Below are 140285 nucleotides of genomic sequence, written 5' to 3' on the forward strand. Positions count from 1 at the left end.
TTTTCTTTATTTTTACTATTTTCTACATTGTAGAATAATAGTGAAGACATCAAAACTATGAAATAACACATGGAATCCTGTAGTAACCCAAAAAGTGTTAAAAAATCAAAATATATTTGAGATTCTTCAAAGTAGCCACCCTTTGCCTTTATGACAGCTTTGCACACTCTTGGCATTCTCTCATCCAGCTTCATGAGGTAGTCACCTGGAATGCATTTCAATTAACAGGTGTGCCTTGTTAATTTGTGGAATTTATTTCCTTAATGTGTTTCAGCCAATCAGTTGTGTTGTGACAAGGTAGGGGTGGTATACAGAAGATAGCCCTATTAGGTAAAATACCAAGTCCATATTATGGCAAGAACAGCTCAAATAAGCAAAGAGAAACGACAGTCCGTCATTACTTTAAGACATGAAGAACTTAGAAAGTTTCTTCAAGTGCAGTCGCAAAAACCATCAAGAGCTATGATGAAACTGGCTCTCATGAGGACCGCCACAGGAAAGGAAGACCCATAGTTACCTCTGCTGCAGAGGATAAGTTCATTAGAGTTACCAGCCTCAGAAATTGCAGCCCAAATAAAGGCTTCACAGAGAAACCACTACTAGAGGACACCAATAAGAAGAGACTTGCTTGGGCCAAGAAACACGAGCAATGGACATTAGACCGGTGGAAATCTGTCCTTTTGGTCTGATGAGTCCAAATTTGAGATTTTTGGTTCCAACCGCCATGTCTTTGTGAGACGCAGAGTAGGTGAACAGATGATCTCCGCATGTGTTTCCCACAGTGAAGCATGGAGGAGGAGGTGTGGGGGTGCTTTGCTGCTGACACTGTCTGTGATTTATTCAGAATTCAAGGCACACTTAACCAGCATGGCTACCACAGCATTCTGCAGCGATACGCCATCCCATCTGGTTTGGGCTTAGTGGGACTATCATTTGTTTATCAGCAGGACAATGACCCAACACACCTCCAGCCTGTGTAATGGCTATTTGACTAAGAAGGAGAGTGATGGAGTGCTGCATCAGATGACCTTGCCTCCACAATCACCCGACCTCAACCCAATTGAGAGGGTTTGGGATGAGTCGGACGGCAGAGTGAAGGAAAAGCAGCCAACAAGTGCTCAGCGTATGTGGGAACTCCTTCCGTACTGTTGGAAAAGCATTCCAGGTGAATCTGGTTGAGAGAATGCCAAGAGTGTGCAAAGCTGTCAAGGCAAAGGGTACCTACTTTGAAGAATCTAAAATCTGTTTTTTAAAATGTTGGTTACTACATGATTCCATAGTTTTGATGTCTTCACTATTATTCTACAATGTAGAAAATGGTAAAAATAAAGAAAAACCCTTGAATGAGTAGGTGTCTAAACTTTTGACTGGTACTGTATATACACAGAACAAGCTGACAAAGGCTACCCAAGGCAGAGGTCTACTTACTGTGATGGAGAATAAAGAAACCAATGGCAAAATGAGAAATCCCCAGAGCCCGCTAGATGTGTTCCAATCAATTCTGCTGCCCTTACAACAGCTGTGTGGCGCTCCCTTACTGTGAACACCAGATTTTGTTTAGCCACCTCTTACCCTGTTATGTTCCGATGCCAGGCTGGCTGGTGAGGGGAAGGGTTCCTACTACACGCCCATATGGAGGGGTAAGTGGTTTAACCTCAAAATGGCTAAGCTTCTGGTTGAATGCTTCAGGATTAGGGGAGAAGATGGGGGAGTGCTCCCCGCAGAGCAATAGGGTGACACTGAGGCTTTCAGAACCAAACTGGATGCGTAGCCTACATGTTCACTGATATGGTGCTAAACATGCTACAATAATATTGTCTTGTTGGTCACAAGAGTGGTCCTCTCACATGCGCAATACTCCCTAACCCATTTCATCAACTTAGTGTTTAACAATTGTGCTTCCATGTTGGCCAGCTATAGTACATTCACAATGGGAAGCCCAATTATATTAATCTGTCCCAGGTCTGTTTCTAGAGGCACAGATAAGGGTCCTCTCCCCCTCCACAATCTCACTGGCCATGTGTGTGTCCCAAATGGCACCCTATTCCCTATATAGTCCACTATATAGGGAATAGGGTGTCATTTGGGATGCATTCCATAAGACAAATGCTGCAGGGGCTGAGGAACCTAATGAGAAAGTCAGACCACTGGGACAGCACACAGCATGATTCCCACAACAACAACAATGCCATGTTTCCTTGGTGATGGTGGGAGGGATATGGGAGCCTGTGGCAGTGTTGTGTGTTGTCCATCTCCAAACCCAATAAACATTGCAATAACCGAAACCTCCATTCATAGTGAACTGATTTAGTAAATATTGGTGGTAGAAGCGAGAGTGAGAGCCCATGCCATGGCCCATGATTAAAAACCTTCCAAAGTGGGGTTTCTCAGCATCATGGACAATGTAGTTAAATCAAGTCAATTTGGATGTTTTCTGTCAACACGTATTTATTTAATGGGGTCATCTTTTTATTTTGTTAGAGGGTGTTGTCTTGGATTTGTGTTGCCTTGGCTGCACTTCTTTTCGGGGCCTAAACCCAAACACTGATGAAGAAATTGTCTTCGTTTAAAGAATTTCATTTTGGCCATAAAAATGCTGTCTAAAGTAGGAATTAATTGAAATTTGACATTTTAAAGATGTTTTTTACAACTTAAAGATGCCTTCTTATGGGTAAAACCACATACAGACAGATTGGTATAAGATACAGTATCTGCTCTATTGTCAGGGCACATGTTGACAAGATGTTGGGGAATCACTTGAGGGGAATATTGACCAGCTGAGCTCAGTTGGTAGAGCATGGCACTTGCAACGCCAGGGTTGTAGGTCCGTTTCCCACGGGGGGCCAGTATGAAAAATGTATGCACTCACTAACTGTAAGTCGCTCTGGATAAGTGTCTGCTAAATGACTCAAATGTAGTCACCTCAGTGTAGCTCAATAAACAAACTAGGCATTTTGTTATATTTCAGTCTTCTGTGATGTATATAAAGTGTAATATTGGGATGCAAACTTGAATACATTTCAACTCTATCATACATGGTACATGTGTCTTCAATTTAAGCCCATAACCATGTGTGTGATGTGTATACTTTTGTTTCAAAGTAGATTTAAGACTACCAAGAAACGCTCTGTGTGGACCCCTGTTTAAGCCACCGGTTACTGGGACAAATCATGCTTATCCGCACGGGCTCTTGGAAACCTAGCCCCTAATCTGAGTCAGGACAAAAAACTGTGCCTGCTGTTGTAGCAATATGTCCTCATTACATTTCCACTGCTGTACTCCCGCCACGAAAATCCAACAGTCCTTTAGTACATTGTGCACCCGCACAGTAACATATGATGCGCCTCATATTTGCGAAGCCTGTAGCCTCCACCAAGTGGTTATTTGCCAGCGTTGTCAGGTCCCAGGATTTCAGTGGAGGCGTCCCCGCCGTCCTATTGTATTGCGCTTGAACAAACTGGGTGGCTCCACCCGGGCAGCAGTATAGAGCTCCGTCGGATTGAACATGGAGCTCATGTGACATTCTGGTTCGGAACCCGACACGTGCGGCTTGTGTGACTGGAGTGGTGACACAGCAGCTTTTGGGGATTCATTTGACTGGGATACACGGAGTACCCGACGTACCGACGCACCTTGTGTAATAGGTAAGCAGAATCATTTGTGTGGCCCCTAGGCTATTGTGTGCTCAAATGGTAACATGTTTCGCGCATTCGTGAGTTGAAAGTCGATTTAGGCGTCACTGGGTTACTAACCTCGTGTTTAGATGTATCTACTCTGGCGTTTGTTGTTACATTGATACTACCACGGTACAGTTATTTTCGCGCGCGTAGCCTATGTGAGTGCGATTGTCTGCGACTCTTGAATGTTCTCATGACTCACTCTTTTTATCGGAGGAATGATATCAATGGGGCTCCAGGCTACTCGGGCAACTCTTTCTAATCAATTAATAACCCATTCCTCAGCTATTAGTTACAGTTCACGGTTGTGAGAGCCAGGGGAATACAATACACGAGTCATGGTTTAGATGCAAAGACGCTCAATAACTGGCTAAAATACAAATTGTTGAGTTACTGTATCTGACTGTGGTGGTGTTGCCTGGGTGTAAATCGGTACTATTTCTAGTAGACTGTTGCAGCATTTGGCCTGTGGGAAGACAAACCTGATGTTCTACAGTAGGAAAATAATAGGAGAGACATACTGTAGAAGTACTATACATTCCTGTTAAAAAAAGATGCAGAGCAAACAATTTTGGGTATATTTCCACCATCATCAAATGCAATTGGACCATTTTATGTTTTATCATCATTGCCATTTCCTAGCCATGTTAGGGATTCATCCATGCATGTGGAGACTTTGGGAGGTGGGGGCACATGGACGTTTTCATAATTGACCCTGAACTAATGACCAATAGGTAGTTTCAAGTATACACTGAATGCCTGACCTAAAACCCAACAGGAGTGGTGACAACCCACAGTGAGCTCTAAAAGTATTGGGACATTGACCATTTTTGTTGTTTTGGCTGTGTACTCCAGCACTTGGGATTTGAAATGATACAATTACTATGAGGTTAAAGTGCAGACTGTCAGCTTTAATTTCAGGGTATTTTCACCCATATTGGGTGAACCGTTTAGAAATTACAGAATTTTTTGTACATAGTCAATCCATTTTAGGGGACCAAAAGTATTGGGACAAATTCAGTTATCTGTAGTAAAAAGTTAAATATTTGGTCCCATATTCATAGCATGCAATGACTACATCAAGCTTGTGACGCTACACATTTGTTGGATGATGCATTTGCTGTTTGTTTTTGTTGCGTTTCAGATTATTTTGTTCCCAATAGAAATAAATGGTAAATAATGTATTCATTTCTATTGGGCACAAAATAGTCTGAAACACAACCAAAACAAACAGCAAATGCATCCAACAAATGTCTAGTAACAAGCTTGATGTAGTCATTGCGTGCTATAAATATGGGACCAAATACTTAACTTTTTACTACTTTAATACACATAAGTGAATTTGTCCCAATACTGTTGGTCCCCTAAAATCGGGGGGACTAAATTTGCCTCTGTCCCAATACTTTTGGAGCTCACTGTAGGTCATGTTTACTGAACCCTGAACCATATTCATCGTAACAATTAACACTTCATCTAACATCGTCCCTAGGCTATTGCATTTGGGCGGAAGTGTCTGGGAACGAGATTACACTTTACAGAAACTGTTTTACCACTTGACCGCTATTTCCATGGCATAATCCATCCATTGTTGTTGTAGTTGACTGGTTATAGAATGTATTATTTATGAAAACTACTGTGTATGTGAAACTGACAGATTGAGAAACCATTGAGAAGGAAGACACGGCAGAGACAGCTAATACATTTTTCTTCCATTAAAGGGTAAGTTCCCGCAGGAATTATTATATTATAACAACGGAAAGGCATAATAAGGGGCACTCTTAAAAAGTAAGACCATTATCTTCTCCCTCACATTGAATACTTTTTAAGCTGGAAACTTCGGCTTGGTTTCCTCAGCAACAGTGAGGTAGTAAATTGTGTAGTTGGTAAGTGTGTGTTAATTGAACCTGCTGGTCACTCTTACCATTGTGATTGGAATGTTGGTCCCCAGTTCTCCACAGAACCCCCCCACCCTCTTTGTTCTGGGGACAATCCTCCACTACTGTGTGCGGGGGAAGAGGCAGGGTCATTAAGGGGCATTGACATCTGTAGCTGACAGCTTCCTTGGGGTCCATTGACATGCTGTATGTGGAGCTCAGAGACTGGTTAGTGAAACATATGAAGGAAGCATCCAATCCAAGGGACTAAGTAAACAAAATAACACGCAGGATGGCAGTCTCGTTAGAATTTAGATTGTCTGTCACCCTTGACGAGTTAGCTACACACATTTGTCAAGTCAAAATGAACTGTTTTAATACTGATCCAGGTTGTCCAAGATAAAGACCAAATGCCGTCATTGTTTACCATGACAAAGAACTAGAACCAAAATGTTGTGACTGGCTTTTATTCAACCCCAATGTTATGGTGTCCTAACTGGAGGAGTGACATGTAGAGGACATGAACCATTCCATCTGGGAGATTTATGGGTTATCTTGGTCCAATCCCCCATGATCCTTTCTGATGTGCTTGTGATGGAGGGCAGACCTGGGAGAGTGTATTGACTGTCTGGTATTGACTGCAACTGCCTCCCAACTTATAGACCTATCTGTCTTCTGTCATCTAGAGGAGCGTCAGGGGACCAGTGGTTGGACATCCTGCGGTCTTAACAAAATTGTCAGGAAAAGTCTGCTTCAGCAGTAGAAAACACCCGGAAAGTATTGACTTTCCCATCCAAAACATCAGGCCCCCTCAAACAAACTTATCAGGGATGGTTAAGGAAAAAGGAAAATCTGGTGTCTGACTCTGGGTTGTTGAGAAATACGATAGTAGTGAAGCTCTATGATTGCAAGACCGTGTGAAAGTGTTGGAATGTAGGCTAGTCAGGGCACCAGACTACAGAACAGTCCCACAAGAGCCCCCATGACTGGCGGAGCATGGTACCACTAGGCCCTACAGCATGAGGTGGAATTCACCCCTCTGACTAAATATGACCCACACAAACTATACATGCTCAGGGTAGACTTAGAACTCACTACCTTTAGTGCTGACAAAAGCACCATGCTGGAAAAACAGGATTTCATAGAACAAGAGAGGGAAGGAAAAAAACAGCCACCTGCTTCTCCTTTCCTGTATTTTCTAAATGTCACACCGCATTAGCAACTAGCGAGACGCTTTCAGACTCGGCTGCCTTAGAAATGAGTTTTGTTTAAGCCGAAAGAGATGAGGGTTCACACACAGGAACCGCAGGAGTTGGTGATATGCTGAAGACTGTTTGTTTGGAACAGCGAAAGCGCTCTATTCGACCAGGAAGAAAAATACATTTCCCCCTAAGCCACTTATGATCCTATCAGCTAGAGAGCGCTCCCATAGGAGATGGAGGAGCGTTGGCCAGCCAAGCAGAACGGTTAGCCTCACAAAAAAATGGCTCTCAGAGGCGGTGACATTTCAAAAGCCATTATACTGTATAGAGACCAGTATCAGACTGAGGTCTGTCTGTGCATTGGGGGGTATCTGAGTGAATGGTGATATACCAACCCCCGGACGCTATAGGAACATAAAAGGCCAGGCCAGCGCTAGCAGAGGCCCCAGCTGCACAATCACATCAGCAACCACAGAAAAAGCAGTGGTAATAGATAAGTAGCCATTATGTTGATTAAAGGGCCCGATGGGCACAGGGAGATAAGAGCGCAGGCAGCGCCCGGCCGAGCGTGAGGACGACGTGTTTACATTGGGAATTCCTCACATTCCTCGGCTGCAGCCACGTCGATCCGATTCTACACCTCCACCCGCTGACGCTCAGGTCGTTCACCCCCTGTGCCAATGGGGACCCCCAAGGGGAAGGGGTAGGGTCCTCTCTGGCCAACTTCTATATGACGACACACTGGTCTTATGATCCTCTCTAACTTCCAATGGAAGGTCGGCTAAGTCATCTTGCAAAAGCACCTCTAGGTTAGTCAATATCTTGGTCATACATTTTCAGTCTCTAAGGAAGTATCAGCAGCAGGTTGAAGTGATTGTGCCTTCGGTTAATTCATCATACATCCTGTTTACTGCTTTTCAGCATGGTTGGCTGATCTTACTCTCCACAAAACAAGAGCTGGCTTAGATATTTAACCTGCTTATGTCAAACTCCCAGATGATCCCAATTCCCTCTGGAGACTAAGGACCAGTAATTCCCAGTGGATTTCAGCAGGTTTGGAGGGTTATCGCAAAGAGCTGCACTCAAGCCTATAAGACTATTGGCCAAGACATGACAGTCAACAGATACTGTATATTTTCTAATCTAGCCTAGGATTTTTAAAGCTACATACCAAGGACTCTAGCATTTTTTGACTTATTTATTAATTATATACCCATTGATTCTTGAAGAATATAACTTTTGAATGCTCCAGGAGCTTATTTCAACAGCCGTACCACATCAGAACTCAAAATATATGCTTGTTTTACTCCACTGTTTGTAAACAATGTCAATGTAAACAAACACTGTATAGTTAAAACTATTATTTTGATATCATGGATGGTCAGTCCTTGCATCAATAGCTCTGTCTATGAGTTTGAAAGTGGTTACATTTCTCCAGGCCCATCCCTCAGCTTTTTACCAAAAGAGAGGCAGGGTGAAGCTTTGTTATTGTTTCTATTAAAGTCATTATTTAGCTCGTTTGCAGATTGTCCTGAAATAGTCATGGCCATTCTTTCTGTGTCTTCTTCAATGATCATAGAGAGAGTTGTTTTTGCTGATCACGTGGACACAATTTGAGTCCAATTTGGTTATTGGAATTTGGCATTCCAGGACATATTGCTAAATCCCCTCAGGGTTAAGGGGTGCACAAATCTCTGGTACCCTTTGTACAAGGAAGTCATAAGGCTGGACTTAACACTAGACTTTATCCCCCAGTTGGCTGAATTTTTCACCAGCTCAGTCTTTGTCACCCAGTTCATTGTTAGTTTGACAGGTGTTGCATATTTGCCCTGAGAAACTCTAGACTGAGTTTTTAACCATAGATTTACGACTCAGCTTGAAGAGTTGATACCAACCTTTGAAGTCAACCTGGTCTCAGAGCATTTCGTATTACTTCGTATTATTATAGCTGGCTAACGTTAGCTAGGCTAGCGGTTAGGGTTAGGGTTAAGGTTAGGGGAAGGGTTAGCTAACATGCTAAGTAGTTGCAAAGTAGCTAAAAAAGTAAGTAGTATGTAGTTGAAAAGTTGCTAATGAGTGAAAATGCTAAAGTTGTCCGTGATGAGATTAGAACTCGCAGCCTTTGGGTTGCTAGACATTCGTGTTATACGCCCACCCATCCACCTCAACCAATATTTTTGCCTTAAGTAACCATCTGTTTTATATAACCATACCAAACGTAACATATCATACTAATTTGAGTGTCCCGGATTTACGTTTACTATGTTACATCTGAGACCAGGCTGTTGAAGTGGACAGCTTCTCATGGTCAGTAATGGTCAATAATGGCTACCTAAGTGTGAAAAGTGAAACAGAAAGACATTTGGAGGCCTTTGTGAGTGAAGGCACAGCGAGGGCTCGTGTTCAGGATTGATCTGCACTTTTAATGTGGTGCAGATGAATGGGACTAATAGGATTATAAGGAGGGCCTGGTGGGTGGAGAGGTAAGGGGGGCACATGCCACTCCTACCCCTGTGCTCTGGCCCAAGCTGGTCACCCAGGGTCATGTGATGGAGGGGAACAATGATGGCAGGTGTCGCCCTCCTGATTATTAAGGCTGGACTGGGCTCAAGCAGGAGGATTACTCCAACAGACCCACTAATGGTGGACAGGTTGTGACCCCTGTTAACAAGCAACGCAATTAATACCCTCATCACCTTTCCAAAGTGGCTTTCAATCTGAAGTTTAAAAAGGGTTAAATGGGCACCTCTGTTTCCTTGTAAACTACTTTGGATATATCTCTTTCAAGTGAGCCTGAAATACTGTGGCAAATATACAAAAAGGAACAACATTTCTCTTTTCTCCACTTCACTTCAGAACATTTAGCTCCTTTCAACAGTAAAGCTCAAGCCATAGCAGTGGTGCCCATGCAGGCCGGGCTCATCAGAGACGGGCTAGAGATTAAACCATGCACCATATGCTGAGTAGCCAGCCCAGGGGGACTACTGATTAGTGGGCTCCCATGTCACTGTCACCTGCTAATCGGTTGGGGGGGGAGATGCCCCCTTCCCCCATCCCATTTAGAGACCCTCTTCCATCTTTACCCTTAGCAGTGTCCTTCCACAAATCCCAGCTTTTCTGCTCAAAACAACCCCCCCTCATCCTTCATCCTCCCTCCCCCAACCCAGCTTTGGCGTTTCAGACGGTTGCCATCCTAAGTTTTGCTATTGTAGGTCAACCGAGAGTTCCCTGGGCTCAAGTGATGATAGCCTAGCTGTCTGTAGGATACAGTGGATAATGGTAGCCATCTCTCTTCTCGTCGTTGCTTGGTTCATAAAACCTTCCCTTTCCTCAGACAGTGAGTATATGCTGCTCGTCCTGTCTCTACTACACATCGCTCATTTCATGGCTGCTCAATCATCTGATTGGCTCAGAAGGAGCAGGCTGATGTTAGCTAGCTATATGTTTGGCTAGGAGGACAAACCCTTCACCAGGGTCAACTGAGGGAAATTAGACGATAGCGGAGGATGAAGGTGCTGAGAGTGCCTGCAGGAATAGCCTTTACATCCTGTGCAAAAGCTCTTCAGGAGAGACAGATAGAGAGGATGACAGGGATGAAGGTCTTCAGAAGGCTGGTTTTAGAAGAGGCTCCATGGTTAGAGATTAGTTTGTTTGGAAACCCAGAGTCTCTCCTGTTTTAATAGTAAGGATTATTTACTGTTCTCATCATGTTATTCCTCTCAATGTATCACTGTAACTGACATTTCACAAAAATCACTGAATTAGCCACCTCTGCAAGTACAGTGCATTCGGAAAGTATTCAGACCCGTTGACTTTTTCCACATTTTGTTAGGTTACAGCCTTATTCTAAAATTGATTAAATTGATAAAAATCCTCAGCAATCTATACACATTACCCTATAATGACAAAGCGAAAATAGTTTTTTAGAAATTTTGCAAATGTATTAAAAATAAAAAACAGATATACCTTATTTACATAAGTATTCAGACCCTTTGCTATGAGATTCGAAATTGAGCTCAGGTGCATCCTGTTTCCATTGATCGTCCTTGAGATGTTTCTACAACTTGATTGGAGTCCACCTGTGGTAAATTAAATTGATTGGACATGATTTGGAAAGGCACACACCTGTCTATATAAGGTCCCACAGTTGACAGTGCATGTCAGAGCAAAAACCAAGCCATGAGGTCGAAGGAATTGTCCGTAGAGCTCCGAGACAGGATTGTGTCAAGGCACAGATCTGGGGAAGGGTACCAAAACATTTCTGCAGCATTGAAGGTCCCCAAGAACACAGTGGCCTCCATCATTCTTAAATGGAAGACGTTTGGAACCACCAAGACTCTTCCTAGAGCTGGCCGCCCGGCCAAACTGAGCAAATGGGGGAGAAGGGCCTTTGTTAGGGAGGTGCCAAGAACCCGATGGTCACTCTGACAGAGCTCTAGAGTTCCTCTGTGGAGATGAGAGAAACTTCCAGAAGGACAACCATCTCTGCAGCACTCCACCAATCAGGCCTTTATGGTAGAGTGGCCAGACGGAAGCCCGCTTGGAGTTTGCCAAAAGGCACCTAAAGACTCTCAGACCATGAGAATCAAGATTCTCTGGTCTGATGAAACCAAGATTGAACTCTTTGGCCTGAATGCCAAGTGTCACGTCTGGAGGAAACCTGGCACCATCCCTAAGGTGAAGCATGGTGGTGGCAGCATCATGCTGTGGGGATGTCTTTCAGCGGCAGGGACTGGGAGACTTGTCAGGATCAAGGGAAAGATGAACGGAGCAAAGTACATAGAAACCTTGATGAAAGCCTGCTCCAGAGTGCTCAGGACCTCAGACTTGGGCGAAGGTTCACCTTCCAATAGGACAAGGACCCTAAGCACACATCCAAGACAACACAGGAGTGCCTTCGGGACAAGTCTCTGAATGTCCTTGAGTGGTCCAGCCGGAGCCCGGACTTGAACCCGATCTAACATCTCTGGAGAGACCTGAAAATAGCTGTGCAGCAACGCTCCCCATCCAACCTGACAGAGCTTGAGAGGATCTGCAGAGAAGAATGGGAGAAACTTCCCAAATACAGGTGTGCCAAGCTTGTAGCGTCATACCCAAGAAGACTCGATGCTGTAATCGCTGCCAAAAGTGCTTCAACAAAGTACTGAGTAAAGGGTCTGAATACCCTTGTAAATGTACAGTTGAAGTCAGAAGTTTACATACACTTAGGTTGGAGTCATTAAAACTTGTTTTTCAACCACTCCACACATTTCTTGTTAACAAACTATAGTTTTGGCAAGTCGGTTAGGACATCTACTTTGTGCATGACACAAGTAATTTTTCCAACAATTGTTTACAGACAGATAATTTCACTTATAATTCACTGTATCACAATTCCAGTGGGTCAGAAGTTTACATACACTAAGTTGACTGTGCCTTTAAACAGCTTAGAAAATTCCAGAAAATGATGTCATGGCTTTAGTACCTTCTGATAGGCTAATTGACATCATTTGAGTCAGTTGGAGGTGTAACTGTGGATGTATTTCAAGGCCTACCTTCAAACTCAGTGCCTTTTTACTTGACATCATGGGAAAATCAAAAGAAATCAGCCAAGACCTCAGAAAAAAAATGGTAGACGTCCACAAGTCTAGTTCATCCTTGGGAGCAATTTCCAAACGCCTGAAGGTACCACATTCATCTGTACAAACAATAGTATGCACGTATAAACACCATGGGACCACGCAGCCGTCATACTGCTCAGGAAGGAGATGTGTTCTGTCTCCTAGAGATGAACATACTTTGGTGTGAAAAGTGCAAATCAATCCCAGAACAACAGCAAAGGACCTTGTAAAGATGCTGGAGGAAACAGGTACAAAAGTATCTATATCCACAGTAAAACAAGTCCTATATCGACATAACCTGAAAGCCGCTCAGCAAGGAAGAAGCCACTGCTCCAAAACCACCATAAAAAAGCCAGACTAGGGTTTGCAACTGCCCATGGGGACAAAGATCGTACTTTTTGGAGAAATGTCCTCTGGTCTGATGAAACAAAAATATAACTGTTTGGCCATAATGACCATCGTTATGTTAGGAGGAAAAAGGGGGTTCTTGCAAGCCGAAGAACACCATCCCAACCGTGAAGCACGGGGGTGGCAGCATCATGCTGTTGGGGTGCTTTGCTACAGGAGGGACTGGTGAACTTTACAAAATAGATGGCATCATGAGGAAGGAAAATGATGTGGATATATTGAAGCAACATCTCAAGACATCAGTCAGGAAGTTAAAGCTTGGTCGCAAATGGGTCTTCCAAATGGACAATGACCCCAAGCATACTTCCAAAGTTGTGGCAAAATGGCTTAAGGACAACAAAGTCAAGGTATTGGAGTGGCCATCACAAAGCCCTGGCCTCAATCCTATAGAAAATGTGTGGGCAGAACTGAAAAAGCGTGTGCGAGCAAGGAGGCCTACAAACCTGACTCAGTTACACCAGCTCTGTCAGGAGGAATGGGCCAAAATTCACCCAACTTATTGTGGGAAGCTTGTGGAAGGCTACCCGAAACGTTTGACCCAAGTTAAACAATTTAAAGGCAATGCTACCAAATACTAATTGAGTGTATGTAAACTTCTGACCCACTGGGAATGTGATGAAATAAATAAAAGCTGACTATTATTCTGACATTTCACATTCTTCAAATAAATTGGTGATCCTAACTGACCTAAGACATGGAATTTTTACTAGGATTAAATGTCAGGAATTGTGAAAAACTGAGTTTAAATGTATTTGGCTAAGGTGTATGTAAACTTCTGACTTCAACTGTATTATTTCTGTTTTTATTTTTAATAAATTGCCAACAATTCTAAAAACCTGTTTTGCTTTTGTCATTATGGGGTATTGTGTGTAGCTTGATGAGGGGAAAAAACAATTTAATCAATTTTGGAATAAGGCTGTAACGTAACAAAATTCGGAAAAAGTCAATGGGTCTGAGTACTATTCAAATAGAGGCTTTTGGCGCGAGAGTACTTTATATGGTTCTCTCGCTATCTCTTTCTGCTCTCTGCTCTAAAGAGACGCCAACTCCCTGTCTACTAATCTGAGGCGGCATTAATATTGAATAAGATGGAGAGAGGCGTCAGCCCCACAATTAATTGCCATATACAGAGCTGCTGACGATAATGAATAAAGCCTCAACAGAATAGGGGGGGGGGTTCTGTACAAGCCACATCACCATGGAGACAGTGGATTCAATGGATCTTGGGAGAACTCTGTAGTGGACACAGCTTGGAAACAACACAGGAGGGGCAAGCAGATAATAAACATAGTGACACGCCAAACAAACTCCCAGTCACACAAACTACACCGTAACTCACTGGCAGAAAGAACAACTGGGCAGCCATTGGGAAATGTCTGCTTAGTAAGCTGTCCTTCACTGTGTCTGCCTTCCTGGCTACTGGCTTTGATGTTCTGGCTGAGGGAGGGGTTACGACGCATGAGTTATGGATATGATTCTGGATTGGGTTCCGTCGCCCATATGTTCTGTGTTCTCTCCCAGATTGCCTAGCTAAGTGTTCCGACTCTATGGTAGAAAGACTGTTCTGGAAGACAGCCCTGAGCCAAATGAAAACGACCTCCTGTAGCTGCTGCCTGCCTGCTGGACAGTCCCTCTTCTTTAGCCGCATCTTTGAGCCAGAGATGGAAGCGTTTCAGGTTCATCTGAAGGTGCACATAAATCGAACAAAGTGGTTGTGGTACAGACTGTTTGTGCCAGTAAAATCACTGCAGTTCATTGCAGTGCAGTATAAGTCAGACATGCCTCTGAAACGTTGATGATTTATTCTCTGTGTGTCAGTATAGAAAATGTACTGTGTGTCAGTATAGAAAAGGTACTGTGTGTCAGTATAGTACATGTACTGTGTGTGTTTGTGTGTATAGGCGACGTGTGTTCAGTATATCTCATACTGTACAAGTGCACGTTTGTGTGTGATGATTCTACTTTTAAACTACTGGTTTTATGGTATTGGCTTCCTCTTCCTTTCTTCGCTCTCTCACACACACACACACTCACACTCACACTCACACTCACACTCACACTGCTCTGTTGTCCGCAGTGCTGCAGTCATCTCCTCTGGAAACTGTCACCACAGCAACTCTTAAAATAATGTCATTGAGGAGGCTTGGTTCCACTACTCCAATCTTCCTCCCCTGCTCCACTCACTTCATTTTTCACTCTTTCACTAATAATAGATCCTGCTGATCACCCCGCCTCATTGTCCCGTGCACAACACTTTGCAGGAGAGCGTGATAAAGGAACGAGAGAGAGAGAGGAAAGAGACACCTGCGAGTTTCTCACTCTTTGTCTGCTACAGCCGCAAACTCTCCCCTGGGCCAAGCGTTTGACATTTAACTACCACAGCCATGAACGGGAGCTGGAATGCCATTGACATTCATTTTGTCTGGCACGCACGGTCTCCTGCTGGGTGCGTTTTGTCCTCGGACCCTACTCCACCGAGATCCATCACAGCTCAGGACAATTTCTAGCGCACACAATGGATCTCTCTTGAGTGTTGGGGCCTACCATTCACCAACACAAATGTGTAGAGGAGGAAATTCACCCATATAAACGTGTTTTATTAACATGGTGAATATATTTTTAAAAAATAGTTATATAGATATATATATATATATATAGAGGTGAAAGCATTGGAAATGCTTTTGGCGGTTAATCTGCTTCTGTTTTGTGGGTGGCACTGTGTGCTGTTTTCGATGGATGGGTCCTGGCCTCTCGGGGCCTTAGGGATACGGAGGGACGTGGGTGGGATGCTGATCACTGGGATGACGGCTCAACTTGGGATGGGGAGGGGCTTTAGCGGGGGAATTAGTGGAGAACAATTGAAGGGTTACTCCGTAGCAATGCAAATATCACGATACAGCTATATGGACACTCAATCATTACGCTATTTTTTTATTGGTAAATTTACAAACATATATAATGATAAATAGACTTGAAACTTGTATCTCATTATGGTGTATGGTGAAATAAGTATAGCCAGTTATAATTGTAATGGCTTAGCTGATAATAACAAAAGAAGAACAATATTTACATGGCTCAAAGAGAAGGAATATAATATCTATTGTATACAGGAAACTCATTCAACAATTCGAGATGAAGTAGCGTGGAAAAAAGAATGGGGGGAAATATACTTCTCCCATGGGCAAAGAAATTCAAAAGGGGTGATGATATTAATTAATAGTAATTTTGATCCGAATGTGCAAATTGTCCAAATAGATACGCAAGGTAGATGGATTATTTTAAATATGTTATTGGACCATAAACAGATATGGCTCATTAACCTTTACGGACCAAATAATGATGATCCACAATTCTTTGACAATATACACTGCTCAAAAAAATAAAGGGAACACTTAAACAACACAATGTAACTCCAAGTCAATCACACTTCTGTGAAATCAAACTGTCCACTTAGGAAGCAACACTGATTGACAATAAATTTCACATGCTGTTGTGCAAATGGAATAGACAACAGGTGGAAATTATAGGCAATTAGCAAGACACCCCCATTAAAGAAGTGGTTCTGCAGGTTGTGACCACAGACCACTTCTCAGTTCCTATGCTTCCTGGCTGATGTTTTGGTAACTTTTGAATGCTAGCGGTGCTTTCACTCTAGTGGTAGCATGAGACGGAGTCTACAACCCACACAAGTGGCTCAGGTAGTGCAGCTCATCCAGAATGGCACATCAATGCGAGCTGTGGCAAGAAGGTTTGCAGTGTCTGTCAGCATAGTGTCCAGAGCATGGAGGCGCTACCAGGAGACAGGCCAGTACATCAGGAGACGTAGAGGATTCCGTAGGAGGGCAACAACCCAGCAACAGGACCGCTACCTCCGCCTTTGTGCAAGGAGGAGCAGGAGGAGCAATGCCAGAGCCCTGTAAAATGACCTCCAGCAGGCCACAAATGTGCATGTGTCTGCTCAAACGGTCAGAAACAGACTCCATGAGGGTGGTATGAGGGCCCGACGTCCACAGGTGGGGGTTGTGCTTACAGCCCAACACCGTGCAGGATGTTTGGCATTTGCCAGAGAACACCAAGATTGGCAAATTCGCCACTGGCGCCCTGTGCTCTTCACAGATGAAAGCAGGTTCACACTGAGCACGTGACAGACATGACAGAGTCTGGAGACGCCGTGGAGAACGTTCTGCTGCCTGCAACATCCTCCAGCATGACCGGTTTGGCGGTGGGTCAGTCATGGTGTGGGGTGGCATTTCTTTGGGGGGCCGCACAGCCCTCCATGTGCTCGCCAGAGGTAGCCTGACTGCCATTAGGTACCGAGATGAGATCCTCAGACCCCTTGTGAGACCATATGCTGGTGCGGTTGGCCCTGGGTTCCTCCTAATGCAAGACAATGCTAGACCTCATGTGGCTGGAGTGTGTCAGCAGTTCCTGCAAGAGGAAGGCATTGATGCTATGGACTGGCCCGCCCGTTCCCCAGACCTGAATCCAATTGAGCACATCTGGGACATCATGTCTCGCTCCATCCACCAACGCCACGTTGCACCACAGACTGTCCAGGAGTTGGCGGATGCTTTAGTCCAGGTCTGGGAGGAGATCCCTCAGGAGACCATCCACCACTTCATCAGGAGCATGCCCAGGTGTTGTAGGGAGGTCATACAGGCACGTGGAGGCCACACACACTTCTGAGCCTAATTTTGACTTGTTTTAAGGACATTACATCAAAGTTGGATCAGCCTGTAGTGTGGTTTTCCACTTTAATTTTGAGGGTGACTCGAAATCCAGACCTCCATGGGTTGATACATTTGATTTCCATTGATCATTTTTGTGTGATTTTGTTGTCAGCACATTCAACTATGTAAAGAAAAAAGTATTTAATAAGATGATTTCATTCAATCAGATTTAGGATGTGTTGTTTAAGTGTTCCCTTTATTTTTTTGAGCAGTGTATATAATAAATTATCAAGTCTGCAAGCAACTCAAGACAATATTATTATGGTGGGGGATTATAATACTGTTTTAAATAGCTCAATGGACCGTAAAGGAAATCACACCACAAACAATCACCCACATGCTCTTAAGGAAATTGTGAATGTCATGGATACATTAGAACTAGTAGATATATGGAGGCTTAAATATACTGATCTAGTGAGATATACATGGCGGAGACTGAATCAAGCTAGTCGTCTTGACTTCTTTCTTATCTCATTCTCGTTGGCACCAAAAGTAAAAAAAAGTGTTGATAGGGGACAGAATGCGGTCGGACCATCATATAATAGGCATATACATTACTCTTACTGAATTTCCACGTGGGCGAGGATATTGGAAATTTTATCAAAGCCTATTGGATGATAATTTATTTATAATTAGAACAAAGGAATTTATAACTGACTTTTTCCAACATAACATAGGTACAGCGAATCCCCTTATTGTATGGGACACCTTTAAATGTGCCTTTAGAGGCCATGCAATTCAGTACTCATCTCGAAAACAAAAGCAATTTAGGTCAAAAGAGTTTATACTAAGAAAGGAAATAGAAAGTCTAACAGAACAGATAGATGGCAATAAAAACTGTAACATAGAGGCTCAGAATAAATTAGAGGAAAAACAAAAAGAAATGGAGAAACTTATTCAAGAAAGATCAAGTGTAATATATTATAAAAATAAAGCAAACTGGATGGAATATGGGGAAAAATGCACAAAATTCTTTTTTAATCTTCAACATAGGAATGCTACCAAAAAGAACTTAATGAAACTGGTTACAATTGACGGAGTCACCCATAATTCACCAAATGATATTTTGAAGGAAGAAACAAAGTACTTTAAGCATATGTTTTCTTTTCAGTCGCCTCCATCTCCTCTAACTGAAGCTAATTGTAGAGATTTTTTTTCTATTGATAATGTCAAATTAACAGCCACACAGAAAGACTCATGTGAAGGTGAAATTACTGGATGCAATTAAAGACTTTAAGTCCGGGAAAACTCCAGGGTTGGATGGCATACCAGTCGAGGTATACCAAACCTTTTTTGATATACTAAGAGGACCGTTATTAGCATGTTTTAACCACTCCTATGTAAATGGTAGATTATCTGACACTCAAGAAGAAGGTCTGATCTCATTATTACTGAAACAGGATACAAGTGGAAAATATAAAGATCCAGTCCATTTAGAAAATTGGAGGCCCCTTACACTTCAGTGTTGTGATGCAAAAATCCTAGCAAAATGTATAGCGCATAGAATTAAAAAGGTATTGTCGGATATTATTCATTCTAATCAGACAGGTTTTTTACATGGAAGATACATTGGAGATAATATAAGGCAAGTATTGGAAACAATAGAACACTATGGAAAATATGGGAAACCAGGCCTGCTATTCATAGCAGACTTCGAAAAGGCATTTGATAAAGTTCGACTGGGGTTTATATATAAATGCCTGGAGCATTTTAATTTTGGAGAATCTCTTATAAAATGGGTCAAAATCATGTATAGTAACCCTAGGTGTAAAATAGTAAATAATGGCTATTTCTCAGAAAGTTTTAAACTGTCAAGAGGAGTGAAACAAGGTTGTCCACTATCGGCATATCTATTTATTGTGGCCATCGAGATGTTAGCTATTAAAATCAGATCCAATAATAATATCAGAGGATTATAAATACAGGGCTTAAAAACAAAGGTGTCATTGTACGCAGATGATTCATGTTTTCTTTTAGATCCACAACTAGAATCCCTCCACAGCCTCATAGAGGATCTAGATACATTTTCTAACCTCTCTGGATTACAACCAAATTATGACAAATGTACTATATTACGTATTGGATCACTAAAAAATAAAATTTTTACATTACCATGTAGTTTACCAATAAAATGGTCTGATGGTGATGTGGATATACTCGGAATACATATCCCAAAGGAAATAAATGATCTCACTTCAATAAATTTTTATAGAAAGTTAGCAAAAATAGATAAGATCTTACTACCATGGAAAGGAAAATACCTGTCAATTTGTGGAAAAATCACCCTGATAAACTCTTTAGTATTATCCCAGTTTACCTATTTGCTTATGGTCTTGCCTACGCCTAGCAAACAGTTTTTTAAATTATATGAGAAAAAAATATTCAATTTTATTTGGAACGGCAAGCCAGACAAAATTAAAAGAGCATATTTATATAATGAATATGAATTCGGAGGACAGAAATGATTAAATATTAAAGCATTAGACCTATCACTAAAATCTTCAGTCATACAAAAGTTATACTTAAATCCGAACTGGTTCTCAAGCAAATTAGTAAGATTGTCTCACCCAATGTTCAAGAAAGGCCTTTTTCCCTTTATTCAGATTACAACCTCTCACTTTCAGTTATTTGAAAAGGAAATAATCTCCCAAATGTCACTATTTCTAAAACAAGCCATAGAAAGTTGGTTGCAATTTCAATTTAATCCTCCAGAAACTACAGAACAAATAATGCAACAAATATTGTGGTTAAATTCAAATATACTAATTGACAAAAAAACTTTATTTTTTGACAGAATGTTTAAAAAAGGTATAATCTTCGTAAATGATATCATCGGTAGGACTGGTGGAGTTATGTCGCACATGCAGCTAACAGAAACATATGGAAATGTCTGCTCTACCCAAAATTACAACCAAATAATTGCAGCCTTACCGCAAAAGTGGAAGAGGAAAGTGGAAGGGGGAGAAAGTAAGGAACTTGTCTGTCGGCCTTGCATTAAAGAACATAATTGGTTAAGGAAAACTGTGATAAATAAAAAAGTATATCAGTTTCACTTAAGGACCAAAGGATTGACAGCCGTCCCATATAGATTGCAAAATAGTTGGGAAGAGATCTTTGACGTACCGATCCCATGGCATAGTGTTTATGAACTGACACGCAAAACGACACCGGATTCAAAAATTAGAATCTTTCAATTTAAATTATTATATAAAATTCTTGCTACCAATAGAATGTTATTTATTTGGGGGATACAATCTTCCCAGCTCTGCAGATTTTGCTGTGAAGAGACAGAATCATTAGATCATTTGTTTTGGTTCTGTCCATTTGTAGCTTGTTTTTGGACACAGGTCCAGGAATGGCTAAAGGATTGCAATATTTACCTGGAACTAACCTTGCAGACAGCATTACTGGGTGATCTGAAAAGTCATAGTCAATCAATCAATAATATAATAATACTTTTAGCAAAAATGTTTATTTTTAATTCACAATCTGTAGAAGCAATGAGAATAGAAAGGTTCAGAACTTTTGTAAAACATCACAGTACGGTCGAAATATATATGGCAAATAGAAATCCTATATGGATGGTGTTAAGAGATAGATGGGAGGTATTGAATAGAGTTGAAGGATGGGACTAATAACAAATAACAACAAATAATAACAAAGATAGCTAATAATGTAAGCATACTGTGTCCATAATAAGTATATAGGTTGTATGTTGGGAGCTTTTGGGAAAGAGCACAGTTAGAAAGATATGGCATATAGAAGCAAACCGGATGGACATCATGAAAATGATCGGAGAGGTTGAGAGTAGAAGAAGTTCAGGAGCAAAGAAAATAAATAAAAAAATTAATATATATATAATAGAATTATTGTAAAATTAACTCTGTCCATAAGGTAAATGTAAATGTAAATGTGTAGATAGTAAGTATAGACTGGAAGTAGAGGCCTGGGCATTGTTGTTCACTAATTTACTCCAAGTAGGGAAAGGATGGTGGGGTTGAAAAGTAATAAAGGGGAGTGTATATATATAAAAATATAAAAAATAAAAAACATGGGGGATTGGAAGTGATGCAGACAATTACATTGATAGAAGATACAATCTATCTGCAATATTAAGCTGATCCATTCCCCCAATAAAAAAAAATAAAAAAAATTAATAATAATTAATAATAATAAAAAAACATTAAAAAAACATGGTGAATATCAAGAAGGGATGTAAGTTAACTTTCACTGTTGGGACACAATCATCATTTGTTCAAATCTTCCTTCAGCTGACACATCTGTCTTCCAAGTAGAACAGCAAGCAAATCATCACCTTCCACCAAAGTAATGTTGCCACTTCATCATAAGCAAAATGACTGGGAATAATGCACTTCAATCAAACCTCGCCTCCAGACTAGCGCTGGACCGTTCACTGCCTTCATCCATATTAATAAACAATTCTAACTGTGTATGTGATCACTCATGTTGTTTCTGAGCCGCTGACCCTCCCGTCCACTACACAAACCATGCTGGGGCCTGCCATGCTAGGTACCTCCTCCTCTGTTTACCTATTCATTTATTCAGCCATGACTGATGACACGTACAGGCCAACCATAGCTCTCTTCATCTTCTGGTAATTAAACATCTGTTGGTGGTCGTTTTTCGCCTTGAAATCACTCCAAACACACACACACACACTCTGCGCGGTGCCGGCAGAAACAACTTGTCCCGGGCGAGCAGGCTAGCGTTTGGTAATTAGTGTGCTGAGTGGTCGCGTTGATTACTTCATTATTTCCCAGATAAGCATCTACGTGAGGCAGTTGATTGATGCTGCGGGTTTGACAGTAATACATGCTAAAGCTCCAAAGTTGCACTATACAGAAATCGCTCCACCATTTCCTGGTTGCTAAAACTAATAGTTCACTAATTTCAGTTTGTGACAAAATAACCTAGTATAGTGTAGAGAATCATTGTACCATCTAAACCGCTGTGAAATATATTTTCCTTAACCAACAATATTGTTGTTTCAGCTGTTTGAAGCTGGTGTACAAAACCGAATATAAAAGATGTAAAAACAAAACTTAAGAACGGGAAGCATAGAAATAGTGCATGTAGAACATATCTACCTCTTCTTAGACTTGCTTTCAAGTAGAATGATAGATCTGTAACTCACATTTCTATGTGAATTTGGTTGAGTTGCCCAAAAAGTTACATATTGCCACTTTAATAATAATAGCACAGTGCTGGTGAGAAAAGGGGGTTGGCAAACACCTAGCAGATAGTTGTTTACCGTGAATAGGCTAGGCTACAGTACCAAGGCATTCAGAGGAGCCTTTAACTTGTCTATTTGATGAAGGAACCATCAGGTCAGCTTAAACCATAGCTGAAACTAATTAGCAGGCCATCAAAGAGCTTTGGTGTAATTACTCTACAGTAGGGCTATAGGTTTTTACTCCAACCCTAATCTAGCACACCTGATTCTAATAATTAGCTGGTTGAGTGAGATAAATCAGGTAAATTACAACTGGGGTTGGAGTGAAAACCTACAGGAAGGTAGCTCTCCTGGAAGAGGGTTGGAGAGCTCTGCTTTACAGTCATGGCGACGATACCATCACCATTAAAGCCTGAATCACATTATAGCAAAGGAGAATCCTCAGATGGGAGCCTGGCTGGGAGGCATGAAAGGAAAGGATTTGAAGGGTGCATCAAGGCTGAGACCCCTATTGCTTTGTTAAGACAGTTTACTTCAAAGGACGTCACCTGAAGTTGGTGTGTTTGCCCATAGTTAAGCAAACCCAATGATGCTTGCTGGACAATGTCTTGGTAAATCCTCAACTTTGAAAACAAAGTTTCCATGATGGCAAAGTTTTCAATGTTTCATCGTCCTTTCAAAGAGAAAGCGCTCATCAGAAACTCACAGATAATGGAACTAACAAGCAGTAAACTATCCAGGGGTACAAATAAGCCTAGAATAAACTCCCGAACAGCATGGAGTCATGCTCACTTTACCATGGCCAGACATCAGAGAGATGTGGGACAATGAGGTTTAGATACGATCTGCAAATCAATTGATAGGAAGTGCAATCTCCTCTTCCGATCCAGCCAAGTCATCTGTGCTGATGCGCTCTAAAGGGCGTAATGAATTTGTAAAGTGCACGATGGCAGACGCTTTGTGTCGCTTCAGGCACTGACAGTCAGATGAGGCCAATCACTGCTAGGCATGCTCTGATTGAGCAGTGTCTGTATGGACGTTTATTAGCTACCTATCCAATAATCGTGTTCCACCCTTAGATTGCTCTCTGGGCTGGGTTGTAGCTCCTAATATGTCTGAACTGAGCCCATCCGACACCTCTCCTACTGGTCTGAACTCCCAGCAGAACCACATCTCCAACAATAACCAACCTGTCTAGACAGAGTCCACACCCTATATGTCCTCATATCTGCTGTCTGTCTGTCAGGTCAGGTAAACAAACACGTCTCCATACCCACAGGGACTGGCTCTTTGACAAGCTCCATTATGGCCTTGGCTGCCCTGTTCCCACTCCTTTGTCATCAACTTGTACAGCCAGGGTTCTCCACAAATTGCAACTGTTTTAATCATGGGTCTCCTTCAGTGGCTGTGGGGAAAGGTCTCCTCTAGCCTAGTAGTACCCAGGCAGTGGATAAGGCTGGAGGGATAGAAGAATACTAGTTCTGCCACTTCCAGCTCTGGTGAATTACTCTCAGTGGGTGTCAATCATGAACACCCAAAGTCAGTCAAACCACTCCAACTCAGATCCACTCCACTGTATGGGAAGAATCAGAAGGATGAAGGACCAGTAGGATGTAAATAGAACAGTGCAAACAGCAACCAGACAATGACACTGCAACCGTGATTAAGGGCTCTTCATTCGTCATTACAATCCTCATGTTCTCATATGCAAACTGTCTAGCATCTGCCTTTGACTGTCAGTCTTAATCATGGCGTAATTAACCAAGCTTACATTGGCTGATTGTGCGAAAGTTTGGAGTGTTGTACTTCCCCATGGGTGTCGGTGAGTGTCTGTTTGCATGTGTGTAGCCAGACATGCTTCCATTGCCAGCCGCTTTCTTGGAGTTAATCCGTCTCACTAATAGCGAGGGATGGAGTAGAAGAGGACGGGGGAGAGAACAATGCAGCATCTCTCCTTCTCAGTCTCTTTCGTGATTCTTGGACGCTCTTGGATGCTCTCCCCCGCGGATGCCGGTTCTCCCGCTCATCTCACAGCTATGGCTTTGAAGTCCCTGGTCCGTGTTTCGACAGTCAAGGAAGTCCCCCCATTACCCTGCGTTCCTGCCATTGTCACCGACAAGCCCAGTAAAATGTTGTGTGTGTAGAGTATGGAACTTCCTGGACTTTTTTACGTTACGTTATGTGTGTATTTGTGTGTGCTGGGCAGCTTTTAAAGAAGGAAGAGAGAGGAAGTGTAGACACATTGGAGAGTTGTTATTTCCCTCACAATGCAGGTTATTTAGTGTTATCTCTACAGACAGGCTTGCCGAAGCTACCTCATGGAAATACTTGGACATTCCAGAAGGTCTTGTTCTCTGTCTTTTACCGGACATAGCATTGGAGTGGGTCATAGTTTCAAACATGGAGAGAGAATAGAGATCAAATCTCTCCAGAAAGCACAAATACCATAGTTTGTCATCATGCTTGTTTCTCCAACCATCTTGGATACCATGTTTTTGATTCATACTAATAACTCACAAGAGCTTTAGAACAAATACTGTTGCCTCATGCTGTATGTCTTTACAGGAGCGTTTATCTGAGCCTAGTCTGTATGGTGTGTGTGCTGTGTCACTCCTGATGCCTTGTGAAAGAGAGCATTAGACCATGAGACTGGTTTTGAGAGGACACACCCTTTGTAGTAATGATTTGGCATGTGTATGTCAAAACCCATCTGCATTTTGAAATGAATATGATGACATGTCTGTCATTTGTTTATCTGAGAGATTAAGTCTGTTTGTGTTATTACGTTCACTCTATTGGTGTCCATTAGACCTTTTATGGAGAAACATCAAACACAACCCAAGTAGCATGCTTCACTTCTATGGCCGCGTAATCTCTGTTAACCCAGAAGTAAAATCTTGCATAATTTGGTCAGCTGCGTGATTAACGTCTGTGTTCATATGTGTTAAAAATTGAGAGTTCCGGCAAAAACTAAGTCACCACCCTCGCAAAAGGAAACTCTCAGCCAAAGTACACTACATGACCAAAAGTATGTGGACACCTGCTCAACGAACATCTCATTCCAAAATCTTGGCCATTAATATGGAGTTGGTCCCCCCTTTGCTGCTATAACAACCTCCACTCTTCTGGGAAGGCTTTCCACTAGATGTTGGAACATTGCTGCGGGGACTTGCTTCCATTTAGCCACACAAGCATTAGTGAGGTTGGGCACTGATGTTGGGCGATTAGACCTGGCTCGCAGTCGGTGTTCCAATTCATCCCAAAGGTGTTCGAAGGGGTTGTGGCCAGGGCTCTGTGCAGGCCTAGTCAAGTTCTTCCACACCGATCTTGACAAACCATTTCTGTATGGACCTCGCTTTGTGCACAGGGGCATTGTCATGCTGAAACAGTAAAGGGCCTTCCGCAAACTGTTGCCACAAAGTTGGAACCACAGAATCATCTAGAATGTCATTGTATGCTGTAGCAGCTGAAAAACAGCCCAGATTCGTCCGTCGGACTGCCAGATGGTGATGCGGGATTCATTACTTGAGAGAACACGTTTCCACTGCTCCAGAGTCCAATGGTGGCAAACTTTACACCACTCCAGCCGACGCTTGGCATTGCGCATGGTGATCTTAGGCTTGTTGTGCGGCTGCTCGACCATGGAAACCCATTTCATGAAGCTCCCGACGAACAGTTATTGTGCTGACGTTGCTTCCAGAGGCAGTTTGGAACTAGATAGTGAGTTTTTTATGCGCTACGCTACGCGCTTCAGCACTCGACGGTCCCGTTCTGTGAGCTTGTGGGGCCTTCGCGGCTGGGCCGTTGTTGCTCCTAGACATTTCCACTTCACAATAACAGTACTTACAGTTGACCGGGACAGCTCTAGCAGGGCAGAAATTTGACGAACTGACTTCTTCGAAAGGTGGCATCCTATGACTGTGCCACGCTGAAATTCACTGAGCTCTTCAGTAAGGCCATTCTACTGCCAATGTTTGTCTATGGAGATTGCATGGCTGTGTGCTCGATTTTATACACCTGTCAGCAATGGGTGTGGCTGAAATAGCCAAATCCACAAATTTGAAGGGGTGTCCACATACCTTTGTATATACAGTGTAGTTTAAGCGTGGCCTTCCCCCAATCCTGTTACGTCCAAATAACCCCAAAACCGGAACTAATGTTGCTCGGATCTCACCCATCGCATTAATTCCTTGCAGATTCTCTCGGCCTACATGCAGAATCTGCCCATGGGAGATTAATGGCCATAGTATACAGCCCTCATATATGATATTACACCATTACATTATTCATCTCTCATGCAGATAGATACCCTAAGGGCCACAAGAATTGCTTTAATGTTAATGCATGATACTTTATCATTGCATGAATCATTTAGACAAGCAGCAGGATACTTCCACTGTCCTCTCAAACTTAGAGGAATTCTCATTGTGTCCCTCTTAAACTTGAATCTGTCTGGATGCAAGGCCAACTCCCTAACCACTACACTCTGCCATCCTCTACACACATGACTCACCTCTCCTTCAGTGATGAGCAATAGGACCGTGGGGACTTAATTGGACTGACATGGCACTAACTTTCCTTAACGGTTACCATGGCTCATAAAACATCCAATTGACAAACACCTTGACAAACCTTCCGCCTCAATTACATGCTCTCAACTGCCGGTACTACGGTCCTCGAGCATCCCTTCTCATTTGGTTTTGTCAGGGAAAAGCATTGTTTTTCCTTGTACTACCTCTCCCCATCCGTCATGGCTGGCTGTGTCAGGCTCTGTAGAACAGTGTGCAGCCACAGTGTGTCAGGGCAAGGGGTGCCGGGGGAGGGCTCACCGGGTAACTGCAATGCCCACTGGGATGTCGGAGGATAGATAGTTGTTGACAGGTCCCCTGGCGTTGCGGCGCAAGCGGCTGCTGCTTTGTCATGCTACAGCGTGGGCCGTGGGACGCTGGGTTGTTTGTCTCCATTTGACATCACTGGTGAGGAGACTCATCTGATACTGCTGTGTCTCCGGGGCAAAAAATATCCCGTGCCGGGTTGTCCGACCAATCAGAGTTTAGAAAGGGCTGGACAGTGAGGTCTCATTGGACAGGACATTGTCCCCCCCGTGGCGCTCTCTGACTTCCCACTGTCTGTCCCCACAGTATTGAACTATGGTAGCTCAACTGAATCTAAAACAGCTGAATCTGAGAGTTTGTAATTCCCTCATTAATACGACCACACTATCTAGAACCTTAAAGGGTTCTTTGGCTGTCCCCATAGGAGAACCCTTTGAATAACCCTTTTTGGTTGCAGGTAGAACCATTTTGAGTTCCATGTAGAACCCTTTCTACAGAGGGTTCTACATGGAACCCAAAAGGGTTCTGACTGGAACCAAAAAGGATTCTACCTGGAACCAAAAAGGGTTCTCCTATGGACACAGCCGAAGAACCCTTTTGGAACCCTTTTTTCTAAGAGTGCAGAGCATTTGTTTAACATAAATTGTCTTGTCTTTCAACCACTCTTGTCTGCTTTAAAGTGGATTTTGAATGAGCCAGCACCCTTTACCAGTAATGCATTCCTTACTTTTCATTGTGCTAAACTCATTCCATGCTGCATTGAGCCCTGTGCTAAAAACTTGAGGACAGTAAAGAAGTTCCTAGCCTCCTGCATGCTTGTCTGTGGTATGGACCTTCAGTAATGTTCCCTTGCAGTTGGAGATTAGTTTACCCCGCTGTCAGACGGTGCAGAGAGACAGACACCGACAGGGTTAGCTGTCACACACAGCTGCAGAAGGAGACAAGGATGAGTGACAGGTGGCGGGCCCGCCGCAGATTGACTGTCAGATCGCTCGAGGACACACGTCTGTGGTCTTACAGGAACTCTCATTCGTTGACACACACACACACATACAAATACAGTGCATTCGGAAAGTATTTAGACCCCTTGACTTTTTCCACATTTTGTTATGTTACAGCCTTATTCTAAAATGGATGAAATATAAATATTTCCTCATCAATCTACACACAATACCCAATTATGACAATTATAGATTGTTTTGCAAATTTATTAAACATAAAAAACATAAATACCTTATTTACATAGGTATTCAGACCCTTTGCTATGAGACTTGAAATTGAGCTCAGGTGCATCCTGTTTCCATTGATCATCCTTGAGATGTTTCTACAACTTGATTGGAGTCCACCTGTGGTAAATTCAATTGATTGGACATGATTTGGAAAGGCACACACCTGTCTATATAAGGTCCCACAGTTGACAGTGCATGTCATAGCAAAAACCAAGCCATGAGGTCAAAGGAATTGTCTGTAGAACTCAAAGACATGATTGTGTTGATGCACAGATCTGGAGAAGGATACCAAAAAATGTCCACAGCATTTAAGGTCCCCGAGAACACAGTGGCCTCCATCATTCTTAAATGGAAGAAGTTTGGAACCACCAAAACTCTTCCTAGAGCTTGCTGCCTGGCCAAACTGAGCAATCGGGGGAGAAGGGCCTTGGTCAGGGAGGTGACCAAGGACCCGATGGTCACTCTGACAGAGCTCCAGAGTTCCTCTGTGGAGATGGGAGAACCTTCCAGAAGGACAACCATCTCTGCAGCACTCCTCCAATCAGGCCTTTATGGTAGGGTGGCCAGACGGAAGCCACTCCTCAGTAAAAGGCACATGACAGCCCGCTTGGAGTTTGCCAAATGACACCTGAAGTCTCTCAGACCATGAGAAACAAGATTCTCTGGTCTGGTGAAACCAACATTGAACTCTTTGGCCTGATTGCCAAGCATCACGTCTGGAGGAAACCTGGCACCATCCCTACGGTGAAGCATGGTGGTGGCAGCATCATACTGTGGGGACTAGTCAGGATCGAGGGTAAGAGGAACGGAGCAAAGTACAGAGAGATCCTTGATGAAACCCTGCTCCACAGCGCTCAGGACCTCAGACTGGTGCGAAAGGTTGACCTTCCAACAGGACAATGACCCTGAGCACACAGCCAAGACAACGCAGAAGTGGCTTCGGGACGAGTCTCTGAATGTCCTTGAGTGGCCCAGCCAGTGGCCGGACTTAAACCTGATCGAACATCTCTGGAGAGACCTGAAAATAGCTGTGCAGCGACGCTCCCCATCCAATCTGACAGAGCTTGAGAGGATCTGCAGAGAAGAATGGGAGAAAGTCCCCACATACAGGTGTAACAAGCTTGTAGCGTCATACCCAAGAAGACTCAAGGCTGTAATCGCTGCCAAAAGTGCTTCAACAAAGTACTGAGTAAAGGGTCTGAATGCTTATGTAAATGTGATATTTCTGTTTATTTACTGTTTTTGCTTTGTCATTATGGGGTATTGTGTGTAGATTGATGAGGAAAAAATACCATTTAATCAATTTTAGAGTAAGGCTGTAACGTAACAAAATGTGGAAAAAGTCGAGGGGTCTGAATACTTTCTGATTGGACTGTATACACACACACACCACCCCTACTGATGTCAGCCACACTCACACACTCCGCCTAGAGGCTGCTGATGAGGTGGTCTCTTCAATTTGACCCCTACACAGGTCAAATAGCAGACAATACATGATATTCAAATGTATGAAGAAGTTCAGGAGTCTGACCTGAGGCTGACATATATTTCCTCTTTAGAACATCCTTGTGAATCCATGGTTTTGGTATTGCCAGACAGTTATGAAGAATCAACTGCACATTTCAAAGAGGATTTTTCTGTGATGTTAAAGTCCCGGAAGTGGTGTATGTCCCAATATGATTCTTTTTAAGCATTGCTGCTGTACATGTCGGTTCTGAGCGTCAATACAAGTCGTTTCGGAAGTCAATACAACAGAGAATTAGGACATGGAGTCATCAATCTAGTCTAAGGAAGATGAGAGAGAGAGCAAGAAAGTAGACGGTCGTAGGGATGAAAGTAGGGGTTCTAAAGGAGAGAAGACCAAGGGGAGATGGGAGATGAAGGAGTGTTAGACGGCAACTTTAAACCGTGTTTGAGGCTATGAGATCAGATCATAGTGAAGCGCTATCACAGCCTCTCCCACTCACAAACCTCCTACAGTAGGCAAGCAACAGACTGAAGCAGTCCACTGCAGATACTCCATCACCCACAGCCCCCCACTAGCTAAGAACCAAGCTTGAGGAACATAGCATAGAAACTACTGGGCTTATGCAGCTAACCAAGCCTCAAATGTCAACTCTAGCTCAACACCCAACACTGTCAACCAACTGTTGCGTGCAAAGTACAACACCTACACCAAACCCCCGGCTGCTGCATAAAGGAATTCAAAGTGCAAATCAAGCCATTTCACGGCTGAGTAGCCTGACGTGCCCCAGTGTGGACACTGGACAGCCAGGCGTTGGACGGATCAAGGGTAAATGGTTACATGCTTGCTCATTATCTCCTACTAAGGTCTCATTGAGCACCTAGTCAAATAATCAATTTGCTGACATGTCTGTCTGGCAGATCTCGCCAACACTATGAACTTTAACGATTAGACGATCTTGATGTAAGGGGGCTTGTCTTGAACTAGACTAGAGCTGAAACGTTTGCCCTTTGCTTCAGAAATCTTTACACAAGGGACAGGAGGAAACAACGTCTGTTCTAATCTCAGGTTGATGCATTTGTTAAAAGCTGAGAGCTGTTGGAAGCATCCATCTTTTGATTCCTTGAGTTATTCTTCTGGATATTTGAATTATTTCTCTCCTCTTTTCATCTCTCTGGAACTTCCTCATCTTTCACTTGGATGGGAGAAGTGAAGTAGATTAGATTATCAACACAATACTTATTCACTTCATCAGTAGGCGACAGATACAGCATGAACAATGGAAAACTGAACAAAATACCTTACAATAAGCACGTTCTCCAATAGAGTGATTCTCTCTAGCTATATCATTCTGAGAGACAAAATATACTTGTACTTTTTCATCTCGACCGAAGCAGACTACTTTTTTGTTGATGTTGTTTATTTTTTAATGCGCCTCCTCTGCACCCATGGGAGCGTTCTTATTACAAACCTCCCTTTGCTGATCAAAGATGAATATTAATATCAGACGGTGTTGGTGTGGTGGGGTGGCTGTAAAAATGTTTCACTCCTGTCTAGTGTATTCTCAGTAGTAGATTAGACTCTGAAATACTTCACTTTAAATGCTCCTGTCTTCACACTCTCGAGGGTGCATGCTGTGTCTACCGTTTCAGGGACAGACTACTGAGTCTCCATCACAAATGGCACCCTATTCCCTACATAGTGCAGAGGGCTCTAGTCAAAGTAGTGCACAAAACAGGGAGTAGGGTGCCATTTGGGAGGCAGACAGACTCACCAGGAAATTATGACAGGCATCATCACGCCTTAAGTGGTGAATTTAGGTGTCAACCCACGCTCTCTATATATTCTGTGGTATTACTTTCTTAGTGATTGTGACAGGTGTAGCGAGATGTGACGTGCTGCTAGCTTCACTTTACTGTTAGTCAGCAGCACCAACACAACACAGCAGCAGTCAATCGTTTTATTACTGTCTGCAGGGTCACACAAGGACATAGACAACATGGAGGAGAGGGAGATAGAGAGAGGGGGAGAAAAAGAGGGATAGAGAGAGATGAGTGAGAGAAAGTAGAGAGATATTTACGACTCAGACGCTGCCAGAGAGAGAGATGCCCTGCATCCCAGTCTCTGTCTTTACCGCTCGCCCCAATTACTGCATAGGGACAGAAGGCATGTGTGAAAATACATTTTCCCTTTTAATGACTGCTATGCTATGGCTTGATGTTAGGCGTCTCAGATTGATATCAGAGATTGATAATAGGACTAGCACACTGAGTGTGTGTGTGTGTCTGTGCGTGACGCGTGCATTTGTGTGTGGGTGCATTTGTATGTGTCTGTGCACCCTTAAGCCACATTAATATATCCTATTATTGGTGTTGACAGCGTGCCTGCAGACAGTCATTGGGATCGTTTGCCATTCTGTGGCATGCAGTGGGTCTGTTATTCAGTCAGTCAGTCAGTTAGTCAGTCAGGGAGAGTTGACCCCTTATGTAACGGTTTCTCGGAGTGACCCTCCCATGGCCCCGTTGTAATGGTCACCTTGTGGCCCCTGTACTAAGGTGTGTGTTACAGACAAACTGCAGCCTGTGTTACACATGATGACACCCTGTTCACTATATAGTGACACTGTCCATCTACACTCTGGGGGAGCCCCATCCTTCCCACGTTAATGCCCTATTACCCTGCTTAGTCATCTTATTCAGGTCCACAGCATCATCTTTGTGGCTAACCATAATACTATTTGAAGTCTATGGGAGCTGTACCTTACAATAGAATAGAATAAAACGTTATTGTCCATCCAGGAATAAAATGTTTCTGTGGCATCACCTTACATTAAAAGGATCACATACACATATTCTCACATCACATACATTTAAACCAGTCAGCCCATCATACAGCATAACCTAAAAGCATTGAGGACATTTATACATTCACTCACAACTGACCGCTGCCCTGCGCAGTTAAAATAGATAAATAGATAAGTGCATATACCGATACAATTTACGGTGCATTTAGTCGTCCAACAGCACAAGGAACTAATGAATGTTTGAACACGTTCTTCTTGGCATGGGCATTCTGAAGCACCGGCCAGAGGGAAGCTCTCGAACATGAGGGTGTAGAGGGTGGGAGGGGTTGCGACGACAGCCAGTGCCTTCCTTTTGGTTGCCTTGTGGAACAGACTGTGACTGTGGTCGACCAATTACTTTGCTGGCTGTGTTTACTATTCTGCTCAGTTTGCTTTTGCTCCTCAGGCTCAGATTACCATACCAGACTGTCATATTGAACGTGAGGATGCTCTCCACCAGACTGCTGTACACCTTCTCCAGAACGTCCTGGCTGACAAGGAGCTGGCTTGCTTAAAAAAAAAAAAACATTACATTTACGTCATTTAGCAGACGCTCTTATCCAGAGCAACTTACAGTTAGTGAGTGCATACATTATTTTTAATATTTTTTATTTTTCCATACCCCCGTGGGAATCGAACCCACAACCCTGGCGTTGCAAACGCCATGCTCTACCAACTGAGCTACATCCCTGCCAGCCATTCCCTCCCCTACCCTGGACGAATTGTGCGCCGCCCCATGGGTCTCCCGGTCACGGCCGGCTACGACAGAGCCTGGATTCGAACCAGGATCTCTAGTGGCACAGCTAGCACTGCAATGCAGTGCCTTAGACCACTGCGCCACTCGGGAGGTTAGATACAGTCTGCATTCTCTGTAAAGCCCAGCTTGTCATCAATTTGTGTCCCTAGATATTTAAAACACTCAACTACCTCCACTGGTTGGTTGTTCAGAGAGAGTGGTTGGGACATTGGCAGGTCGTTGCCATTGATGATCATCTCCTTTGTCTTGTCCACATTGATGTGGAGGGCACTTGAAAGGCACCATTCTTGAAGGGTGTTGGCCTATTTAAAATAGCTGTCCCCATCTGACGTAGCATCTTTAAAAAATTGTCCCACCACAGCCATGTCATCCGCGTACTTGAAAAGGCTCACATTGTTACCTTGGATCTTCATCTCGTTAGTGTAGATAGAGAACAACAGCGGTGAAAGGACACACCCCAGGGGTGCCCGTGTTCAGGGTCAGTTCATCAGATAGGGCCCCATTCATGAGAACCATCTGTGGGCGGTCAGTTAAAAAGTCCTTGATCCAACCTGCGAGGCCTCCGTTGACATTCAGGTCCAGTAGTCGTTTCAGCAGTGTGTGTATTTGCATTGTATTGAAAGCTGAACTAAAATCAATAAATATAATGTGTGCATAGGATTTTGCATGTTTAAGGTGACTAGCAACTATTTTCACCAAGGTCAGGGTACCTCAGTGCCTTATTGGCAAACTGTAGCGGGTCCAGTTGATCTGCTATGGATAGGGTAAGGTGCTTACTGACAACCCTCTCCATGCATTTGGCCAGCAGGGGCATGAGGGCCACAGGTCGAAAGTAATTTGGTGATTTGGCCCCTGGCTTCTTAGGCACCGGCACAATGGTCGACAGCTTCCATGAGTTTGGCACTGTGCAGGTGCTCAGCAGGAGTTGAAAGAGTAGTGTGAGATGAATCAGACACACGCACACACTCCAACACACACACACCCAGGACCTTGGTCACAGCTCCCCTGATAGATTGTCTTAGTCAGAGGACAGGCTTGGCTAGTGATTAATGGGGAGGATGGAAATGTTGTTGTTGCACTCCCCCTAACTTTCCTTTCTACTGCAGGCAAGTGCCGCTGTGGCTTTTACTGAATGGATGCTAGTGAATGAGTAAGAGACTCATTCAGGTTGAGGTGTGTGTGTGTATGTGTGGTTATGAGAGCTGAGCTGGCAGAGTCAGCCTGAGGAGCAGAACGCACAAACACACATACACTAAACAGGTGCCCACTCACTATTCTGCCATGCTCCATGTCACTCCTACACAAATTGCTATTGGCAGGTGTGTCATCTCTGGTGCTACACTGCTCTGCCTTGCATTACTGATGTTAACTTAGCCTCTAACCCAGGGAGAGAAATGGGAATTGACAGCCACAGCTCCATGAATGTGGAACAGGGTTGTGCGGTTGTATTTTATGGCAGTGGTGTGTCTCTTCTTGGTGATTAATGTTCGTGCAGAGGCGTTTTGCACACTGATTACTGTGCCTATTACGATACGCTTCTTGTACGACTAGGACAGAGTTGCTACATACGAGCCACTTACGAGGGGACTATAGCAACGTTATAAAACAGCTGTTGCTACTCCTTTCTACTCCTTTCTACTCCTTGGTGGCGGGCGGTGCTGATTGATGACCCGCGCAGCCAGCACCAACCGCCACCAGCCTGCATGACACAGCAACCGCAACTCATCCTGCCATCAGGGCCATGGTCGACAGCATCCATTCACAGCACTGCCAGTGACTCAGCACCATAGCATCCTGCAGATACACATTTGGCGTGGTGGAGAGAAGCAATGGAATGCTGAAGAACCAAGCCTTCCTTTCTATAGAACTTGTGGTAAATACCTGGTGCTATATAATCAGGGACTGTTATTGGAGCAAATCGCTACTGTAGTAAACATTCAATTTGTTTTGTCTGGCTGGCCAGCCAATGAAGTGATCGCAGCAGCACTCCAGGGGCACCAACAACCAATCGGCTGCTCTGTGGTTGAGTCACTGCTCACTGACCCTAGCTGTTGTTGTGGCTTATGCTTGAAGAATAAGTGTTATTGGTTTCATAATGGAATTGTTCATTGTAATCAGGCCCCTCGTCTATTGCCCAGTGGGGATCAGCCTCAGCAGGGTCTTACTTGAATTCCTGTTATGAAAGCCCAGCAGCCTTTGGTCTACTGTGAGGTCACTAATAGGACAAGTAAGACTGAGGGGAGGGAGGCGAGGAAGGAGGGAGGGAGAAGGGGCCCCAGAGACATCACCGCTCAGCACTACTAAGTCACCACAGCCCAAACTGAGGCCCTCTGAGGCCCCACAACCCCAACAACAACAGCACAGGAAACACATGGAGAGACAAGGCCTGACACGTGAGGAGGGAGGCCATGGTATCAGGAACTGTTTACTGATTCCCATCAAAGGAGCGAAATAAACATAATCAAAGGGTGAACGCCATGAAGCCGCCCTCGCTTTTGGCTGATCCTCTGGGAGGATGAGATGGAGATAGACATCACAGTGTTGTTGCAATCACCGAACCGCTTGCGATTACGCCAATGAGGTCCAGTGTAAATCCACTCGTTCTAATGTAACTGGTCTGTTTCCCAAATGGCACACTATTCCCTTTATAGTGCAGTACTTTTGACTAGAGTCCTATGGGTAGTGCACTGTAGAGAGTGTACTATATAGAGAATATGGTGCAATTTGGGACTGAAACATTGTTTGTCCGCTGGGGCTGCCATGGTGGCCTTACTTTAAATGGACCTATTTATAACTCCACAGTGAATTTGGATATTAAAATGGTGGAGAAATGGGAAAGTTGTTACCTCTATAACTCTTTTCAGCTATCTGAAAGAAAGAAATATAAAGAAAGAAAGAAAAGTCAATGTAACACCTCCACATGTTCTCAGATTTGTCTCTGTAATACTTTATGACTGAGATTTGACTCCATAAATCTGTGTAAGGAATTCAGTAGCATGTCTCCCCTAATTTCTCTGTCTCCATTTACTGACCGCCCTCACAGATAGACAGTTTCTGCGTCCCAATTGGACCCTATTCCCTACATAGTGCACTACTTTTGACTGAACCTTATGGGCCCTGGTCAAAGGTAGTGCACTTAATAGGCAATAGGGTGCCATTTGAGACAGTATGTTCATTCAGTGCAGCTGGAACAAGCAGATGAACCTAGCCGTGAGAACATTGTTTTGGAGTGAGGAAAATATCAGCTCCCATAAAAGCGTGTGATTAAGGCTTTGGGTTATCTGTGGGTTGTTGTGAGAGCACAACCCTGTCCACTCGTTCAGTGACTCCCTCCCACCTCTCCCACCTCTCCCTCTTTCTTCCTTTGTTATGGAAGGTTCAGCTTCATGCAGGCATAGAGCCAGATCCTTAGACGCTAGACCCCTATAGTAAAATAGAGGGATGTCCAAAATGTAATCCTTGTTATCCTTGCGTGCTCGTCCCCTGGTGGGGACGGAGTGACAGATTTATTTCATTACCCCATCTCGAGTGACCTTGGCTGGGGGCTTAAACTCTGTGCCCCCCCTCCAGTCTCACTATTCAGAGCTACACTCTCCAAGTCGCAGCAGCAGCAAAGGCATTTTGGGGACCCAAAGGGCTGTCAACATGAGCCCAAACACAAAGACCGCTGCGCTGCTATGAGAAGAGGGATTGTTTCTGAAAGTCATATTCTCCCAGTCCCAATGGTGAGTGCTTTATTTAGTCTTTCTCTCTTAGAAATGTTGGGATTGTTTTATTTTTTCTCTGTTGGAGACCCATTTGTCCTCTGCAAGGAGATTTTAATACAATGTACTATTAGGGTTGTCATGGCAATGGCCACGCTCTGTGTGTGTGTGTCAGTTGCCATGCAGCGGTAGGTTTGTTATTCTCCTGTAAAAGGCTAGAATACCATGGAGCTGCTAGCTGTACCTGACATTACAGAAAATACACAGACCAAGGGTATCTGTGTTGATGGGTGATCTATTCACCATGTTTACATCTTTGGGTAGGTATCTTGAGTCATATTTCAAACAGCTACCCTGACATAATGCTCTGTTTCTGGAGTATTGTCGTATCCAGCTCCTGGACTTTAAGGACACGGGCCGTAATACATCATCTCTCTCTAACTCTCTGTGTCCAGCTGAACTCTGCCGTGGTCTGAGGGGCTTTTCCCATACTTTCCTTTCCTCTACCGTAGTTAAATCCACAGCCTCTCCACATCTCTCTCTCTCTCTCTCTCTCTCTCTCTCTCTGTATGGACTAGTCATGGCACGCACCTGTAGCTACTGTTCCATCATAACAGGTGGATATGAATCACCGCTCACCCCTCCTCCTCTCCCTCCGCCTCCTCCTCTTCCGCCTCCTTCTCTGCCCTGTGTGAATGAAAGGTAGTCTGGTAGCCAGTACGGGTGATGATGTGTAATCACTGTGGACACTGGAGAGGTTCAGCTGTACTCTTCTAACACTCACCACCACTCAGCTCATTAGCCCTTGAGCATGATTCTAATGCAGAGAGAGAGAGAGAGAGAGAGAGAGAGAGAGAGAGAGAGAGAGAGAAATTGCCCATTCTCACAGTGGGCCACGCTCTTGGGGTGCCATTTGGGATGCCTACACAGGTTCCCCACATCCACACCTTGTCGTCCTAGGGGGCACAAATCCAATTTCAGATTCGCCATTGCCACCAGATTATTTATGCATTGGGGATTCACCTTAGGGGAAGTGCAGGTGTGTGTATTCCCCAAAGACAAGGCAACAAATGGAAACGCAATCTCTCTCTCTTACACACACAAGCTTTTCCAGAGGTGAAAATAATCTGTGTGTGCCTTTCTTTCATTTATCAAGGTACTCTCACTTCTGTCACTCCTAAAGACTACCCATGGAAGTTAGGATACAGTCTAGTGATATCTAGCTCAGTACACTACACACCCTACTGATCAATGTTTAATGACCCATAATTGGTGTTGCTGACCAGCCCAGGCATTGAGTGCAGCATACTGAATTTCATACCTAGCCAGTGTTCAGGAGCCAAATACACAATGCCCACTCTGTACATTAATGATCTAATCCAACCTTGATTTATGTTGCTTTTCCATGACTAAGTATTTATGCCTGTCATGATGAATATTTATTTATTATTGTTGTCAAAGGGGGTGTTTTTTCGATACCTATTGAGTTCTTTCCTATTTGTGACCTGACTGGAAATTGTAAACACCATCTTGTCTGCCCTGTTTTGTCACTGACTGTATTTTTCTCTCCATTTCTGTCTGTCGGTCTCTGTCAGTCCATCCGTCCTCTCTCTGTCTCTCTCTTTCTCTTTCTCTTTCTCTCTCTCTCTTCTCTCTCTCTCTCTCTCTCTCTCTCTCTCTCTATCTCTCTCTCTCTCTATCCCCTCTATGTCATCACCTAATCACATCAGTATCTGACCGTGCTTCCTGACCGCTGTGCAGTATCTTAATCTGTCTCTCTGGTCTGGTTGTGTTCCACAGAGAACCATGAGCACTGTGGAGGAGGAGCTGGACCACATGATACCATGAAGAGAAGCCTGCAGGTCCTGCGCTGCCAGCTGCTGAGTGAGTAGACATGGCTGGGTCCTCATAACTCACTCATAGCACACGTGACATAACTACAGTTCAATACGAACAGCACAGCTAAGCTACGGGCTTACTGTAATTAGCCAAACTTGTAATACTGTACATTAGCCACAGCCAAGGGCACAGAATAATAGAGTCCAGTAAGACCGAGCACAGCTAAAGTGAGGGCATAATAACAGTGCTGATAACAGCTACAAGAAAAGGACCTTCAAAACACAGTCTGAGCCGATTCCAGGTAGACAGAGAACAGGTATTGTACTTGCAGTGTGTTACTCATCCATATCTACCTCTGTGTTACATAATAATATCATATAGTATATGCTGTTTAACATTCTAAGCATATTAGCGGGGCCAGGGGGGAGGTGGTGTGAGTGTCTGGCAGGTGTCCAGAGCAGAATGTGGAACATGGGGTCAGGCTGAACCACTGACAGTACCACAGGCTGTTAGTGGGGCAGGTTCCTCATCTCTACTATGATACACCCTGCGCCCCATGGCCCAGAACAGAGCAGCAAGGTTAAAGGCTGGGCCTGACTAATCTAACTCAATCATATCACACAGCAGATACATGAAGGTTGTTGACTGCTCAGGAGGCCTCCTATAGGATATGCTACTGTATACTCAAGAACTGATGGTCCAATCAAAGAGTTCTAATGCTGTACTATGATCTCGAGAGGTGATGGGTTGAGAAGAGGGTACAGCCACGGATATAATGGAACCTTTGGAAAGGAAACTCTTTATCATTCTCTGGCTCAGAAATGTAGGATATGTGAAATCATAGAATGAGTGAAATGACAATCAGATTACCGTAATTTTTGGACTATAAGCCGCGCCTTTTTCCAATTTTTCGACCCTGCGGCTTATATAACGGTGCGGCTAATCTATGGATTTTTACAGCTAACGGCCACTAGAAGACCTCCTAAATCTATGGATTTTACAGGTTACAGTCCACCAACTTTAACTCTATGGGCTCTATGACCGGTCCGCGCCCCCCACCCTTAAGCGGCGGGCTCCAGCAGGAAAAGCTGGAGGCCGGAAAAGAGTGAGACAGGTAGCGTGCAAAAGTAAAAGTGGAACCGAGAGTGGTACGAGAGACAGAACGAGAGACAGAACGAGAGCAAGACAGACAGACATTACGAGAGCGAGACAGTTTGTCTCTTTCCCGAAAATCCCCTCTGTGCACGAACCCTTACATATGGTAATTAAACATTAAAACACCTGTGGCTTATAGTCCAGTGCGGCTTATATATGTACGCATCATTCAATATCATTCAATTTAGCTGCTGCGGCTTATACTCCGGTGCGCCTTATAGTGCGGAAAATACAGTATTTATTTATTTCATATCGCAGTTTGTTTTTGGTACCATGTTGCCTCATTTTGAGAGGTTTCATGAGTGTTCTGTGGAACCCAACATTGATGGTCCAGGTCGTATCTTTCACTTAGATGTGCTGTGTGAGTCACAGCTGTGGCCTGCCTCTCCTCAGGCTCTTCACACACAACTCTCTGCATCCCAAATGTCACCCTATTGCCTATATATTGCACTACTTTTGACCATAGCCCTATGGGCCCTGTTCAAAAGTACTACACTATATAGGAAATATGGTGCTATTTGGGGGGTAGCCTAGGTATCTTGTTCTTGTGTCTAGACAGAGAAGCCCACCTGAGACTCCTGCTGCCTTTCAGAAGAACAGACTATTCTCATTTCTCATTCTGGCCCGTACCTGCCAGGGGCAGCATGTAGCCTAGCAGTTAGAGAGGCGAGCTAGCAACTGGAGGGTTGCCAGTTCGAATCCCGGGTCTGGAGGGGTCTGCTGGTATCAAATCCTAGATGCCATTGCCTGCCATTGTGTCCTTGAGCAAGGCACTTAACCGCCCACAACAACTGCTCCATGGGCGCCCAGTGTGGGAGCCCCTGCTCCAACCTGTGTATGTATGTCTTTCGGATAAGGTGTAAGTAAAATTTTGGTTGGACCTTGTGTATAATTGACAAATAAAATGATCTTAATATAAACCAGAGTTTGGGTCAATTTCAACTGAATTGAACAATGCTAATTGAGAATTCTTGGAGTGAATTTCAGTTCATTTTATGAGTTGACCTATAGCGTTGGCTGTGGAGAGGGGTTTCAGAGAAAAAGCACGGAGAGTGGGATGATTTCATGATATTATCACACTCTACTCCCATTTCCTTTGGTCCCACTCCTCCTTTCCTGTGGTGTTTTTACTTCTGTTCTCTCTCTCTTCCCTTCCCTGTCTGTCTGGCTCAACATGGTTGTCTGTACAGGCCCACCTAAAGCTACAGGGAAGACTCCTCGTTTGTTTTCATCAAATTTTAGTTTTGCGGCTCTGTCCTCAATCCAATTCCTTCCAAGTACGCAATTCCTTCCATCTCCTTGACTCAAGTGCAAATTACATTCTGACGTCAGCTCGTAAAATTCTTATCTGTGAGAGCGTTTAGAGTGATTGCAAGCTATGAGAAATCTCCCTAATCTGAGTTGCAGGGCCGCGCTCCTCACCTCTTGGTGGGGTTCTATTGTGGCAATAGATTGTGCTAGTAATAATGTCATAACACCGCCGTAATGTCCTGAATAACTTATACATTATGTGTGAGCGGTACAGTGCTGGTGGTCTGCTTTATTGCGTATTTCTCAGCCCTCTTGGCTCAGTGTTCACCCCAGAGCCCGGACAACTTCCTGGTTTATGTCTTTCCTTCCTGTTTGAACCGACCGGACCTGGCCCTGCGGCCCAGTCGCTGTCACAGCCCCAGTCAACCAGGCAACTAGTGTCCCACTAAATCAATATCACAGTAAACATCAGAGGGCCTTTCTTTCCTCCTTGTCTCTCATTCCTCAGTTCTCTGACAGCGTGGATATGGGATAAACATGTCCGTGTTGTAAAAAGTGGGGGGGGGGTAGCCTAATCTGACGAGCTTTACAGAGCATTCAAACAGGAAGACATTATCCCACTGTGTGATAGGATGAGTCCCAAATAGTACCCTATTCCCTATATAGTGTACTAGTTTTGACCAGGGCCCACATGGCTCTGGTCAAAAGTAGTGCACTATGTAGGGAATATGGTACTATTTGGAACGTAGCCATAGACTCTGTCTCTTATCTCAGAACTCACATCTGTACCGCCCTAACCCGTCTCCCTCCCCCCTCCCCAGTCCCAGTGGTCCACAGGACGTGCCATGTCTGTCCCTCAGCCCCTTGGGATAACCACTCTCCCCCATAGATTGGCAGGCGGGCCGGGCACACCCAACCAGCAGACAAGTGGTATTTGTCTGTTTACGCCACTTTAAAAGATGCACTATCTTTACACCTCTGACTGACAGTTTGTTTATTCCGACTGAAAACAATTGTTGTTCTAGAATAGTTCCTAACTTGAAAATAGAATGGCGTGGAGTTCAATAAGGGTGATTGCACATAGCTGCTATAAATAAGTATGTTTGAATAAATGTATTGAACATAAAGGAGAGATGCTATTTTAATCCCATTGTATAACCCCTGGACCCATACTGGGGACTAAACTGGAAAACCTATGGAAAACCAGTCCGTTGTTTTGATGAGTCTAAATGTTTTTCTTATCCAGAGTGACTTACGAATACCTATACAACCTCCTCACCAATCAACTGTCAGATCACATACTGTACCCTAGGCGACATCAGTAACACTTATTGACTGCTGTAGTTAGGTCATCATTGGAATAGCATGGACAGGCTTGATAATCAAATCCCACCACAGGTCTGACTGGGGATAAGGGGCTTTATGTGCCCCTGCTGTGAAGAAGCTCATAAATTTGATCTGTTGATATGGTCTGTTCAGATAGCATGTTAATGATGAGGTTAAATGCACAGGCTCCTCTCAACAAATCACATCGTCAAGAAAAGCCCAACATCTACTTTGATTTGGCTCCGTCAAGCTTTGTTTACAAATATGAGCTGAGTGTGTTTGTGTGTTTTTATGTGTGTGTGTCTGTGTGTGTGTGTGCGTGTGCGTGTGCGCACCTGTGTGTGTGTGTGTGTGTGTGTGTGTGTGTAGTTTGAGTTTTGTGAGATTTAAGATAGAAGCTTGTTGGTATTCTGATCGATGCTGTAGAGACAGCCCTCCTACCTCCCGTGTGGACTCACAGGGGATCCCATGGACTTAGCATTCGCGGCGCACCATATTAGCAATTAGTATAAACAAGACTTAACACAGTCCATAGGGGATTGGGCGGTGAGGGCATCCTTAATCGCTAACTGCTATGCATCAGTGCCCACAGTGTTTACAATACAATATCAGCCTATGCATGTTTAGCCTATACGCGAACAGCTAATGATGTGATAATATGATTATCTGCACCTGTGGCACCACAGTGAGTGATGTGTGTGTTAAGCTTGGAGAAGTTGCCCCTTAGACACTGATCTTAGGTCAGTTTTGTGATTTAACCTACTAATGGTGAAGGTGAGGATTTGGGGAGGGTAAACTGTGCTGTGCCTAAGGGCAACTTTTACCCCCTGAGTGTGTGTTTTGCTGGGAGGTACCCGTCATGCAGCAAGAGGAGAGTTTGCAGTGTTTGCGTCCCAAATGGCACCCTATTCCCTACATAGTGCACTACTTTAAGTAGTGCACTATATAGGCAATAGGGCGCTATTTGGACGTAGGCTTACAGTATAGTTTGGAGGTAGCGCCTGAAGAACAGCCACCAGGGAGTGAATGTTGTTGATGGATGATGCTGCGTATTATAGGACCTATTTTGGGTGAATGTCAGATTTCCTGGGATTTGCTAAATGGAAAGCTGTGACCGACTACTGATGATGCAGCACAACTGGGCTGAGACACCTGCTACATAGGCAGATTGGAGATTTCTCCTTCCTAGCATGAGATGACCCTGGTAATAGATGGACCTACAGGGAGGGAGAGAGGGAGAGAGAGAGACTCTCACAGGATTGATCACATAGCCAGGCGAGGGAATATCCACTGATCTGTTCTCCACTACACACACTAAGTGGATTCTCTTCTATGATTGATTAGCCTGGTCTGGTGGATATAGGATGCAGTAGTGTAGGCTACATCTCACACTATTATCCCCCTACACTGGTTGGTACACTCTTAGAAAAAAGGGTTATTTGGCTGTCCCCATAAGAGAACCCTTTTTGGTTCCAAGTAGAACTCTTTTGGGTTCCACATAAAAGGGCGTCAGGTAGCTTAGTGGTTAAGAGCGTTGTGCCAGTAACCGAAAGGTCGCTGGTTCTAATCCCCGAGCCGACTAGGTGAAAAATCTGTCGATGTGCCCTTGAGCAAGGCACTTAACCCTAATTGCTCTGGATAAGAGCGTCTGCTAAATGACTAAAAAAAAAAAACTCTGTGGAAAGGGTTTTATATTCCAAAGGCTTCTACCTGGAACCAAAAAGGGTTCTGCTATGGGGACAGCCGATGAACCATTTTAGGTTCTAGATAGCACCTTTTTTATAAGAGTGTAGGGTTGTTAGGTTGAGTAGACTGACCATTTAGGATGTGGCTGAATGTTAAGGATTTGATCATTTTCTCCATTATGATGCATTCATTTCACTAGGCCTCAAACTCAATAACAACCTATGCCACTGGGCAGCCATTTTGGCTTTCTAGGCCCTTGACTCTAATACTGAATGATGGAACGGGGACAGAGAAATGGGGACAAGGCTATTGGATCAAGTGCACAAGATGCAGTAGCCAGCCCTATGATTTATTAATGTTCCATTTCCCTCCATGTCATCAATGGAGGACTTATACATGAATATCACTAGCTTGTTATGCAAGTTTACTGCATAAATTGCCCATCCCCATGATAAATCTCTGGGATGGGTTAATGGAAATAGGTTTTTGGTTAATATCACTGACATAAATCAGGATGTCATTTAACAGTCATTTTGACCTTGTCCTCGTTTTTTGAACAGGTTGTAGCTTGTGATAACGATGTCAGCTGCCCACTTCCTAGACCTGGAGCCTATGGTGGTGAGACAAGCTCAAATGTACTGGCAACCTTAAAGCGAGTCATGTGTCTCTGTGTCCTTTGTGTCCTTTTTCTTGTGTTAAATGGAGTCAAGATCAAGGACGATATGTCCTCCACTATATTTCCTCTAAAACAGTAATTTGTCTCCTCAGCCACATTACGTTTTACATGTTTACCAAATCCTCAATTACTCCATGAAATCTATCTAGTAACCATTCCCAAACCATCTGTGCCAATGCAATCTCTTTGTGGACAAGTCCAAACTAGCCTGATGATCTCAACCAAACAGAGGGATGAGGAAATAGAAGGAAGACAATGGACTATTTCCTCTGGAGTTTTGGAACAAAGGGGCTATTTTACACACACACACACACACACACACACACACACACACACACACACACACACACACACACACACACACACACACACACACACACACATTTATATATTGCCTGAACATGACTTTGTCCCACACTAGTTGGCTCTCTTTCCCTGACCACTGTTGCTTCAACCTCATCCATCAACCACCACACATCCACCTCTATTCTCCCTCATCTTCTCCTCCTACCTCTCTTTCTCATGTTCCCATCTTACCTCAGCCCGCTCAATAATGGATGTTAATAAAACCCTGTTCACTCTTCTTTTCCTCTCAATCATCTCACTGGTTCATTTACTCCCAGTACTTTTCCTCTCACTGTACCGCTGTGGAGAGTGCCAGGTTCTCTGTCTATGTTTGTCCTGCTTACCCATTCACTTCATCAGCCAGCCAGAGGAGCTCTGTGACAAATTACATTGCTCAATCTGCCACACCCAGCTCAACCTACTGCCGCATACAAACACACACATTAGTGGTACACACTCATATCAGTAAACAGAAACACACACAAACCCATACCGGTGAACACACACACAAACCCACTAGACACACACAGTATTTACATTTTTCAATGATAGTCATTTAGCAGACGCTCTTATCCAGCGTGACTTACAGTTAGTGCATTCCTCTGAAGATAGCTAGGTGGGACAACCACATATCACAGGCATAGTAAGTACACATTTCCTCAATAAAGTAGTTATCAGCAAAGTCAGAGCTAGAAGTGGGGGAGGGGGGGGGGGTCAAGTGCAAGTGTTAGTTCAGGATTTTTTTTGTGGGGGTTCGAGGTGAGGAGGGGATTATTTAAGATACTCTTTGAAGAGGTAGGGTTTCAGGTGTTTTCAGAAGATGGGCATGGACTGTCCTAGCTTCAGGGGGAAGCTGGTTCACCATTGGGGTGCCAGGACAAAGAAGAGCTTGGACTGGGCTAAGCGGGAGCTGCCCTCCCGTAGGGGTGGGAGGGCCAAGAGACCAGAGGTGGCAGAACGGAGTGCTCGGTTTGGGGTGCCAACCCACATGCTTGGGGAGCTGTTATATTGCATTCTGTATTGTAATGTACTGCTGTTTGTATTAGGTGCATATCAGGCCTCACTGTACCGCCTTGCATTACATAAACAGCACCATATTTTACACATGTTGCGTCCACTATCTTAGAGGGCATTGGAGTCCAGCAGTTTAGTTGACCACGGCTGAGTCCCAAATGACACCCTAATCCTTACATAGTGCACTGGGCCCTGGTCAAAATCAGAGCACTATATAGGGAATAAATTGCCATTTGGGATGCAGCCTAGGACACTTAGTCACAGTCTTCACAGGGAAGCTTAGAAGCAGGACATGAGTGGTGAAGGGCTCTCCCAGTCCCCCAGTGAACCCCTAAAACTGTGTTTCTGGCTGTGTCCCAAATGGCACCCTATTCCTTATAGTGCACTACTTTGGCCCTGGTCAAAAGTAGTGCACTATGTAGGTAATAGGGTGCCATTTGGGACAACCTGTGAGTCATTGTGAGTGAGTCTAATGAGCAGTAGTAGTAGCTCTAATGTCAGTGTTGACTCACTACCAGATAAAATAAACATATCCTCGGATGAGAATGACGAGTAGAGCTGGAGATATAGCTGGAGGTCAATCCTAGTTGTCCTTAGTATTCACTAACCTTCAGCCCTGTGTGCAGCCATAAGTAGGCATACTTGCACTCACATGTACCTTACTGTACGGAAGAGCCACACAATTCAATTCAATAAATCTTTATTGTCTGAGAAGAGAAATTCAGACTGAAATGGAAGAGGGAGGGAGAGTGGGAGTTTGAGATTATAGAGAATCCGTACCAGACCATCTTATACCATCTGTGTTTATGTGAATGCATGCGTGTGCACGTGCTTCTCAAGATTAGATGTATTTCAATTGATTGATTAACTCAACCACACATACTGTAGCCTTCCACACAAGTAATCAAGACACTTCACAAAATATTGACTATTCCCCGGGCTGACAAGGAACATCATGCATGTTGCATCATGATCATCATGTTTTGATGTTATGAAACTTAAAAGGTGTTTTGCCTCCTTTAATATTTTAGATATGCTGCTCAATAAAACATGATGATCAGCAAGTTCCCAGATTAATATTAATAAGGATGTTTATTGCAGATGAGGAGGAGCACCATGGCTGTGTGTGTGTGTGTGTGTGTGTGTGTGTGTGTGTGTGTGTGTGTGTGTGTGTGTGTGTGTGTGTGTGTGTGTGTGTGTGTGTGTGTGTGTGTGTGTGCGTGCGTGCGTGCGTGCGTGTGTGTGCGTGTGCGTGCGTGCGTGCGTGCGTGCGTGCGTGCGCATGCGTGCGTGCGTGCGTGGCGTGCGTGCGTGCGCGTGCGTGGCGTGCGTGCGTGCGTGCGCGTGCGTGCGTCGCGTGCGCGTGCGCGTGCGTGCGTGCGTGCGTGCGTGCGTGCGCGTGCGCGTGCGTGCGTGCGCATGCGCGGCGTGCGCGTGCGCGGCGTGCGTGCGTGCGCGCGCGGCGTGCGTGCGCCGTGCGTGCGCGCAACTTTGTTGCCAGCGGAGCAGGAGCTCATGTATTATTCAGACTTTTCTGACCGACCGGGCCAGGTTGCCATGTTGTGTTGTGACAGGTGGGTTAGATCCTGATTGAGGGTGTGATTGAGGCCAAACCACACCATGGCAAATGGTGTCACAATCACACTGCATTGGCCTGTAGTACAATGCTTTAGTCTATAGCAGTAGCATAAGCTGTCTATTAACAGCCTCCCACCATGAACATATAGTTATCAACTCTACTCTGTGTGGAAGGAACCATAGCTATATGTCACAGAAAAACATGCACAGTATTATGTTTGTGCGTGTTGGAGGATTGAATACAGTAACAATGGGCTGGGGAGCCCGGGGGGGGCAATATACCACCACCAGAGATCAACAATGGGTCTAAATATGAGGCTATAAATCCTAGGGTGGGTTGGACTATTTCTGAGAGAGTATATGGTCTCCCTGCCTTGCGACCATCTCTCTTGAGAGCACCAGTCATAAATCAAACTATCCCGTCTTTGTTATCTCCCAATTATGGGTCTGGAGTGTCTGAAGTAGGCTCCTCTCTGCATTAGGGATGTGATAGGCTTGGTGAATAGAAGGCAGAGGAAGGAGGACCCTCTCATACAGTACCTAGTGAGTCGGAGAAGCTTTGATAGCGACTGTGTCCCAAATGGCACCCTATTCCCTATGTGGTGCATTATTTTTTACCAGAGCCCTAAGGGCCCTGATCAAAAGATGTGCACTATATAGGGAATAGGGTGCCATTTGGGACGCACATTAAGATAACGTACGGGGAGGAATATGATTGAAGGCTGAATTTAAACGGCCTATGCTTCCAGGCCTTTGCATGGTATTGGATCACATAATGGACTGAAGGAAAGGAGTGTATAGGGATGTGTGATGCTGAGTACTGGTAGATGATGGAGTTAAGAGGGGTTACTATTTCATTAGTACAGTGTTTGAGATTGTGGACATGTGCTGGTGGGACTATGGCTTTTGAGGAAATGTACCCTCATAATACTATTCTTTCTCATAATACTATTCTTTCTCCTTGATCATTCTTATCTTTTATTTATTTCAATATTTTATTTTCTCCATCTGTACATACAGTACACAGTCAGGTCCATAAATATTTGGACATTGACCAAGTTATTATTTTAGCTGTCTACCACAGCATATTGGAGTTTAAATTAAATTAAAAAAGTACAGACTTTCAGCTTTAATTTGAGGGTATTTACATCCAAATCAGGTGAACGGTGTAGGAATTACAGCACTTTTTATATGTGGTCCCCCCCTTTTTAAGGGACCAAAAGTAATTGGACAATTGGCTGCTCAGCTGTTCCATGGGCAGGTGTGTGTTATTCCCTCATTAGTTCATTTACAAGTAAGCAGATAAAAGGTCTAGAGTTGATTTTATGTGTGGCAAATCAACTATTTGGTACACTCTTAAAAAGAAAGAACGCACTGGTGAGCTCAGGATCACCAAAAGGCCCAGAAGACCACGGAAAACAACTGTGGTGGATGACAGAATAATTATTTCCCTGGTGAAGAAAAACCCCTTCACAACAGTTGGCCAGATCAAGAACACCCTCCAGGAGGTAGGCGTATCTGTGTCAAAGTCAACAATCAAGAGAAGACTTCACCAGAGTAAACATAGAGGGTTATCACAAGATGTAAACCATTGGTATGCCTCAAAAACAGGAAGACCTGATTAGAGTTTGCCAACAAACATCTAAAAAAGCCTGTACAGTTCTGGAACAACATCCTATGGACAGATGAGACAAAGATCAACTTGTACCAGAATGATGGGAAGAGAAGAGTATGGAGAAGGGAAGGAACTGCTCATGATCCGAAGCATACCACCTCATCTGTGAAGCATGGTGGAGGTAGTGTTATGGCGTGGGCATGTATGGCATCAGGATGAATTCTGAAGTGTTTAGGGCTATATTATCTGCTCAGATTCAGCCAAATGCTTAAAAACTCATTGGACGGCGCTTCACAGTGCAGATGGACAATGACCCGAAGCATACTGCGAAAGCAACCCAATACTTTTTTAAGGCAAAGAAGTGGAATGTTCTGCAATGGCCAAGTCAATCACTTGACCTGAATCCAATTGAACATGCATTTCACTTGCTGAATGCAAAACTGAAGGCAAAACACCCCAAGAGCAAGCAGGAACTGAAGACAGCTGCAGTAAAGGCCTGGCATCACCAGGGAAGTATCACCAGGGAAGAAACCCAGCATCTGGTGATGTCTATGGGTTCCAGACTTCAGGCAGTCATTGACTGCAAAGGATTTGCAACCAAGTAATAAAACTCACAATTTAATTTATGATAATGTTAGTTTGTCCAATTACTTTTAAGCCCCTAAAATTGGGGGGCTATGTATACAAATGGTTGTAATTCCTACACGGTTCATACAATCATTTTGACAAAACCCTTAAATTAGAGATGAAAGTCTACACTTAAAGCACATCTTGATTGTTTCCTTTCAAATCCATTGTGGTGGCGTACAGAGCCAAAATGATGCATATTGTGTCACTGTCCAAATACTTATGGACCTGACAGTATGTAGTAGTTTTCCCACCTCTCCCTGTCTCAGTCGCCCATCTCTTCACTCCCCGCGTTTGGAAAATGGAAACTTGGTTTCCATAGTTACCGAGGCAGCACCATGGTGATACGATAGCTACAACACCTGGGTCACATGGGTGGCATTGAGAATCAGTGTGAATTTGTGTGTGTGTGTGTGTGTATGACTGATTGTGTGGGTTGGTGGTGTGTTTCCAAAGCGTAGATAAGCCAGGCACCCCAGCTTCTTTCCTGTGTGTGGGTTGTCCGACCTAAGGTTAGGAACATCTAAAGGTGTAGCAGCTCAGTGAGACTAAGAATAAAGCTAAGAATCTGACTAATACTAAGAATAAGGACAGAATAAATAGCCTTTCTTAGTCAATAGTCGTAACTGACTTGTAGAACAAATTCACTAGGAATTAAGATACTATTTGGAACAACTACAAATATCCTAATAGTCCAAATGACTGTAGGAGTTCAGTCTGTCTTTTCAGCTCCTTTGACATGCTCTCTCTTTCTTCTCTCTCTTTCTCTCTCTCCCCAACACTCCTCCATACACACAGAGTTTTTAATCTACACTCTTAGAAGAATAGTTTTAAAAGGGTTATTCCGGCCTCCCGAGTGGCGCAGCGGTCTAAGGCGTCACTACAGACCCGGGTTCGATCCCAGGCTGTGTCACAGCCGGCCGTGACCGGGAGACCCATGAGGCGGCGCACAATTGGCCCAGCGTTGTCCGGGTTAGGGGAGGGTTTGGCCGGCCGGGATTTCCTTGTCCCGTCGCACTCTAGCGACTCCTTGTGGCGGGCCGGGTGCCTGCAAGCTGACTTTGATCGCCAGCTGGACGATGTTTCCTCTGACACATTGGTGCGGCTGGCTTCCGGGTTAAGTGAGCAGTGTGTCAAGAAGCAGTGCGGCTTGGCAGGGTTGTGTTTCGGAGGACGTATGTCTCTCAACCTTCGCCTCTTCCGAGTCCGTAGGGGAGTTGCAGCGACAGGACAAGACTGTAACTACCAATTGGATATCACAAAAAAGGGGTAAAAGTACAAAATAAATAAAGGGTTCTTCGGCTGTCCCCATAGGAGAACACTTTTGGGTTCCATGTAGAACCCTCTGTGGAAAGAGTTCTACATGGAACCCAAAGGGGTTCTACCTGGAACCAAATAGGGTTCTTCAAAGGGTTCTCCTATGGGGACAGCCGAAGAACCCTTTTAGGTTCTAGATAGCACCTTTTTTCCTAAGTTTGTTTCATTCTCTTTTGTCTCTTTCATATCAGTCCTTTCTTCCTTCCCGCTAACCACTGGGTAGCCTTTGAAAGAACACACTATGATAAAATATCTTATTATTCTTCTCATGTAAAACAACGGCTTTGCTAGCTAGCGCTTTGGTGCTACCGCCTGCCTGCCTTTGTGCTAGCTAATGCGCTATTCACCAGTGGTGAGCGTATAACCCCCTCCCCCCCGTTGGGGCCGGTATTGATGTGTTCACAATAGCCATGTTTAACTGTGTCAATAAGACAAGGTGGGAAAGGAGCAGAGGGAAATTAATTAGCTCCCGCAGGTCTCCTCTACGTCTCTCGCTCTCATAGATAATGTAATAGTGTGACATGGTTCTCCCCCAGGTAGCTTCTAATAGCTAGTTGCTACATTGCCTTCCTATGAGTCCTGGTCGTTTTTGAACATATTAAAACATCAGAGGCTTTTTGATTATTTGTCTGTCATCCATCTCTCTATCTGTATCTTTATCTCTCTGCTGACCTCTCAGATGTGGCTGAGCATCACCTCAGAATCAACACAATAACTGCTGCGTGTTTCTGTTGTGTTCTCCATGGAAATAGAGACACCTTGTCAGGATGCCTTCTTGCATTCGATGTGTGTGTAGCAGGCTCGGTCATGCTGGCGCAATTAGAGCAAGTTTCTCGACAGACAAGAGGTGCCACTAGTCCTCAACCTGTCTGCCACACACACACACAGACAGACAGACGCACAGGCATGCACACAGACTCGACACAGACACGCATACAGACACACGCGAACACACACAGCATAATGAGGTTAATAAAGCAATCTAGTTCAACCAGGCAAGTGACAAACACAGTGCAGGCAGTTGATTAAGGTGTGATGGGCTTTAATGAATGCAAGACAAGGTTGTAAGGTTCCTCCCTGACTCATAAACATCCTATTGCAGCTCCTGGGCCTCAGTGTTTGTGTCTCAATATGCTAAGCAGGGAACCTCAGGAGAAATGGTAGACAGACCTGAACACACACACACTCAGACACACACACTCAGACATGCATACTTGCACGCACGCACACAGACATATTCTTTCTAATAATTCTCCCTCGCTCTCGCTGTCTCTCACACTCTCTCTCTCTTTCTGTCTTTCTCCCTCTCTGTCCCTCCCTCTCTGTAGGTGTCCTAGTGATCCTGGCTGTGCCAGTGGGCCTGGTGTCTTCTACCCAGGAGCTGTACCCCAGCCGGACCCCCCAGGACCCTGTCTCCATGGCAGCGCCCCACAGCAGCCCCCCTAACCCGCTCTCGGCCCTGGCCCCTCCAGACTGGCAGCAGGAGGGCTCCAGCAGCGGGGACTCTTGGTCCCCCCAGGGAGGGGCACTGCCCACGGGCATCATCCAGCCCACTGCATCCTACAGCTCTTGGGGCTGGCATCTAAACCACAACACCAGCCTGGCACACACTGTGACACCACCCAGTAAAAAGAGCCTCATTCATGCTGCAGCTACTGTCAGTCCTAACACTGTGAACTCTGTGAGAGTAAACCAAGACCCTGCAATTAGCTCTGCCAGCCCCAGCCCAGTCAAGCAGGCCCACTCCCACAGCTCTAGTGCGCTTAACCCGGGCCACAGCTCCAGTTCTCTCAGTGCAGACCAGGGTCTCATGCCCAACTCGGTCAGTGTAAATCAAGCCCATAGTTCAGATACTGTCAGTGTTAACCAGGGCAACAGCCCTCCTAGCCCTCCCAACTCTGGTGGCCCGCATAGTGAGGTGGCTCCGACTGCAGTGGAAGGGGCTCCAGACTCAGGGTCTGCCCTAGCTCCTCCTGTGCCCAGCCCACTCACAGAGAGAGTGGATACTCTGGGCCCGGAGCTTGGTGGTCTCCCGGCCCCTACATACACGCAGGACCCCCAGGAGGGGAATGTCGAGAAACCCACAGACCCTAGTCAGCAGGACTTCACCACTGAGCTGCAGCCTTCTTCCTTCTCCTCCTCCTCCTCTTCCTCAGTGGATGCTGCTCTAGATCAGACCCTCAGGGAGCATGGTGAAGCCACGCCTGAGCTGTCCCCACCCCACGCCATCACCCTACGGGAGGTGCATCCCATGGTCATCGAAGTGCCCACCATGGGGCTCAAAACCGAGGTGGGGCCTGCCTCTCCAGGAAAGAGCCCACCAGACAAGCCCCCCTCCCCGGCCCCCACCTCTCCATCTCCCTCCTCCCTGACCCGTGCCAGTCTGGCCCCAAATTCCAGCCCTGTCTCCATCAATGCTACCACAACCAATGACACCACAGCCCAGGAGACTGGCAGCGGCGGGGGCCTCCCTCTCCCCCCTCAGGGTACAACAACAGACGATGCCCCCCTTGGCCCACAAAGCCCATTTGGCAATGCCACTTTTCATAACGGCAGTGTGGAGGGCAGCCCTAGCAAGGACCCCTCCTCCCAGTGGAACAACTCGCCCCCTACGGAACCCCCCTCCACGGCCAATGGGAACTTTCTGAACCGCCTGGTCCCCGCCACCACCAGGGACCCCTGGGGTCCAGGCAACGGCTCTGGCCCCGCTCTGGACTCACCGCTGTCCCGCGCCACCATCTGCCTGAGCAAGATGGACATCATGTGGATCGTGTTGGCTATCAGTGTGCCTGTGACCTCATGCTGTGAGTATCAAATAGCAACCTGATGAAGGCTCTGATGACAAGAGGTTAGAGAAATTGTGTTTGAGTCAGTAGGAGGCTAACCAACACTTTTAGGCGGCTGAGATCACTTTCATACCAACCACCGTATCCACTGAAACACTGTGATACATAATGAAAGACCTGGATTTATGTATTAGAGGTTGTATCATTTTAGAGGCTGTACTGACTTTGCCCCCCCCTCTCTCTCTCTCCCTTCCCCCTCTCCCTCCCACCCTCTCCCCCTCCAGCTGTCCTGCTGACTGTGTGCTGTATGAGAAGGAAGAAGAAGTCTTCAAGTCAGGAGAACAACCTGAGCTACTGGAACAATGCCATCACCATGGACTACTTCAACAGGCACGCTGTGGAGCTGCCTCGGGAGATCACGTCCCTAGACAACGCTGAGGTACATCTATTCCTGATGAGACTGACAATCTTATTATAAGCCCAAAGAGGAATTCCTGTAGGAAATTAGAAATGTGTGTGGAAGGGCCTGTATATAATATTATTACTAAGTTACAGCCCCCAGTTAGGCTCCTCAACTAGATGTTCTTCAGAATTCACTAATGATACAAAACATGTAAATCAGTAAGCAGTGTTGTTGCCAAGTAGCTGGAGTACTTTAGTACATGTGAGGTCAACATGTTGGTTACATTGGACTATATTTGTGGACTATAGTGCCCTCTGCTGTAAGATTAATGGTACAGCCAAAACTTAAACTAATCATTTTGGCGTAATTTTAGACCGAGCTTATCCTTTGTGTAGTTCAGGGATGGGCAACTGGCGGCCTGCAGGCCCATGGATCAAATATTTTTTGGGGGAACTCAGTTGGGGTCTCAACTGAGAGTTAGAATAGTAGAATGCACAAGGTGCAATTAAAATATTTGGTTGTGCATTAGCAGTTCTTCTCTTGCTATGTCGGTCACTGACAGTCACTCAATGAGCCCATGTCAGCAAAAATGGTGGGGGGTAAGTTAGTCTAGCGACCAGCTATCTAAATTTGTAGTAATCATGGTCGAATTACCGACCGGGGGGTCCCTATTGATTTTGTTAGTCACTCTCACGCAGATATATTAAAAACATTTCTCTCCACCCTATGGCAAAATTAGTAGAATTGCATGAAATGAGTTATATAATTGCAAAATATTCTCTCCGCCGCATGGTAAAATGTGTAGAATTGCAGCAAACTTGCTTTAAAACTGCAAAATGTTAGAATTGCAGGAAATTAACTCTAAAATCTTTTGCGAGAGAGGTGGGTGGTGCTTAGGGCCCACAGAACACTGTACAGTGGGGGAAAAAAGTATTTAGTCAGCCACCAATTGTGCAAGTTCTCCCACTTAAAAAGATGAGAGAGGCCTGTAATTTTCATCATAGGTACACGTCAACTATGACAGACAAATTGAGAAGAAAAAAAATCCAGAAAATTACATTGTAGGATTTTTTATGAATTTATTTGCAAATTATGGTGGAAAATAAGTATTTGGTCACCTACAAACAAGCAAGATTTCTGGCTCTCACAGACCTGTAACTTCTTCTTTAAGAAGCTCCTCTGTCCTCCACTCGTTACCTGTATTAATGGCACCTGTTTGAACTTGTTATCAGTATAAAAGACACCTGTCCACAACCTCAAACAGTCACACTCCAAACTCCACTATGGCCAAGACCAAAGAGCTGTCAAAGGACACCAGAAACAAAATTGTAGACCTGCACCAGGCTGGGAAGACTGAATCTGCAATAGGTAAGCAGCTTGGTTTGAAGAAATCAACTGTGGGAGCAATTATTAGGAAATGGAATACATATAAGACCACTGATAATCTCCCTCGATCTGGGGCTCCACGCAAGATCTCACCCCGTGGGGTCAAAATGATCACAAGAACGGTGAGCAAAAATCCCAGAACCACACGGGGGGACCTAGTGAATGACCTGCAGAGAGCTGGGACCAAAGTAACAAAGCCTACCATCAGTAACACACTACGCCGCCAGGGACTCAAATCCTGCAGTGCAAGACGTGTCCCCCTGCTTAAGCCAGTACATGTCCAGGCCCGTCTGAAGTTTGCTAGAGTGCATTTGGATGATCCAGAAGAGGATTGGGAGAATGTCATATGGTCAAATGAAACCAAAATAGAACTTTTTGGTAAAAACTCAACTCGTCGTGTTTGGAGGACAAAGAATGCTGAGTTGCATACAAAGAACACCATACCTACTGTGAAGCATGGGGGTGGAAACATCATGCTTTGGGGCTGTTTTTCTGCAAAGGGACCAGGACGACTGATCCGTGTAAAGGAAAGAATGAATGGGGCCATGTATCGTGAGATTTTGAGTGAAACCTCCTTCCATCAGCAAGGGCATTGAAGATGAAACGTGGCTGGGTCTTTCAGCATGACAATGATCCCAAACACACCGCCCGGGCAACGAAGGAGTGGCTTCGTAAGAAGCATTTCAAGGTCCTGGAGTGGCCTAGCCAGTCTCCAGATCTCAACCCCATAGAAAATCTTTGGAGGGAGTTGAAAGTCCGTGTTGCCCAGCGACAGCCCCAAAACATCACTGCTCTAGAGGAGATATGCATGGAGGAATGGGCCAAAATACCAGCAACAGTGTGTGAAAACCTTGTGAAGACTTACAGAAAACGTTTGACCTGTGTCATTGCCAACAAAGGGTATATAACAAAGTATTGAGAAACTTTTGTTATTGACCAAATACTTATTTTCCACCATAATTTGCAAATAAATTCATAAAAAATCCTACAATGTGATTTTCTGGATTTTTTTTCTCATTTTGTCTGTCATAGTTGACATGTACCTATGATGAAAATTACAGGCCTCTGTCATCTTTTTAAGTGGGAGAACTTGCACAATTGGTGGCTGACTAAATACTTTTTTCCCCCACTGTATGTGTGGGTATGGATGTGGGTTGCAGACCCGCAAGTCACTGCGGCCCCTCGTGATGATTTTTTGTGGCCCCCATCAAAGTTGCCCATCCCTGGTGTAGTCCATCGCATTTCAATTCGCTCTACTGACATATTTTTGTTGCTATGAAATCAGCATGTCTCATCGGCTCTCCACATCATTTCTCATCTGCATACTGACCACACCTCTATTTCTGATTTGTCCTCTCTTTTTGCTCACTCCATCGCTCTCTCTCTCCATCAATCCCTCCTCTGGTGGTGCAGGAGGGGGATGCCGAGATTGGAACATGTTTAGGATGTTCGTGGTGACACACAGGTGTTGTGTTGCGTCTCTATTTTATTCATCCCACTCTAGCGCTGCCTCATCCCTCCCTCCCTCCATCTTTCTCTTTCCTTATAATTCCCCTAAAGTGCCTCTAGCTTTACTGATGCTGTTACAATAGAGATGAATCGTGAAATGATTTATCTATATGGCTGTTACAGTCAATATCTATCGCTTATTTTTGCTGAATAGCCTTTTTCCAGTGCAACCTAGTGTATCTTCCATACAATAGTTCAAGTACTATATACAGTGTTGTGTTTATGTTAGGGTTTGGGATATTGCCAGCTAGAATGTACCTATTCCCGTCCCCTCTCTTTCTGTAGGGCTCGTTCTTCTGAATCACTCTGTTTTTTTCTGCTTTTTCTCCCCCTCCCCCACCCCCTGTTCTGTCTTTTAGCTGAGTCACTGCCACCATTTCTCTCTCTCTCTCCCTCCCTCTCTTAACTCTCCTCTGTCTCTCTCCCCCTTTCCTCTCTCACCCTCTCCCTCCCTCTCCTAACTCTCCTCTGTCTCTCTCCCCATCTCCTCTCTCACCCTCTCCCTCTCCCTCCCTCTCCTAACTCTCCTCTGTCGCTCTCCCCCCCTCTCCTCTCCTCTCTCTCTCTCTCTCTCTCTCTCTCTCTCTCTCTCTCTCTCCCTCTGCTGTGTTGATGTATTCTGCTGAGTCACCCCTCCCCTTCCCTTCTTTACTTATTTTCTCAGTTGTGGAGCCTGTTCAACTCCTCTCCCTCTTCCCTCTATTTTTATCTCTCTGTGTTCTTTCTGCTAGCTTAATCAGTCAGCCATCTTTTGTCCTCATCTTTCTACTACATAGCCCAGAGAATTGTTTGTGTCTCCTAAATAAATAAAATAAAATAAATTGGTCATTTAGCAGACGCTCTTATCCAGAGCGACTTACAGGAGCAATTAGGGTTAAGTGCCTTGCTCAAGGGCACATCGACAGGTTTTTCACCTAGTCGGCTCGGGGATTAGAACCAGCGACCTTTCGGTTACTGGCACAACGCTCTTAACCACTAAGCTACCTGCCGTGTCTCCTAAACACGCTGTCCTGAATCTCACTAGCTGTTGTGTGTTGTGTGTGTGTGTGCGTGCGTGCGTGCGTGCGTGCGTGTGTGTGTGTGTTTGTGTGTTTGTGTGTGTGTTTCAGGAGCAGGAGACGTGCCTACCCCCTAATGGAGACTACAGCGACAGCGGGGTGGTGCTGGTTAACCCTTTCTGCCAGGAGACCCTGTTCATCAACAGAGAGAAGGCCTGCGACATCTAAAGCGGACAAATGCTGGTCTGATGGCCATGTCCTGATACCACCAGTACAAGACTGTCAAAGATAAAAGTCAGACTTTCAAAATAAATGTCCCCCGCCATGGCTTTCTCCCTTTTCTCCCTGTCGTTGTCATTTTTATACATGTGGTTAACTTCAAAGACTCCCACTTTATACTGTATATTATGAATACATAAACAAGACTAAGAGAAGAGTTAAAAACAGACACTATTTACTATGAGGGTGTGCCCGCATATTTTTCTGATGTACATTTTCTACAAAAGCTTAATTGTGATAATGGTTTTTATGTCTTTATAATCTACGGAGTATGTGTGATTTGCGTTTTGTTACAGTTGCTTTATGGACGTGGCCACTTGAATTCTGCTTTAGAGAAGATATATTCTGTAAGAACGTTATGTTTCATTTTCTTAAAAATCAAACCCAAAATACTTACTGAAAAGCCTGTTGAACTTGAATTCTGTACCTACGTACTTGAGGGGATATGGAGGTTTAGGGCAAGGTTTGTGAGGCCAGGTTTTAGTAGAGAGTGCCCAAAGGGTATAGTGTTGTGAATAGACCAAATGGACTTTCCCCCTCGCGTGTCACCAGCCTCTCTGTAGAGGGACCACGAACATGTCTTAACTCCCTTTGTCAAGCTGTGTGTGTGTGTGTGTGTGTTTGGGTGTGACTGTGACTGTGTGACGTGTGTGTGGCCATGTATGGAGTGTGTGTGTGCCTGTCTGTCTGTCTGTGTGTCTCTCTCTGTCTGTTTGTCTGTATGGATTTGTGTTATGGAGTGGGTTCTGGTTTTGGCACTCAATGAGGTTTGTTTAACGTTAGCCCTCTCTAACCTTAATATTTTGAGACCAAACATATCATAATCTCCCTCCATAAGTACAGTATTTGTCCATGAGAGTAAATTGTGTTTATTACTGTAATGTACAGATATTGAATGATATTTGATTTAATTGCTGGATGTAAAAATAAAAAAATGCCGTAGAAATCATGACCAATGAAAATACTGAGATAAAATTTTATCCTGAATATTTACTGTGAGCACATACAGTGGCAGAGTTGAATCAAACATACATATTTTGTTTCATTATCAAATCAATTTCAGTGTATCATGCTTTACTTTTGCTAGTTGCTAAATGCTGCCTCTGTTACTGCCTCTGCTTGTCACATTGTGAAACGCTGATCTTTTAAATCATACTACCCTATGTTTGAAGATTTTGTTGAATTATCATTTTGTTGAATATGTTATCAATCTACTGGATGTACACTGAGTATACCAAACATTAGGAACACCTTCCTAATATTGAGCGTTGCCCCCCCTTTGCCCTCAGAACAGCCTCAATTCGTCGGGGCATGGACTCTACAAGGTGTCGAAAGTGTTCCACAGGGATGCTGGCCCATGTTGATTCCAATGCTTCCCACAGTTGTGTCAAGTTGGCTGGATGTTGTCTGGGTGGTGGACCATTCTTGATACACACGGGAAACTGTTGAGTGTGGATAAACCCACCAGCGTTGCAGTTCTTGACACAAACCGGTGTGCCTGGCCCCTACTACCAAACCCCGTTCAAAGGCACTTACATTTTTTGTCCTGCCCATTCACCCTCTGAATGACACACATACACAATCCATGTCTCAATTGTCTCAAGGCTTAAAAATCATTATTTAACCTGTCTCTTCCCCTTCATCTACACTGATTTAAGTAGATTTAACAAGTGACATCAATAAGGGATCATAGCTTTCACCTGGATACACCTGGCCAGTCTATGTTACGGAAAGAGCAGGTGTTCTTAATGTTTTGTATACTCAGTGTCGCTGCAACGGGCATGTGGTGCCATACCAGAGAATGGGTATTTTGCTAAATGGAGAGGAGAGGCAGTATCTTGTGTCCAATGTCATGTATTTTTTGTATTGTAACATACACTGTAATTTTTACTGCTGAGCAATAAAAGAGAAAAGCTTTGAACATGTCTTACTGACCATTCATCTATTTTACTTATTTCACTCATCCATGAAGACTGTGATGACAACTGTTATAGTTGCATATTAACTGCATAGTACTCCTGAGAAATTGTGCCACTCCCAATTTGTATTTTATTTGATCAACCTTCTACGCTACACAAGGCTATCTTAATTTTAATTGTCCATGAACTAAAAAATGGGAGAAGAATCATTACCACTTGCTGCAGACAGATGGGTAACAAGACAGATGTACATTAAACCTGTGGGACAAAGCAATGTGTCAGTGCCTTGCTGACCCCAGCTAAACCATTGACTAGAATGTTCTCTGTTCATCTCTGCTGGATCTGGCTAGTGGCCATTATATACATGGCCTCACTGTCATTGGATAAAGCCTACACTTTGCTAATGCTTATCTAGAGAGCTTCACTACTTGGGGTGCATTGATGAGCTACCGCTTTCTTCTATCACTAATAAATATCGTAATATTCAATGTCATTTGTTGTCATTGTTTGACTATTATGTAAGAAGTTTCAACTACCCTATGATGTGAGGGCCCCATGTAGGCCCTTTACACAAAATATACTGGTGGGCCCCAGCCCAATAGTAGGCCTAATACAGGAAAGCTGCTCTATGGGCAGCCCAGTCCCATGCTAAGCCCATAGTTTCACACGGTGGCATCCCGCCTGTGGAAAGAACACAATATATTTCTAAGTGAAGACTATCATTGAACGGAGAGCAGGAATAAGTACGTTTTCATCGAAGGTCGCATCCAGGGTACCACAATGCTTGTACTGTAAAGACTTGGAATGCTGGCTTTGAGAAAACAAGTAAACTTATTAATAAAATAAAGATTTGTTTAAGTGCTGCTCTCTGGTTCCATTATCAACTGGTCAATGATCAATACAATCAATTGATCAGTGAGGACCACACTACTACAGTGGACCTCATGGTGTGGTATCAGATTACTACCAGGCTACTGTGATAGGATGATTAAAAAAAGACATGCAATTTCATTGGTTAAAGTTTTTTTTATTTGCAGTTAATTGGTTCTTCAGCATGTCCATTATATTTATGTTCATGTTCATCCGGGGCATCTTGGAAAGTATGCATTGGCTGTACATCCGGTTAGCCTGTCAAATAGCAGTGAGCGAGCGCAGCCCCAAAGATTGGTAATGTGGCACATTGAAAGACAGGCGGTCAGACAGTAGCTACATTTTCTTTTTCACGCTAGAAGGGAAATTGTTTGATTGCTCTGGTCGAATAAGAATTTAATCCCTCCCCTTCAACTGATTTATAGAGACGTTGTGAAATTTACGTTTGTCCTTGCATAGCGTTTGTTTCTGAAAGAAAATGGCGGATGTAGAGACTGGTGGTGCTGCGCCGGAGAAGAGCCTGGATGATTTCTTTGCCAAGAGGGATAAAAAGAAGAAGAAAGAAAAGGGAGGCAAGGGAAAGGAAGCCCCAGCTGGGCCCACACCAATTGTCTTGAAAAAGAACAAGAAGGAAAAGGAGAAGTCGGGCACGAAAAACGAAAATCAAGATGCGCAGCCGGAGAAGGTAACGTTAGCTAGCGTCGCGCTAGTACTAGTTAGCCAGCAAGCTACTTGCTACTACTAGCCAAGTCAATCTGTTGCTAGCTAGTTTGCCTCATAACGGTGATGACTCATGGCTGTTTGGTAATTCACAATGGCTGGCTAGTTATTACACCGGCCTCACACACGACTTATGGAGCGATATGTACGTTTTAGTTAGCTACCTAGCCAACTAGTTCGCTACTTAAAACAGCAATCCAATAATTGAGTTCGCTAGCTAACGTTAGCTAGTTAGACTGCACACTCACGATGTATTCCAGACGGTGAGCAGTCGTTTCTCGATTACTTTAGGCCGCGCCACTGTCAGCTTTCTCGATTGATCAACGATAGTTAACGTTAGTGTGGCTAGCATGTTTTCGACAAGTGAAAACTAACATGCCTCGTGACGAATTTGAATATTATTGGTAAATACAGCCAGCATTGTAGTAACATGCGTCATGAGGAATGTAAATATAACTAGCTTGCTAACTGATTAATTTAGTCCCATCTGTCAATTTGGAAGACGAATAATGTACTAGCTATTTGGCCTCAATCACTAGATGCTTAGGCCTACAATATTCGTCTGAGGGTTCAGATGGTTGGTCCTGGGAAATGGAGACTGGACTCCAGCTGTTAAACGTAGAACCATTTGTGTAGACAAATGATGCACAGAAAGAGTAGAACCTACTGGTGATAACGTTACTAGTAGCTAGCATTTTAAGCAGATAACGTGGTTCTCTGAGGTTATGACACATTTTCCAGGGGTGTTGTGATGCTTTGAGACTATCTCAAGTTAGGGCGTGGCCTGTATCCAGATCCTAGTTTCTATTTTATTTGTACCCTTGACAAACTTTACTTTTGATGGCCAAGTTTGCATGATCAATTGAGATTGATATGATGACGACACAAATGTATGAAGCCTTGGGGTGCGTTCGAAAATTCATTCTGGCCATCTACTCCGATTTCAGAGCTATCTCGTCGGAGTGTGTCGGAGCGCAGAATAACTGATGAATTTAAGAAGGCTCAACACCCATTGAATATGGCCGGTGTCGGCAAAAAAAAAAGTTGTTAAATTGTTGCCAGCAGCACAGTTAGTCACCAACGCTCTGGATAACGTGAAAACAGCCTAACCAGCTCTGCAAGTTCGAGTAAAATGGTCAGAGTGAAGTGTTCTCTCATTTGTGTCTGGAAGTAGCTAGCCAACGTTAGTCAGTTAGCATGGGTGCTTGACTGCCGTTTTGTGAGGTCATAACGCTCGGATCAACCCTACTCCTCAGCCAGAGCGTCCAGTGTGCGCTCTGAATGCTCCGAGAATTTACAAACGGACAATCTGACAACGCTCTGAATTTACGAACGCCCTGAGCGCACTCTGGCACTCCAGATTGAATTTACGAACACACCTTTGGATTGCTAAACCATCAGTCAGTGGGTTGTGGAACTGATGAGCTGTGCTCTGTCTGCAGGAGGACGAGGAGTGGAAGGAGTTTGAGGCGAAGGAGGTGGACTACAGCGGACTCAGACTGCAGGCTCTGCAGATAAGGTAAGGCTGAACATTGGGGGGAAGGTCGCATTCATTCAGTGGGCAGAAAACAGTAGCCTAATGACATGTTAAACATCTGTACTAGTTGCACATTTTTGTTGACTGTGTTATCTCTGGCGGTTGTGGCAGTGATGAGAAGGAGGAAGAGGAGTATGAGGAGGAGGTCGGTGAAGATGGAGAGATCATCCTGGTCAGTGGAGACAAAATGTCTGGGCCCTGGAACAAGTCTGGTGCCCAGCCCCCTGCCGCTGCCCCTGTTGGTGGGTATACCTTTCTCCGCATCAATTCCACACTCTTCATTGTAGTATTAAAAAGTGTTACTCCCATATAGACCCTATAGTTTTGGCAATTCATGTGGATAAATAATGAGCCTTGCCCCTGTTTTTACTGACTGGTTCTCTGCTCTCGTCTCTACAGAGGTGGAAGAGGTGCCTGAGTCCAAGCCTTCTGGGGTGTACCGCCCCCCAGGGGCCCGACTGACCACCACCAAGCGTGGCCCCAACCAGGGGCCCCCTGAGATCTTCAGCGACACACAGTTCCCCTCACTCGGGGCTGGCTCCAAGCATGTTGAGACGCGCAGGTCAGTGCACCTCTAAATATCACTCATCTTACAAACATGCGTAGGTGGGCACACATACAGAGTGTAGAAACGTCTTAAAGTTTGTTTAATTAATATATCCAATGCTTGGGTTTCAGGGACAGGGAGATGGAGAAGACCTTTGAGGTGGTGAAGCACAAGAACCGTGGCCGAGAGGAAGGAGGCAGTGGGGCTTCCCTGCAGCAGTTGGAGCTTGGTAACCAGTATGCCATCTTGGGGGACAAGTAGCACACCCCAACCCCCCTCCCCTCCCCCCGCCCATCCAACGTGGTCTTGCCCAGCCGCCAGAGGGAGCTGAACTACAGCTGTGTGTACCTAACTACAGCGCAGTCCTGAAAATGAATGCTGGCGCTGCTGCCACCACCACACTGGACCTTCTCTCCCTCACACCCAGTACAATACATACAAACACACTCCCATACACCTCACACAGTGAACCATATACACTGACACACACTTTACATCTACATGCATTATATGCAGTACGTACACAAAGCACTTGGTTGGCAAAACTGAAGGACTACATCCAAAAGGGCTGTGGCAAGTGATTAACTGAAACAAAAAAAAATCTAATCTATATGATACACCCATATGAACGACACTGCAGCATCAACAATAGCAAACGGCAACGTACGGTTGTTTTTTTGGATTGTTTTAAGAGCAGCAGTTGTATGGTGCAACTTCTCTGGACTTCAACTTGCTTTGATGATAAAGCCACAGAGGATCGAAGACACAAAATTGTGCGAGTTGAATTTACGAACTGTTGAGGATAGATATATTTTTTGCGAGATCGTTATAACCCGAACTGCACATGGTTGGGGTGTGTTTGAGTTATGATTAGGGCACGTGAGGGGAGACTACCTCAGTCGCATAGCTGTGGTGACCATGTTGAGCGGGCTTTGGCTCTTGGTGGTGAGTGGGGCAAACACCAGCCCTGCAGAAGAGAAGACCACCAGGCTCTTTCACTTAGAAACTTGAAGATTTGTTTTCCTCAAGAATGGGACTCCTGCAAAGATCTGTGGACACAGGAGAGAAGTTATGGTCCTCATTTAGAATGACTATTTAAAAGTGGCCTTACTGTAAAGAGCAAGAGAGGGAAACTGCTTCGTCCTCTGAAGAGAAACTTGCTCGTTGTCTCATGGGCTGTTGCCTGCCTCCTGGATCTCGCCACTTAAAGAGCAACCAACCTCCTTCCCTGTTCAAGAATGTAGTGCTGAGTTGTAGTTTGTCAGAAGATTATACTGACTAACTGTCCTTCATATCCACCGTTTGACTTGCTCCCATTTATTTTTTAAAATTTGATTATTAACATTGGCAAACCATTATTAAAGCTCCTCCTTTCTAATCTGAAGTCATTCCTTTGGTAGATGTTTTGACTTTTTACAGGATTCTGAGGATTCGGTCCTGGGTTTTGTCCTTTGTTTTACTTTGAGGGCTGTGTTTCCACCACAGTGTTCATGAACTTACACCATTGTGTAGAGGTGGAACATGGGAAAAATAGACTGACATATTGTTACAGGTGCAAAGAGATATACTAGCTACAACATCCCAAAAATGACTCTTCTGTACCCAATGCCTGTAATTGACCACAGTAAGTATGGCCTGTCATACTGCTGTCCATTTTGATTACATATCTGTTTGCTTTCTCCTATATTAATAGAATTGCTTCGGTCCAAGACATTCAAGTTTACCCTATTCTGCAGCATGGAATTCACCCATCTTTCGCCATCCTCCCCATAGAGATAGTTGCCCTCAAAGCTCCTTCTCCAAATATGAGATGTATTGTTTCCGTACTTATTGAAATGTTTGTTGAGCAGGTCTGTGACATGTAACCCTGGTCCTGGAGAGCTTCAGTCAGTGCCTGCTATCTTTCTGCTTGGGCTCCAAACCACCTGACCACTGTCTCCTCATGAACCGATGCAGATAAAAAATAAAGGTCAGGTGGTTTAGATTAGAATAACCGTGTTTGCATTTCCTTAGGTTGAACAGAGGGTTAGAACTAAGAAGAGCTGGAGTTGTTCACACATTTCTGTCGAAGCCATTCGAAATATAATGGAACTTAGAATTTGCGAATGGATGGCCAGAGTTGTGGAGGGCACTGTAGCACATAAAGCATCCTGTGGACCCCTGCCTAAACATTGTGGGTGGAAGTAGTGAACATTTCTACTGAGAACTGTTAATCAAAGACTAGTTTAAGACAAAATAAACAGTGATCCTTGTGATGGGTGTCTTGTCTGAGTTCTTAACCTGAAAGTGACTGTTTATTTCACAGGTAGGCTAGATGTTCATGTGAAAGGCCACACTGAGAAACTATTCTGCAAGAGTATTGGCAACTGGTAAGTACTGAATTTAAGTAGGCACAATAATGCACATTGATAAATTATTTTTCAGAGCACCATCTTGGGTTGAGCCTTAAATGTAATTGCAGTTTAAAAGCTGATAAATTGCACACAACACTTTAGATACAGGATGTCAAATTTTTTTTGCCAGTTGTATATTGAAGTCGTTAACTGTATCTTAAGTCATTTCATTAGTTCTTGAGGGTTCACCTCACCAGCTGTGAGTTTGGTGTTGCCATTGTGTTTCCTAAATCAGTGCTCTGCCGATGTGGTACTGATGGTTTGTCGGGACTGATGTTTGACACTTCTAACATTTTAGCTAAACCAGCTATGGACAGAAGTTACTTAATTTAGCAGGTTAGGATAATTAATTTAGCAGATTAAGAGAATAAGGTTAAGGTTGGAAAGCTGTGTTCCATCTAGCCACAACTGTACAAAACATCAGTTTCATAACACCTGGACCTAGCCAAAGACTGCTACAGATGCAAACGATAAGTAAATCTCTGGCAAAGTTTACATCAGATGCAAATGCTTAGCTAATGTGGAAAAACCCCTGTGGCTCCCCAATGGGCGCGTTTGAGTGGTAAACCGAAAGTAGACAGAAGTCAACAAGTAAAATTGGGGGAGGTAAAGATGCACCAGTGGAGGCTGGTGGGAGGAGCTATTGTAATGTATGGAATGGAAAAATGGAAAGGTATCAAACATGAAACCACGTTTGACTCCGTTCCATTATGGCATTCCAGCCATTACAATGAGCCTTCTCTGATATGCACCAACAGCAAGTCAGACAACTTCTGCTTTTCTAGGAAACACGACAATGGCAGACATGGCATTCACCTTTGTTATTGCTGATGAAGTGGATGTTATCGAAATTCCACTTCTACTAGAAGCTGAACATGATCAACATGGTCCAAGGAATTAATATCCTGATAAGGACATTATATTCCAGCCCAAGCTCTTTCTAACATTCACAAGACTTGTTTTGTGTTTTTGTGATGTAGCTCAGTTGGTAGAGCATGGCGTTTGCAACGCCAGGGTTGTGGGTTCAATTCCCACGGGGGGCCAGTATGAAAAATAAAATGTATGCACTCACTAACTGTAAGTCACTCTGGATAAGAGCGTCTGCTAAATGACTAAAATGTAATGTAAATGATGGTTTTCTCAAAATATGGAATGAGAACATAGTTTTTTTTGCAGCATATGGTGTTTGCCATTACTTCATGCCATTGTACCTTCCTCATTATTATTTGTGATTGTGCAACATGGAAATGTAACAGATGTGATTAAATGGAGTTCACAAAGATTCTTACTGTATGGTAATTGATTGCATGTCAGCATCACTACAGCCTGCAGTTTATTTCTTTAATTCTCAACCTTTGTTTATTTTGTCAGTAAGCAAAATAAACTGTATAGAAGAGGATTAGACTATACATGTACATCATTTCACATAAATTACTGGGTAAACTATATGCCAAGCAGTCAAATGCACTTGATATTGACCCCAGGACTGGTGTCTGGGGTACTTGCTCATTAAGGGTTGGTTTCCCTAACACAGATAACGCCTCTAAAATTGCAAGCATAGAAATCCCCTACAATAACCCATGTGTAGCCTACAATATGTATTCCATTTTACTCACACTTAATAAACAATCAACATCTGTGCGTGATGACGTAGTGTACACAAAATAAAAATCTGAATTTCAATGTGTTTCCATCACATTTTCAACTTTACCGATAGTTTTGTCTCAAAAACGTTCGCTTTAAATGGCATATGTGTGTACTCTGGTCTTGGCACGTCCGCTCTAGCAAACAGCTGGCAGATACAGTGCGAGTAGGCTGTGCGGGTAGGCTAGTCTACATTATGGGATTATTATGGATAAGAGCGAGACTATTGTTATTTGTCAAATTGCGGTCAAGCATCGATCATCATGTCACCTGAATAAGACCCACGATATTTATTGGAAATGAGCATCAAGCTCATCACCGTGCACTTTCACCACCCTGTGAAGTTCATCTTTAATTTATTTCATCTGATCTACAAATAATATTCCCTGCCAAATAATAGGCTTTGTGTCATTAAGATTAGCAGATCTACGCCTCCCCTGGTTTAGGCGACCCCCTCACCAAACGCACACATACAACCAGACATTGATTGATTGATTGGAGATGGCATGTGTCAATTATAGAACATTTCTCAGAGATTCAAGAGTAGGCCTACATTTGATTTATATGGATTTGGTTTGACCTTTTATATGGAATCACTGCCATGTATGTTTTTTCCTTATTTCCAAGTTAACCATCAATTCATCTGTTCAACCTTCATCCAATTCATCTGCAATAATAAACTGGGCATCAGCCCTTAAAACTGTAACCTCCATCTCTGTGGTTTAATCGACACTCCAACGATAGACCCAACTCAAACCAGCAATAGTTAACAGCAATTTTCATCCAAACTCTGAATAGCATTTACAACTGCTGATATAAAAGTGTTTACAACTGCTGATAGGATTGTCTTCTCCATGTATGTAAAGGGTCTGGAAGTGGGCTCTGTAGTGGGCTGAGTACCTGTGTCTACCAAACCATGGGACATCTCCTGTAGAGAAATATGCATCATGACAGCCATAAAAACACAAACGGCAGGTCCTTTAGTTTACAATACGTAGGTACACTCACTTGTTGTTTCTGTTCTCTAAATTCATTTTCAAGGAGAATCCTGACACCTTTTGGCCACTAAAATAATGTAATATTAATAATAGCCCATTCATCTCTTAACAGTGTCTTTGTATTTGAACAATTTGTCCCCAAAATAAGTTGCAAATCAATACAAAAACATGGGGTAAACATAGCTGCTTTTACTGGGGTTAATCAACTCTTTTAAATCACAGATTTGTATTTACAGTATATAAGAGTAGGCTATGAATTCCTGTAAATGCGTGTTTACCCTGTTTCAGAAAGGCCATTGACACCAGGCAAAGCAAATGTCCAATTACTCAAAATACACTGTTCTGTTCTCTAACAAACCCATTGAACATTCTATGATATAAAATTATCTTTATCCTTTCCCTAATCTCAGTCACAATTAGCATTTATAATTTATGCCTTTTCTATTTTTGCAGTACCCATTATGATCTTTACTGAAGTATCTTGATGGAACAACAAAAATACCATTTGGAACTTATACCATTCGATTTTTTTGTCTGTTTGTCTCTGAGTTTGTTTAATCAAAATGATCTCAGAGGATTCATGTATGAGAATTTATTCAAAACATTTTAACCTAGCAGTCCTTTCAGCCTATATTAGTATTCACTCAAAGACAATTATTTCTTACCAGCTGTCTAGTTCTTGTTGTTGAGGTTTAGGCAGAGCCAGGACAACACCCAGAAGACTGAACAGTATAATTCCTCTCATCTTCACTTCAGTCTGTGATTGTGCTTTATTCAGAGAGACCACAGCAGAGATTGTTTAGTGGCTATCTCTACTGTCTCTTACCACAGCAGAGATTGTTTAGTGGCTGTCTCTGACCACAGCAGAGATTGTTTAGTGGCTATATCTACTGTCTCTTACCACTGCAGAGATTGTTTAGTGGCTATCTCTACTGTCTCTGACCACAGCAGAGATTGTTTAGTGGCTATCTCTACTGTCTCTGACCACAGCAGAGATTGTTTAGTGGCTGTCTCTGACCACAGCAGAGATTGTTTAGTGGCTATCTCTACTGTCTCTGACCACAGCAGAGATTGTTTAGTGGCTATATCTACTGTCTCTGACCACAGCAGAGATTGTTTAGTGGCTGTCTCTACTGTCTCTGACCACTGCAGAGATTGTTTAGTGGCTATCTCTACTGTCTCTGACCACAGCAGATATTGTTTAGTGGCTGTCTCTGACCACAGCAGAGATTGTTTAGTGGCTATATCTACTGTCTCTTACCACTGCAGAGATTGTTTAGTGGCTATCTCTACTGTCTCTGACCACAGAAGAGATTGTTTAGTGGCTATCTCTACTGTCTCTGACCACTGCAGAGATTGTTTAGTGGCTATCTCTACTGTCTCTGACCACTGCAGAGATTGTTTAGTGGCTATCTCTACTGTCTCTGACCACAGCAGAGATTGTTTAGTGGCTATCTCTACTGTCTCTGACCACAGCAGAGATTGTTTAGTGGCTATCTCTACGGTCTCTGACCACTGCAGAAATTGTTTAGTGGCTATCTCTACTGTCTCTGACCACAGCAGAGATTGTTTAGTGGCTATCTCTACTGTCTCTGACCACTGCAGAGATTGTTTAGTGGCTGTCTGACCACAGCAGAGATTGTTTAGTGGCTATCTCTACTGTCTCTGACCACTGCAGAGATTGTTTAGTGGCTATCTCTACTGTCTGACCACTGCAGAGATTGTTTAGTGGCTGTCTCTGACCACAGCAGAGATTGTTTAGTGGCTATATCTACTGTCTCTTACCACTGCAGAGATTGTTTAGTGGCTATCTCTACTGTCTCTGACCACTGCAGAGATTGTTTAGTGGCTGTCTGACCACAGCAGAGATTGTTTAGTGGCTATCTCTACTGTCTGACCACTGCAGAGATTGTTTAGTGGCTGTCTCTGACCACAGCCGAGATTGTTTAGTGGCTATATCTACTGTCTCTTACCACTGCAGAGATTGTTTAGTGGCTATCTCTACTGTCTCTGACCACTGCAGAGATTGTTTAGTGGCTATCTCTACTGTCTCTGACCACTGCAGAGATTGTTTAGTGGCTATTTCTACTGTCTCTGACCACAGCAGAGATTGTTTAGTGGCTGTCTCTGACCACAGCAGAGATTGTTTAGTGGCTATCTCTACTGTCTCTGACCACTGCAGACATTGTTTAGTGGCTATCTCTACTCTCTCTGACCACAGCAGAGATTGTTTAGTGGCTATCTCTACTGTCTCTGACCACTGCAGACATTGTTTAGTGGCTATCTCTACTGTCTCTGACCAGAGCAGAGATTGTTTAGTGGCTAACTGTACTGTCTCTGACCACTGCAGAGATTGTTTAGTGGCTATTTCTACTGTCTCTGACCACAGCAGAGATTGTTTAGTGGCTATCTCTACTGTCTCTGACCACTGCAGAGATTGTTTAGTGGCTGTCTCTGACCACAGCAGAGATTGTTTAGTGGCTATATCTACTGTCTCTTACCACTGCAGAGATTGTTTAGTGGCTATCTCTACTGTCTGACCACTGCAGAGATTGTTTAGTGGCTGTCTGACCACAGCAGAGATTGTTTAGTGGCTATCTCTATTGTCTCTGACCACTGCAGAGATTGTTTAGTGGCTATCTCTACTGTCTGACCACTGCAGAGATTGTTTAGTGGCTGTCTCTGACCACAGCCGAGATTGTTTAGTGGCTATATCTACTGTCTCTTACCACTGCAGAGATTGTTTAGTGGCTATCTCTACTGTCTCTGACCACTGCAGAGATTGTTTAGTGGCTATCTCTACTGTCTCTGACCACTGCAGAGATTGTTTAGTGGCTATCTCTACTGTCTCTGACCACAGCAGAGATTGTTTAGTGGCTGTCTCTGACCACAGCAGAGATTGTTTAGTGGCTATATCTACTGTCTCTGACCACTGCAGACATTGTTTAGTGGCTATCTCTACTGTCTCTGACCAGAGCAGAGATTGTTTAGTGGCTATCTGTACTGTCTCTGACCACTGCAGAGATTGTTTAGTGGCTATTTCTACTGTCTCTGACCACAGCAGAGATTGTTTAGTGGCTATCTCTACTGTCTCTGACCACTGCAGACATTGTTTAGTGGCTATCTCTACTGTCTCTGACCACTGCAGAAATTGTTTAGTGGCTATCTCTACTGTCTCTGACCACTGCAGAAATTGTTTAGTGGCTATCTCTACTGTCTCTGACCACTGAAGAAATTGTTTAGTGCCTATCTCTACTGTCTCTGACCACTGTTGAAATTGTTTAGTGGCTATCTCTACTGTCTCTGACCACTGCAGAGATTGTTAAGTGGCTATCTCTACTGTCTCTGACCACAGCAGAGATTGTTTAGTGGCTGTCTCTGACCACAGCAGAGATTGTTTAGTGGCTATCTCTACTGTCTCTGACCACAGCAGAGATTGGTTAGTGGCTATATCTACTGTCTCTGACCACAGCAGAGATTGTTTAGTGGCTGTCTCTACTGTCTCTGACCACAGCAGAGATTGTTTAGTGGCTATCTCTACTTCTCTGACCACAGCAGAGATTGTTTAGTGGCTATCTCTACTGTCTCTGACCACAGCAGAGATTGTTTAGTGGCTATCTCTGACCACTGCAGAGATTGTTTAGTGGCTATCTCTACTGTCTCTGAACACAGCAGAGATTGTTTAGTGGCTATCTCTACTGTCTCTGACCACAGCAGAGATTGTTTAGTGGCTATCTCTACTGTCTCTGACCACTGCAGAGATTGTTTAGTGGCTATCTCTACTGTCTCTGACCACTGCAGAAATTGTTTAGTGGCTGTCTCTGACCACAGCAGAGATTGTTTAGTGGCTATCTCTACTGTCTCTGACCACAGCAGAGATTGTTTAGTGGCTATCTCTACTGTCTCTGACCACAGCAGAGATTGTTTAGTGGCTATCTCTACTGTCTCTGACCACTGCAGACATTGTTTAGTGGCTATCTCTACTGTCTCTGACCAGAGCAGAGATTGTTTAGTGGCTATCTGTACTGTCTCTGACCACTGCAGAGATTGTTTAGTGGCTATTTCTACTGTCTCTGACCACAGCAGAGATTGTTTAGTGGCTATCTCTACTGTCTCTGACATCTGCAGACATTGTTTAGTGGCTATCTCTACTGTCTCTGACCACGGCAGAAATTGTTTAGTGGCTGTCTCTGACCACAGCAGAGATTGTTTAGTGGCTATCTCTACTGTCTCTGACCACTGCAGAGATTGTTTAGTGGCTATATCTACTGTCTCTGACCACAGCAGAGATTGTTTAGTGGCTGTCTCTGACCACAGCAGAGATTGTTTAGTGGCTATCTCTACTGTCTCTGAACACTGCAGACATTGTTTAGTGGCTATCTCTACTGTCTCTGACCACAGCAGAGATTGTTTAGTGGCTATCTCTACTGTCTCTGACCACTGCAGACATATTTTAGTGGCTATCTCTACTGTCTCTGACCACTGCAGAGATTGTTTAGTGTCTGTCTCTGACCACAGCAGAGATTGTTTAGTGGCTATCTCTACTGTCTCTGACCACAGCAGAGATTGTTTAGTGGCTGTCTCTGACCACTGCAGAAATTGTTTAGTGGCTATCTCTACTGACTCTGACCACTGCAGAAATTGTTTAGTGGCTATCTCTACTGTCTCTGACCACAGCAGAGATTGTTTAGTGGCTGTCTCTGACCACAGCAGAGATTGTTTAGTGGCTATCTCTACTGTCTCTGACCACTGCAGAGATTGTTTAGTGGCTATCTCTACTGTCTCTGACCACAGCAGAGATTGTTTAGTGGCTATCTCTACTGTCTCTGACCACTGCAGACATATTTTAGTGGCTATCTCTACTGTCTCTGACCACTGCAGAGATTGTTTAGTGTCTGTCTCTCTGTCTCTGACCACAGCAGAGATTGTTTAGTGGCTATCTCTACTGTCTCTGACCACAGCAGAGATTGTTTAGTGGCTGTCTCTGACCACTGCAGAAATTGTTTAGTGGCTATCTCTACTGTCTCTGACCACTGCAGAGATTGTTTAGTGGCTATCTCTACTGTCTCTGACCACTGCAGAGATTGTTTAGTGGCTATCTCTACTGTCTCTGACCACAGCAGAGATTGTTTAGTGGCTCAGTCTCTGACCACAGCAGAGATTGTTTAGTGGCTATCTCTACTGTCTCTGAACACTGCAGACATTGTTTAGTGGCTATCTCTACTGTCTCTGACCACAGCAGAGATTGTTTAGTGGCTATCTCTACTGTCTCTGACCACTGCAGACATATTTTAGTGGCTATCTCTACTGTCTCTGACCACTGCAGAGATTGTTTAGTGTCTGTCTCTGACCACAGCAGAGATTGTTTAGTGGCTATCTCTACTGTCTCTGACCACAGCAGAGATTGTTTAGTGGCTGTCTCTGACCACTGCAGAGATTGTTTAGTGGCTATCTCTACTGTCTCTGACCACTGCAGAAATTGTTTAGTGGCTATCTCTACTGTCTCTGACCACAGCAGAGATTGTTTAGTGGCTATCTCTACTGTCTCTGACCACAGCAGAGATTGTTTAGTGGCTATCTCTACTGTCTCTGACCACTGCAGAGATTGTTTAGTGGCTATCTCTACTGTCTCTGACCACTGCAGAGATTGTTTAGTGGCTATCTCTACTGTCTCTGACCACTGCAGACATATTTTAGTGGCTATCTCTACTGTCTCTGACCACTGCAGAGATTGTTTAGTGTCTGTCTCTGACCACAGCAGAGATTGTTTAGTGGCTATCTCTACTGTCTCTGACCACAGCAGAGATTGTTTAGTGGCTGTCTCTGACCACTGCAGAAATTGTTTAGTGGCTATCTCTACTGTCTCTGACCACTGCAGAAATTGTTTAGTGGCTATCTCTACTGTCTCTGACCACAGCAGAGATTGTTTAGTGGCTATCTCTACTGTCTCTGACCACAGCAGAGATTGTTTAGTGGCTATCTCTACTGTCTCTGACCACAGCAGAGATTGTTTAGTGGCTATCGCTACTCTCTCTGACCACAGCAGAGATTGTTTAGTGGCTATCTCTACTGTCTCTGACCAATGCAGAGATTGTTTAGTGGCTATCTCTGCTGTCTCTGACCACTGCAGAAATTGTTTAGTGGCTATCTCTACTGTCTCTGACCACTGCAGAAATTGTTTAGTGGCTATCTCTACTGTCTCTGACCACAGCAGAGATTGTTTAGTGGCTATCTCTACTGTCTCTGACCACAGCAGAGATTGTTTAGTGGCTGTCTCTGACCACAGCAGAGATTGTTTAGTGGCTATCTCTACTGTCTCTGACCACTGCAGACATTGTTTAGTGGCTATCTCTACTGTCTCTGACCACAGCAGAGATTGTTTAGTGGCTATCTCTACTGTCTCTGACCACTGCAGACATTGTTTAGTGGCTATCTCTACTGTCTCTGACCAGAGCAGAGATTGTTTATTGGCTATCTGTACTGTCTCTGACCACTGCAGAGATTGTTTAGTGGCTATTTCTACTGTCTCTGACCACAGCAGAGATTGTTTAGTGGCTATCTCTACTGTCTCTGACCACTGCAGACATTGTTTAGTGGCTATCTCTACTGTCTCTGACCACTGCAGAAATTGTTTAGTGGCTGTCTCTGACCACAGCAGAGATTGTTTAGTGGCTATCTCTACTGTCTCTGACCACTGCAGATATTGTTTAGTGGCTATATCTACTGTCTCTGACCACAGCAGAGATTGTTTAGTGGCTGTCTCTGACCACAGCAGAGATTGTTTAGTGGCTATCTCTACTGTCTCTGAACACTGCAGACATTGTTTAGTGGCTATCTCTACTGTCTCTGACCACAGCAGAGATTGTTTAGTGGCTATCTCTACTGTCTCTGACCACTGCAGACATATTTTAGTGGCTATCTCTACTGTCTCTGACCACTGCAGAGATTGTTTAGTGGCTGTCTCTGACCACAGCAGAGATTGTTTAGTGGCTATCTCTACTGTCTCTGACCACAGCAGAGATTGTTTAGTGGCTGTCTCTGACCACTGCAGAAATTGTTTAGTGGCTATCTCTACTGACTCTGACCACTGCAGAAATTGTTTAGTGGCTATCTCTACTGTCTCTGACCACTGCAGAGATTGTTTAGTGGCTATCTCTACTGTCTCTGACCACAGCAGAGATTGTTTAGTGGCTATCTCTACTGTCTCTGACCACTGCAGAGATTGTTTAGTGGCTATCTCTACTCTCTCTGACCACTGCAGAAATTGTTTAGTGGCTATCTCTACTGTCTCTGACCACTGCAGAGATTGTTTAGTGGCTATCTCTACTGTCTCTGACCACTGCAGAAATTGTTTAGTGGCTATCTCTACTGTCTCTGACCACTGCAGAAATTGTTTAGTGGCTATCTCTACTGTCTCTGACCACAGCAGAGATTGTTTAGTGGCTATCTCTACTGTCTCTAAACACAGCAGAGATTGTTTAGTGGCTATCTCTACTGTCTCTGACCACAGCAGAGATTGTTTAGTTGCTATCTCTACTGTCTCTGACCACTGCAGAGATTGTTTAGTGGCTATCTCTACTGTCTCTGACCACTGCAGAGATTGTTTAGTGGCTATCTCTACTGTCTCTGACCACTGCAGAGATTGTTTAGTGGCTGTCTCTGACCACAGCAGAGATTGTTTAGTGGCTATCTCTACTGTCTCTGACCACTGCAGAGATTGTTTAGTGGCTATCTCTACTGTCTCTGACCACAGCAGAGATTGTTTAGTGGCTATCTCTACTGTCTCTGACCACTGCAGACATTGTTTAGTGGCTATCTCTACTGTCTCTGACCACTGCAGAGATTGTTTAGTGGCTATCTCTATTGTCTCTGACCACTGCAGAGATTGTTTAGTGGCTATATCTACTGTCTCTTACCACTGCAGAGATTGTTTAGTGGCTATCTCTACTGTCTCTGACCACTGCAGAAATTGTTTAGTGGCTATCTCTACTGTCTCTGACCACAGCAGATATTGTTTAGTGGTTATCTCTACTGTCTCTGACCACTGCAGAGATTGTTTAGTGGCTGTCTCTGACCACAGCAGAGATTGTTTAGTGGCTATCTCTACTGTCTCTGACCACAGCAGAGATTGTTTAGTGGCTATCTCTACTGTCTCTGACCACTGCAGAGATTGTTTAGTGGCTATCTCTACTGTCTCTGACCACTGCAGAAATTGTTTAGTGGCTATCTCTACTGTCTCTGACCACTGCAGAAATTGTTTAGTGGCTATCTCTACTGTCTCTGACCACTGCAGAGATTGTTTAGTGGCTGTCTCTGACCACAGCAGAGATTGTTTAGTGGCTATCTCTACTGTCTCTGACCACTGCAGAGATTGTTTAGTGGCTATCTCTACTGCCTCTGACCACTGCAGAAATTGTTTAGTGGCTATCTCTACTGTCTCTGACCACTGCAGAAATTGTTTAGTGGCTATCTCTACTGTCTCTGACCACTGCAGAGATTGTTAAGTGGCTATCTCTACTGTCTCTGACAACAGCAGAGATTGTTTAGTGGCTGTCTCTGACCACAGCAGAGATTGTTTAGTGGCTATCTCTACTGTCTCTGACCACAGCAGAGATTGTTTAGTGGCTGTCTCTGACCACAGCAGAGATTGTTTAGTGGCTATCTCTACTGTCTCTGACCACAGCAGAGATTGTTTGGTGGCTATATCTACTGTCTCTGACCACAGCAGAGATTGTTTAATGGCTGTCTCTACTGTCTCTGACCACTGAATAAATTGTTTAGTGGCTATCTCTACTGTCTCTGACCACTGCAGATATTGTTTAGTGGCTATATCTACTGTCTCTGACCACAGCAGAGATTGTTTAGTGGCTGTCTCTGACCACAGCAGAGATTGTTTAGTGGCTATCTCTACTGTCTCTGAACACTGCAGACATTGTTTAGTGGCTATCTCTACTGTCTCTGACCACAGCAGAGATTGTTTAGTGGCTATCTCTACTGTCTCTGACCACTGCAGACATATTTTAGTGGCTATCTCTACTGTCTCTGACCACTGCAGAGATTGTTTAGTGGCTGTCTCTGACCACAGCAGAGATTGTTTAGTGGCTATCTCTACTGTCTCTGACCACAGCAGAGATTGTTTAGTGGCTGTCTCTGACCACTGCAGAAATTGTTTAGTGGCTATCTCTACTGTCTCTGACCACTGCAGAGATTGTTTAGTGGCTATCTCTACTGTCTCTGACCACTGCAGAGATTGTTTAGTGGCTATCTCTACTGTCTCTGAACACAGCAGAGATTGTTTAGTGGCTATCTCTACTGTTTCTGACCACTGCAGAGATTGTTTAGTGGCTATCTGTACTCTCTCTGACCACTGCAGAAATTGTTTAGTGGCTATCTCTACTGTCTCTGACCACTGCAGAGATTGTTTAGTGGCTATCTCTACTGTCTCTGACCACTGCAGAAATTGTTTAGTGGCTATCTCTACTGTCTCTGACCACTGCAGAGATTGTTTAGTGGCTATCTCTACTGTCTCTGACCACAGCAGAGATTGTTTAGTGGCTATCTCTACTGTCTCTAAACACAGCAGAGATTGTTTAGTGGCTATCTCTACTGTCTCTGACCACTGCAGAGATTGTTTAGTGGCTCTCTCTGTCTCTGACCACTGCAGACATTGTTTAGTGGCTATCTCTACTGTCTCTGACCACTGCAGAGATTGTTTAGTGGCTATCTCTACTGTCTCTGACCACTGCAGAGATTGTTTAGTGGCTGCTCTGACCACAGCAGAGATTGTTTAGTGGCTATCTCTACTGTCTCTGACCACTGCAGAGATTGTTTAGTGGCTATCTCTACTGTCTCTGACCACAGCAGAGATTGTTTAGTGGCTATCTCTACTGTCTCTGACCACTGCAGAGATTGTTTAGTGGCTATCTCTACTGTCTCTGACCACTGCAGAGATTGTTTAGTGGCTATCTCTACTGTCTCTGACCACTGCAGAGATTGTTTAGTGGCTATCTCTACTGTCTCTGACCACTGCAGAGATTGTTTAGTGGCTATCTCTACTGTCTCTGACCACTGCAGAGATTGTTTAGTGGCTATCTCTACTGTCTCTGACCACAGCAGATATTGTTTTGTGGCTATCTCTACTGTCTCTGACCACTGCAGAGATTGTTTAGTGGCTGTCTCTGACCACAGCAGAGATTGTTTAGTGGCTATCTCTACTGTCTCTGAACACAGCAGAGATTGTTTAGTGGCTATCTCTACTGTCTCTGACCACTGCAGAGATTGTTTAGTGGCTATCTCTACTGTCTCTGACCACTGCAGAAATTGTTTAGTGGCTATCTCTACTGTCTCTGACCACTGCAGAAATTGTTTAGTGGCTATCTCTACTGTCTCTGACCACTGCAGAGATTGTTTAGTGGCTGTCTCTGACCACAGCAGAGATTGTTTAGTGGCTATCTCTACTGTCTCTGACCACTGCAGAAATTGTTTAGTGGCTATCTCTACTGCCTCTGACCACTGCAGAAATTGTTTAGTGGCTATCTCTACTGTCTCTGACCACTGCAGAGATTGTTTAGTGGCTATCTCTACTGTCTCTGACCACTGCAGAGATTGTTTAGTGGCTATCTCTACTGTCTCTGACCACAGCAGAGATTGTTTAGTGGCTGTCTCTGACCACAGCAGAGATTGTTTAGTGGCTATCTCTACTGTCTCTGACCACAGCAGAGATTGTTTAGTGGCTGTCTCTGACCACAGCAGAGATTGTTTAGTGGCTATCTCTACTGTCTCTGACCACAGCAGAGATTGTTTGGTGGCTATATCTACTGTCTCTGACCACAGCAGAGATTGTTTAATGGCTGTCTCTACTGTCTCTGACCACTGAATAAATTGTTTAGTGGCTAACTCTACTGTCTCTGACCACTGCAGACATTGTTTAGTGGCTATCTCTACTGTCTCTGACCACAGCAGAGATTGTTTAGTGGCTATCTCTACTGTCTCTGACCACTGCAGACATATTTTAGTGGCTATCTCTACTGTCTCTGACCACTGCAGAGATTGTTTAGTGTCTGTCTCTGACCACAGCAGAGATTGTTTAGTGGCTATCTCTACTGTCTCTGACCACAGCAGAGATTGTTTAGTGGCTGTCTCTGACCACTGCAGAAATTGTTTAGTGGCTATCTCTACTGTCTCTGACCACTGCAGAGATTGTTTAGTGGCTATCTCTACTGTCTCTGACCACAGCAGAGATTGTTTAGTGGCTATCTCTACTGTCTCTGAACACTGCAGACATTGTTTAGTGGCTATCTCTACTGTCTCTGACCACTGCAGAGATTGTTTAGTGGCTATCTCTACTGTCTCTGACCACAGCAGAGATTGTTTAGTGGCTATCTCTACTGTCTCTGACCACAGCAGAGATTGTTTAGTGGCTATCTCTACTGTCTCTGACCACAGCAGAGATTGTTTAGTGGCTATCTCTACTGTCTCTGACCACTGCAGAGATTGTTTAGTGGCTATCTCTACTGTCTCTGACCACTGCAGAGATTGTTTAGTGGCTATCTCTACTGTCTCTGACCACTGCAGAGATTGTTTAGTGGCTATTACTGCTCTGACCACAGCAGAGATTGTTTAGTGGCTATCTCTACTGTCTCTGACCACTGCAGAGATTGTTTAGTGGCTATCTCTACTGTCTCTGACCACAGCAGAGATTGTTTAGTGGCTATCTCTACTGTCTCTGACCACTGCAGACATTGTTTAGTGGCTATCTCTACTGTCTCTGACCACTGCAGAGATTGTTTAGTGGCTATCTCTACTGTCTCTGACCACTGCAGAGATTGTTTAGTGGCTATATCTACTGTCTCTTACCACTGCAGAGATTGTTTAGTGGCTATCTCTACTGTCTCTGACCACTGCAGAAATTGTTTAGTGGCTATCTCTACTGTCTCTGACCACAGCAGATATTGTTTAGTGGTTATCTCTACTGTCTCTGACCACTGCAGAGATTGTTTAGTGGCTACTTACTGTCTCTGACCACAGCAGAGATTGTTTAGTGGCTATCTCTACTGTCTCTGAACACAGCAGAGATTGTTTAGTGGCTATCTCTACTGTCTCTGACCACAGCAGAGATTGTTTGGTGGCTATCTCTACTGTCTCTGACCACAGCAGAAATTGTTTAGTGGCTATCGCTACTCTCTCTGACCACTGCATAAATTGTTTAGTGGCTATCTCTACTGTCTCTGACCACTGCAGAAATTGTTTAGTGGCTATCTCTACTGTCTCTGACCACAGCAGAGATTGTTTAGTGGCTATCTCTACTGTCTCTGACCACTGCAGACATATTTTAGTGGCTATCTCTACTGTCTCTGACCACTGCAGAGATTGTTTAGTGGCTGTCTCTGACCACAGCAGAGATTGTTTAGTGGCTATCTCTACTGTCTCTGACCACAGCAGAGATTGTTTAGTGGCTGTCTCTGACCACTGCAGAAATTGTTTAGTGGCTATCTCTACTGACTCTGACCACTGCAGAAATTGTTTAGTGGCTATCTCTACTGTCTCTGAACACAGCAGAGATTGTTTAGTGGCTATCTCTACTGTCTCTGACCACAGCAGAAATTGTTTAGTGGCTATCTCTACTCTCTCTGACCACTGCAGAAATTGTTTAGTGGCTATCTCTACTGTCTCTGACCACTGCAGAGATTGTTTAGTGGCTATCTCTACTGTCTCTGACCACTGCAGAGATTGTTTAGTGGCTATCTCTACTGTCTCTGACCACTGCAGAAATTGTTTAGTGGCTATCTCTACTGTCTCTGACCACAGCAGAGATTGTTTAGTGGCTATCTCTACTGTCTCTAAACACAGCAGAGATTGTTTAGTGGCTATCTCTACTGTCTCTGACCACTGCAGAGATTGTTTAGTGGCTATCTCTACTGTCTCTGACCACTGCAGAGATTGTTTAGTGGCTATCTCTACTGTCTCTGACCACTGCAGAGATTGTTTAGTGGCTATCTCTACTGTCTCTGACCACTGCAGAGATTGTTTAGTGGCTGTCTCTGACCACAGCAGAGATTGTTTAGTGGCTATCTCTACTGTCTCTGACCACTGCAGAGATTGTTTAGTGGCTATCTCTACTGTCTCTGACCACAGCAGAGATTGTTTAGTGGCTATCTCTACTGTCTCTGACCACTGCAGAGATTGTTTAGTGGCTATCTCTACTGTCTCTGACCACTGCAGAGATTGTTTAGTGGCTATCTCTACTGTCTCTGACCACTGCAGAGATTGTTTAGTGGCTATATCTACTGTCTCTGACCACTGCAGAGATTGTTTAGTGGCTATCTCTACTGTCTCTGACCACTGCAGAAATTGTTTAGTGGCTATCTCTACTGTCTCTGACCACAGCAGATATTGTTTAGTGGTTATCTCTACTGTCTCTGACCACTGCAGAGATTGTTTAGTGGCTGTCTCTGACCACAGCAGAGATTGTTTAGTGGCTATCTCTACTGTCTCTGAACACAGCAGAGATTGTTTAGTGGCTATCTCTACTGTCTCTGACCACTGCAGAGATTGTTTAGTGGCTATCTCTACTGTCTCTGACCACTGCAGAGATTGTTTAGTGGCTATATCTACTGTCTCTTACCACTGCAGAGATTGTTTAGTGGCTATCTCTACTGTCTCTGACCACTGCAGAGATTGTTTAGTGGCTATCTCTACTGTCTCTGACCACAGCAGATATTGTTTAGTGGCTATCTCTACTGTCTCTGACCACTGCAGAGATTGTTTAGTGGCTCAGTCTCTGACCACAGCAGAGATTGTTTAGTGGCTATCTCTACTGTCTCTGAACACAGCAGAGATTGTTTAGTGGCTATCTCTACTGTCTCTGACCACTGCAGAGATTGTTTAGTGTCTATCTCTACTGTCTCTGACCACTGCAGAGATTGTTTAGTGGCTATCTCTATTGTCTCTGACCACTGCAGAGATTGTTTAGTGGCTATCTCTACTGTCTCTTACCACTGCAGAGATTGTTTAGTGGCTATCTCTACTGTCTCTGACCACTGCAGAGATTGTTTAGTGGCTATCTCTACTGTCTCTGACCACAGCAGATATTGTTTAGTGGTTATCTCTACTGTCTCTGACCACTGCAGAGATTGTTTAGTGGCTGTCTCTGACCACAGCAGAGATTGTTTAGTGGCTATCTCTACTGTCTCTGAACACAGCAGAGATTGTTTAGTGGCTATCTCTACTGTCTCTGACCACAGCAGAGATTGTTTGGTGGCTATATCTACTGTCTCTGACCACAGCAGAGATTGTTTAATGGCTGTCTCTACTGTCTCTGACCACTGAATAAATTGTTTAGTGGCTATCTCTACTGTCTCTGACCACTGCAGACATTGTTTAGTGGCTATCTCTACTGTCTCTGACCACAGCAGAGATTGTTTAGTGGCTATCTCTACTGTCTCTGACCACTGCAGACATTTTTTAGTGGCTATCTCTACTGTCTCTGACCACTGCAGAGATTGTTTAGTGGTTCTCTCTGTCTTTGACCACAGCAGAGATTGTTTAGTGGCTATCTCTACTGTCTCTGACCACAGCAGAGATTGTTTAGTGGCTGTCTCTGACCACTGCAGAAATTGTTTAGTGGCTATCTCTACTGACTCTGACCACTGCAGAAATTGTTTAGTGGCTATCTCTACTGTCTCTGAACACAGCAGAGATTGTTTAGTGGCTATCTCTACTGTCTCTGACCACTGCAGAGATTGTTTAGTGGCTATCTCTACTCTCTCTGACCACTGCAGAAATTGTTTAGTGGCTATCTCTACTGTCTCTGACCACTGCAGAGATTGTTTAGTGGCTATCTCTACTGTCTCTGACCACTGCAGAGATTGTTTAGTGGCTATCTCTACTGTCTCTGACCACTGCAGAAATTGTTTAGTGGCTATCTCTACTGTCTCTGACCACTGCAGAGATTGTTTAGTGGCTATCTCTACTGTCTCTAAACACAGCAGAGATTGTTTAGTGGCTATCTCTACTGTCTCTGACCACAGCAGAGATTGTTTAGTGGCTATCTCTACTGTCTCTGACCACTGCAGAGATTGTTTAGTGGCTATCTCTACTGTCTCTGACCACTGCAGAGATTGTTTAGTGGCTATCTCTACTGTCTCTGACCACTGCAGAGATTGTTTAGTGGCTGTCTCTGACCACAGCAGAGATTGTTTAGTGGCTATCTCTACTGTCTCTGACCACTGCAGAGATTGTTTAGTGGCTATCTCTACTGTCTCTGACCACAGCAGAGATTGTTTAGTGGCTATCTCTACTGTCTCTGACCACTGCAGAGATTGTTTAGTGGCTATCTCTACTGTCTCTGACCACTGCAGAGATTGTTTAGTGGCTATCTCTACTGTCTCTGACCACTGCAGAGATTGTTTAGTGGCTATATCTACTGTCTCTTACCACTGCAGAGATTGTTTAGTGGCTATCTCTACTGTCTCTGACCACTGCAGAGATTGTTTAGTGGCTATCTCTACTGTCTCTGACCACAGCAGATATTGTTTAGTGGTTATCTCTACTGTCTCTGACCACTGCAGAGATTGTTTAGTGGCTTTCTCTGACCACAGCAGAGATTGTTTAGTGGCTATCTCTACTGTCTCTGAACACAGCAGAGATTGTTTAGTGGCTATCTCTACTGTCTCTGACCACTGCAGAGATTGTTTAGTGGCTATCTCTACTGTCTCTGACCACTGCAGAAATTGTTTAGTGGCTATCTCTACTGTCTCTGACCACTGCAGAGATTGTTTAGTGGCTATCTCTACTGTCTCTGACCACTGCAGAAATTGTTTAGTGGCTGTCTCTGACCACAGCAGAGATTGTTTAGTGGCTATCTCTACTGTCTCTGACCACTGCAGAAATTGTTTAGTGGCTATCTCTACTGCCTCTGACCACTGCAGAAATTGTTTAGTGGCTATCTCTACTGTCTCTGACCACTGCAGAAATTGTTTAGTGGCTATCTCTACTGTCTCTGACCACTGCAGAGATTGTTAAGTGGCTATCTCTACTGTCTCTGACCACAGCAGAGATTGTTTAGTGGCTGTCTCTGACCACAGCAGAGATTGTTTAGTGGCTATCTCTACTGTCTCTGACCACTGCAGAAATTGTTTAGTGGCTCTCTCTGTCTCTGACCACAGCAGAGATTGTTTAGTGGCTATCTCTACTGTCTCTGACCACAGCAGAGATTGTTTGGTGGCTATCTCTACTGTCTCTGACCACAGCAGAGATTGTTTAGTGGCTGTCTCTACTGTCTCTGACCACTGAATAAATTGTTTAGTGGCTATCTCTACTGTCTCTGACCACTGCAGACATTGTTTAGTGGCTATCTCTACTGTCTCTGACCACAGCAGAGATTGTTTAGTGGCTATCTCTACTGTCTCTGACCACTGCAGACATATTTTAGTGGCTATCTCTACTGTCTCTGACCACTGCAGAGATTGTTTAGTGCGCTGTCTCTGACCACAGCAGAGATTGTTTAGTGGCTATCTCTACTGTCTCTGACCACAGCAGAGATTGTTTAGTGGCTGTCTCTGACCACTGCAGAAATTGTTTAGTGGCTATCTCTACTGTCTCTGACCACTGCAGAAATTGTTTAGTGGCTATCTCTACTGTCTCTGACCACAGCAGAGATTGTTTAGTGGCTATCTCTACTGTCTCTGACCACTGCAGACATTGTTTAGTGGCTATCTCTACTGTCTCTGACCACTGCAGAAATTGTTTAGTGGCTATCTCTACTGTCTCTGACCACTGCAGAGATTGTTTAGTGGCTATCTCTACTGTCTCTGACCACAGCAGAGATTGTTTAGTGGCTATCTCTACTGTCTCTGACCACAGCAGAGATTGTTTAGTGGCTATCTCTACTGTCTCTGACCACTGCAGACATTGTTTAGTGGCTATCTCTACTGTCTCTGACCACAGCAGAGATTGTTTAGTGGCTATCTCTACTGTCTCTGACCACTGCAGAGATTGTTTAGTGGCTGTCTCTGACCACAGCAGAGATTGTTTAGTGGCTATCTCTACTGTCTCTGACCACTGCAGAGATTGTTTAGTGGCTATCTCTACTGTCTCTGACCACAGCAGAGATTGTTTAGTGGCTATCTCTACTGTCTCTGACCACTGCAGACATTGTTTAGTGGCTATCTCTACTGTCTCTGACCACTGCAGAGATTGTTTAGTGGCTATCTCTACTGTCTCTGACCACTGCAGAGATTGTTTAGTGGCTATCTCTACTGTCTCTGACCACTGCAGAGATTGTTTAGTGGCTATCTCTACTGTCTCTGACCACAGCAGATATTGTTTAGTGGCTATCTCTACTGTCTCTGACCACTGCAGAGATTGTTTAGTGGCTATCGTCTCTGACCACAGCAGAAATTGTTTAGTGGCTATCTCTACTGTCTCTGACCACTGCAGAGATTGTTTAGTGGCTATCTCTACTGTCTCTGACCACTGCAGAGATTGTTTAGTGGCTGTCTCTGACCACAGCAGAGATTGTTTAGTGGCTATCTCTACTGTCTCTGACCACAGCAGAGATTGTTTAGTGGCTATCTCTACTGTCTCTGACCACAGCAGAGATTGTTTGGTGGCTATCTCTACTGTCTCTGACCACAGCAGAGATTGTTTAGTGGCTGTCTCTACTGTCTCTGACCACTGCAGAAATTGTTTAGTGGCTATCTCTACTGTCTCTGACCACTGCAGAGATTGTTTAGTGGCTATCTCTACTGTCTCTGACCACAGCAGAGATTGTTTAGTGGCTATCTCTACTGTCTCTGACCACTGCAGACATATTTTAGTGGCTATCTCTACTGTCTCTGACCACTGCAGAGATTGTTTAGTGGCTGTCTCTGACCACAGCAGAGATTGTTTAGTGGCTATCTCTACTGTCTCTGACCACAGCAGAGATTGTTTAGTGGCTGTCTCTGACCACTGCAGAAATTGTTTAGTGGCTATCTCTACTGACTCTGACCACTGCAGAAATTGTTTAGTGGCTATCTCTACTGTCTCTGACCACAGCAGAGATTGTTTAGTGGCTATCTCTACTGTCTCTGACCACTGCAGACATTGTTTAGTGGCTATCTCTACTGTCTCTGACCACTGCAGAAATTGTTTAGTGGCTATCTCTACTGTCTCTGACCACAGCAGAGATTGTTTAGTGGCTATCTCTACTGTCTCTAAACACAGCAGAGATTGTTTAGTGGCTATCTCTACTGTCTCTGACCACAGCAGAGATTGTTTAGTGGCTATCTCTACTGTCTCTGACCACTGCAGACATTGTTTAGTGGCTATCTCTACTGTCTCTGACCACTGCAGAGATTGTTTAGTGGCTATCTCTACTGTCTCTGACCACTGCAGAGATTGTTTAGTGGCTGCTCTGACTACAGCAGAGATTGTTTAGTGGCTATCTCTACTGTCTCTGACCACTGCAGAGATTGTTTAGTGGCTATCTCTACTGTCTCTGACCACAGCAGAGATTGTTTAGTGGCTATCTCTACTGTCTCTGACCACTGCAGAGATTGTTTAGTGGCTATCTCTACTGTCTCTGACCACTGCAGAGATTGTTTAGTGGCTATCTCTACTGTCTCTGACCACTGCAGAGATTGTTTAGTGGCTATATCTACTGTCTCTTACCACTGCAGAGATTGTTTAGTGGCTATCTCTACTGTCTCTGACCACTGCAGAAATTGTTTAGTGGCTATCTCTACTGTCTCTGACCACAGCAGAGATTGTTTAGTGGCTATCTCTACTGTCTCTGACCACTGCAGAGATTGTTTAGTGGCTGTCTCTGACCACAGCAGAGATTGTTTAGTGGCTATCTCTACTGTCTCTGAACACAGCAGAGATTGTTTAGTGGCTATCTCTACTGTCTCTGACCACTGCAGAGATTGTTTAGTGGCTATCTCTACTGTCTCTGACCACTGCAGAAATTGTTTAGTGGCTATCTCTACTGTCTCTGACCACTGCAGAAATTGTTTAGTGGCTGTCTCTGACCACAGCAGAGATTGTTTAGTGGCTATCTCTACTGTCTCTGACCACAGCAGAGATTGTTTAGTGGCTATCTCTACTGCCTCTGACCACTGCAGAGATTGTTTAGTGGCTATCTCTACTGTCTCTGACCACTGCAGAAATTGTTTAGTGGCTATCTCTACTGTCTCTGACCACTGCAGAGATTGTTTAGTGGCTATCTCTACTGTCTCTGACAACAGCAGAGATTGTTTAGTGGCTGTCTCTGACCACAGCAGAGATTGTTTAGTGGCTATCTCTACTGTCTCTGACCACAGCAGAGATTGTTTAGTGGCTGTCTCTGACCACAGCAGAGATTGTTTAGTGGCTATCTCTACTGTCTCTGACCACTGCAGAGATTGTTTGGTGGCTATATCTACTGTCTCTGACCACAGCAGAGATTGTTTAATGGCTGTCTCTACTGTCTCTGACCACTGAATAAATTGTTTAGTGGCTATCTCTACTGTCTCTGACCACTGCAGACATTGTTTAGTGGCTATCTCTACTGTCTCTGACCACAGCAGAGATTGTTTAGTGGCTATCTCTACTGTCTCTGACCACTGCAGACATATTTTAGTGGCTATCTCTACTGTCTCTGACCACTGCAGAGATTGTTTAGTGTCTGTCTCTGACCACAGCAGAGATTGTTTAGTGGCTATCTCTACTGTCTCTGACCACAGCAGAGATTGTTTAGTGGCTGTCTCTGACCACTGCAGAAATTGTTTAGTGGCTATCTCTACTGACTCTGACCACTGCAGAAATTGTTTAGTGGCTATCTCTACTGTCTCTGACCACAGCAGAGATTGTTTAGTGGCTATCTCTACTGTCTCTGAACACTGCAGACATTGTTTAGTGGCTATCTCTACTGTCTCTGACCACAGCAGAGATTGTTTAGTGGCTATCTCTACTGTCTCTGACCACTGCAGACATATTTTAGTGGCTATCTCTACTGTCTCTGACCACTGCAGAGATTGTTTAGTGGCTATCTCTACTGTCTCTGACCACTGCAGAGATTGTTTAGTGGCTATCTCTACTGTCTCTGACCACTGCAGAAATTGTTTAGTGGCTATCTCTACTGTCTCTGACCACTGCAGAGATTGTTTAGTGGCTGTCTCTGACCACAGCAGAGATTGTTTAGTGGCTATCTCTACTGTCTCTGACCACTGCAGAGATTGTTTAGTGGCTATCTCTACTGTCTCTGACCACTGCAGAAATTGTTTAGTGGCTATCTCTACTGTCTCTGACCACTGCAGAGATTGTTTAGTGGCTATCTCTACTGTCTCTGACCACTGCAGAGATTGTTTAGTGGCTATCTCTACTGTCTCTGACCACAGCAGAGATTGTTTAGTGGCTTCTACTGTCTCTGACCACAGCAGAGATTGTTTAGTGGCTATCTCTACTGTCTCTGACCACTGCAGAGATTGTTTAGTGGCTATGTCTCTGACCACAGCAGAGATTGTTTAGTGGCTATCTCTACTGTCTCTGACCACAGCAGAGATTGTTTGGTGGCTATATCTACTGTCTCTGACCACTGCAGAGATTGTTTAGTGGCTGTCTCTACTCTCTGACCACTGCAGAAATTGTTTAGTGGCTATCTCTACTGTCTCTGACCACTGCAGACATTGTTTAGTGGCTATCTCTACTGTCTCTGACCACAGCAGAGATTGTTTAGTGGCTATCTCTACTGTCTCTGACCACTGCAGACATATTTTAGTGGCTATCTCTACTGTCTCTGACCACTGCAGAGATTGTTTAGTGTTTCTCTGTCTCTGACCACAGCAGAGATTGTTTAGTGGCTATCTCTACTGTCTCTGACCACAGCAGAGATTGTTTAGTGGCTACGTCTCTGACCACTGCAGAAATTGTTTAGTGGCTATCTCTACTGACTCTGACCACTGCAGAGATTGTTTAGTGGCTATCTCTACTGTCTCTGACCACAGCAGAGATTGTTTAGTGGCTATCTCTACTGTCTCTGAACACTGCAGAGATTGTTTAGTGGCTATCTCTACTGTCTCTGACCACAGCAGAGATTGTTTAGTGGCTATCTCTACTGTCTCTGACCACTGCAGAGATTGTTTAGTGGCTATCTCTACTGTCTCTGACCACTGCAGAGATTGTTTAGTGGCTATCTCTACTGTCTCTGACCACTGCAGAGATTGTTTAGTGGCTATCTCTACTGTCTCTGACCACTGCAGAAATTGTTTAGTGGCTATCTCTACTGTCTCTGACCACTGCAGAGATTGTTTAGTGGCTGTCTCTGACCACAGCAGAGATTGTTTAGTGGCTATCTCTACTGTCTCTGACCACTGCAGAGATTGTTTAGTGGCTATCTCTACTGTCTCTGACCACTGCAGAAATTGTTTAGTGGCTATCTCTACTGTCTCTGACCACTGCAGAGATTGTTTAGTGGCTATCTCTACTGTCTCTGACCACTGCAGAGATTGTTTAGTGGCTATCTCTACTGTCTCTGACCACAGCAGAGATTGTTTAGTGGCTGTCTCTGACCACAGCAGAGATTGTTTAGTGGCTATCTCTACTGTCTCTGACCACTGCAGAGATTGTTTAGTGGCTACTTACTGTCTCTGACCACAGCAGAGATTGTTTAGTGGCTATCTCTACTGTCTCTGACCACAGCAGAGATTGTTTGGTGGCTATATCTACTGTCTCTGACCACAGCAGAGATTGTTTAATGGCTGTCTCTACTGTCTCTGACCACTGCAGAGATTGTTTAGTGGCTATCTCTACTGTCTCTGACCACTGCAGACATTGTTTAGTGGCTATCTCTACTGTCTCTGACCACAGCAGAGATTGTTTAGTGGCTATCTCTACTGTCTCTGACCACTGCAGACATATTTTAGTGGCTATCTCTACTGTCTCTGAACACTGCAGACATTGTTTAGTGGCTATCTCTACTGTCTCTGACCACAGCAGAGATTGTTTAGTGGCTATCTCTACTGTCTCTGACCACAGCAGAGATTGTTTAGTGGCTCTTATGTCTCTGACCACTGCAGAGATTGTTTAGTGGCTATCTCTACTGTCTCTGACCACTGCAGAAATTGTTTAGTGGCTATCTCTACTGTCTCTGACCACAGCAGAGATTGTTTAGTGGCTGTCTCTGACCACAGCAGAGATTGTTTAGTGGCTATCTCTACTGTCTCTGAACACTGCAGACATTGTTTAGTGGCTATCTCTACTGTCTCTGACCACAGCAGAGATTGTTTAGTGGCTATCTCTACTGTCTCTGACCACTGCAGACATATTTTAGTGGCTATCTCTACTGTCTCTGACCACTGCAGAGATTGTTTAGTGGCTATCTCTACTGTCTCTGACCACAGCAGAGATTGTTTAGTGGCTATCTCTACTGTCTCTGACCACAGCAGAGATTGTTTAGTGGCTGTCTCTGACCACTGCAGAAATTGTTTAGTGGCTATCTCTACTGACTCTGACCACTGCAGAAATTGTTTAGTGGCTATCTCTACTGTCTCTGACCACAGCAGAGATTGTTTAGTGGCTATCTCTACTGTCTCTGACCACAGCAGAGATTGTTTAGTGGCTATCTCTACTGTCTCTGACCACTGCAGAGATTGTTTAGTGGCTATCGCTACTCTCTCTGACCACTGCAGAAATTGTTTAGTGGCTATCTCTACTGTCTCTGACCACTGCAGAGATTGTTTAGTGGCTATCTCTACTGTCTCTGACCACTGCAGAAATTGTTTAGTGGCTATCTCTACTGTCTCTGACCACTGCAGAGATTGTTTAGTGGCTATCTCTACTGTCTCTGACCACAGCAGAGATTGTTTAGTGGCTATCTCTACTGTCTCTGACCACAGCAGAGATTGTTTAGTGGCTACCTCTGTCTCTGACCACAGCAGAGATTGTTTAGTGGCTATCTCTACTGTCTCTGACCACTGCAGAGATTGTTTAGTGGCTATCTCTACTGTCTCTGACCACTGCAGAGATTGTTTAGTGGCTCTCGTCTCTGACCACAGCAGAGATTGTTTAGTGGCTATCTCTACTGTCTCTTACCACTGCAGAGATTGTTTAGTGGCTATCTCTACTGTCTCTGACCACTGCAGAGATTGTTTAGTGGCTATCTCTACTGTCTCTGACCACAGCAGATATTGTTTAGTGGCTATCTCTACTGTCTCTGACCACTGCAGAGATTGTTTAGTGGCTCCTTGTCTCTGACCACAGCAGAGATTGTTTAGTGGCTATCTCTACTGTCTCTGAACACAGCAGAGATTGTTTAGTGGCTATCTCTACTGTCTCTGACCACTGCAGAGATTGTTTAGTGGCTATCTCTACTGTCTCTGACCACTGCAGAAATTGTTTAGTGGCTATCTCTACTGTCTCTGACCACTGCAGAAATTGTTTAGTGGCTATCTCTACTGTCTCTGACCACTGCAGAGATTGTTTAGTGGCTGTCTCTGACCACAGCAGAGATTGTTTAGTGGCTATCTCTACTGTCTCTGACCACTGCAGAGATTGTTTAGTGGCTATCTCTACTGTCTCTGACCACTGCAGAGATTGTTTAGTGGCTATCTCTACTGTCTCTGACCACAGCAGAGATTGTTTAGTGGCTATCTCTACTGTCTCTGACCACTGCAGAGATTGTTTAGTGGCTATCTCTACTGTCTCTGACCACTGCAGAGATTGTTTAGTGGCTATCTCACTGTCTCTGACCACAGCAGAGATTGTTTAGTGGCTATCTCTACTGTCTCTGACCACAGCAGAGATTGTTTAGTGGCTGTCTCTGACCACAGCAGAGATTGTTTAGTGGCTATCTCTACTGTCTCTGACCACTGCAGAGATTGTTTGGTGGCTATCTCTACTGTCTCTGACCACAGCAGAGATTGTTTAGTGGCTATCTCTACTGTCTCTGACCACTGCAGAGATTGTTTAGTGGCTATCTCTACTGTCTCTGACCACTGCAGAGATTGTTTAGTGGCTATCTCTACTGTCTCTGACCACTGCAGAGATTGTTTAGTGGCTATCTCTACTGTCTCTGACCACTGCAGAGATTTTTTAGTGGCTATCTCTACTGTCTCTGACCACTGCAGAGATTGTTTAGTGGCTATCTCGACTGTCTCTGACCACAGCAGAGATTGTTTAGTGGCTATCTCTACTGTCTCTGACCACAGCAGAGATTGTTTAGTGGCTATCTTATGTCTCTGACCACTGCAGAAATTGTTTAGTGGCTATCTCTACTGTCTCTGACCACTGCAGAGATTGTTTAGTGGCTATCTCTACTGTCTCTGACCACAGCAGAGATTGTTTAGTGGCTATCTCTACTGTCTCTGACCACTGCAGAGATTGTTTAGTGGCTATCTCTACTGTCTCTGACCACAGCAGAGATTGTTTAGTGGCTATCTCTACTGTCTCTGACCACTGCAGAGATTGTTTAGTGGCTATCTCTACTGTCTCTGACCACTGCAGAGATTGTTTAGTGGCTATCTCTACTGTCTCTGACCACAGCAGAGATTGTTTAGTGGCTATCTCTACTGTCTCTGACCACTGCAGAGATTGTTTAGTGGCTATCTCTACTGTCTCTGACCACTGCAGAAATTGTTTAGTGGCTATCTCTACTGTCTCTGACCACTGCAGAGATTGTTTAGTGGCTATCTCTACTGTCTCTGACCACTGCAGAGATTGTTTAGTGGCTATCTCTATGTCTCTGACCACAGCAGAGATTGTTTAGTGGCTATCTCTACTGTCTCTGACCACAGCAGAGATTGTTTAGTGGCTATCTCTACTGTCTCTGACCACTGCAGAGATTGTTTAGTGGCTATCTCTACTGTCTCTGACCACTGCAGAGATTGTTTAGTGGCTATCTCTACTGTCTCTGACCACTGCAGAAATTGTTTAGTGGCTATCTCTACTGTCTCTGACCACTGCAGAGATTGTTTAGTGGCTATCTCTACTGTCTCTGACCACAGCAGAGATTGTTTAGTGGCTATCTCTACTGTCTCTGACCACTGCAGAGATTGTTTAGTGGCTATCTCTACTGTCTCTGACCACTGCAGAGATTGTTTAGTGGCTATCTCTACTGTCTCTGACCACTGCAGAGATTGTTTAGTGGCTATCTCTACTGTCTCTGACCACTGCAGAGATTGTTTAGTGGCTATCTCTACTGTCTCTGACCACAGCAGAGATTGTTTAGTGGCTACTACTGTCTCTGACCACAGCAGAGATTGTTTAGTGGCTATCTCTACTGTCTCTGACCACTGCAGAGATTGTTTAGTGGCTATGTCTCTGACCACAGCAGAGATTGTTTAGTGGCTATCTCTACTGTCTCTGACCACTGCAGAGATTGTTTGGTGGCTATCTCTACTGTCTCTGACCACTGCAGAGATTGTTTAGTGGCTGTCTCTACTGTCTCTGACCACTGCAGAGATTGTTTAGTGGCTATCTCTACTGTCTCTGACCACTGCAGAGATTGTTTAGTGGCTATCTCTACTGTCTCTGACCACAGCAGAGATTGTTTAGTGGCTATCTCTACTGTCTCTGACCACTGCAGAGATTTTTTAGTGGCTATCTCTACTGTCTCTGACCACTGCAGAGATTGTTTAGTGGCTATCTCTCTGTCTCTGACCACAGCAGAGATTGTTTAGTGGCTATCTCTACTGTCTCTGACCACTGCAGAGATTGTTTAGTGGCTACGTCTCTGACCACAGCAGAGATTGTTTAGTGGCTATCTCTACTGACTCTGACCACTGCAGAGATTGTTTAGTGGCTATCTCTACTGTCTCTGACCACAGCAGAGATTGTTTAGTGGCTGTCTCTGACCACAGCAGAGATTGTTTAGTGGCTATCTCTACTGTCTCTGAACACTGCAGAGATTGTTTAGTGGCTATCTCTACTGTCTCTGACCACAGCAGAGATTGTTTAGTGGCTATCTCTACTGTCTCTGACCACTGCAGAGATATTTTAGTGGCTATCTCTACTGTCTCTGACCACAGCAGAGATTGTTTAGTGCGCTGTCTCTGACCACAGCAGAGATTGTTTAGTGGCTATCTCTACTGTCTCTGACCACAGCAGAGATTGTTTAGTGGCTATCTTACTGTCTCTGACCACTGCAGAGATTGTTTAGTGGCTATCTCTACTGTCTCTGACCACAGCAGAAATTGTTTAGTGGCTATCTCTACTGTCTCTGACCACAGCAGAGATTGTTTAGTGGCTATCTCTACTGTCTCTGACCACAGCAGAAATTGTTTAGTGGCTATCTCTACTGTCTCTGACCACTGCAGAAATTGTTTAGTGGCTATCTCTACTGTCTCTGACCACTGCAGAGATTGTTTAGTGGCTATCTCTACTGTCTCTCACCAATGCAGAAATTGTTTAGTGGCTATCTCTACTGTCTCTGACCACTGCAGAAATTGTTTAGTGGCTATCTCTACTGTCTCTGACCACAGCAGAGATTGTTTAGTGGCTATCTCTACTGTCTCTGACCACAGCAGAGATTGTTTAGTGGCTATCTCTACTGTCTCTGACCACTGCAGAGATTGTTTAGTGGCTATCTCTACTGTCTCTGACCACAGCAGAGATTGTTTAGTGGCTATCTCTACTGTCTCTGACCACTGCAGAGATTGTTTAGTGGCTATCTCTACTGTCTCTGACCACTGCAGAGATTGTTTAGTGGCTATCTCTATTGTCTCTGACCACTGCAGAGATTGTTTAGTGGCTATATCTACTGTCTCTTACCACTGCAGAGATTGTTTAGTGGCTATCTCTACTGTCTCTGACCACTGCAGAAATTGTTTAGTGGCTATCTCTACTGTCTCTGACCACAGCAGATATTGTTTAGTGGCTATCTCTACTGTCTCTGACCACTGCAGAGATTGTTTAGTGGCTACTCTCTGTCTCTGACCACTGCAGAGATTGTTTAGTGGCTATCTCTACTGTCTCTGAACACAGCAGAGATTGTTTAGTGGCTATCTCTACTGTCTCTGACCACTGCAGAGATTGTTTAGTGGCTATCTCTACTGTCTCTGACCACTGCAGAGATTGTTTAGTGGCTATCTCTACTGTCTCTGACCACTGCAGAGATTGTTTAGTGGCTATCTCTACTGTCTCTGACCACTGCAGAGATTGTTTAGTGGCTGTCTCTGACCACAGCAGAGATTGTTTAGTGGCTATCTCTACTGTCTCTGACCACTGCAGAGATTGTTTAGTGGCTATCTCTACTGCCTCTGACCACTGCAGAGATTGTTTAGTGGCTATCTCTACTGTCTCTGACCACAGCAGACATTGTTTAGTGGCTATCTCTACTGTCTCTGACCACTGCAGATATTGTTTAGTGGCTATCTCTACTGTCTCTGACACAGCAGAGATTGTTTAGTGGCTATCTCTACTGTCTCTGACCACAGCAGAGATTGTTTAGTGGCTATCTCTACTGTCTCTGACCACAGCAGAGATTGTTTAGTGGCTGTCTCTGACCACAGCAGAGATTGTTTAGTGGCTATCTCTACTGTCTCTGACCACAGCAGAGATTGTTTGGTGGCTATCTCTACTGTCTCTGACCACAGCAGAGATTGTTTAGTGGCTATCTCTACTGTCTCTGACCACTGCAGAAATTGTTTAGTGGCTATCTCTACTGTCTCTGACCACTGCAGAGATTGTTTAGTGGCTATCTCTACTGTCTCTGACCACAGCAGAGATTGTTTAGTGGCTGTCTCTACTGTCTCTGACCACTGCAGAGATTTTTTAGTGGCTATCTCTACTGTCTCTGACCACTGCAGAGATTGTTTAGTGCTATCTCTCTGTCTCTGACCACAGCAGAGATTGTTTAGTGGCTATCTCTACTGTCTCTGACCACAGCAGAGATTGTTTAGTGGCTATGTCTCTGACCACTGCAGAAATTGTTTAGTGGCTATCTCTACTGTCTCTGACCACTGCAGAAATTGTTTAGTGGCTATCTCTACTGTCTCTGACCACAGCAGATATTGTTTAGTGGCTATATCTACTGTCTCTGACCACTGCAGACATTGTTTAGTGGCTATCTCTACTGTCTCTGACCACAGCAGAGATTGTTTAGTGGCTATCTCTACTGTCTCTGACCACTGCAGACATTGTTTAGTGGCTATCTCTACTGTCTCTGACCACTGCAGAAATTGTTTAGTGGCTATCTCTACTGTCTCTGACCACTGCAGAAATTGTTTAGTGGCTATCTCTACTGTCTCTGACCACTGCAGAGATTGTTTAGTGGCTATGTCTCTGACCACAGCAGAGATTGTTTAGTGGCTATCTCTACTGTCTCTGACCACTGCAGAGATTGTTTAGTGGCTATCTCTACTGTCTCTGACCACTGCAGAAATTGTTTAGTGGCTATCTCTACTGTCTCTGACCACTGCAGAGATTGTTTAGTGGCTATCTCTACTGTCTCTGACCACTGCAGAAATTGTTTAGTGGCTATCTCTACTGTCTCTGACAACAGCAGAGATTGTTTAGTGTCTGTCTCTGACCACAGCAGAGATTGTTTAGTGGCTATCTCTACTGTCTCTGACCACAGCAGAGATTGTTTAGTGGCTGTCTCTGACCACAGCAGAGATTGTTTAGTGGCTATCTCTACTGTCTCTGACCACAGCAGAGATTGTTTGGTGGCTATATCTACTGTCTCTGACCACAGCAGAGATTGTTTAATGGCTGTCTCTACTGCCTCTGACCACTGAATAAATTGTTTAGTGACTATCTCTACTGTCTCTGACCACTGCAGACATTGTTTAGTGGCTATCTCTACTGTCTCTGACCACAGCAGAGATTGTTTAGTGGCTATCTCTACTGTCTCTGACCACTGCATACATATTTTAGTGGCTATCTCTACTGTCTCTGACCACTGCAGAGATTGTTTAGTGTCTGTCTCTGACCACAGCAGAGATTGTTTTGTGGCTATCTCTACTGTCTCTGACCACAGCAGAGATTGTTTAGTGGCTGTCTCTGACCACTGCAGAAATTGTTTAGTGGCTATCTCTACTGACTCTGACCACTGCAGAAATTGTTTAGTGGCTATCTCTACTGTCTCTGACCACAGCAGAGATTGTTTAGTGGCTATCTCTACTGTCTCTGAACACTGCAGACATTGTTTAGTGGCTATCTCTACTTTCTCTGACCACAGCAGAGATTGTTTAGTGGCTATCTCTACTGTCTCTGACCACTGCAGACATATTTTAGTGGCTATCTCTACTGTCTCTGACCACTGCAGAGATTGTTTAGTGGCTATCTCTACTGTCTCTGACCACTGCAGAAATTGTTTAGTGGCTATCTCTACTGTCTCTGACCACTGCAGAAATTGTTTAGTGGCTATCTCTACTGTCTCTGACCACTGCAGAAATTGTTTAGTGGCTGTCTCTGACCACAGCAGAGATTGTTTAGTGGCTATCTCTACTGTCTCTGACCACTGCAGAAATTGTTTAGTGGCTATCTCTACTGTCTCTGACCACTGCAGAAATTGTTTAGTGGCTATCTCTACTGTCTCTGACCACTGCAGAAATTGTTTAGTGGCTATCTCTACTGTCTCTGACCACTGCAGAGATTGTTAAGTGGCTATCTCTACTGTCTCTGACAACAGCAGAGATTGTTTAGTGGCTGTCTCTGACCACAGCAGAGATTGTTTAGTGGCTATCTCTACTGTCTCTGACCACAGCAGAGATTGTTTAGTGGCTGTCTCTGACCACAGCAGAGATTGTTTAGTGGCTATCTCTACTGTCTCTGACCACAGCAGAGATTGTTTGGTGGCTATCTCTACTGTCTCTGACCACAGCAGAGATTGTTTAGTGGCTATCTCTACTGTCTCTGACCACTGCAGAGATTGTTTAGTGGCTATCTCTACTGTCTCTGACCACTGCAGACATTGTTTAGTGGCTATCTCTACTGTCTCTGACCACAGCAGAGATTGTTTAGTGGCTATCTCTACTGTCTCTGACCACTGCAGACATATTTTAGTGGCTATCTCTACTGTCTCTGACCACTGCAGAGATTGTTTAGTGGCTATCTTCTGTCTCTGACCACAGCAGAGATTGTTTAGTGGCTATCTCTACTGTCTCTGACCACAGCAGAGATTGTTTAGTGGCTGTCTCTGACCACTGCAGAGATTGTTTAGTGGCTATCTCTACTGTCTCTGACCACTGCAGAAATTGTTTAGTGGCTATCTCTACTGTCTCTGACCACAGCAGAGATTGTTTAGTGGCTACTCTATGTCTCTGACCACAGCAGAGATTGTTTAGTGGCTATCTCTACTGTCTCTGACCACTGCAGAGATTGTTTAGTGGCTATCTCTACTGTCTCTGACCACAGCAGAGATTGTTTAGTGGCTATCTCTACTGTCTCTGACCACTGCAGACATTTTTAGTGGCTATCTCTACTGTCTCTGACCACTGCAGAGATTGTTTAGTGTCTGTCTCTGACCACAGCAGAGATTGTTTAGTGGCTATCTCTACTGTCTCTGACCACAGCAGAGATTGTTTAGTGGCTGTCTCTGACCACTGCAGAAATTGTTTAGTGGCTATCTCTACTGACTCTGACCACTGCAGAAATTGTTTAGTGGCTATCTCTACTGTCTCTGACCACAGCAGAGATTGTTTAGTGGCTATCTCTACTGTCTCTGAACACAGCAGAGATTGTTTAGTGGCTATCTCTACTGTCTCTGACCACAGCAGAAATTGTTTAGTGGCTATCGCTACTCTCTCTGACCACTGCAGAAATTGTTTAGTGGCTATCTCTACTGTCTCTGACCAATGCAGAGATTGTTTAGTGGCTATCTCTGCTGTCTCTGACCACTGCATAAATTGTTTAGTGGCTATCTCTACTGTCTCTGACCACTGCAGAAATTGTTTAGTGGCTATCTCTACTGTCTCTGACCACAGCAGAGATTGTTTAGTGGCTATCTCTACTGTCTCTGACCACAGCAGAGATTGTTTAGTGGCTGTCTCTACTGTCTCTGACCACAGCAGAGATTGTTTAGTGGCTATCTCTACTGTCTCTGACCACTGCAGACATTGTTTAGTGGCTATCTCTACTGTCTCTGACCACTGCAGAGATTGTTTAGTGCTATCTCTCTGTCTCTGACCACAGCAGAGATTGTTTAGTGGCTATCTCTACTGTCTCTGACCACAGCAGAGATTGTTTAGTGGCTACATGTCTCTGACCACTGCAGAAATTGTTTAGTGGCTATCTCTACTGTCTCTGACCACTGCAGAGATTGTTTAGTGGCTATCTCTACTGTCTCTGACCACAGCAGAGATTGTTTAGTGGCTGTCTCTGACCACAGCAGAGATTGTTTAGTGGCTATCTCTACTGTCTCTGAACACTGCAGACATTGTTTAGTGGCTATCTCTACTGTCTCTGACCACTGCAGAGATTGTTTAGTGGCTATCTCTACTGTCTCTGACCACTGCAGAGATTTTTTAGTGGCTATCTCTACTGTCTCTGACCACTGCAGAGATTGTTTAGTGGCTATCTCTACTGTCTCTGACCACAGCAGAGATTGTTTAGTGGCTATCTCTACTGTCTCTGACCACAGCAGAGATTGTTTAGTGGCTGTCTCTGACCACTGCAGAAATTGTTTAGTGGCTATCTCTACTGACTCTGACCACTGCAGAAATTGTTTAGTGGCTATCTCTACTGTCTCTGACCACAGCAGAGATTGTTTAGTGGCTATCTCTACTGTCTCTGACCACAGCAGAGATTGTTTAGTGGCTATCTCTACTGTCTCTGACCACAGCAGAAATTGTTTAGTGGCTATCGCTACTCTCTCTGACCACTGCAGAAATTGTTTAGTGGCTATCTCTACTGTCTCTGACCAATGCAGAGATTGTTTAGTGGCTATCTCTGCTGTCTCTGACCACTGCATAAATTGTTTAGTGGCTATCTCTACTGTCTCTGACCACTGCAGAAATTGTTTAGTGGCTATCTCTACTGTCTCTGACCACAGCAGAGATTGTTTAGTGGCTATCTCTACTGTCTCTGACCACAGCAGAGATTGTTTAGTGGCTGTCTCTGACCACAGCAGATATTGTTTAGTGGCTATCTCTACTGTCTCTGACCACTGCAGACATTGTTTAGTGGCTATCTCTACTGTCTCTGACCACAGCAGAGATTGTTTAGTGGCTATCTCTACTGTCTCTGACCACTGCAGACATTGTTTAGTGGCTATCTCTACTGTCTCTGACCAGAGCAGAGATTGTTTAGTGGCTATCTGTACTGTCTCTGACCACTGCAGAGATTGTTTAGTGGCTATTTCTACTGTCTCTGACCACAGCAGAGATTGTTTAGTGGCTATCTCTACTGTCTCTGACCACTGCAGACATTGTTTAGTGGCTATCTCTACTGTCTCTGACCACTGCAGAAATTGTTTAGTGGCTGTCTCTGACCACAGCAGAGATTGTTTAGTGGCTATCTCTACTGTCTCTGACCACTGCAGAGATTGTTTAGTGGCTATATCTACTGTCTCTGACCACAGCAGAGATTGTTTAGTGGCTGTCTCTGACCACAGCAGAGATTGTTTAGTGGCTATCTCTACTGTCTCTGAACACTGCAGACATTGTTTAGTGGCTATCTCTACTGTCTCTGACCACAGCAGAGATTGTTTAGTGGCTATCTCTACTGTCTCTGACCACTGCAGACATATTTTAGTGGCTATCTCTACTGTCTCTGACCACTGCAGAGATTGTTTAGTGGCTGTCTCTGACCACAGCAGAGATTGTTTAGTGGCTATCTCTACTGTCTCTGACCACAGCAGAGATTGTTTAGTGGCTTCCCTGTCTCTGAACACTGCAGAAATTGTTTAGTGGCTATCTCTACTGTCTCTGACCACTGCAGAAATTGTTTAGTGGCTATCTCTACTGTCTCTGACCACAGCAGAGATTGTTTAGTGGCTATCTCTACTGTCTCTGACCACAGCAGAGATTGTTTAGTGGCTATCTCTACTGTCTCTGACCACTGCAGAGATTGTTTAGTGGCTGTCTCTGACCACAGCAGAGATTGTTTAGTGGCTATCTCTACTGTCTCTGACCACTGCAGAAATTGTTTAGTGGCTATCTCTACTGTCTCTGACCACAGCAGAGATTGTTTAGTGGCTATCTCTACTGTCTCTGACCACTGCAGAGATTGTTTAGTGGCTATCTCTACTGTCTCTGACCACTGCAGAGATTGTTTAGTGGCTATCTCTACTGTCTCTGACCACTGCAGAGATTGTTTAGTGGCTATCTCTACTGTCTCTGACCACTGCAGAGATTGTTTAGTGGCTATCTCTACTGTCTCTGACCACTGCAGAGATTGTTTAGTGGCTATCTCTACTGTCTCTAAACACAGCAGAGATTGTTTAGTGGCTATCTCTACTGTCTCTGACCACTGCAGAGATTGTTTAGTGGCTGTCTCTGACCACAGCAGAGATTGTTTAGTGGCTATCTCTACTGTCTCTGACCACAGCAGAGATTGTTTAGTGGCTATCTCTACTGTCTCTAAACACAGCAGAGATTGTTTAGTGGCTGTCTCTGACCACAGCAGAGATTGTTTAGTGGCTATCTCTACTGTCTCTGACCACTGCAGAGATTGTTTAGTGGCTATCTCTACTGTCTCTGACCACAGCAGAGATTGTTTAGTGGCTATCTCTACTGTCTCTGATAATCAGGAATAAATCTCAGTTGGCTTTTCATAGCCGATCATTAAGAGTTGAAAACAGCAGGTCTGGGACAGGTAGGGGTTCCATAACCGCAGGCAGAACAGTTGAAACTGGAATAGCAGCAAGGCCAGGCGGACTGGGGACAGCAAGGAGTCACCACGGCCGGTAGTCCCGACGTATGGTCCTAGGGCTCAGGTCTCTCAGTTGGCTTTTCACTAGCCGATCATTAAGAGTTGAAAACAGCAGGTCTGGGACAGGTAGGGGTTTCGTGAACCCGCAGGCAGAACAGTTGAAACTGGAATAGCAGCAAGGCCAGGCGGACTGGGGACAGCAAGGTGTCAGCATGCCCGGTAGTCCTGACGTATGGTCCTAGGGCTCAGGTTCTCAGAGAGAAAGAGAGAACGAGAGAATTAGAGAGAGCATACTTAAATTCACACAGGACACTGGATAAGACAGGAGAAGTACTCCAGGTATAACCAACTAACCCCAGCCCCCGACACATAAACTACTGCAGCATAAATACTGGAGGCTGAGACAGGAGCGGTCCGGAGACACTGTGGCCCCATCCGAAGAAACCCCCGGACAGGGCCAAACAGGAAGGATATAACCCCACCCACTCTGCCAAAGCACAGCCCCCGCACCACCAGAGGGATATCCTCAACCACCAACTTACAATCCTGAGACAAGGCCGAGTATAGCCCACAGAGGTCTCCACCACAGCACAAACCAAGGGGGGGCGCCAACCCACAGCAGAGATTGTTTAGTGGCTATCTCTACTGTCTCCGACCACTGCAGAGATTGTTTAGTGGCTATCTCTACTGTCTCTGACCACTGCAGAAATTGTTTAGTGGCTATCTCTACTGTCTCTGACCACTGCAGAGATTGTTTAGTGGCTATATCTACTGTCTCTGACCACAGCAGAGATTGTTTAGTGGCTGTCTCGGACCACAGCAGAGATTGTTTAGTGGCTATCTCTACTGTCTCTGAACACTGCAGACATTGTTTAGTGGCTATCTCTACTGTCTCTGACCACAGCAGAGATTGTTTAGTGGCTATCTCTACTGTCTCTGACCACTGCAGAGATATTTTAGTGGCTATCTCTACTGTCTCTGACCACTGCAGAGATTGTTTAGTGGCTGTCTCTGACCACAGCAGAGATTGTTTAGTGGCTATCTCTACTGTCTCTGACCACAGCAGAGATTGTTTAGTGGCTGTCTCTGACCACTGCAGAAATTGTTTAGTGGCTATCTCTACTGTCTCTGACCACTGCAGAAATTGTTTAGTGGCTATCTCTACTGTCTCTGACCACAGCAGAGATTGTTTAGTGGCTATCTCTACTGTCTCTGAACACAGCAGAGATTGTTTAGTGGCTATCTCTACTGTCTCTGACCACTGCAGAGATTGTTTAGTGGCTGCTCTGACCACAGCAGAGATTGTTTAGTGGCTATCTCTACTGTCTCTGACCACTGCAGAGATTGTTTAGTGGCTATCTCTACTGTCTCTGACCACAGCAGAGATTGTTTAGTGGCTATCTCTACTGTCTCTGACCACTGCAGAGATTGTTTAGTGGCTATCTCTACTGTCTCTGACCACTGCAGAGATTGTTTAGTGGCTATCTCTACTGTCTCTGACCACTGCAGAAATTGTTTAGTGGCTATCTCTACTGTCTCTGACCACTGCAGAAATTGTTTAGTGGCTATCTCTACTGTCTCTGACCACAGCAGAGATTGTTTAGTGGCTATCTCTACTGTCTCTAAACACAGCAGAGATTGTTTAGTGGCTATCTCTACTGTCTCTGACCACTGCAGAGATTGTTTAGTGGCTGTCTCTGACCACAGCAGAGATTGTTTAGTGGCTATCTCTACTGTCTCTGACCACTGCAGAGATTGTTTAGTGGCTATCTCTACTGTCTCTGACCACTGCAGAGATTGTTTAGTGGCTGTCTCTGACCACAGCAGAGATTGTTTAGTGGCTATATCTACTGTCTCTTACCACTGCAGAGATTGTTTAGTGGCTATCTCTACTGTCTCTGACCACTGCAGAAATTGTTTAGTGGCTATCTCTACTGTCTCTGATAATCAGGAATAAATCTCAGTTGGCTTTTCATAGCCGATCATTAAGAGTTGAAAACAGCAGGTCTGGGACAGGTAGGGGTTCCATAACCGCAGGCAGAACAGTTGAAACTGGAATAGCAGCAAGGCCAGGCGGACTGGGGACAGCAAGGAGTCACCACGGCCGGTAGTCCCGACGTATGGTCCTAGGGCTCAGGTCTCTCAGTTGGCTTTTCATAGCCGATCATTAAGAGTTGAAAACAGCAGGTCTGGGACAGGTAGGGGTTTCGTAACCGCAGGCAGAACAGTTGAAACTGGAATAGCAGCAAGGCCAGGCGGACTGGGGACAGCAAGGTGTCAGCATGCCCGGTAGTCCTGACGTATGGTCCTAGGGCTCAGGTTCTCAGAGAGAAAGAGAGAACGAGAGAATTAGAGAGAGCATACTTAAATTCACACAGGACACTGGATAAGACAGGAGAAGTACTCCAGGTATAACCAACTAACCCCAGCCCCCCGACACATAAACTACTGCAGCATAAATACTGGAGGCTGAGACAGGAGCGGTCCGGAGACACTGTGGCCCCATCCGAAGAAACCCCCGGACAGGGCCAAACAGGAAGGATATAACCCCACCCACTCTGCCAAAGCACAGCCCCCGCACCACCAGAGGGATATCCTCAACCACCAACTTACAATCCTGAGACAAGGCCGAGTATAGCCCACAGAGGTCTCCACCACAGCACAAACCAAGGGGGGGCGCCAACCCACAGCAGAGATTGTTTAGTGGCTATCTCTACTGTCTCCGACCACTGCAGAGATTGTTTAGTGGCTATCTCTACTGTCTCTGACCACTGCAGAAATTGTTTAGTGGCTATCTCTACTGTCTCTGACCACTGCAGAAATTGTTTAGTGGCTATCTCTACTGTCTCTGACCACTGCAGAAATTGTTTAGTGGCTGTCTCTGACCACAGCAGAGATTGTTTAGTGGCTATCTCTACTGTCTCTGACCACTGCAGAAATTGTTTAGTGGCTATCTCTACTGTCTCTGACCACTGCAGAAATTGTTTAGTGGCTATCTCTACTGTCTCAGACCACTGCAGAAATTGTTTAGTGGCTATCTCTACTGTCTCTGACCACTGCAGAGATTGTTAAGTGGCTATCTCTACTGTCTCTGACAACAGCAGAGATTGTTTAGTGGCTGTCTCTGACCACAGCAGAGATTGTTTAGTGGCTATCTCTACTGTCTCTGACCACAGCAGAGATTGTTTAGTGGCTGCCTCTGACCACAGCAGAGATTGTTTAGTGGCTATCTCTACTGTCTCTGACCACAGCAGAGATTGTTTGGTGGCTATATCTACTGTCTCTGACCACAGCAGAGATTGTTTAATGGCTGTCTCTACTGTCTCTGACCACTGAATAAATTGTTTAGTGGCTATCTCTACTGTCTCTGACCACTGCAGAAATTGTTTAGTGGCTATCTCTACTGTCTCTGACCACTGCAGAGATTGTTAAGTGGCTATCTCTACTGTCTCTGACCACTGCAGAGATTGTTTAGTGGCTGTCTCTGACCACAGCAGAGATTGTTTAGTGGCTATCTCTACTGTCTCTGACCACTGCAGAGATTGTTTAGTGGCTATCTCTACTGTCTCTGACCACTGCAGAGATTGTTTAGTGGCTATCTCTACTGTCTCTGACCACTGCAGAGATTGTTTAGTGGCTATCTCTACTGTCTCTGACCACTGCAGAGATTGTTTAGTGGCTATCTCTACTGTCTCTGACCACAGCAGAGATTGTTTAGTGGCTGTCTCTGACCACAGCAGAGATTGTTTAGTGGCTATCTCTACTGTCTCTGACCACAGCAGAGATTGTTTAGTGGCTGTCTCTGACCACAGCAGAGATTGTTTAGTGGCTATCTCTACTGTCTCTGACCACAGCAGAGATTGTTTGGTGGCTATATCTACTGTCTCTGACCACAGCAGAGATTGTTTAGTGGCTGTCTCTACTGTCTCTGACCACTGCATAAATTGTTTAGTGGCTATCTCTACTGTCTCTGACCACTGCAGACATTGTTTAGTGGCTATCTCTACTGTCTCTGACCACAGCAGAGATTGTTTAGTGGCTATCTCTACTGTCTCTGACCACTGCAGACATATTTTAGTGGCTATCTCTACTGTCTCTGACCACTGCAGAGATTGTTTAGTGTCTGTCTCTGACCACAGCAGAGATTGTTTAGTGGCTATCTCTACTGTCTCTGACCACAGCAGAGATTGTTTAGTCTCTGACCACTGCAGAAATTGTTTAGTGGCTATCTCTACTGTCTCTGACCACTGCAGAAATTGTTTAGTGGCTATCTCTACTGTCTCTGACCACAGCAGAGATTGTTTAGTGGCTGTCTCTGACCACAGCAGAGATTGTTTAGTGGCTATCTCTACTGTCTCTGACCACTGCAGACATATTTTAGTGGCTATCTCTACTGTCTCTGACCACTGCAGAGATTGTTTAGTGGCTATCTCTACTGTCTCTGACCACTGCAGAAATTGTTTAGTGGCTATCTCTACTGTCTCTGACCACTGCAGAAATTGTTTAGTGGCTATCTCTACTGTCTCTGACCACTGCAGAAATTGTTTAGTGGCTACCTTGTCTCTGACCACAGCAGAGATTGTTTAGTGGCTATCTCTACTGTCTCTGACCACTGCAGAGATTGTTTAGTGGCTATCTCTACTGTCTCTGACCACTGCAGAGATTGTTTAGTGGCTATCTCTACTGTCTCTGACCACTGCAGAAATTGTTTAGTGGCTATCTCTACTGTCTCTGACCACTGCAGAGATTGTTTAGTGGCTATCTCTACTGTCTCTGACCACAGCAGAGATTGTTTAGTGGCTGTCTCTGACCACAGCAGAGATTGTTTAGTGGCTATCTCTACTGTCTCTGACCACAGCAGAGATTGTTTAGTGGCTCCGTCTCTGACCACAGCAGAGATTGTTTAGTGGCTATCTCTACTGTCTCTGACCACTGCAGAGATTGTTTGGTGGCTATCTCTACTGTCTCTGACCACTGCAGAGATTGTTTAGTGGCTGTCTCTACTGTCTCTGACCACTGCATAAATTGTTTAGTGGCTATCTCTACTGTCTCTGACCACTGCAGAAATTGTTTAGTGGCTATCTCTACTGTCTCTGACCACAGCAGAGATTGTTTAGTGGCTATCTCTACTGTCTCTGACCACTGCAGACATATTTTAGTGGCTATCTCTACTGTCTCTGACCACTGCAGAGATTGTTTAGTGTTCTCTGTCTCTGACCACAGCAGAGATTGTTTAGTGGCTATCTCTACTGTCTCTGACCACAGCAGATATTGTTTAGTGGCTTGTCTCTGACCACTGCAGAAATTGTTTAGTGGCTATCTCTACTGACTCTGACCACTGCAGAAATTGTTTAGTGGCTATCTCTACTGTCTCTGACCACAGCAGAGATTGTTTAGTGGCTGTCTCTGACCACAGCAGAGATTGTTTAGTGGCTATCTCTACTGTCTCTGACCACTGCAGAGATTGTTTAGTGGCTATCTCTACTGTCTCTGACCACTGCAGAGCTTGTTTAGTGGCTATCTCTACTGTCTCTGACCACTGCAGAGATTTTTTAGTGGCTATCTCTACTGTCTCTGACCACTGCAGAGATTGTTTAGTGCTTCTCTGTCTCTGACCACAGCAGAGATTGTTTAGTGGCTTCTCGTCTCTGACCACAGCAGAGATTGTTTAGTGGCTATCTCTACTGTCTCTGACCACAGCAGAGATTGTTTAGTGGCTACTCTTGTCTCTGACCACAGCAGAGATTGTTTAGTGGCTATCTCTACTGTCTCTGACCACAGCAGAGATTGTTTGTGGCTATCTCTACTGTCTCTGACCACAGCAGAGATTGTTTAGTGGCTATCTCTACTGTCTCTGACCACTGCAGAAATTGTTTAGTGGCTATCTCTACTGTCTCTGACCACTGCAGAAATTGTTTAGTGGCTATCTCTACTGTCTCTGACCACAGCAGAGATTGTTTAGTGGCTATCTCTACTGTCTCTGACCACTGCAGACATTGTTTAGTGGCTATCTCTACTGTCTCTGACCACTGCAGAGATTGTTTAGTGTCTGTCTCTGACCACAGCAGAGATTGTTTAGTGGCTATCTCTACTGTCTCTGACCACAGCAGAGATTGTTTAGTGGGTGTCTCTGACCACTGCAGAAATTGTTTAGTGGCTATCTCTACTGACTCTGACCACTGCAGAAATTGTTTAGTGGCTATCTCTACTGTCTCTGACCACAGCAGAGATTGTTTAGTGGCTATCTCTACTGTCTCTTAACACTGCAGACATTGTTTAGTGGCTATCTCTACTGTCTCTGACCACAGCAGAGATTGTTTAGTGGCTATCTCTACTGTCTCTGACCACTGCAGACATATTTTAGTGGCTATCTCTACTGTCTCTGACCACTGCAGAGATTGTTTAGTGGCTATCTCTACTGTCTCTGACCACTGCAGAAATTGTTTAGTGGCTATCTCTACTGTCTCTGACCACTGCAGAAATTGTTTAGTGGCTATCTCTACTGTCTCTGACCACTGCAGAGATTGTTTAGTGGCTTAGTCTCTGACCACAGCAGAGATTGTTTAGTGGCTATCTCTACTGTCTCTGACCACTGCAGAGATTGTTTAGTGGCTATCTCTACTGGCTCTGACCACTGCAGAGATTGTTTAGTGGCTATCTCTACTGTCTCTGACCACTGCAGAGATTGTTTAGTGGCTATCTCTACTGTCTCTGACCACTGCAGAGATTGTTTAGTGGCTATCTCTACTGTCTCTGACCACAGCAGAGATTGTTTAGTGGCTGTCTCTACTGTCTCTGACCACTGCAGAGATTGTTTAGTGGCTATCTCTACTGTCTCTGACCACTGCAGACATTGTTTAGTGGCTATCTCTACTGTCTCTGACCACTGCAGAGATTGTTTAGTGGCTATCTCTACTGTCTCTGACCACTGCAGACATTGTTTAGTGGCTATCTCTACTGTCTCTGACCACTGCAGAGATTGTTTAGTGTCTGTCTCTGACCACAGCAGAGATTGTTTAGTGGCTATCTCTACTGTCTCTGACCACAGCAGAGATTGTTTAGTGGCTATCTCTGTCTCTGACCACTGCAGAAATTGTTTAGTGGCTATCTCTACTGACTCTGACCACTGCAGAAATTGTTTAGTGGCTATCTCTACTGTCTCTGACCACAGCAGAGATTGTTTAGTGGCTATCTCTACTGTCTCTGAACACTGCAGAGATTGTTTAGTGGCTATCTCTACTGTCTCTGACCACAGCAGAGATTGTTTAGTGGCTATCTCTACTGTCTCTGACCACTGCAGACATATGTTTAGTGGCTATCTCTACTGTCTCTGACCACTGCAGAGATTGTTTAGTGGCTATCTCTACTGTCTCTGACCACTGCAGAGATTGTTTAGTGGCTATCTCTACTGTCTCTGACCACTGCAGAGATTGTTTAGTGGCTATCTCTACTGTCTCTGACCACTGCAGAGATTGTTTAGTGGCTAATGTCTCTGACCACAGCAGAGATTGTTTAGTGGCTATCTCTACTGTCTCTGACCACTGCAGAGATTGTTTAGTGGCTATCTCTACTGTCTCTGACCACTGCAGAAATTGTTTAGTGGCTATCTCTACTGTCTCTGACCACTGCAGAGATTGTTTAGTGGCTATCTCTACTGTCTCTGACCACTGCAGAGATTGTTTAGTGGCTATCTCTACTGTCTCTGACCACAGCAGAGATTGTTTAGTGGCTAGTCTCTGACCACAGCAGAGATTGTTTAGTGGCTATCTCTACTGTCTCTGACCACAGCAGAGATTGTTTAGTGGCTATCTCTACTGTCTCTGACCACAGCAGAGATTGTTTGGTGGCTATCTCTACTGTCTCTGACCACAGCAGAGATTGTTTAGTGGCTATCTCTACTGTCTCTGACCACTGCAGAAATTGTTTAGTGGCTATCTCTACTGTCTCTGACCACTGCAGAGATTGTTTAGTGGCTATCTCTACTGTCTCTGACCACAGCAGAGATTGTTTAGTGGCTATCTCTACTGTCTCTGACCACTGCAGAGATTGTTTAGTGGCTATCTCTACTGTCTCTGACCACTGCAGAGATTGTTTAGTGGCTATCTCTACTGTCTCTGACCACAGCAGAGATTGTTTAGTGGCTATCTCTACTGTCTCTGACCACTGCAGAAATTGTTTAGTGGCTGTCTCTGACCACTGCAGAGATTGTTTAGTGGCTATCTCTACTGTCTCTGACCACTGCAGAAATTGTTTAGTGGCTATCTCTACTGTCTCTGACCACAGCAGAGATTGTTTAGTGGCTGTCTCTGACCACAGCAGAGATTGTTTAGTGGCTATCTCTACTGTCTCTGAACACTGCAGACATTGTTTAGTGGCTATCTCTACTGTCTCTGACCACAGCAGAGATTGTTTAGTGGCTATCTCTACTGTCTCTGACCACTGCAGACATATTTTAGTGGCTATCTCTACTGTCTCTGACCACTGCAGAGATTGTTTAGTGTCTGTCTCTGACCACAGCAGAGATTGTTTAGTGGCTATCTCTACTGTCTCTGACCACAGCAGAGATTGTTTAGTGGCTGTCTCTGACCACTGCAGAAATTGTTTAGTGGCTATCTCTACTGTCTCTGACCACTGCAGAAATTGTTTAGTGGCTATCTCTACTGTCTCTGACCACAGCAGAGATTGTTTAGTGGCTATCTCTACTGTCTCTGACCACAGCAGAGATTGTTTAGTGGCTATCTCTACTGTCTCTGACCACAGCAGAGATTGTTTAGTGGCTATCTCTACTGTCTCTGACCACTGCAGAAATTGTTTAGTGGCTATCTCTACTGTCTCTGACCAATGCAGAGATTGTTTAGTGGCTATCTCTACTGTCTCTGACCACTGCAGAAATTGTTTAGTGGCTATCTCTACTGTCTCTGACCACTGCAGAAATTGTTTAGTGGCTATCTCTACTGTCTCTGACCACAGCAGAGATTGTTTAGTGGCTATCTCTACTGTCTCTGACCACAGCAGAGATTGTTTAGTGGCTGTCTCTACTGTCTCTGACCACAGCAGATATTGTTTAGTGGCTATCTCTACTGTCTCTGACCACTGCAGAGATTGTTTAGTGGCTATCTCTACTGTCTCTGACCACAGCAGAGATTGTTTAGTGGCTATCTCTACTGTCTCTGACCACTGCAGACATTGTTTAGTGGCTATCTCTACTGTCTCTGACCAGAGCAGAGATTGTTTAGTGGCTATCTCTACTGTCTCTGACCACTGCAGAGATTGTTTAGTGGCTATTTCTACTGTCTCTGACCACAGCAGAGATTGTTTAGTGGCTATCTCTACTGTCTCTGACCACTGCAGACATTGTTTAGTGGCTATCTCTACTGTCTCTGACCACTGCAGAAATTGTTTAGTGGCTGTCTCTGACCACAGCAGAGATTGTTTAGTGGCTATCTCTACTGTCTCTGACCACTGCAGATATTGTTTAGTGGCTATATCTACTGTCTCTGACCACAGCAGAGATTGTTTAGTGGCTGTCTCTGACCACAGCAGAGATTGTTTAGTGGCTATCTCTACTGTCTCTGACCACTGCAGACATTGTTTAGTGGCTATCTCTACTGTCTCTGACCACTGCAGAGATTGTTTAGTGGCTATCTCTACTGTCTCTGACCACAGCAGAGATTGTTTAGTGGCTATCTCTACTGTCTCTGACCACTGCAGAGATTGTTTAGTGGCTGTCTCTGACCACAGCAGAGATTGTTTAGTGGCTATCTCTACTGTCTCTGACCACAGCAGAGATTGTTTAGTGGCTTCTGTCTCTGACCACAGCAGATATTGTTTAGTGGCTATCTCTACTGTCTCTGACCACTGCAGAAATTGTTTAGTGGCTATCTCTACTGTCTCTGACCACAGCAGAGATTGTTTAGTGGCTATCTCTACTGTCTCTGACCACAGCAGAGATTGTTTAGTGGCTATCTCTACTGTCTCTGACCACTGCAGAGATTGTTTAGTGGCTATCTCTACTGTCTCTGACCACTGCAGAAATTGTTTAGTGGCTATCTCTACTGTCTCTGACCACTGCAGAGATTGTTTAGTGGCTATCTCTACTGTCTCTGACCACTGCAGAGATTGTTTAGTGGCTCTACTGTCTCTACTGTGACCACAGCAGAGATTGTTTAGTGGCTATCTCTACTGTCTCTGACCACAGCAGAGATTGTTTAGTGGCTATCTCTACTGTCTCTGACCACTGCAGAGATTGTTTAGTGGCTATCTCTACTGTCTCTGACCACTGCAGAGATTGTTTAGTGGCTATCTCTACTGTCTCTGACCACTGCAGAGATTGTTTAGTGGCTATCTCTACTGTCTCTGACCACAGCAGAGATTGTTTAGTGGCTGTCTCTGACCACAGCAGAGATTGTTTAGTGGCTATCTCTACTGTCTCTGACCACAGCAGAGATTGTTTAGTGGCTATCTCTACTGTCTCTGACCACAGCAGAGATTGTTTAGTGGCTATCTCTACTGTCTCTGACCACAGCAGAGATTGTTTAGTGGCTATCTCTACTGTCTCTGACCACTGCAGAGATTGTTTAGTGGCTATCTCTACTGTCTCTGACCACTGCAGAGATTGTTTAGTGGCTATCTCTACTGTCTCTGACCACAGCAGAGATTGTTTAGTGGCTATCTCTACTGTCTCTGACCACTGCAGAGATTGTTTAGTGGCTATCTCTACTGTCTCTGACCACTGCAGAGATTGTTTAGTGGCTATCTCTCTGTCTCTGACCACAGCAGAGATTGTTTAGTGGCTATCTCTACTGTCTCTGACCACAGCAGAGATTGTTTAGTGGCTATCTCTATGTCTCTCGACCACTGCAGAGATTGTTTAGTGGCTATCTCTACTGTCTCTGACCACTGCAGAGATTGTTTAGTGGCTATCTCTACTGTCTCTGACCACAGCAGAGATTGTTTAGTGGCTGTCTCTGACCACAGCAGAGATTGTTTAGTGGCTATCTCTACTGTCTCTGACCACAGCAGAGATTGTTTAGTGGCTATCTCTACTGTCTCTGAACACAGCAGAGATTGTTTAGTGGCTATCTCTACTGTCTCTGACCACAGCAGACATTGTTTAGTGGCTATCTCTACTGTCTCTGACCACTGCAGATATTGTTTAGTGGCTATCTCTACTGTCTCTGACACAGCAGAGATTGTTTAGTGGCTATCTCTACTGTCTCTGACCACAGCAGAGATTGTTTAGTGGCTCTCTATGTCTCTGACCACTGCAGAGATTGTTTAGTGGCTATCTCTACTGTCTCTGACCACAGCAGAGATTGTTTAGTGGCTATCTCTACTGTCTCTGACCACAGCAGAGATTGTTTAGTGGCTATCTCTACTGTCTCTGAACACAGCAGAGATTGTTTAGTGGCTATCTCTACTGTCTCTGACCACAGCAGAAATTGTTTAGTGGCTATCTCTACTGTCTCTGACCACTGCAGAAATTGTTTAGTGGCTATCTCTACTGTCTCTGACCACAGCAGAGATTGTTTAGTGGCTATCTCTACTGTCTCTGACCACTGCAGAGATTGTTTAGTGGCTATCTCTACTGTCTCTGACCACTGCAGAGATTGTTTAGTGGCTATCTCTACTGTCTCTGACCACTGCAGACATTGTTTAGTGGCTATCTCTACTGTCTCTGACCACAGCAGAGATTGTTTAGTGGCTCCAGTCTCTGACCACAGCAGAGATTGTTTAGTGGCTATCTCTACTGTCTCTGACCACTGCAGAGATTGTTTAGTGGCTATCTCTACTGTCTCTGACCACTGCAGAGATTGTTTAGTGGCTATCTCTACTGTCTCTGACCACAGCAGAGATTGTTTAGTGGCTATCTCTACTGTCTCTGACCACAGCAGAGATTGTTTAGTGGCTATCTTACTGTCTCTGACCACAGCAGAGATTGTTTAGTGGCTATCTCTACTGTCTCTGACCACAGCAGAGATTGTTTAGTGGCTATCTCTACTGTCTCTGACCACAGCAGAGATTGTTTAGTGGCTATCTCTACTGTCTCTGACCACTGCAGAGATTGTTTAGTGGCTGTCTCTGACCACAGCAGAGATTGTTTAGTGGCTATCTCTACTGTCTCTGACCACTGCAGAGATTGTTTAGTGGCTATCTCTACTGTCTCTGACCACTGCAGAGATTGTTTAGTGGCTTCTCTGTCTCTGACCACAGCAGAGATTGTTTAGTGGCTATCTCTACTGTCTCTGAACACTGCAGAGATTGTTTAGTGGCTATCTCTACTGTCTCTGACCACAGCAGAGATTGTTTAGTGGCTATCTCTACTGTCTCTGACCACTGCAGACATTGTTTAGTGGCTATCTCTACTGTCTCTGACCACTGCAGAGATTGTTTAGTGGCTACTCTACTGTCTCTGACCACAGCAGAGATTGTTTAGTGGCTATCTCTACTGTCTCTGACCACAGCAGAGATTGTTTAGTGGCTATCTCTACTGTCTCTGACCACAGCAGAGATTGTTTAGTGGCTATCTCTACTGACTCTGACCACTGCAGAAATTGTTTAGTGGCTATCTCTACTGTCTCTGACCACAGCAGAGATTGTTTAGTGGCTATCTCTACTGTCTCTGACCACTGCAGAGATTGTTTAGTGGCTATCTCTACTGTCTCTGACCACAGCAGAGATTGTTTAGTGGCTATCTCTACTGTCTCTGACCACTGCAGACATTGTTTAGTGGCTATCTCTACTGTCTCTGACCACTGCAGAGATTGTTTAGTGGCTATCTCTACTGTCTCTGACCACTGCAGAAATTGTTTAGTGGCTATCTCTACTGTCTCTGACCACTGCAGAGATTGTTTAGTGGCTATCTCTACTGTCTCTGACCACAGCAGAGATTGTTTAGTGGCTATCTCTACTGTCTCTGACCACTGCAGAGATTGTTTAGTGGCTATCTCTACTGTCTCTGACCACTGCAGAGATTGTTTAGTGGCTATCCTACTGTCTCTGACCACAGCAGAGATTGTTTAGTGGCTATCTCTACTGTCTCTGACCACAGCAGAGATTGTTTAGTGGCTATCTCTACTGTCTCTGACCACAGCAGAGATTGTTTAGTGGCTATCCCTGTCTCTGACCACAGCAGAGATTGTTTAGTGGCTATCTCTACTGTCTCTGACCACTGCAGAGATTGTTTAGTGGCTATCTCTACTGTCTCTGACCACAGCAGAGATTGTTTAGTGGCTATCTCTACTGTCTCTGACCACAGCAGAGATTGTTTAGTGGCTATCTCTACTGTCTCTGACCACTGCAGAAATTGTTTAGTGGCTGTCTCTGACCACAGCAGAGATTGTTTAGTGGCTATCTCTACTGTCTCTGAACACAGCAGAGATTGTTTAGTGGCTATCTCTACTGTCTCTGACCACTGCAGAGATTGTTTAGTGGCTATCTCTACTGTCTCTGACCACTGCAGAGATTGTTTAGTGGCTATCTCTACTGTCTCTGACCACTGCAGAAATTGTTTAGTGGCTATCTCTACTGTCTCTGACCACAGCAGAGATTGTTTAGTGGCTATCTCTACTGTCTCTGAACACAGCAGAGATTGTTTAGTGGCTATCTCTACTGTCTCTGACCACAGCAGAGATTGTTTAGTGGCTATCTCTACTGTCTCTGACCACAGCAGAGATTGTTTAGTGGCTATCTCTACTGTCTCTGACCACTGCAGAGATTGTTTAGTGGCTATCTCTACTGTCTCTGACCACTGCAGAGATTGTTTAGTGGCTATCTCTATGTCTCTGACCACAGCAGAGATTGTTTAGTGGCTATCTCTACTGTCTCTGACCACTGCAGAGATTGTTTAGTGGCTATCTCTACTGTCTCTGACCACAGCAGATATTGTTTAGTGGCTATCTCTACTGTCTCTGACCACTGCAGAGATTGTTTAGTGGCTATCTCTACTGTCTCTGACCACTGCAGAGATTGTTTAGTGGCTGTCTCTGACCACAGCAGAGATTGTTTAGTGGCTATCTCTACTGTCTCTGACCACAGCAGAGATTGTTTAGTGGCTATCTCTACTGTCTCTGACCACTGCAGAGATTGTTTAGTGGCTATCTCTACTGTCTCTGACCACTGCAGAAATTGTTTAGTGGCTATCTCTACTGTCTCTGACCACTGCAGAAATTGTTTAGTGGCTATCTCTACTGTCTCTGACCACTGCAGAGATTGTTTAGTGGCTTCTCTGTCTCTGACCACAGCAGAGATTGTTTAGTGGCTATCTCTACTGTCTCTGACCACAGCAGAGATTGTTTAGTGGCTATCTCTACTGTCTCTGACCACTGCAGAGATTGTTTAGTGGCTATCTCTACTGTCTCTGACCACTGCAGAAATTGTTTAGTGGCTATCTCTACTGTCTCTGACCACTGCAGAAATTGTTTAGTGGCTATCTCTACTGTCTCTGACCACTGCAGAAATTGTTTAGTGGCTATCTCTACTGTCTCTGACCACTGCAGAGATTGTTTAGTGGCTATCTCTACTGTCTCTGACCACTGCAGAGATTGTTTAGTGGCTGTCTCTGACCACAGCAGAGATTGTTTAGTGGCTATCTCTACTGTCTCTGACCACAGCAGAGATTGTTTAGTGGCTATCTCTGACCACAGCAGAGATTGTTTAGTGGCTATCTCTACTGTCTCTGACCACAGCAGAGATTGTTTAGTGGCTATATCTACTGTCTCTGACCACAGCAGAGATTGTTTAGTGGCTGTCTCTACTGTCTCTGACCACTGCAGAGATTGTTTAGTGGCTATCTCTACTGTCTCTGACCACTGCAGAGATTGTTTAGTGGCTATCTCTACTGTCTCTGACCACTGCAGAGATTGTTTAGTGGCTATCTCTACTGTCTCTGACCACAGCAGATATTGTTTTGTGGCTATCTCTACTGTCTCTGAACAAAGCACTGTTCTGTTTTATAGAGTGTGCTGTCAATTTCTACCCTTGACATCAATGACAGTGACTCCCAAGTTCAACAGTTCCATTGGACATTGCATAGCCCCCTTGGGATACACTGGAATAGTATGCCATGTTTCTACATTAACCATCACACAGGTATTTCATTCAGTCAATTGAATCACTGCCCCATGCAATATCTGAGCTTGTAATGTCCCCCCCAAAATAAATACATGTATTTGTGAGCCACACAAGCTCACAGAACGGGACCACCGAGTGCTGAAGCACGTAGCGCGTAATAATGATCTGTCCTCGGTTGCAACACACACTACCTAGTTCCAAACTGCTTTTAGAAGCAATGTCAGCACAATAACTGTTAGTTGGGAGCTTTATGAAATGGGTTTCCATGGCCGAGCAGCCGCACACAAGCCTAAGGTCACCATGCGCAATGCCAATCCTCGGCTGGAGTGATGTAAAGCTTGCCGCCATTGGACTCTGGAGCAGTGGAAACGTCTTCTCTGGAGTGATGAATCACGTTTCACCATCTGACAGTCCGACGGACGAATCTGTGTTTGACGGATGCCAGGAGAACGCTACCTGCCCGAATGCATAGTGCCAACTGTAAAGTTTGGTGGAGGAGGAATAATGGTCTGGGGCTGTTTTTCATGGTTTGGGCTAGGTCCCTTAGTTCCAGTGAAGGGAAATCTTAACGCTACAGCATACAATTACATTCTAGACGATTCTGTGCTTCCAACTTTGTGGCAACAGTTCGGGTTTCAGCATGACAATGCCCCCATGCACAAAGCGAGGTCCATACAGAAATGGTTTGTCGACATCGGTGTGGAAGAACTTGACTAGGCCTGGCCTGCACAGAGCCCTGACCTCAACCCCATCGAACACCTTTGGGATGAATTGGAATGGCGACTGTGAGCCAGGCCTAGTCGCCCAACATCAGTGCCCGACCTCACTACTGCTCTTGTGGCTGAATGGAAGAAAGTCCCCACAGCAATGTTCCAACATCTAGTGGAAAGCCTTCCCAGAAGAGTGGAGGCAGTTATAGCAGCAAAGGGGGCGACCAACTCTGTATTAATGCCCATGATTTTGGAATTAGATGTTCGACGAGGTGTCCACCTAATTTTGGCCATGTAGTGTATATCACATCACATTCAAAATGTACTGCAGGAATAGGAAATCTGATATTTCACTACATAAAATGGCCTAGAGAATGTATTTGTTTATTAGGATCCCTATTATCGTTTACAGAGGCAGCAGCTGCTCTTCCTGGGGTCAACAAAAAACACAAGTAACAAAACACTGACACATTGATAGACAGTCACACCAATTTAAAATACTACGATATACAAACAATACAACAAAACAATAATGTGTGTGTTAGAGTGTGTCTGTGTGTGTGTTTGTTTATGTGTGTGTCCCCTCACAGTCTGCCGTTCCACGAGATGCTGCTTAATCCTTTTGCTGTCTGCTTGAGTAATTCAAGATGGAAGGGAGTTCCATGCGATCATGGCTCTGTAATACTCTGCGTTGCTGTGAATTCGTTTTGGACATGGGGGCTGTGAAGAGACCCTTGGTGGTATGTCTTGTGGGGTATGTATGGGTGTCTGAGCTGAATGTTATTTGATTATGCAGACAATCTGGAATTTTCATTACAGTAATGCTTCTCATAAAAACTAGAAGAGAAGCAGTTAATCTATCGTCAACCCTCAACCAGGAAAAACTGTCATGCATGTTGTTGATGTTAGTTCTGTATGTGCAGTTAAAGGCAAGGCGTGCTGCTCTGTTTTGAGCCAGCTGCAGCTTTGCTAGGTCTTTCTTTGCTGTACTTGACCATATTACCGGACAGTAATCAAGATGGGACAAGACCAGAGCCTAGTACAGTTGATTTTTGTGTCAAAAAGGCAGAACTTTTAATAACAGACATACCCCTCCCCATCTTCAAAACAACTTTGTCAATATGACTTGAACATGATAATTGAACATCCAATGTTATACCTAGGAGTTTAGCCTCATCAACTTGCTCAATGGTCATACCCTTTATACGCAACTCCAGTTGGAGTTTAGGTCTTAGAGAATGTTTTTTAACCAAATACAATGCTTTTAATTTTAGATGTATTTAAGAACAAGTTTATTGTTAATCACTCATTCTGGTACTGACTGTAAATCCTTATTTAGAATTTCAGTGACCTCACTGGCTTTGGGTGCTGACATGTAGAGTGTGGAGTCATCCGCATACATAGTCATTCTAGCTTTGTATATGACCAGTGGCAAATCATTTGTAAAAATAGAGAAGAGTAACGGCTCAAGCCAACTGCCCACCGCACTGTACATATCTGATATTAAAGAAGCTTCCATTGAAGGACACTCTGGGTTCTATTAGATAAATAACTCTCCAACCATGTGATGGCAGGTGATGTAAAGCCATAGCAAGTTAGTTTCTTCAATAACAATGATGAATAACTTCAAAAGCTTCACTGAAATCTAACAATACAGCTCCAACTATCATCTTATTATCTATTTATTTTAACCAATCATCAGTCATCTGAGTTAGTGCAGTACAAGTTGAATGCCCTCCTCTATATGCATGCTGAAAGTCAGTAGTTAACTTATTCTCTGAAAAATAGCATTGTATTTGGTCAAACACAATTCTCTCCATCAGTTTACTAAGAACAGGCAGCAAACTGATTGGGCAGCTGTTAGAGACAACAAAGGGTGCTTTACTATTTTTAGGCAGTGGAATTGATTTAGCTTCCTTCCACGCCCGTGGACACACCCACTCCTTTAGGCTTTGGTTAAAGATATAGCAAATAGGGGTGGCAATGAAGTCTGCTACCATTCTCAATAGTTTCCATCAAGGTTGTCTATACCTGGTGGCTTATCATTATTGATGGATAACAATAGTTTTTCCACCTCTCCCACACTAACTTGACCAAATTCAAAACAGCAATCCTTCAATTTCATTATTAGATCTTTTATACAAAAATATAATGGTTCACTGTTCAATTTTGTCATTTCACTTCTGATTTCTTCCACTTTACCAGTGAAATAGTCATTGAAATGAATGGCAATATCGAAAGGTGTTGTTATAAATGACCCATCAACTTCAATGAACGATGGAGATTCATTGGGTTTTCTGCCCATGATATCATTTATTTGTTTATTTAAACAAATAAATAGATATCACTTGATTCACACACATGCACATGCACAGAGTGTAGAAACATCTTATTGTTTGCTTAATTAATATATCCAATGCTTGGGTTTCAGGGACAGGGAGATGGAGAAGACCTTTGAGGTGGTGAAGCACAAGAACCGTGGCTGAGAGGAAGGAGGCAGTGGGGCTTCCCTGCAGCAGTTGGAGCTTGGTAATGGCACATTTATGACATGAGTGAGACCACAGATTATTTTCATCCCAACATTCTTTATTGGTCTCCTTTCGTTGTCTCCTCAACTTCATGACTATTGACCACAAAGAACTTGACAGGTATAGTGTAGGTCCTTTCCCCCATCAGTATCCATAAGAAAGAGGAGGCAAAACCTTCTTTATACCTGGCTCTATCATGCATCCTGTGCAGGGCCAGCCCTAGGCATAAGCGACCGTTTAAGGCCCTGCGGCCATTAGGGCAAAAAAATGTGGCTGCCTGTGTAAACATGGACTACTCGTCTACACGTGTTTAAAAATGTGGGCACAATCAGAATGTGGACAAGATCTGGACAAAGGATGCATGTTAGAACTAGGTATAAACAGGGCTAAAGAGAAGAAACCAATTAGGAGTATTGGGACCTAACCAAAAACTGCTACAGGTGCAAAAGCTTAGTAAATCTATCTGGCCCCTGTTAAAGTTTGCACCTGGTGCAAATCTGGCCCGATTAATATTGTAATTAATCTTTCAGCAATTATTTTCAAGAGTACCTGTAGTATTTATCTCCAAAATAAATTGCGAACCAAAATAAATCTGAGATCTGATATTTGAACCTTTGCTGATCAAATCCCCTTAAATCATTGATTGTTATTTATATACAGTAAGGGTATTGATTCCTGTAAATTTGTGTTTACACTGTATTTGGTAATCAACCAAAGCAAATATCACATTTGTACCTTTGGACTGAAGTATCTTGGCAGAACAAAACATTTTACTTGCAAGATGGGATCAAGTGTAAGCTATGGGACATTTATGAATGGGATGGATAACCCCACAGTGACCCATTTTCCCCTTACCTCAAAATTGACAGAGGGTGTAGTTGGTCCACGTTCTATTTGACTGTGGATGTACGAACCATTGTCCAGACTCTGCACAAAACTTTGTGACTATTGCTGATAAAACAAAATGTAGGATTAGACACATTTTGGAACACTGAGATTCAGTTTCCTGGACAGAGATGTTCAATGGAGATTCTCCATTAAAAGTGCCTTTTAGTCCAGGGCTAGGTTTAATCTGTGTCCGGAAAACTGGCCCCTGAAACTTGATGGCGTGTTAATAAGCTCTGCTCCCGTTTGAAGCTATAAAGAAATAAAATATATGCATATTTCAAATTCAAGTACATTACCAGACCAAATGACCTATTCTGGCCAAGCCTTACCAAATATGTTAAAGTCTGTGAAATAACCAGGGCAGTCCTGCCAGTTAAGTGTTCCAGCTGGAGTGCCATCCCAGGTCCGGTTACAGTGCAGACCTGAATCACCAACCAGATACCAGACACAACACTTATGAGGAGAGCTAGGCCCATACGACTTAAGACTAACTGTAATTATGTGAAAATATGACTGCTCACTGTAACAAGGTGGTGAAAAGATTGAAGTACAACATAATATTCTCGACAAGATTCTATTCTATCGTATTCTATTATGTGTATTCAATTCTTAGCCGTGTTCAGTTCACTGAGATAATAATCAAACTGTAGAGAACTATTATTCACTACCTGACTCATTGTAAGGTGGATCTCTATTCATCCTGTCAAAGCAATTGTGTTGCTCATCAAGGATCATATTCTGACTGATAGTGGGCTGAGACCCTGTGTCTACCAAGCCATGCAATGTCTCATTCTGGGGAAACACATGCATTATTAACAACATAGAGAAATACAAATTATTAGCCCATTCATCTCTCAACCGTGTCTTTTTTACTGTCTATTTTACTACTGTAAGTACTATAAGTTGCACACCAATACAAAACAGAGAGATGATCAGAGATTTGAGCCACACAACATTTACATTTACGTCATTTAGCAGACGCTCTTATCCAGAGCGACTTACAAATAGGTGCATTCACCACTTTACAATGTTTTTTTTTTTTTTTGGGGGTTGGAGTAAAGGGGGCGGGGGTAGAAGGATTACTTTATCCTATCCCAGGTATTCCTTAAAGAGGTGGAGGTAAACATTGATTCTTTGACTCAGGTTAATGAACTCCCTGATATCTATTTCTATAAGAGTATGTACAGTGGGGAAAAAAAGTATTTAGTCAGCCACCAATTGTGCAAGTTCTCCCACTTAAAAAGATGAGAGAGGCCTGTAATTTTCATCATAGGTATACGTCAACTATGGCAGACAAAATGAGAAAAGAAAATCCAGAAAATCACATTGTAGGATTTTTTATGAATTTATTTGCAAATTATGGTGGAAAATAAGTATTTGGTCAATAACAAAAGTTTCTCAATACTTTGTTATATACCCTTTGTTGGCAATGACACAGGTCAAACGTTTTCTGTAAGTCTTCACAAGGTTTTCACACACTGTTTCTGGTATTTTGGCCCATTACTCCATGCAGATCTCCTCTAGAGCAGTGATGTTTTGGTGCTGTCGCTGGGCAACACGGACTTTCAACTCCCCTCCAAAGATTTTCTATGGGGTTGAGATCTGGAGACTGGCTAGGCCACTCCAGGACCTTGAAATGCTTCTTACGAAGCCACTCCTTCGTTGCCCGGGCGGTGTGTTTGGGATCATTGTCATGCTGAAAGACCCAGCCACGTTTCATCTTCAATGCCCTTGCTGATGGAAGGAGGTTTTCACTCAAAATCTCACGATACATGGCCCCATTCATTCTTTCCTTTACACGGATCAGTCGTCCTGGTCCCTTTGCAGAAAAAACAGCCCCAAAGCATGATGTTTCCACCCCCATGCTTCACAGTAGGTATGGTGTTCTTTGGATGCAACTCAGCATTCTTTGTCCTCCAAACACGACGAGTTGAGTTTTTACCAAAAAGTTATATTTTGGTTTCATCTGACCATATGACATTCTCCCAATCCTCTTCTGGATCATCCAAATGCACTCTAGCAAACTCCAGACGGGCTTGGACATGTACTGGCTTAAGCAGGGGGACACGTCTGGCACTGCAGGATTTAAGTCCCTGGCGGCGTAGTGTGTTACTGATGGTAGGCTTTGTTACTTTGGTCCCAGCTCTCTGCAGGTCATTCACTAGGTCCCCCCGTGTGGTTCTGGGATTTTTGCTCACCGTTCTTGTGATCATTTTGACCCCACGGGGTGAGATCTTGCATGGAGCCCCAGATCGAGGGAGATTATCAGTGGTCTTGTATGTCTTCCATTTCCTAATAATTGCTCCCACAGTTCATTTCTTCAAACCAAGCTGCTTACCTATTGCAGATTCAATCTTCCCAGCCTGGTGCAGGTCTACCATTTTGTTTCTGGTGTCCTTTGACAGCTCTTTGGTCTTGGCCATAGTGGAGTTTGGAGTGTGACTGTTTGAGGTTGTGGACAGGTGTCTTTTATACTGATAACAAGTTCAAACAGGTGCCATTAATACAGGTAACGAGTGGAGGACAGAGGAGCCTCTTAAAGAAGAAGTTACAGGTCTGTGAGAGACAGAAATCTTGCTTGTTTGTAGGTGACCAAATACTTATTTTCCACCATCATTTGCAAATAAATTCATTAAAAATCCTACAATGTAATTTTCTGGATTTTTTTTCTCAATTTGTCTGTCATTGTTGACGTGTACCTATGATGAAAATTACAGGCCTCTCTCATCTTTTTAAGTGGGAGAACTTGCACAATTGGTGGCTGACTAAATACTTTTTTCCCCCACTGTATACCCTTAGAGGCCATTGACACCAGACAAAGCGAATATCAAATGACTTATTATTATTATTATTATTATTACTCCAAATACACTTTCTTCTGTTCTCTAACAAATCAATTAAACATTCTATAATATGAAATAATGTCTATGTTTGGGCTTTTTTTTGCACCCCCCCTATAATATCCTATAATTATTCCTTAGTGTTGTACTTGTCTTTCTTGCTCACTAACACTGACACTTGTCTCTTCTTATTAGCACTTGTTTTACTGCTGCTTTATTGAGGAAAGTTCTTACTTGCAATGACTGTGATCCATGGTTGTTTTATCTACAATGTACCTTAGTTGAATGCACTGACTGTAAGTCGCTCTGGATAATACCGTCTGCTAAATGACCAAAATGTAAATGTATGATCTTTACTGAAGTATCTTAATGGAACAAAAAAAATGTTAATGTGGAACTCAGTCTTTAAAAAGTGTTATCCATTGTCTTTTGTTTAATCAAAATTATCTTTGGATGAATGTATAAGAATTTATACCTAGCAGTTCTTTCAGCCTACATTGGTATTCACTCAAAGGAAATTATTTCTTACCGACAGCCATTGAGGTTTAGGCAGAGCCAGGACAACACCCAGAAGACTAAGCAGTATAGTTCCCCTCATCTTCACTTCAGTCTGTGATTGTGCTTTATTCAGAGACCACAGCAGAGATTGTTTAGTGGCTATCTCTACTGTCTCTGACCACAGCACTGATGTGTTTTATAGAGATTTCTGGGCGTGTTCAAGATCTGCTGCCAACAGGTAAGCATTGCTGCTTTGACTGGGGTTACTCAACTCCCTGATATCTATTTATAAGAGTAGGATTCTCGTAAGTTTGTGTTTACCCGGTTTCTTTATTTGGTTACCAATTTCTACCCTTTACCTGATGGACAAAATCTCCAAACACTGTTCAGTTGGACATTGCATTTGACCTTTGGAATGGGGATAGTACTTAAGGTCTATGGGATAGTACTTAAGGTCTATGGGATAGTACACTGGAATAGTAACCTAACCTGTGCCTGCCATTTGTAAATATTTTGGCATCACATTCAAAATGTATACACTCAATGTAGGAATACACATGTTCATATCTTGATATAAATACTTTATATTTTTACTACATGAAATTAAACAATTAACAAACAATTTTTATGAAATTGCCTAGAAAGAATATCCATTCTAGTCCGTGTCCTTAGCGAAACAACATTACGCGGTGGATTAAAGCATGACATTTGGTAAAACATTCCTCAGGTGATATGAAAACATCCAGAAGTGGTGCCCATTTCAAACTTAACAAGGAAACATATTATGCAAAGATTCCAAATGGCTTCCATAATAGATGGTATTTGACCATAAAAACTGTTATGCAACAGATGAAAGCATGAAATGTCCTACAAACATTCCTCAGATGATATGAAAACATCCTTGAAGGGGTACTCATTGCAAACTTAATCAGGAAGCAGAATTCAAAATGGCCACCAATGTAGACGGTAACAATAGTCCAGGAGCGTTTTCAGCAGGACACAATGTTATGTAGAAGAAACATGCTTCTCCGACAGAACAAGGAATCATGTCGGCTTTATTCATTACATTTCTATCTGCAACGTTCAACAACGTTTAGCAACTGAACATGGCCCTGTTTAAAAAAGCTTATTACGTGACATTGTCATAAAATAACATGAAATTAAGTAATAATACATCAACTGTATTCCTTAAGTCCTGATAAGTGGAGAAAATAAAATACTAAGGGCCCTGGTTCACATGTGCAATGGCATAAGGCAGTGCATGATAATCCAGCATCCTGGCATCAACACATCCGAGAACAGAGGGGCTCATTTTTGCAGCCATACCTCAGGAGTTCTCTGCAAGCTTTGGCAGCCTTTGGTAAGAGTGTCCACAAAGGTGTCCAGGAATAAACTGTTTTAGCCCATCCAAATCTTTCTAGTGAAGGTGCCGATTGGATGGTTTTCAGACTTGTTGACCAAATGCTTGTTTGGTACACTGCTTGGTTTGAATGTCGCAGGCTGTGTTGTGGGGATGTTCTCCTTTGAGAAATACCACTTGTAGATGAGAGCCTACCACAGCTTTATGGTTGGATAATCCTTGGTAAGATGGAAGAACAGCCAGGCAAGGAGGACAATGATGTCTGTATCCACTGTTTGAAGTGATAATGGTCTGTACACCCTTTTGAAGGGCATCTTTAAATGAATGTATACTCGTCTGCCTTTTCATGATCACATTCTGGCATTAATGTCAGAGAGCCTTTTGATGCCACACTCATCAGTTGTAACATTGATATCTTTTCTATCTTCAAATTCATTGGTACACACACCTTCTGTGTCAACATTTTGAAAACCTCCTGTTTGTAGTAGAATTTATAAGAAAGTAAGAGAAATTACATGGAAGCTTAGTTGTCTCCCCAACTTTCTTTCAGATGCCTTTCTTTCAGACGGTTCTCTCTCGTTTAGTCTTTTAGGCTATCTTCTTTGTATCTTTCCCACACAATATCGATTTTATTGCAGTTTTTCAACTGGTAATTTACCCAAGTTTGGCCATATTCACCAAATGTGGAAACTTGGTGGGTAGGTAAGGATTGGACAACGACGGCTTCCGTCAATGATTTTGGCATCTAAAGAAGAGGGCTCAGGTGGGTAGGAATCGACAGCAATCAGGCCTAGCAGATCTGATTTTGGTTTGACAGGTTAAGAATTTTGTTATTTGAAAGGGCTGGATGACATGGTTTATTCTTATGAGAGAAAAACGTATCCAGGTTTCCATCTCGCAGCTTGCTTGCAATGTAATGCTGATTATTGCTTCTTCTCTTTTGTGAATGGCTTTGCCCTAGCATTTTTAAGCAGTGAATTTTGTGTTCCTATCCACAATGACTTCTGTGAGGTATTTCTGATATTGAGAAATGAAGTTTCTCAATGGTGCAGACAGTGCTAATGACATTGTGTGTATCCAAAACCAGAAGCTCTGGACATTTATCTAGGAATGGACTCCCAATGCTTAAGATTGTATTGCACAAGCTGGCCAATTATTTTTTGAATGTTTGCTAGTGTGATGAACTTTACTTGTGTTGAAGATTTCATGTTAAAGTGGACTCTATATTCAAAAGCTGGGATTCAAAATCAACCAGTAGTCTAGCCTGCTCAGGTCCTGCTACTATCTCTGGAAGGCAGTGGGGTTCTCTGTTAGACCAATGGCTCCCCCTGTACCTTTTAACAGCTCATTGTTTTGCTCATAGGCATGCATGTTTATTTTGTGTTTTTGGCAGGACCCAGAAGTCTGAAAATTATCTGATGATTAATGACTCTTTGACCAGCCAGTGTCTGCCGATTGGATTGGTGTGTTGACCCAGCCTTGTGCTTTAGGTAAATAAAAGTATATGATCTAATTAGATCAGCGATCATCAGTCATGCTGGTGACAGGAGATTAGCATATGGGCCAAGCTTGTGAGGAGTGCATTCGGAAAGTATTCAGACCCCTTGACTTTTTCCACTTTGTTACATTACAGCCTTATTCTAAAATTGATTAAATTGTTTATTTCCCTCTCATGGTCTGAGAGTCCTTTAGGTGCCTTTTGGCAAACTCCAAGCGGGCAGTCATGTGCCTTTTACTGAGGAGTCAGAGTGACCATCCGGTTCTTGGTCACCTCCCTGACCAAGGCCCTTCTTCCCCGATTGCTCAGTTTGGCCGGGCGGCCAGCTCGGAAGAGTCTTAGTGGTTCCAAACTTCTTCCATTTAAGAATGATGGAGGCCACTGTGTTCTTGGGGACCTTCAATGCTGCAGGAATGTTTTGGTACCATTCCCCAGATCTGTGCCTCGACACAATCCTGTCTCGGAGCTCTACGGACAATTCCTTCGACCTCCTGGCTTGGTTTTTGCTCTGACAACTGTGGGACCTTATATTAACAGATGTGTGCCTTTCCAAATCATGTCCAATAAATTGAATTTACCACAGGTGGACTCCAATCAAGTTGTAGAAACATCTCAAGGATGATCAATGGAAACAGGATGCACCTGAGCTCAATTTCGAGTCTCATAGCAAAGGGTCTGAAAACTTATGTAAGTAAAGTATTTCTGTATTTTATTTTTAATAGATTTGCAAAAATGTCTAAAAACAGTTTTTGCTTTGTCATTATGGGGTATTGTGTGTAGATTGATTTAATTGTATTTATTTAATCCAATTTAGAATAAGTCTGTAACGTAGCAAAATGTGGGAAAAGTGAAGGGGTCTGAATACTTTCCAAATGTACTGTAGATCACTTTATATAATCTGATCCATTTTATTTTCTTCTTTAAGCTATTTTCTTCTGTGCTTTTTGCAATTTTCTTTAATAAAAGGTAGGCCTATGGCATACACTCTCATACCCCCTCAATTCGAGTCTTGGTTTTAACTTAACAGCCCTTCACTGACAAGGGGATAGGCTATTTAAAGAGTGCATGGTGGGTGGAGGAATTGACCTACAAATCTATGGATATAGCATTTCGTCTGTCAAACAGGTAGGCCTACCTCTTATTTATTAAATAGGAAGAAATAGGCTCCAACACAAAGCCCTCTTGTTGTTAGTAAAGTCTAATTAAAATGTTGAACTTAATTATGCCTATTCGAATTAGCCTACTTTCAGCACCATTTCCGATTGTTTTTGCTGCAGCTGCTGCTTCAAGTTTCAGCACCACAATGTAAGTTACTCGAATCTGGCTTATTGTGAGGTCAATAACTCAGATAAATACATCATGGGCATGAAACATACTGTTTTTATTAAAATCAATTATAGTAGTAGCTAGGGCTGTGGCGGTCATGAAATTTAGTCCGGCAGTTATTTGCTTGACAATCACCGGCTGTCTCAGGGTAATTTACCATTAATTAACATAAACACATTTCAAATCTCCTGGCTTCCACGCATAGCCTACCATCCACTGATGCAGACCTTTGGAACATCTACATTTGAAAAAAATCTACTAAATCCATGTAATACAGCCTACACCATCACAATAAATCCATTATTTATTTTAGACAGGTCTAAACATGATATGAAGAAAATGTAGTCTATTTCAGAAGAACAGAATCACATACTATGAGTTGTCCTTATGTTAGTCCCTGATCTGGCTTTGCCACATGGCTGTGGGCTACACTAGTTAATTTAGCAGACAACATTTGCTTAGAATTCTGTGGCATTATTTTATATTATTTTATAGTATGAAGAATACAATTGAACATAGTTCAATAAAATAGTGGGCACATGCGTGGGCACATGCAGCTATTATGTTGAGCGGTTAACAAAGACACAGCTACTCCTATATGCTTAATTTAGAGTTATTTATGTAACTGTAGTTGTGATACAAACATTGGGCTATATGTTTTGATTTTTAATGCATTCTAAGGCTGCATGATGCAACTCTAATGATGATTTGAAAAAAGTCGCATGAAAGGCATGAGCTCTGCTTTGTTTTTTGCGCAGGCTGTACACACTTCATCAGTCTCTCATTCACAATTTGACAAGCACTTGATATTGCCTGGAATTTCCTGGCGGCATCCCCTTTGTGTGGCTGTAATGCCCTCTAAAAAAAATCTGTTTTTTTGTGGCCAGTGGCCGTTGTGCCCTTGGGCTGAATATAATAATTATAATTCCCTTCTCCCGGCTGCGTGCTCGAAGCACCTCTCACTCACATGGCTCTCCGTCACGTGATCGGGTCTTTCTCACAGGCTACAAGTGAAGACAGACACATTGGGGACGCAACTGCGCAAGTCCTTAGCCAATTCAGGGGCGCATATTGAAGATCTAGGAAGAACTCGAAGCAGGGGAAAAAAAGACATGTCATCTATGCACTTAAATAGCAAATGGAGGATGCTTTTCCCGTGGTTCATCTTCATGCCAGCCAGGTAGGCTATACTCCTGTTGTAAAAATAAGCAATGTGCTTAATATTAGGAAAGTTGAGAAGCCTATAGAAAGCTGATGGGATCCTCCTCTTTTTAATAGAAGCCATCACTCTGTTTTCTCTCACAATTGCATTGCCTATAGAAATGTTGCGCAACATGAGCTCATGGCCTCTCATGAAGTGTTTGATCAGATTTCCGATTACATTAGCATTGATGTCAGAGTGATTAGAGGGACAATAGAGTGCTGAGTACCAGGCGGTTAGCAAGTTTGGTAGGCTACTAATGACCATCAGCAGCATCAGAGCTAGGAGAAGCCTAATTACCGTGACTAAACGGTCACGTGGAATTTGACTGCCGTCATGACTCATGACCGCCGGTGAGGCAGTAATAAGGTCACCGTAACAGGCCTAGTAGTAGCAAGCTATCAAAGTTGAGTCCTCCTTCTCTTCTTCGCGCTCTCCTTCTCAAACTAAATAGAACATAGGCTATAGGCTAGTCTGCACGCAAGGTAGTGCATTTTCTGGACTAGGCCTAATCAAAAATTATTTTAGGAAGAAACCTTTGACTCTCCTGAACTGCCACCATAGGCCTACACAGCACAGCCATTGGTTAGGCAGCGCACAAAAACGTTTTCGATCAGCAAATGCAGAGCAGGGTTGGAATAACCATTGCAGTGTGTAATGCAGCCTAGTTTTACTTAGACCATCCCAGCAGCTAGCTCAGAGTTATAACTTTGCTCAGTGCTTCTCCGAGCATGCACTTTGTAGCCTATAGCCTATTGATCATTTGATTGAGATCACACTAAATAGCCTATAGGCACACTTGATATTGGGCGCCCAGCTGAGAATCAGAGATGAGGGGCAGCATCGGGCACAAATCAATATACAGCCTAATAAGCAACTAATTCTAAAATGTCATCAATTACAAATTACATGACCCTCCCCTGGACTAGATTTTAAAATGACTAAACCCTCCCCTTGACTGAAATTGAAAAAGCATGTCTCTCCTCCATTTTCCTCCAGGTAACCATTCTGTAAATTTGATCCATCCCTAAACCTAAAGGGCTCAGGTGGGAGGTGCATTTACTCTATGGTCATTATAGCCTAGATAGCTGATAGAAGTGGTCAATAGCAACAAAACAGGCCAATAACTAGAATAGTAGAGCAAAACTAAAGAGCTGGCAAGAAAAGAGACCATCACTAACAATTCGAAACAAAACACAGAAACCAACCAAGGACATTAACTGACAGTAATACCAAAAATCGAGAATAACATAAGATAACAACGAAAATAGTAAGGTCTTCCCTTCAGATTAAATAATTCAATCCATGCAATCAATTTCATCATCCATAGCCTGCCTACATTAGGGAGATAAAATATACAAAATGAAAATCCACTCAAAATGTGGTCCTATAGGCCTAGACCAGATGTTAACCAATAAGCACTATCACCATAATGGGGCTGCTACATACAGATCCACTTTCCTAATTCTCCCCCGTTTCTCACAGCGTGAAAATATTCCTGCTGCAACAGGACATGTGAAACATGTGGATAATAATTCATGGAAATCTCCGTAGGGGTTGACACATTCTTCATTAGGGAAAATCAAGTCTGACATTTTCAAGTGGAAACCACAAATCCTAGAAGCATCTTTAAACCTCAAATACACTAGCCTACAATTTGTACTTCCTGCTGCACAGGAAAATTATCCGCGATAACAGAATGATCAAATGAAGACAGCACACCCGCAGTCTACCTATTCGCAAAGAAAGTAGAAAACGACATGTCATCAGTCCAATTAGTCCAGAAGATGCAGAACAGAATAAGCAATTCGTTCTGCAAAAAAAAAGAATGAAAATGTTTTTCTCCATCGCATGGTCCAGATACAGTGTGGAAAAAAAGTATTTAGTCAGCCACCAATTGTGCAAGTTCTCCCACTTAAAAAGATGAGAGAGGCCTGTAATTTTCATCATAGGTACACGTCAACTATGACAGACAAAATGAGAAGAAAAAAAATCCAGAAAATCACATTGTAGGATTTTTAATGAATTTATTTGCAAATTATGGTGGAAAATAAGTATTTGGTCAATAACAAAAGTTTCTCAATACTTTGTTATATACCCTTTGTTGGCAATGACACAGGTCAAACGTTTTCTGTAAGTCTTCACAAGGTTTTCACACACTGTTGCTGGTATTTTGGCCCATTCCTCCATGCAGATCTCCTCTAGAGCAGTGATGTTTTGGGGCTGTCGCTGGGCAACACGGACTTTCAACTCCCTCCAAAGATTTTCTATGGGGTTGAGATCTGGAGACTGGCTAGGCCACTCCAGGACCTTGAAATGCTTCTTACGAAGCCACTCCTTCGTTGCCCGGGCGGTGTGTTTGGGATCATTGTCATGCTGAAAGACCCAGCCACGTTTCATCTTCAATGCCCTTGCTGATGGAAGGAGGTTTTCACTCAAAATCTCACGATACATGGCCCCATTCATTCTTTCCTTTACACGGATCAGTCGTCCTGGTCCCTTTGCAGAAAAACAGCCCCAAAGCATGATGTTTCCACCCCCATGCTTCACAGTAGGTATGGTGTTCTTTGGATGCAACTCAGCATTCTTTGTCCTCCAAACACGACGAGTTGAGTTTTTACCAAAAAGTTCTATTTTGGTTTCATCTGACCATATTACATTCTCCCAATCCTCTTCTGGATCATCCAAATGCACTCTAGCAAACTTCAGACGGGCCTGGACATGTACTGGCTTAAGCAGGGGGACACGTCTGGCACTGCAGGATTTGAGTCCCTGGCGGCGTAGTGTGTTACTGATGGTAGGCTTTTTTTTTCTTTTTTTTTTCTTTCAACTTTTCTATTTTTTTTCTTTTTCTTTTTTTTTTGGGGGGGGGGAATGGATCAGCTTAATATTGCAGATAGATTGTATCTTCTATCAATGTAATTGTCTGCATCACTTCCAATCCCCCATGTTTATTTTTATTTTTTATATATACTCCCCTTTATTACTTTTCAACCCCACCATCCTTTCCCTACTTGGAGTAAATTAGTGAACAACAATGCCCAGGCCTCTACTTCCGGTCTATACTTACTATCTACACCTTATGGACAGAGTTAATTTTACAATAATTCTATTATATATATATATATATATATATTTTTTTTTTTGCTCCTGAACTTCTTCTACTCTCAACCTCTCCGATCATTTTCATGGTGTCCATCCGGTTTGCTTCTATATGGCATATCTTTCTAACTGTGCTCCTTCCCAAAAGCTCCCAACATACAACCTATATACTTATTATGGACACAGTATGCTTACATTATTAGCCATCTTTGTTATTATTTGTTGTTATTTGTTATTAGTCCCATCCTTCAACTATATTCAATACCTCCCATCTATCTCTTAACACCATCCATATAGGATTTCTATTTGCCATATATATTTCAACCGTACTGTGATGTTTTACAAAAATTCTGAACCTTTCTATTCTCATTGCTTCTACAGATTGTGAATTAAAAATAAACATTTTTGCTAAAAGTATTATTATATTATTGATTGATTGACTATGACTTTTCAGATCACCCAGTAATGCTATCTGCAAGGTTAGTTCCAGGTAAATATTGCAATCCTTTAGCCATTCCTGGACCTGTGTCCAAAAACAAGCTACAAATGGACAGAACCAAAACAAATGATCTAATGATTCTGTCTCTTCACAGCAAAACCTGCAGAGCTGGGAAGATTTTATCCCCCATATAAATAACATTCTATTGGTAGCAAGAATTTTATATAATAATTTAAATTGAAAGATTCTAATTTTTGAATCCGGTGTCGTTTTGCGTGTCAGTTCATAAACACTATGCCATGGGATCGGTACGTCAAAGATCTCTTCCCAACTATTTTGCAATCTATATGGGACGGCTGTCAATCCTTTGGTCCTTAAGTGAAACTGATATACTTTTTTATTTATCACAGTTTTCCTAAACCAATTATGTTCTTTAATGCAAGGCCGACAGACACGTTCCTTACTTTCTCCCCCTTCCACTTTCCTCTTCCACTTTTGCGGTAAGGCTGCAATTATTTGGTTGTAATTTTGGGTAGAGCAGACATTTCCATATGTTTTTGTTAGCTGCATGTGTGACATAACTCCACCAGTCCTACCGATGATCTCATTTACGAAGATTATACCTTTTTTAAACATTCTGTCAAAAAATAAAGGTTTTTTGTCAATTAGTATATTTGAATTTAACTACAATATTTGTTGCATTATTTGTTCTGTTGTTTCTGGAGGATTCAATTGAAATTGCAACCAACTTTCTATGGCTTGTTTTAGAAATAGTGACATTTGGGAGATTATTTCCTTTTCAAATAACTGAAAGTGAGAGGTTGTAATCTGAATAAAGGGAAAAAGGCCTTTCTTGAACATTGGGTGAGACAATCTTACTAATTTGCTTGAGAACCAGTTCGGATTTAAGTATAACTTTTGTATGACTGAAGCTTTTAGTGATAGGTCTAATGCTTTAATATTTAATAATTTCTGTCCTCCGAATTCATATTCATTATATAAATATGCTCTTTTAATTTTGTCTGGCTTGCCGTTCCAAATAAAATTGAATATTTTCTTCTCATATAATTTAAAAAACTGTTAGCTAGGTGTAGGCAAGACCATAAGCAAATAGGTAAACTGGGATAATACTAAAGAGTTAATCAGGGTGATTTTTCCACAAATTGACAGGTATTTTCCTTTCCATGGTAGTAAGATCTTATCTATTTTTGCTAACTTTCTATTAAAATGTATTGAAGTGAGATCATTTATTTCCTTTGGGATATGTATTCCGAGTATATCCACATCACCATCAGCCCATTTTATTGGTAAACTACATGGTAATGTAAAAATTGTATTTTTTAGTGATCCAATACGTAATATAGTACATTTGTCATAATTTGGTTGTAATCCAGAGAGGTTAGAAAATGTATCTAGATCCTCTATGAGGCTGTGGAGGGATTCTAGTTGTGGATTTAAAAGAAAACATGAATCATCAGCGTACAATGACACCTTTGTTTTTAAGCCTTGTATTTCTAATCCTCTGATATTATTATTGGATCTGATTTTAATAGCTAACATCTCGATGGCCACAATAAATAGATATGCCGATAGTGGACATCCTTGTTTCACTCCTCTTGACAGTTTAAAACTTTCTGAGGAATAGCCATTATTTACTATTTTACACCTATGGTTACTATACATGATTTTGACCCATTTTATAAGAAATTCTCCAAAATTGAAATGCTCCAGGCATTTATATATAAACCCCAGTCGAACTTTATCAAATGCCTTTTCGAAGTCTGCTATGAATAGCAGGCCTGGTTTCCCATATTTTCCATTGTGTTCTATTGTTTCCAATACTTGCCTTATATTATCTCCAATGTATCTTCCATGTAAAAAACCTGTCTGATTAGAATGAATAATATCCGACAATACCTTTTTAATTCTATGCGCTATACATTTTGCTAGGATTTTTGCATCACAACACTGAAGTGTAAGGGGCCTCCAATTTTGTAAATGGACTGGATCTTTATATTTTCCACTTGTATCCTGTTTCAGTAATAATGAGATCAGACCTTCTTCTTGAGTGTCAGATAATCTACCATTTACATAGGAGTGGTTAAAACATGCTAATAACGGTCCGCTTAGTATATCAAAAAAGGTTTGGTATACCTCGACTGGTATGCCATCCAACCCTGGAGTTTTCCCGGACTTAAAGTCTTTAATTGCATCCAGAAGTTCCTCCTCTGTAATTTCACCTTCACATGAGTCTTTCTGTGTGGCTGTTAATTTGACATTATCAATAGAAAAAAAATCTCTACAATTAGCTTCAGTTAGAGGAGATGGAGGCGACTGAAAAGAAAACATATGCTTAAAGTACTTTGTTTCTTCCTTCAAAATATCATTTGGTGAATTATGGGTGACTCCGTCAATTGTAACCAGTTTCATTAAGTTCTTTTTGGTAGCATTCCTATGTTGAAGATTAAAAAATAATTTTGTGCATTTTTCCCCATATTCCATCCAGTTTGCTTTATTTTTATAATATATTACACTTGATCTTTCTTGAATAAGTTTCTCCATTTCTTTTTGTTTTTCCTCTAATTTATTCTGAGCCTCTATGTTACAGTTTTTATTGCCATCTATCTGTTCTGTTAGATTTTCTATTTCCTTTTCTTAGTATAAACTCTTTTGACCTAAATTGCTTTTGTTTTCGAGATGAGTACTGAATTGCATGGCCTCTAAAGGCACATTTAAAGGTGTCCCATACAATAAGCGGATTCGCTGTACCTATGTTATGTTGGAAAAAGTCAAGTTATAAATTCCTTTGTTCTAATTATGAATAAATTATCATCCAATAGGCTTTGATTAAATTTCCAATATCCTCGCCCATGTGGAAATTCAGTAAGAGTAATGTATATGCCTATTATATGATGGTCCGACCGCATTCTGTCCCCTATCAACACTTTTTTTACTTTTGGTGCCAACGAGAATGAGATAAGAAAGAAGTCAAGACGACTAGCTTGATTCAGTCTCCGCCATGTATATCTCACTAGATCAGTATATTTAAGCCTCCATATATCTACTAGTTCTAATGTATCCATGACATTCACAATTTCCTTAAGAGCATGTGGGTGATTGTTTGTGGTGTGATTTCCTTTACGGTCCATTGAGCTATTTAAAACAGTATTATAATCCCCCACCATAATAATATTGTCTTGAGTTGCTTGCAGGCTTGATAATTTATTATATATATTGTCAAAGAATTGTGGATCATCATTATTTGGTCCGTAAAGGTTAATGAGCCATATCTGTTTATGGTCCAATAACATATTTAAAATAATCCATCTACCTTGCGTATCTATTTGGACAATTTGCACATTCGGATCGAAATGACTATTAATTAATATCATCACCCCTTTTGAATTTCTTTCCCCATGGGAAAAGTATATTTCCCCCCCCCCATTCTTTTTTCCACGCTACTTCATCTCGAATTGTTGAATGAGTTTCCTGTATAAAATAGATATTATATTCCTTCTCTTTGAGCCATGTAAATATTGTTCTTCTTTTGTTATTATCAGCTAAGCCATTACAATTATAACTGGCTATACTTATTTCACCATACACCATAATGAGATACAAGTTTCAAGTTTATTTATCATTATATATGTTTGTAAATTTACCAATAAAAAATAGCGTAATGATTGAGTGTCCATATAGCTGTACCGTGATATTTGCATTGCTACGGAGTAACCCTTCAATTGTTCTCCACTAATTCCCCCGCTAAAGCCCCTCCCCATCCCAAGTTGAGCCGTCATCCCAGTGATCAGCATCCCACCCATCCCATCTTTGTCCTCCAAACACGACAAGTTGAGTTTTTACCAAAAAGTTATATTTTGGTTTCATCTGACCATATGACATTCTCCCAATCCTCTTCTGGATCATCCAAATGCACTCTAGCAAACTTCAGACGGGCCTGGACATGTACTGGCTTAAGCAGGGGGACACGTCTGGCACTGCAGGATTTGAGTCCCTGGCGGCGTAGTGCGTTACTGATGGTAGGCTTTGTTACTTTGGTCCCAGCTCTCTGCAGGTCATTCACTAGGTCCCCCCGTGTGGTTCTGGGATTTTTGCTCACCGTTCTTGTGATCATTTTGACCCCACGGGGTGAGATCTTGCGTGGAGCCCCAGATCAAGGGAGATTATCAGTGGTCTTGTATGTCTTCCATTTCCAAATAATTGCTCCCACAGTTGATTTCTTCAAACCAAGCTGCTTACCTATTGCAGATTCAGTCTTCCCAGCCTGGTGCAGGTCTACAATTTTGTTTCTGGTGTCCTTTGACAGCTCTTTGGTCTTGGCCATAGTGGAGTTTGGAGTGTGACTGTTTGAGGTTGTGGACAGGTGTCTTTTATACTGATAACAAGTTCAAACAGGTGCCATTAATACAGGTAACGAGTGGAGGACAGAGGAGCCTCTTAAAGAAGAAGTTACAGGTCTGTGAGAGCCAGAAATCTTGCTTGTTTGTAGGTGACCAAATACTTATTTTCCACCATAATTTGCAAATAAATTCATTAAAAATCCTACAATGTGATTTTCTGGATTTTTTCCCCCTCAATTTGTCTGTCATAGTTGATGTGTACCTATGATGAAAATTACAGGCCTCTCTCATCTTTTTAAGTAGGAGAACTTGCACAATTGGTGGCTGACTAAATACTTTTTTTCCCCACTGTATGGCGCAAGATCCATTTGGAAATGTGTATGATATGATATACATGGACAGGAAAGGTAATTATTGTTGTTTGTATACTGTGGAGTAATAAAATCAGAGTTATAATTTTGGATTATGACAGCGTAAATTAGTTGTGCTTAGCTCACAATTAATTCATGAATTGGGTCGTTCATAAATTGCTGTGGCATTTGCGTTCCTCACCTTTGCAACCATGAAAAACACTTTAAAATTACAAATAGTTACACCTCATACATGTTTTTGCTTATATTTAAATGTTTATGCACTGTTTAAAGTACTTAGAGTAAGCAAATTGGCTTGTCCCAGTAGTGACCCGGTAAAGTTGTAGTGGCATCCCATTGGGCAAAAACAGGTGGAATCAACTTTACCGGGTCACTATGACGCAGCGGT

The 140285-nt window shown here is 43.7% G+C and overlaps 2 protein-coding genes across 5 annotated transcripts; both read left to right on the top strand.

Moving 5' to 3' along the window:
• Positions 1-3260: 3260 nt before the first annotated feature.
• LOC121569918 (transmembrane protein 108-like) lies at positions 3261-60579 on the top strand. Of its 4 annotated transcripts, none has more exons than XM_041881254.2 (6): positions 3261-3644; positions 5332-5396; positions 39318-39401; positions 53275-54750; positions 55017-55171; positions 59140-60579. In XM_041881254.2, the coding sequence occupies exons 3-6, from the start codon at positions 39362-39364 to the stop codon at positions 59254-59256; spliced, it is 1788 nt and encodes a 595-aa protein (XP_041737188.2). In that variant the 5' UTR covers positions 3261-3644; positions 5332-5396; positions 39318-39361; the 3' UTR covers positions 59257-60579. The 4 variants fall into 4 exon arrangements, with proteins under 4 accessions (XP_041737188.2, XP_045077544.1, XP_041737187.2 ...); XM_045221609.1 differs by lacking the exon at positions 5332-5396 and adding an exon at positions 57935-57986 and having other exon boundaries at positions 59140-59224; XM_041881253.2 differs by lacking the exon at positions 5332-5396.
• Positions 60580-62331: 1752 nt separating this feature from the next.
• LOC121569917 (protein CDV3 homolog) lies at positions 62332-67155 on the top strand. Its single transcript, XM_041881252.2, has 5 exons — positions 62332-62781; positions 64259-64335; positions 64465-64595; positions 64753-64915; positions 65032-67155. Exons 1-5 carry the CDS (start codon positions 62575-62577, stop codon positions 65159-65161), a joined length of 708 nt encoding a protein of 235 aa, XP_041737186.1. The 5' UTR covers positions 62332-62574; the 3' UTR covers positions 65162-67155.
• The last annotated feature ends 73130 nt before the right edge of the window (positions 67156-140285 follow it).

This window comes from Coregonus clupeaformis, chromosome 7 (genome assembly GCF_020615455.1).
Source record: "Coregonus clupeaformis isolate EN_2021a chromosome 7, ASM2061545v1, whole genome shotgun sequence".
Lineage (NCBI taxonomy): Eukaryota > Metazoa > Chordata > Actinopteri > Salmoniformes > Salmonidae > Coregonus > Coregonus clupeaformis.

Coding starts and splice junctions, on each gene's coding strand:
- LOC121569918 (XM_041881254.2), top strand. CDS start 39,362: ATGAAGAGAAGCCTGCAGGTCCTGCGCTGCCAGCTGCTGA. Junction 39,402..53,274: donor CCTGCGCTGCCAGCTGCTGA/GTGAGTAGACAT, acceptor CCCTCTCTGTAG/GTGTCCTAGTGATCCTGGCT. Junction 54,751..55,016: donor TGTGCCTGTGACCTCATGCT/GTGAGTATCAAA, acceptor CTCCCCCTCCAG/CTGTCCTGCTGACTGTGTGC.
- LOC121569917 (XM_041881252.2), top strand. CDS start 62,575: ATGGCGGATGTAGAGACTGGTGGTGCTGCGCCGGAGAAGAGCCTGGAT. Junction 62,782..64,258: donor AAGATGCGCAGCCGGAGAAG/GTAACGTTAGCT, acceptor CTCTGTCTGCAG/GAGGACGAGGAGTGGAAGGA. Junction 64,916..65,031: donor AAGCATGTTGAGACGCGCAG/GTCAGTGCACCT, acceptor CTTGGGTTTCAG/GGACAGGGAGATGGAGAAGA.